At 39.0% G+C, this 144,179-nt stretch overlaps 8 protein-coding genes across 10 annotated transcripts; 3 read left to right on the forward strand and 5 right to left on the reverse strand.

Annotated features, from left to right (window-relative positions):
* Window positions 1-3,992: 3,992 nt before the first annotated feature.
* chatb (choline O-acetyltransferase b) lies at window positions 3,993-14,329 on the reverse strand. Its single transcript, XM_084937494.1, has 15 exons — window positions 14,153-14,329; window positions 13,506-13,626; window positions 12,624-12,815; window positions 12,015-12,133; window positions 10,642-10,695; window positions 10,351-10,531; window positions 8,241-8,418; window positions 7,957-8,126; window positions 7,786-7,886; window positions 7,548-7,676; window positions 7,332-7,454; window positions 7,094-7,235; window positions 6,795-6,857; window positions 6,248-6,385; window positions 3,993-4,441 (listed from the first exon to the last, which is right to left on the reverse strand). The coding sequence occupies exons 2-15, from the start codon at window positions 13,548-13,550 to the stop codon at window positions 4,175-4,177; spliced, it is 1,902 nt and encodes a 633-aa protein (XP_084793620.1). The 5' UTR covers window positions 13,551-13,626; window positions 14,153-14,329; the 3' UTR covers window positions 3,993-4,174.
* A 602-nt stretch (window positions 14,330-14,931) lies between these two features.
* On the reverse strand, window positions 14,932-17,945 carry slc18a3b (solute carrier family 18 member 3b). Its single transcript, XM_084937495.1, has one exon. The coding sequence runs from the start codon at window positions 17,248-17,250 to the stop codon at window positions 15,682-15,684; it is 1,569 nt and encodes a 522-aa protein (XP_084793621.1). The 5' UTR covers window positions 17,251-17,945; the 3' UTR covers window positions 14,932-15,681.
* Window positions 17,946-23,205: 5,260 nt separating this feature from the next.
* Window positions 23,206-29,587, reverse strand: rgrb (retinal G protein coupled receptor b). Its single transcript, XM_084937496.1, has 7 exons — window positions 29,203-29,587; window positions 28,734-28,890; window positions 27,053-27,174; window positions 26,465-26,618; window positions 26,202-26,319; window positions 23,944-24,057; window positions 23,206-23,699 (listed from the first exon to the last, which is right to left on the reverse strand). Exons 1-7 carry the CDS (start codon window positions 29,276-29,278, stop codon window positions 23,559-23,561), a joined length of 882 nt encoding a protein of 293 aa, XP_084793622.1. The 5' UTR covers window positions 29,279-29,587; the 3' UTR covers window positions 23,206-23,558.
* A 3,915-nt stretch (window positions 29,588-33,502) lies between these two features.
* lrit1b (leucine-rich repeat, immunoglobulin-like and transmembrane domains 1b) lies at window positions 33,503-37,307 on the forward strand. The gene is made up of 4 exons (XM_084937497.1): window positions 33,503-34,190; window positions 34,510-34,970; window positions 35,219-35,524; window positions 35,658-37,307. The coding sequence occupies exons 1-4, from the start codon at window positions 34,069-34,071 to the stop codon at window positions 36,734-36,736; spliced, it is 1,968 nt and encodes a 655-aa protein (XP_084793623.1). The 5' UTR covers window positions 33,503-34,068; the 3' UTR covers window positions 36,737-37,307.
* A 785-nt stretch (window positions 37,308-38,092) lies between these two features.
* On the forward strand, window positions 38,093-41,340 carry LOC146381457 (leucine-rich repeat, immunoglobulin-like domain and transmembrane domain-containing protein 2). The gene is made up of 3 exons (XM_084938672.1): window positions 38,093-38,427; window positions 38,645-39,426; window positions 39,635-41,340. The coding sequence occupies exons 1-3, from the start codon at window positions 38,318-38,320 to the stop codon at window positions 40,420-40,422; spliced, it is 1,680 nt and encodes a 559-aa protein (XP_084794798.1). The 5' UTR covers window positions 38,093-38,317; the 3' UTR covers window positions 40,423-41,340.
* An 8,931-nt stretch (window positions 41,341-50,271) lies between these two features.
* Window positions 50,272-65,423, reverse strand: LOC146381458 (cadherin-related family member 1a). 2 transcript variants are annotated; one of them, XM_084937498.1, is made up of 17 exons: window positions 64,760-65,420; window positions 64,222-64,317; window positions 63,721-63,866; window positions 63,577-63,627; window positions 63,222-63,311; window positions 62,993-63,079; window positions 61,659-61,775; window positions 60,042-60,185; window positions 59,876-59,954; window positions 59,647-59,747; window positions 58,377-58,580; window positions 57,586-57,738; window positions 56,850-57,014; window positions 56,115-56,182; window positions 54,569-54,797; window positions 53,624-53,878; window positions 50,272-51,694 (listed from the first exon to the last, which is right to left on the reverse strand). In XM_084937498.1, exons 1-17 carry the CDS (start codon window positions 64,818-64,820, stop codon window positions 51,152-51,154), a joined length of 2,589 nt encoding a protein of 862 aa, XP_084793624.1. In that variant the 5' UTR covers window positions 64,821-65,420; the 3' UTR covers window positions 50,272-51,151. The 2 variants fall into 2 exon arrangements, with proteins under 2 accessions (XP_084793624.1, XP_084793625.1); XM_084937499.1 differs by lacking the exon at window positions 50,272-51,694 and adding an exon at window positions 51,701-52,334 and having other exon boundaries at window positions 64,760-65,423.
* Window positions 65,424-68,512: 3,089 nt separating this feature from the next.
* ghitm (growth hormone inducible transmembrane protein) lies at window positions 68,513-73,937 on the reverse strand. Of its 2 annotated transcripts, none has more exons than XM_084937500.1 (9): window positions 73,805-73,937; window positions 73,371-73,532; window positions 72,338-72,440; window positions 71,608-71,719; window positions 71,354-71,495; window positions 71,030-71,138; window positions 70,630-70,818; window positions 69,293-69,464; window positions 68,513-69,177 (listed from the first exon to the last, which is right to left on the reverse strand). In XM_084937500.1, the coding sequence occupies exons 2-9, from the start codon at window positions 73,500-73,502 to the stop codon at window positions 69,090-69,092; spliced, it is 1,047 nt and encodes a 348-aa protein (XP_084793626.1). In that variant the 5' UTR covers window positions 73,503-73,532; window positions 73,805-73,937; the 3' UTR covers window positions 68,513-69,089. The 2 variants fall into 2 exon arrangements, with proteins under 2 accessions (XP_084793626.1, XP_084793627.1); XM_084937501.1 differs by having other exon boundaries at window positions 73,827-73,902.
* Window positions 73,938-75,378: 1,441 nt separating this feature from the next.
* Window positions 75,379-81,290, forward strand: chst3b (carbohydrate (chondroitin 6) sulfotransferase 3b). The gene is made up of 3 exons (XM_084937502.1): window positions 75,379-75,615; window positions 78,732-78,948; window positions 79,093-81,290. The coding sequence occupies exons 2-3, from the start codon at window positions 78,869-78,871 to the stop codon at window positions 80,306-80,308; spliced, it is 1,296 nt and encodes a 431-aa protein (XP_084793628.1). The 5' UTR covers window positions 75,379-75,615; window positions 78,732-78,868; the 3' UTR covers window positions 80,309-81,290.
* The last annotated feature ends 62,889 nt before the right edge of the window (window positions 81,291-144,179 follow it).

The following is a 144,179-nucleotide window of genomic DNA, read 5'->3' on the forward strand; positions in this document are numbered from 1 at the left end:
GAGGTCAGTCAAATGGAAACTCAGATACTGGCTGTCATAAAAATAAATAAATAAATAAATAAAATAAACCAGGAAACACTTCTCCTTCCCTTAGCAAGATAGAAGACATGGACCGATTAGTTCTGTACTGTTACTACCAATAGTAGTATTTGCTAGATGTAAATACTTCAAGAAAGAAGTTGCTTGCAAATAATTTATTTCTTCAGCTGATCCATGATATAGAATATTTGCTTGACTAAAGTAAAGGCAGCATCAGAAAATCCCACATTAACCTGGAGGCATTTGAGGCACAAGAGTGTATCCTGTATTCCTGGGTGCTTTGATTCAATTAAACATTTTTCACTGTTTCACTGAATACAGAGATGATGATTTGCATTATTGTGGAACTGGACAGCTATGAGTGTGCTACCACTGACACATTGAGCTGTTTCATCCACATGAGTCCACATTTTTCTTTAGCCTAATTTTTATTCCAGATTTAATTGGACCAGTTCATGGAAGCTTTGCTAAATGGGCACTTGGTCGACCTGGTTCAGTGGTTTAACCAATGGAGAATTAAATGTGTCTCTCTCCCTAAAGACCTCATCTGATGCCAATGAAATTAGGCCATCTGTTGAGAACGTGTGACTCAAGTGGCAATGCTGCAAACAGAAAACCCCATGCAAATGAGTCCAGTTACATACAGCTGTAATTGATACTAATCATCATTGTTAGGGTTTTCTTTACAGCTATGTTAGCCTTGCACTAACAGAAATTAAAGTAAGCTCATTTGTATTTGTCTGTCTGACATTCTACTTCAAGATGAGGCTGTTTTGCTCAACTGTTAAGACTACTGGATCTGAAACCATTCACAGCATCTGAACAGTAATAGTTAATTATCTGATATTTAATTATTAGACTGTCTAGTGCCAGGCATTTTGGTTGTTGATTAAACAGATTTTATTGCATGTTTGGAAGATTGAAAAAGCTACAGCTGCATCAGTAATCGAGATGATCAATTAATGTTATAGCAATTCGTGGCATACTTATTGGATTTTAGGGCTCAGTTTCCGAGTTTGCAGTGTGGTCACATTAACAGAAAAGAAATGAGGGGGAGGGCAGGTGTGGTTGACAGTATCCATTCCCAGTTACGGCAGCATAGCAACATATTAACTTTGCAAAGTAAATGTTTAAATTAGCAGTTCAAGAATATGTTAAACGATACCCCATTTAAACAATTCTGTGAATTTCAAGGCTTTTCTCTTTTAATTGAGGTTCTCCAGTCATGTGAAAAAGGAAATTTACTGTATTACTGCATCCATAGGAGTTAAGAAGGTAAGTAGCAGCCAGGCATTGCTAATCAAATGCAGTTGTTTAATAGATCATTGGAAGGAGTGACCACCTCTAAAAGCAAAAAAGTCGAAGTTGACATTTTGCAAATCTGGGGCATTCAGCTGTATTTTAACCCAATGACAGCAAATTCAACTTAAAGTCGAACCATGCATTGCTCAGTGAAACTGCAAAAAACCCAAGAGCTACATATCATACTCTACAGTCCTTACATTTTAAATTGGGTGACAGTACAATAAAAAAAAAAAAAAAACAATGCCAGGATAATGACTCTTCTATCTCAAAAGGCAGCATGACTTCGGTTTGCAAAGCTGCATGCAACAAGCCATAAGACGTCTGGAGCAATGTCCTTTGGACAAATCAGACCAAAATGAAGAAACACAAACACAGAACATTAGCACAAACACCTCATACCAACTGTCAGCACGGTGGTGGAAGGGTGAGGATTTTGGGTTTGTTTACAGCCACAGGAGCTGAGCACCTTGCAGTCATTGACCATGAGCTCCACTGTTCACAAATTATACAAATGTGAGACCATCTGTCAGCTAAAACTTTGGCGAACTGGGAAATGATCCCACCATAGCAGCTAATCTATAACAGAATGCTTGAAAACAAAAAGAATCAAGGTGTTGTAATGGCCCACTCAAAGTCCAGACCTCAAGCTCATTGAAATGCTGTGGTAGCTTTGCATAAACAAATGCCCGCAAACCTTAATGAACTCAAGCAACGTTGTGAACTAGTGTGGGTCAAAATTCCTCCACAGTGATGTGAGAGACTGATAAAGTCATGCAGAAAATAACAGACTGCATGCACTGATTAGCCAGTGAGTGGTGACACTCGATGAGTCACGAGAGCGTCTCCTTCACAAAAATCAAAACCGCCATAAAACCTGATTAATTAGCAAGACACAACATCAAATTTCTAAGAAAAAAAAAAAAATAAAATACTGACGCAATTTTAGTTTTAAGTTATTTTTATTTATGGAATAGTTTCCAGTTTTACTACATGACAGTTTTATTACAGCTTTTACGTGTATTTTCTTCTGTGAACAAAATATTGCTACTGCCTTTCAAAATAAATTAGCATTTTGTTTTCCTTGTCAAAATAAAGAAAACTGGACTTTTCACTGCACTTCATAAAACACCATGTCTGATCTGCCAGAGACATGTTACACATTAATTACTTTTATAAAAATGTTATCATGGATGAGTGTAACATTAATTAAACAGGCCACTTCGCTACAAATATATTCTTTTACATGTATCACCCAGATTAGACAGCAAACACCAAGAGGAAACACATCAAATTAACATCAAAGCTTTGAACATCAATAGATTATAACAATTTATTGAAATTATTGAAAACAGCTTACATGACTTTAGTTTTAAGGCATTTTTTAAATTCTCTTTAACAATATTTCACTATATTATAAGACTTTCCACACAGACATATAAAAATACAGCTATTATTCTAAGAATAAACATGCATGTGTCACCTAGTAATTTTTCTGGTCATAGTTTTGGAAATTGTGACATTCACTTTGGCTGATGATACACAGATACATATCCTATGTGTCATTTGCACACAACTAATATTCTCACACACCGCACCACTAAGTAAGCATGGATTTGCTTCACTGTAACACAAGCCACCACACGAGATTAAAAAAAAACACTCACAATTTATATGTGTAGACAAATCTACATCCCAGTTTTAGTGAACATTTAAATGCTATAACATCATGCATGATGTAGATCACCAGAATTGACTGAAATCTTACTCTGTTTTGTCTGAAAATTAAAAATGGTCACTGTAGTTAATTTAAAATTACACAAGCTCCATGCATTTAATGAGCTGTTTTGGCAAATTGCGCATATACCCTTGATTTTGTGTTATTGCACAGAGAACCTACAGTGTAGCTAACATCAACTTCCTTCTACCTCCAAGTGCAAATAAAAAGCACTTACATAAGTGAACACAGTGGTATGCCTCAGTCATTAGTGGACTGTATCTTGCTTATAATGCGGCACTGTTTATAACACTTTACACATAATATAACTATTGCTATTAAATACAGTACATACATTATAGCTAGACAACTTTGAATGTGCCACTGAAACCATATCACATAACTCACTTACAGCCACTTTTCTATGTTTGAAGGTATTCACACACACGTTGACATAAACATCTTAAAATTCATCATCACACAGACTTCACATTTGCACAGCCTCTTTGGCAACCTGATGGCATCAGAAGAATAAAAAAACATAACTTTAGAACATTTAAATCTTACAGCACACAACAAGTGAGGTTTGCAGAATCACATTTACAGGATGTTATGATTGTTATAAGTGACTTTTATTTAGTGTTGGTATTTCTTTTTGCTATGTAAAGTATGTTACTAGTCTAAAATATGCACTAGGATCATTCGGCTGAATCTCTTACTGACTGAGGAATTGACCCTCAGATCAGTGCTACAAAGCAGACATGGCTTTAGTTTCCTAAAGGCAGCAGACCAGTTAATGTCAGTCTACCAAGTCAAGCAGGGTCAGTGCTGGACCAAAATCGTTCTGTTGTCCACACAGATCCAAGAGAAAACTTTTTGTTTCTTCTTTTAGTTTTCATATATATATATATATATATATATATATATATATATATTTAAATGTACATGTTTTATATACAGTTACATGTGAACTTTAAGGCTTTGAATTTTGTTATGAAAGTAACACTATTGCACAGACAACAAAGACATGTGAAGGCATCTTAACTACTGAGTCTAATGCTAAAGTCTAACAGTGGTGAGTGGAGCAGCTGAGTGGGCGTACTCCCTCAGTATGGCTTACTTCCCTGATTTATGAGGCTGGCTGGCTCCCTGGCTGGAGACAGCTAGTTTGCTAGCTGTAGCATTGCTTCTATTGCACAAGTCCCTGATTTCCAGCAGGCCCTCGTTCAAGGCTTTAACGAAAACGACCGAGCTAGTCTCTGTGTTGTCCCAGAAACTAGAAATGCAGAAGATGATGTGGTCTGACTGTGGGTTGTAACAGGCGCCATAACCGTTGGGCACTACTGGGCCATAGCAGCAGAACATTTCCACAGTGGTAGGAACCTGGAGTCAAGACCACATAATTATAATCATCATCATAATAATACTACATTTTATTTATAGGTGCCTTTTAAAACACTAAAGGACACAGTTGAAGACATCATAGAAAAAAAAAAGCCAGTACATCATAAAGTTAAAATCAAACAGAATAGAAAATTTTTTAAAAAGATGTGTTTTAAGGCTGGCTTTATAGATAGGTAGAGAATCAACATTGCAAATTTGGTGTGGGAGAGACTTCCAGAGATGAAGAGCCACTCAGCTGAAAGCTCTAAAGTCCATTGTGGTCAAGTAATCAGATGGTATAATGAAAGTAACGGAGGCAGATGATCTGAGATTATGGGAAGGAGTGGCCATGTGCAGAAGTTTAGAAAGATGTGGAGGTGCGAGATTACGGACAGACTTGAAGGTAAGAAGCAGATTCCTAAAATTAATGTGATATTTTACAGGAAGCCAGTGAAGCTGCCGAAGGACGGGAATAGACCAGATTAATTTGCTACTGTGGGGTGAAAATGTTCTGAGGGAAGCAAAAGCTAAATCTAAAGATGGTCTAACAGAATAAACTCACTATCAGGGGACGTCAGATTCAGGTGAAGTCTAGCAAAGAAACAAAAACAAAAAAAAAATGTTTTGGTTGGATCAACAACATCATCATCGTCATCTTTCTTTTCTTCTTCTTTAAGCTGTTAGTGGATCATCTACCATCTCACTAAACACCATAGCAGGTCTTATTACCGTCTTGTAAACCTTCCCTTTCACTGTTGCTGCTATCTCCACCCACCCACCTTGCGTTCATCCTTTCTCTATCTCTTTTGTGGGCTGTCCATTGGTTTGGAGGGTTGACCATATAGGTATTTAAACTCGTCTACCTTAACTATGTCTCCTTGAAGCCTCACTGATACACCTGTCTCCGTCTCATTCACACACATCTGCTTCTTTTCCTTTTCATTCCTATTCTCAAACGCATACCTCCACCTCTCCAGGCTCTCTTCCACCTGCTCCCTGCTCACACTACACATCACAATGTTGTCTGCGAATATTATAGTCCACGGACACTCCTGTCAACCTGTCCATCACCACTGCAAACAAGAAGGGGCTCTCTCTTATTAACCTAGCTTCAACAACTCTTGCCCATTTCTTTATGGTGTTGTTCGTCAGCTTTATCCCTCTGTAGTTATTATAGATGTCCACATAATTCTTGTTCTTGAAAACTGCTACCAGTACACTTGTTCTCCATTCATCAGACGTCATCTCAGTCTCTAAGGTTGTGACAAACGATGTGGTGAAAAAGTCCACTGCCCTCTCTCCTCCGCATCTCCTTAAACTTAATATCTTTAATTAGGCTTCTGCAGTTTGGAAATTGCCACGTGCACATTTGCAGACTCCATTACTGCTTTAAAATAATTACTTTATGGTTTAGTGATTCTCTTTAAGAGGTCTCTTCATTGTTCTTGATTGTCTTTGTTGGTTATAGAGTGTGGTACTGAATGAAAATTTGCCCTTAAAAAACTCCACAGCGGCTTAACTTGAATTAAATGCACACGAGTATCCTCAAATTGCAGAAAACACAATAGCAGATTTATTTGTGCTTTACAGGTATATTAACACATCATCTTTTTCTTTTTCATTCTTAGTTTGTGGGAAAGCAGAGGAACATCTGTATTTCTCTTTTTGTCTCCATGGAACATCTGGTGTTTCATCTGTCCCGATAAAGGGAAAAATGTGTAACTTGAAGAGTGCAGGTTCTGCAGAGGATTTGTATTTCTGGTATCAATTATATATATATTTTAATAGCATATGATTATGTGGTACCTGACTGGTAGAGAGGATGAAGTGGTTACTGGCCAGATATGTCTCATCACAAAAGATTTCTGGCTTTTCCATGTTGAGCTCCTTTGAGATCCTCACAAGTCCAAGGAGGTGATTGTCTATCGCCATTCCTGTAATTGCCTGAAAAACATATTTTTGACAATTTAAGGGTTTTATGAATAGTTACTTTTCCACCTCCATTCACTAAAACGGACTTCTTTATCCCAGAAATGTGGCTCACTGTTCATTGAAATACAGCTGAGCCACAACCAGAGCCTCATCAAAGCTTTCACCAGCCTCTTACTGTCATTTTTGGGGCAAAACAAAAAAAAAAAAAAGAAGAATTTTGGAAGTAAAACTTGTTCTAATTTTTTTTTTTTCCAAAAATTAGATGAGGAAATTAATGTAGAATTTCCATCTGTGCATTATAGATATCAAATCTAGAATCTAGAATCTACCAGTACTTATAAAGCTAATTACATAGCATGCTTTATTGCACATGTCGACCATTTCTTGGCTGGTGTGGTGAGAACTTTGGATTAATACTCACTGCAATTGTATAACTTGTCTGGGCTTTAATTGCATCCCCCAGTCGCTTCATCTTTTCTGAGTCCTGTCAGAGAAGAAAAGTCATTCAATGAAAAAAAAAGTGGACACGGGACATTTGTTGCATCGAGACAGCAGCAAAGCCAGCCATTTTTCATAGATCTGCTAAATCTTCAGGGGGATCATCTGGTTGACTGACTTTTCCTTGCCAAGGTTGCCAGTCGCACCTGTTTCATTAGTGAGGCGCGATGAGCAGTAAAGTGGGAGTTAGTAATTAAAGCGGAAGTGAGAAAAATGACTCACAGAGAACGCTCCCCTCTCATCTGCCATAGACTTTACAAAGGCCAGGGCCTCGGCGGTTGCTGAGCGAATGTTATCTACGCGACCTTCTTGGAAACGCCGAATTGATGCACTCTCGTAAGTGGACACGAGCCTTCCAGTGCATCTAAGTGCAGGGCAGACATGATTTGAAACTGCACCTTGATGGCAAACAGTTCAATTAGAGATATGCTTATGATATCACACATTGAATATTTGTTACTTGAAAAATGCAAGCTGCAAGGCAACTTGTATGAAGGCATCTGGACTCATCTTCTGCTGCTTGATAAATTCTTTCCCATAATCTTTGAATTTGAAAACATTCATGTCGAGATTATTCACCAGCCTGAAGAAGAAAACAGTAGATTTTTGTGACTTCCTGTCTCAAAAAAACCTGTACTTATTTATAATTGTAGTTGTGTGTTTGTTCTAGTCTTGCCTCTGCAGTCTCTCTGCAGATGCTGCTAAGAGTCCTTGGATATGTGGGTTACATTTCCAGCGTAGCCTCCTTGGAGGGGGAAGCTCTCTATAGCTGGAGGACTTGACCATCTTGGAAGAACTTTCCATTCTGTTCAGAACAACAACACGTTTCTTTCAGACACTTCTGGCCTCATCGGCATTCATTTAGATGACCATATTCAGTGTGCGGCCTGTCTTGCTACAGTGGGTTAACTTACATATATTTCATTATGTATTCGCAGCACTGCACCAGAACGATCCCTTCAAATGGCGAATGCTCACACACCACTCCACATATCCCATCCATGCCTACAACAAACTGAGAAAATGGGGATTAAGTGATTACCCAAATTTTACAGTCATGGAAAACTGAAGCAATATTGTCTTACCTGCATTGACTTGTCATACCAGCGGTTTGCACCGTTCTTTTCATGTCCTCCACCATGTAGCATCAACAGGGCCCTGTTGGTGTCACTGGGTTGCAGGCCGCTGGGCTCATCCAGACACACCACACAGATGCAGCTCTCAATCAGTGCCAGAGAGTCTCTGTTGATCTGATCTGGACAGATGAAAGAAGGAAACCCATGTCCTGGATTTGCTTTTTCTAAAAAAAACCTTTTTTTTTTATTTGATTAAAATGTTAAATTGAGTAAGAATGAAGTTGTGGTAAGACCTTTTATTAGTGCCTCTCTAGCTTGTGCCCATTCTGTCCTTCCATCAGATGTCAAGATGCCAAAAGGGGGGAGCTTCTCCTCAGTGTTTTCAGACATTTTCACAATCTTCTCCAGCTGGGATAAGATCTCCTCCTCACTGAGCTGCTTGCTGTTTGCGACTACATCCAACACGAAAAACTAGTGAGAAAAATAAATTACACCAATCACAAGTCTCTCAACTGTTCCATCAAGTACAGCTTCACCAGGATGATTCAACTCGACAGGAAAATATTTCCTTGCATGCTAATTGTGCTTTATAGCTAACCTTACGGCTACTGTTTGAACAGCTGAGATAATAACGACATTAGTAATAATGGCAGGGACTGAGAAGGGCCAATTACCTGCTTCTCTTCCACGATCAGTTTAACATGCGACTCAAGGAAGCTCTCAGACAAAGTGGCCGATTTAATCTGCAGTAATTAAGTTAACTCCCTGTATCTCCATAGGGACGGGCCCTTAGAGGCTACAGATTGATGGCTCCCAGAATCATTTCCAGGGGAGAGTTCCTGAATTCTTCCATGTTAATTTGCAGTCTCATTCTTAACCTTCATAAAAATCAATATATTAGCCATGGGCTATAGATGCTGCAGATGTTGGTGGCATGTGCTTGAATGTGGATCGGTGACTTTGATGTGACTCTGAGATGAGATGGTAATGAGTACAGGCTGTTTTGTACAGGGGATTGTGTTAGATGATAGGTAAGGAAAAGACCACACACACACATACAAGCCCGTTCAGCTATCTTAGTGAAGACCTTCATTGACATAATGGTTTCCCTAGCCCCTTACCATTAAAAATGAATGCCTAACCTTAACCCTTACCCTAAACCTAACCATAACCTAATTGTAACCCTGACACTAACACCACATTTTGAGCCTCAAAAAGGCCTTCAAACTTGTGAGGACCGGTGAGTGTGTCCTCACAAGTGACTGTTGGTTCTCACAAGTATAGTAGAATGCAGATTTCGGTCCTCACAAAGATAGCTAGACAGGAACACACACACACACACTTGTTTTAATATCTTAGTGAGGACATCTAATTAACATAACGTTTTCCCTAGCTGCTTATCCTAAACCTAACCATCAAAATTGAATGCCTAAACCTAACTATAACCTAATTGTAACCCTGACACTAAAACCACATCTTGAGTCTCAAAAATGCCTTTAAACTCGTGGGGATGGGTATTTTGTCCCCTTAAGGGACTGTTGGTCCCCACAAGTATAGTAGCAAGTATAGTTTTTGGTCCTCACAAAAATATCTAAACGCGCGTGCGTGCGCACACACACACACACACACACACACACACACACACACACACACAAACACACACATAATTCTTACCTGCTTTATTTTAAAGCTGGGTTAAAAGCTGGGTTTAAGATAAAGCAGTTAAACTATAAAAGTCAAGTAGGAGAGCCTTATGGGGATTTAAATGACTTCTGTCACCTGGCTCCTGCTGTGAAACTATAGCTTACCTTACCGCTACATGCTGTCTATTATGACAATTCCTGTTTAGTACTTCCTGGTCCGTCTTGTCCCAGTATGAAACTTTGGCCAGTTTAAATATTCAAATTGACACTGTCAGCCACAGATAGTCACACTTTGAGAAAGAACTGACTCCCCTGTTACAGCAGAATTAAAATTAGTCAAATAACTAACAGGTCTAATTCTGTTCTATCTGTCCTTCATGCAAAAGGTCTACAAGATGATCCTCAGGAGGTGCAGTAGTGGGTACATTGGGTAAGTTTCTCAGATTCCTTTCAATAATGACTTTACTTACAATTATTATTTTTCTTAGCTTTTTTTCTGTATTTGAGAGGGGTGTAGAAAAGGGAGTCGGTTGTTTCTTTATTTACTGTTACCACAGGAAAAAAAAAGGTATAATTTATATTCACTCAAGTAAAGGTGCTTAGACTAGTCCTTACTTTAAAATCTGACTTGAGCATCTCTGCTACATGGAAACTGACTTGTATGTCACTCTATATGTATTCTCTCAAATGGACAGAAAATACTCTTTAATCAGCAGTATTACTGAGTGTGAGAAGCCTCCTCAACGGCCAGTGTCCTGACCTGATTCTTGCATGCCACAATCATGTGCTCCGGTGCTGAGGATGCTGCTTTCATCTGGACCTTCAGCGTGTCTGTCTTTAACCCCGGATAGCGGTAGGAGGTGAAGAGGCGATAGTACTGCTCCATGCACATAGGCATGACAGCTAGCTGGCCTCGAGTGAAATCCACTGGCAGCGATCGCCTGAGAAACATTTTTACACACACCAGATCACCTATGAAAAGACTTGTGATTCATTATTATATAATTTTGGTTTTAATCTTCAATCCACATAGCTTGCAGGTTGAACTTACGCATCAATGAGAGCCTTGTATTCCAAAACTCCACTGATGAGACGGGCAGCAAATCTTAAAAGAGCAAGAAGGAGGGTGAAATTTGAAAGTGGTATTGTTGTGAAACACCAAAGTTATACAGCAGAATGGCTTGTGATTGGAATTACATATACTCCCATCTCTCAAAGAACTAACAGTAATCACATTATGGTGAATTACTGGGATACAGTGTGAGAGTTGTGTGTGTTCATCTGCGAGAGGGAGAGAGTCGGTCTGTATGTGTGAGTGGGCAAAGAGGGAAAACGCAGCGGCTTGTCAGGTCTCATGTTGTATATCATTTGTCTTGGTGTTATTACGTTCAAAGCCAGATCAATACAAAGGAGGCAGCCTCAGTACACCACACCCCTAAATGAGGCCTGACTAAGAGTCTCCGCGGAGAGCTTGGCCCTGTCACTCCCAATCTAATAAGTGGCCGTGTCAGTAGATTACCAGCTGCTTGGGGTGCTCTGGAAATATTCACTTAGTGGCTGTGCAAGCTGACAAAAGCTAATGTTGAGCTACAGGGCTGGATGGAACGGTGTAATTTCTGGCAGACCACAGCTCATTTAATAACGGTCAAAGATTCTTTCCATGACTGTAAAATTCTGATAATAATCTGAGTCTGCATCTATACAAAAGAACATAAAAATCTGTCAGCAGCTAAAGAGCTTATTATGTGTTTGCGCAGTATTGTGTGCAACATTCAGCATGTGACCTTTTTTTTCCTTTGGTACAGAACTTACAGCGCGCACTCACTTTATGCTCAGTCATTGTGTGACATATTAAGTGAGTTACTTTGTAGTTCTCCCACATTTGCTTGCAGCTTGACAGAGAATATTGGTTTTAAGGATAGATGATCAGAGAATAACAGTAATAATAAGTAAAAGAATATTTTCAGCACATTTACATACATTTAAAACAACTATTTAAAGGTTCCAGCTTGTGTTTTCTGGATCATATAGAAAAATAAACTCATGATTTCTGATGGTTTTCAAATTTTAAAAAATCTGTTATTTAAGACAGTAATTGAAAGGTAGATTCACTGTTAATAAAAGAAAGCTATATTTATTTTTGTTCTGACTTATTGAGACTTTTCTCCTCTGGATTAATATGCTCCTTTGTCATTCATTCCCTTGATACACACCTAGAAAGACAACTTACAGAGAATCAAACTAAATTCTGATGTTTATCTGACTCAAATATCACCTGCTAAAGAATTTAAATACCGAAACGGAAACATCTGCATCTTCAATTTTGATTAGTTTGACCTTTTATTCTAAAAAAAACTTTGGTTTTACAACCTCCAAAGGAAGGGTGAATAAAAAAAGTCATCATAGCAGAAGTCCAGAACATACCTGAGGGCGTCTTTATGATCTTTAAACATCTGCTTAGGAAACACCATGGCAGGACTGGAGTTGACTGGCAGGGCCAACCTGTTGTTCAGGTACATGTCCTCCAGCCAGTAGTCATAGACCTAAATGTGAACACAGGGACAGTTTTTGAGAAATGTTGCTTTGTTAAATGTGTTTGGACTCAAGTTATTACTTTCAGAGTTGAGACCTGTGCAGTGAAGTAAAAAGCCATTACAGTGTATCACTGCCAGATGAAAAGGAGAGTGGGAGAGTGGTGCTAGTGTGAGAGTGGGAGTGTGATAGATTTCACTGAGCTGGATGTCTAGTGGACTGACCGATCACCCAGACAAAGCACAAGCGGAGGCAGGGATAAATCTTTATCACGGAGTTTAAGACTTTTTTAACTAATTTTTTTATCCTAAATAAAATAATTTACAGCTGCTTTCAGCAATTCAACTATCTAGCAAACAGTGCAAAAACACATGCAGGTATTTATATAGTCATAAAGTCAAAACAATACAGAAGCTCTTTATTGATAGAAGTAGGATGCGCACTGTAATTTTTCCTTTTCATGCACATAAACAACTTTTCATCTGTTAGGTCTGTGTTTACCCAGTTTGCCATCTTGTCCCTCCTCTCTAAAAGCTTCTTCTGGAGAGTCTCTCCCACGCCCCCAGGAGCCCCAAACTTCTCCACGATGGCCCTTGTTTTCTTAAACTGCTCTTCCTTCACCAGGTGTTGAACGCAATTCAAGTAAGTGTCAAGGGTTTGTTTCAGCAGGGGAACGGGGACCTTTGGCAGCACCTGATATCACAAAAAACATCACACGAAGAGTAATGGAAGGAAAGCAACTGTCAACATTTTAATGGGATTCAGTGTTCATTAGTTAAAGCAGTCATTTATTATTAGAACCTAAGTTAAAAATGCATTTTGACTGCTTCAAGGCCAATTTGAGAATAAACTACACAGTCTCCTGTGCATTGCAAATTACCCATGAGGTAAGTTCAAATTGATAATATTATCTGTGTGATGTTTGGTCATTTGCATGCTGTTGGTAAGCCAAGATATGGAGACGTGCAGTGCAAATGCAGAACAATGTATCTGCAAATTCTTGGAAATCTTTAGATATTTTCAGAAGGTCCTTAATTGGTATTTAGAAAATAAATAAATAAATAAATAAATTTAATTAAGCACTGGTTTGACCCTGTAAACGCAACATCGTCTCTGTTATATTATAGTCTGCTGCATCATTTTGATCAAATTTCTGCACAAAATTAAAGTGTGCTATAGTGTCTTGAACATACTTTCTATGTTCTCGAATGAGGGTTTTTTTTGCCCCTAGCGGCCAGTTAGGCAAATGAAGCTGGCGCTGTCCGTGGTGCTGAAATCCAGTACCGTTACTTTGCCAACTTAGGCACCACGGGCAGCGCTCTGCACGAAAAAGCAAAGCTGACGTAAAGAAGACAAGAAAGAAGCAGCGGTGTGTGTTCATACTTGGCTGTCTTGGTCTCTCGCCGTCCCTCTCTCCAAGATTGGCATGATTAGTCCAGTCTCGACCAGTGAATATAACTCGGAATCTCCCCCCACCCCTAGTAGGGTCTGGCTTCAGCCGTTCCTGCATGAAGCGTGTTCAAGGAGAGAAAAGAAGCAAAAAAAAAAAAAATAAATAAAAATTAGGCCTGTTGATAAAATGTAACTACACAGTTGTGTGCTGTCTGAAAGTGAGCCAGCAGGCTTCCATTTTTGATCAAGTTGCAGCCTAACGCAATTTACTTCTTGTTCTTGCATTCCAGCTGCGCCTCCTGACTCACTGCAGACAGATAAACATTTTAAAAAGCCCATTCCTATTTCCTTCCCTTCAAAAAAATCCAAAACAAAATAAAGAGGTTTTTCTTTTACATCAATTTTAATGTTAAAAGTGCTAAAATCCTAAAGAGGCACAATGAAGAGGAGCATCATTAGATGCAAGTCTTTTTAGTGGAAAACAAGTGGACTGATTAACTAAAACTTAACTTGAGCAAAACTGTAAAGTAAAGAAAGCTCCCCCCGCTGTGCGCCAAACAGGCTCAGGAAACTGAGATGATGATAACTTTTGAAATGAACACAAAGTCTCCGTTTGTTACAGTTTATCAGAGCCTTACCCGATCAGCGAAGCGATCAAAAGGTCAGAGAAGTGTGTGAAAGTTGGCATCACCTCCCACGTCCAAGCGGTGAAAGCCCATGTTAGAGGAAATCTCCGTTTAGACGCTGGACTGCTCCCCTGTCCCCACGCGTCGCCATACGGCTGTGGCTCCACATTAAAGCACGCCTTGGAAAAGATGCTGAAGGTGTTTGCGTTTACCTACCCCCTTGAGGCAAGAAACTCCTCCCATCGAAATCTATTCGCGGAACATATTATCTGACAGCTTGCTTCCCCCCTCCCGCCCACACCCTATAAAAATGTTAATATATATCAAAAACGGACCGAGCGTCTGGTTGTCATTCAGGTGTCCTGTGGTCACCCTGCGGGGTCCACAGTTTTGTTTTTTTGTTTTTTAGATTTAAATGCTAAGCTTGTCTCATGGTCTCGGGTTTGACAACATGTGGAGAGGTTATAATCAAGAACTAAATCAGTTTATGTGTGTTACACTTGAATTTGTTCGATTTTTGTTTACGAACTGTGACTAATGTGCGCCTCCTGTGTCAGCAAGCAAAAATTCAAAAATAAAGATGATTTTCCCGATCGTTTAAAAAAAAAAAAGTAATTAAATCAAATAACACTTCTCTTGTGTTTTTATGTTTGCAGGAGGGGTGATGCGGACTTTTAGCCACTTTTATCGTCTACAGTTCCTATATTAATATCGAAACAAATCCGGCATTTGTGTTGTTTTATTCATTAGAAATTAAAATTATGAAAATGAAATCACCACCGTCACACTGATCCAAACAGAGATTTATTAAAACCACAATTATTCAATGAATACACATTAGTTCATCTTAAGGGGACTGACATCATTAGCTACGTCTTGACAAAATGTTTCATACACACACACACACCCGCGCGCAACGGCATACACACTTTGTAGAGATCCACGGATATATATATATTTTTTTATTTGAACAATTTACATTGTGCGTGTATCCACATATGTACAAAATCCATTTATTATGATACATTTAATTTCAAACAAAAAAAAAAAATAAAACAAACAGGCCTACTTATTAAAATCCACAATTTTTAACAACAAAACAGAAAGAGGCCTTTGATGTGCAAGTGAAAAAAGTTTCCTCCGAGACTAAAAATATAGGCTATTTTTTGAAGGGGAGAAATGTGCTGCTTACAGTTGGTCCCATATAATTTTGTACGCACATTATATCTATTTATATAGTTTGTATATATAATACTGAATAGTACACACAAATTCAACGGTAGCTGAAAGATCTCTCACAAAACTCGAGTTATACATCCTTGACAAACGCTACATAGACTTGTTTGTTGACACAATGAAGCCACAGTCAGAAAAAAGATGAAAGAAAACTTTGAAAAACGAGTCACACAGTTGTGACGTTGGTGACTAGGTGTTTATATTGCACATCGGTACTTACATAAAAGTTTAAATCACTAGATTGTAATTTGTCTGCCTCACAAATCTCACAAATGTTTTGATTTGTCGGTCGGATTGTAACCGGTCTAAGTGCACTCCGGGCCGGAGGACTCTTCTGACAAGGACCGCTGTGCTCTGAAGGGGTCAAACCCATTCTCATCTACCGACAGGCAATTCCCTGCCGAACTGTAGCCCTTCTTCTTCGCTCTCCTCTCCTCCATCTTGATTGTGTCGTACAGCCCCTGCGGAGCTTCGTCTAGCAGGTTATCTCTCTCTGAGTAGGACGGTTTCATTTGGCACACGTTGCGCAGCAGCAGCAGGGCTGGTGCGTAAAGCACATTGACAAGACCCATACCAAGATTAAGTTGTACAAAACCGAGACTGTGCACTATCTGCCCGGCTACTATGGGACCCATAGCATAAGCGACAGAGTAGGAAATATCTGCAATAGCATAAACACTACCATACACAGAAACATGACGCACATCAACTAAAAATGCAAGTGTGGGCAGCAGGGCAGTGTCTACCAGCGCTATGCCAAAACAGATGCCGCACAGCGGGGCGATAAGCTGCCCAAAAGTTTTGCAAGCGGGAACTGTGCAGGAGCTCGCCCCTATGATAACCATGCCCACAGCTCCGTAAAACCACTGCAAATTTGGATGTTGTGCTGCCAATTTAACCGTTATGTAAACACCGAGAACGTGAGGGAAGAAGGCTGGGAGCCAGGTGAGCCCCATTTCCCACTGAGATGAGTGCATGGTGGTTTCCATCCAGTTGGCTATAGTTGGCTCTAGAAAGGCAAGGGGGATGTTACACACTGTCAGTGCCCCGGCCACCACGGCTATGTAGGGATCAATCATGAGTCTGTATATGGGGGTGCCGACTGGCATGTTCTCTCTAGTCCTGTTAGAGAATGGCTTGATCACGGTCAGTAGCATTAAGCCATCCGCCAGGCAAATGCAGGCGAGCACGATGAACGGCACTCGTTTGCCGACAAACTCGTACAGGACGCCCCCGAAGGGAGGCGCCACCAGACTCCCGAAAGAGATGAACGCCAGAGCAATGCCGAGCGCCCTGCTTCTCTCTGCCTCCTCCGTGTATTTGTCAGCTATCATTGCGATTCCAGAGGTGTCTGCGAAAGCAGAACCGAGACCCTGCAAACTTCTGGCCATAAAGAGAGTCGCGTAATTCTCCCCGAAAGCGAAGATGCAGGTAGAGACAAACATGACAGTCAGTCCAATTAAAAGTGGAATGTCATATCCCACCCGGTCTATGAAAGTTCCCGACAGGGGGTTAACTAAGAGCTGGAGGATGGCTTTTGATGCAAAAAGTATTCCTATCTGGATATCTAAATTGTCCTTGTTGCTTTTGTCCTGGCTTGTGCTGTTTGCCGAAGTGTTGGAGTGCATCACAACGTGGACGTGTTCTGACTGCTCAAGCTCCAGATCAGCAAGATAGTCTGGAATAATTGGCACGATTACCATGTAGAGCATATTGTCCAACAGGAGAGCCACGCAAACAATCACCAGTATGATCCGTCTTTGCTGGTGAGGATCCCGCATCGCGGTGCCTAACTGCTTGGTTCTTTCACCCATCTCGGACAGTTTTACAGCGGCTGATTTGGCCAGCCCCGAAGAGCCTCCTTCTCCATCCATGGTGTGCTTTTCTTTAAAAAAAAAGGATTTTCGATTCAAAACTGTATTTGTGCTTCTTCCGTCTGATGCCGATCTTTTTAACACCTCGGATGACTCATTGGTGCTTTCTTTACACTGAAGTAACGCTCTCCGTTCTCACCTCGCCTGTGCGTAAAGGGAGAGGCGCAGATGAACTTGGCTGCCTCATCTGTGAAGATGGTTTTCTTCAGCTTTCTCCTCTTGTCCTCGGCTCAGCCACGTCCGATGATGTTTCATGATCTCCCGAGAAGTGACGTGGTGAAATCGTAGATTTTCTGCACCTTGCAGAGGTTTCAGCTTCTATTCTTACATTTCAAAGTTTTTGTTTGGAGAGATTTTGATAATTATTTGCACAACAGAGAACATTCAATCTCGCTTATCTCTGTTGTCATACCTCCTATCACCTGTGGCACTTTTGCGCTCTGCTCCGAGACCACGAGTGACTCCGTGGCCATTGGTGCACATTAACCCGCAGGTTCGGCGCTATTTTAGTCCCTTTTTTTGTCTCCTCTTTTCAGCAAGTGCTATGACGCATCACCAGCTTGCCCCCAAGTGGATCCCTTCTCCACTTGTCTCTTTTATGTTAATCTCCAACCATTGGCAGAAATCACTTCAACCAATAAGAGCTGGTGAGCACTATTACAAAGGCGCAGAAGAAAAATCGTTTCGTACTCTCAGTGTGTGACTCTAGACTTTGGAGATATAGAAAAATATATTGCGCTTTGTCATCACCAGTATATACGCACAAGAGACGGTACATGTTTTCAGAATAAAAGTCTATCCATATCAATCGCACAAAACACAACATTTACGACATTTCTTAGACTTGCCAGTAACGTCATTGACCTTATTGTTTAAAGTTACTTTGTCACACTGCCCTTTTCTGCACCCAAAAGACTCCAGTACCGTGGACAGATTCCGCCCCCACGGGCTCTTTAAAAGGCTAAGTTTGAGTCTCTCACTCATTTTTTTGAAGCAAAGATACTTTTCATGGCCTTCTTAAAAATGTTGCCTAAACTCCCAAAAGTCATGGCGCTTGTTAACGTTTGCATTTACACGGATTAATGTCGCATGCAGCTCTCTGCGCAGACACTGTGCAGGGTACAAGTTTAACATCGGCGACACCTCGTGGAGAAAATTCATTGGTACAAACAACAGGAGTGGAAATCACTGCATTACCTTTACTAAGTACTACAGCCCTGACATTTTATACAGTTGTAGAATTATTTACAGGCTATTACTACCCAAAGGACCCATTAAAAGAATTTCATTTAAATGCTTTAGTTTCGGTTTCTTTCAAATATTTGTCTTGCGCAGTCCTATTGCTATTTAAGTCTGTTGTTCGTTGTATGACGCTACAAGAGAAACTGCAAAATATTTTTTTTTATAGTTGTTATTCTTACTTTCTGTCTGTGTGTGATTCTAATATATGCATTTTAACAAGACTTCTTTCTGTTTGTCAGTAGAGGGCGATAACGACCTGCAAATGATTAAAATCACTCTATTAGCCTACAGTGAACAGGGTAGCGCACGCTAAAGGACAGACCACAAGACTAGCACCTCTTCGTTGGTACTAGAAAACTAATATTAATTGAAGTACAGCAATCTGGGTTAAAAAAAAAAGAATAACATTTAAATTTATGAAATTAAAATTTGCTAATACAACAACAACAATAGTAGTAATAATAAGAATAATAATTAGGCTCAAATAATTCTTGGTCATTCCTTTAAAAAATAATTCTGCTCTATCCCTTGGAAACAGGGAATGAGGAGATGGGAGAGGTGGCTCAGGAGTTTTGCATAGGAAAGTGTGTGAATATATATGTATGCACGTGAGTTGGATTATTTATTAAACATTGAAGATAAAAAGATTTAAAAAAGATATAAAGATTAAGCAGCATGTACTTTATGTAAGTGACTGTGCCTAAGTGATTTATATACATATATGTATATGTGTAGGTACACACACACACACACACACACCCACACACACACACACACGCACACACACACACACACACACACACAGAGAGAGAGAGAGAGAGAGATAAACAGACACGTAGGTATCACATTAATTTTTTTCTTTTTCCTTACCAATAATAATCATAATAAGAAAAATAACAATAAAGACTTAAGACAATTTAATCTAATTTCTACTTGCTATTTATACATTTCTGCTGCTTTATTTTCTCCTAAGTGTGACATGTTATTTGTATTGCAGACTTTTACATTTTATACGATTTGATTGTGTACTCAGCACATAGTATGTTCATTGGATTAGTTTGAACCTGAAAAGCGAATGTGTGTACATCAACAGGGGGGATTAAAAAACTGCAGGAAAAAAGAGGTTTGGCGCTGTATTACATAAACACTTAAAAAAATGTATTATATTATTGCCTTATACTTCATTCATGCATAACTTGGCAGAGTCAAGAGTTTCAGCCTAATCCTCAGAGATGAATTATGGATGATGACTCGGCCTCTGACGTGAAGACAGTACAACAGAGAGGCTTAATGGATGAGACTAGGGGCAAGGTTTTCTAGATGCCTAGTGACGCAGGTGTGATTCTAATCCTTTAAAAATCGTTGCATGAAAAATCCACTTCAGATATGTCACATCTTTGACACAGTTCGTGGGATCAAAATTTATGATAACACTTGTGACCCAGAAACTATTATGAACAGATAGTATTATGTAACACTAAGCCAAGCATCAGAGCTTGGGTTTTACCATCTAACGTGCTTCCTTCCACTGATGTGATCTGACCTCTGGACTGTAGTGTGTAATATTTAATGGAGGGTTTAGTTGCCCTTTGGCTTTCTTCTTTGATAGGCAGCTTTCACCTTTGTCTCTTACATGAGTAAACACATGCTCAGTATTAATGCTGTAAACATGCAAGACTTCACCAGCTAGGTCCATATAGTGTCTCTGGAGGTTATACAAATAGTGTTTTCACTCAGCCGTCCCTTGTGGCTAAACTTCAAAGATGATTTTTGCATCACTCACTTTTCCTGTTTTTAGATATTTTAGGGCCTTTTAGCAAAGCGAGTGTTCTTTGACCAAAATTCTTCAAAATGTTTTCACCAATTTAATTCAACTGCACAAATAAATGCTTTTGGAATGATACACTTCCCTTATATTGGCTTGCTGTTTCGGAATTAAACACTATTGTGCCAATTTAAACTAGGATAGGGGAGGGCATGTAACAAACTGAGGTTCTTTTGAAGCATGCAAAAAAACAATCTTCACAAGTGATTACAACACCGTGGAAGTTATGACGCTTTTTCATTAAGCAAGCCTACAATTGATTGGTGTTGACGTGGTAGGTCAATAAGTGTTTTTTAGAACTGAAGATATTGTTAAAGCAGTGATATCCTCTGTATTTTAGTGACCTAATTTATTTTTCCAGCCAAATATAAATGGCACACAGTAGATTTTTAAGGCTCTTCTTTAAACATCTTGGACTTTTATTTTCTAGGGATGTATTTATTTATTTATTTTTTTAAGTTGAAGTTATTATTATCCTCATCCTTATATTAGAGAAAGCTGCCAAATAAGGACAGGCATCATTCTGTTTTCTAACATTGTCTGTGAAGAGTAATACATTTAGCACACCTCTATTTTCTATTAACCTTCAGCTTGCCTGGTGGGTGGATCCCAAATCTTAACGTTTCTATTGGATGAAAAGGGTTGTAATCGCTTATTTGTTTTGGGGGAAGGCTCAGTCAGGCTTTATCTGTCTGTGACAGGTTCTACTTTCTTCCTGTGAACTTTCTGCTATTACCACAGTGTCTATCTACAGCTCTGACCAAATTAGATCACTAGACCACGCACACAATCAGCCAACTGTTTCTAAGAACTTGATGCTGATCTTTTAGTTCTTTAATCTTTCTCAAGAAAAGTCCTGATCGCAGCAGGAGACGTTGGAGGAAGGACATGATTGTGCCAAACATTTAACTCCTCCTAATGAGCAGAGCTTGCTCATATACTGGAAGGAAATCCGATGCTAATGAGCAGGCTGCATAACAGCATTCCCGAGGCAGCTTCTGATTAGGCGATGCATTTTTTTTCCCCTGCTCAAGCTTTTCAACTTACTTTTATCCCCACTTGTCACATTTTTACATTCAAGAAAAGATACAGAAAAAAAATTCAAACTCACAAAGACATTGCTAACTTAGCACAATGTTCAGCCTTTTTTTTTTTTTGGTTAGGCATGCTACTGAAAGTGCAGCTGAAGCAAATGGGAATGTCATTTAATTTGCAGGTATTGTCACTGTTCATACTGTACATTAGTTCTGAGTTGACTCGAGTCTTCTGTCTGTCTGCAGTATTAAAAACAAAAACGTTCCAATAGCAACTTTAAGAGATGCCTTACTGGGGTAAAAATTATCAGGGCTATGACTTCATGCAATTCAACATTTAAATGCAGGGGTTCCTCATTCTAATTTAAGCAGCCAACAGTCTAATTTCAGGACTGCTTCACTGTTGCTCATTAGGCTGAGTCCTTCTCCCTTAAAGAAGGCTGCCATTGATGGTGAGAGAGTTTAATCCCCTTACGACCAGCATGCGGGCAACAACGTCACACCTCGGAGGTTAGTGTGACAAGGATCGTCTCACAGTGGATTATTTCTGCTGTGGATACATTTAGCATCAGAGCTGGAGTCGTTTCTTCTACAGCAGAAATGGCAAACTAATTTTACATCGTGGGCCACATATAGCCCACTTTGATCTGAAGCACCTTGAGACAACTTTTGTTTCGATTTGGCGCTATATAAATAAAATTGAATTGAATTGACGTGGGTCGAACCAGGGAAACTCCTCTATTTGTCAGTGTAAAGAAGTTTATATAGACATTTAATCCAATTTGATACAAGAAAAAGAAGTGCAATTTCAGCAGTACAACTCAGTTTTTCTACACAATAAAGAAATGCTGACATCTGTGAGCATGTCTAAAATGACAGAAAAAGCTAAATCTAAATTTACTCTAAAGCTTAACATAAATTTCTTTAGTAAATAGCGATAAAACCGTTTTTTTGTGTTTTGTTATTGTTCATCTATTACTTAATTACTTGGATGTAGTATGAATGACAGTAAAGAAGGTCCCTTATTAGTAGGAAAAACTGTAAAACAGTTAAAAATCCAAAATCTATGCCCTCCTTCACATTTTCCAAAGTCATCAAGTGGGCCGGAATAGAGTCCTCGATGAGCCAACTCTGGCCCCCAGGCCTTATGTTTGACAGCCCTGCTCTACAGTATGTGCCCCTTCTGTGGTGATCTTTGGAATATACGTGGCTTAGTAACTCAACCCACAAAGACATTGCATTGCTGGTATTATGAAATTGCCAAGCCAATATAGCTTAAGGGTAACTGCAAAAAAAATCACTAATTTAATCTGTTACAGGTAGGATTATGTGTTCCTGCTCTGAAGCGTCTATTCATGTGCATGCAGACAGAAAATGCAAACGCTTGCCTATTTACTAAAAAAACTACAGCATTTGTTTTAGAACTATTCGGCGCACTGAAAAGTAAAAACAAAATTGTTAAATATGTTTAAATATATCTGAATATGTCATCAAATTTAGCTCAGTGTTGGTTAATATGAAATGAAGACAAAACGCTACCAAACTCTGTGTAGTTTAGTGTATGCATTTCCTAATTTAGACAAGTACCTGAAATGAGATTAAGTCCACGTCGCCTAAGAAGGAGCTTAATTGCGCAATGGGCTTAACACAGTAAATATTTCCTCACTGTACAGAGGGGCTGTATTATTTAGCTGTCTAAAAAACAAAACCACTATTAAATAATCTGCTTATTAAAATACTTTAGATTTGACACTGACATGTGATAAAAGGCACATTTCTGCTTGCAGCAATTAGGCTTCTTGCTTACAAGCATCTCCATTAATCGGATTAAAATAGAAAGCGCAAACAGCAGAAGAGGAGCAACATCTGTGTTTATTGTCAGTGGATTCACGTGGATGCTTGAACAGTGCAGGTTAAAGTCAAGCTGCTGAAAGAAAGAATGCATGAACATTTAAAATGGTCAGATTACCTGCAGCATGTTTTTTTGTTGATTGAGCTAAGTCCAACATGAGGTATGGTGGCTCCAAGCAAACAGACCGTCCTGTAATGTCATGTACTGTACAAATATGAAATATGAAAATAACACAACTGTACATCTCTGACCTGGCAATGTTTATTTCAAAACATCCTACTACGTTTGAATGAGGAACCTATCATGAAAGCAGTTGATGATCTTGGATTTTCGCCCAATTTTGCTGGGTTTTCTTTTACTTTGACTTCTTAATATCTGGTTCAACAATCTTCTGTCCAGTGAGGAAATGCCAAACTCCCCCTCGGTAGAACTCATTTCCAAATGAGTAGAGGAGAGCGTTAAATATAGGATTTGTCTTTGCAATAACTGGAAGCATCTACAAGGGAAAAGGCACACAAAAAAGCAAAGGTTTAAGTTGTCTCACATACTATGGCAAGTGTGACATTAAAATGATTGACTCCTTTCATTGTCTTGCTTGTGGAATAAGTCACAAGAATGATGACTGAAACTGCAACTAAGAAACTGTTAAACTAAAAGTCAACAATAATAAGAAGAAAGAGGTGTTTAACTGTTTCATTTTCACATAGTGTTAGGTTGCAAAAAACAAAATAAATACATACCATTCTTAGCTTTGGAGAGACGAGCTTCACATTGTCAAAGCAGGCATAGACACACATGATGACATATGGGCCCCAGCACATCAGCAGTACCCTCACAGGCAAACTGGTGTTAAACTGTAAAATAAAGTCCATTGTGTTACATACAACAAGGCTTCAAAAACGGAAAGAGTGTGTCACAATAAGTCTAATAATGATAGCGATAACGATCTTATCAAGCTTGTGTGTAGTTGCTGAAACAAGAGATGAAGTAGAGATGCACTTCAGTGGTTTCGTGACCAAAAGTATGCGGTCAACACAAGGTTAGAATGTGGCATAACTGCTGGATGAATAATTAAGAGATAACAGATCACACTTGAATAGGATGGAAACCAACTCAGAGCCTTACGTGGGTTGCTTTTCAGACATTCCAACTTATGATTGCCATCTTTTTGAGATCCCATGCATGAATCGCCACCTTATCACGGTGGAGGGGTTTGTGTTTCCCATTGATCTAGGAGCTATGTGGTTGGGGCAATTTGCTCTGGTAAGGTCTGCCATGGCAGATTGTCTGACTCCTTACCTATGACAAAAGAGTGGTACACATAACCTATGCAGCGTAACAATCCAGGGGTCCAGTGCTCTCTGCCCGGGATAGGGTTACTGGGGTCCTACCCTGGAGCCAGGCCTGGGGTACAGTCTCGAGGACAATTGTCTGATGGCCAGGCCTTAAGCCATGGGGCCCAGCTGGGGTCAGCTTGAAAAAGCAACATAGGTCCATCCTCCTGTTGACCACCCACAGCCCACAGGAGGTGTTCAGTGCTTAGTGGATTGACTGGCAGTCAGAGCAGAGGTCCTGGTACTCTGATCCCTGGCTTCCAAAACTGGTTTGTGGTAGATTCAATATCACCTCACTTATGAGGGACGAGTCCAAGCTGATATAGATATAGTCGGGCTCACTCAACGTACAACTTGGGGTATGGAACCAGTTTCCTTCTCACTGAGGGGTTTGACTCTGTTCCATTCTGGAGTTTCCCACGGTGAGAATCCACGGTCAGGCTTAATGTTGTTTTTTATACTTGTATCCCTGCGGTTTGCTGCCTGTGTTTTGGGGTTTAGATTAGATCCAGACCGTTGTTTGTGCCTATATGCCAAATGACAGTTCAGAGGACCCAGCCTTCTTAGAGTCCCTTGGTGAAACCCTCTCCAGCACCCCACCAGAATGCTGACCAAGTGTAAGTTGGACTTATTTCTGATTAGTGTTGGACACTGCCAGGGCTGCCCTCTGAGCTTTCTCTCAGGGTTGGTGAGGAGCTTGGTCATTCAACGGGGATTTGGAATAGAGCTGCTGCACCTCCACATCAAAGGGAGCCGGTTGAGGTGGTTTGGTCAGACTAGGATGCCTCCCGGACAACTCCTAGGTGAGGTTTTCTGGGCTTAATACAGGGAAGAGGCTCTGGGGCAGACCCAGGACTGGGTGGAGAGATTATGTCTTTGAGCTGGCTTGGGAACATCTGAATGTCCCCCTAGATGGGCAGGAGGAAGTGGCTAGGGTGAGGGAAATCTGGGCTTATTTGCTTAGACTGCTGTCCCCATGACGCCCAGATAAGTGCCATGCCTTTAGCAAGCCATAATTTTCATTTTCTATACAAATTAATCATTATCTCACATATTTGGAGGATTTTCTTCTTTACAACTTTGCTTTAAGCAAAATAATACAATTTTGGAAATTAACAGAAAAAATAAATAAATAAATACAGAATATTTTTTCAGAGAATGTTTTTCTTGATTTTTCCTCTGTAAATTGCTCTGTTTTTTTTTTATTCATAACCTTATTCTTGGAAATTACTTTTTTGCCTGGGTTTATTATCCTTTTGTACCTGAGAGCTTTAATAATAATAATGACTATTTTTACCTGCAATGGCCCTAATATTGCAACCGGTCTCAAAAAAACTACAATAAAGAGTGGCATGCAAATAGAAGAATGGAGAAATAATAAGCCTGTTAAAGATTAAATAAAATAAAGAAGAAAAAGAAAAGCACTCACCATCAGGTTTAAAGGTTGTGTTTCATTATGCATAAAATTAATCTTCTTAAACTCGTGGTTTGATTAGAGCCCCTTTAATTAGAGCAAAATAACATTTAAGCTGCTTTCTTCTACACAGCCAGTGATCAGACTCTTTTGTACGATTGTCCAATACTTAACAAAACAAAATATTTTGAAGGCACAATTGGATGTGCTAATACACAATGATTTTTAGTAAGACTGCAGCATGTATTACCCGGTGGTGATGGATCTTCTTGAAATGCTTGTAGATCAAATCATAACATGAGTACATGTTAAAAGCTGGTAGCATCAGGTAGAGCACCACCAGACTTAGCATGTAGGTGATGTAGTCCCTGTTAAAAAAATAACCATGAACAATAAAGAATATGGCAAACAGCTGTAAAAGTCTATGTACCTGTTTTCCATGTGAACTGGCAGCTATGAAAACAGAAAACTATTGTCCATGGTAAGATTATCTTTTAATATTTACACATTTACCTGTCCCCTTTGGTGTAGTCCAGCGTGCAGCACGTCCTCATGGGCTCAAAGTCATAGACGCCCCATCCCAGTAGAGGAACAGCAGACCAGAAGATGGAGAGAATCCAGATGATGCTGCTGATTGTGACAGATGTGGTCCAGAAAAGCTTCTGTCCTACACAGTGTTAATTTTTTAACAGAAAAATCTGATTTAGTTTTAGTCACAAACTTTTGACGTGAGCATAACTTAGTTTTAGTCTTATTTTGGGAATCTAAATGCTTTTATTTTAAGTTGACTAAATATCACAAGGTTATCGCCGACAAAATATAAAGTCGATTCAGTTGACAAAAATATGAAGAAATATAAAATGTAAACGTTTAAGAGTTGCTCCACATGGTTTACAAAGCGGCTTATAAAGCGGCTTATCCCCTGTCCAACATGAAACAAAAAATTAATAAATAAAAAGTTATACCATTTCCCAGGGGCAGATAAAATATGCATGTTTAAGTTTTTTTTAAGACTGACTTTCTCTGAATATCTAATTTCAATTGTGTATAAAACTGCATTAACTAACATTTTGAACGCCTATTTGTAGTGCCTTTACTCACTGGTGCAGTACTGGTGATATCTGTCCCAAGCGATTGCAGCTAAGAAACTGATGGATGCCAGTATGGATATCATCCCCTGGAAACCATGATAGGCACAACCATCTTGACCAAATGGCCAGTATCTGAAGAAGACAAAGAAACATGTGTCATACTACAACTTGCAGAAAAATGCACCTAAAATTACACAAACTTATATATAAAAACAAAGTGCTTAGGTATAAAGGTATACAGCTCAATAAAATAATAAAATAACATAAAATAACCAGAAACTCATTGATGTGGAGGCTATTCTGATCACAACCCATCATAATTCATAGGTTGTTGTAATTTGTGAAGCACAGAAAGTTTTTTCGTCATTGAGTTCTCTAATGAGAATTTAAATTGAAAGAAGTCAAAAAGTTTCACAAATAGTCATATACAGGACATATTAATGTAGATCAACACAAAATAAAAGTGTTTAAGTTGAGGAGTCTTATGACTACATGGTCAGCAGTAACCATCGCCATACAGTAAACGGCATAAATATATGTGACCATATCACTGATGTTAAGACAGTGGTGACAGAAAGGCCCTAACTGCAGCTTTCTAATGCGGGAGTCAACCAGTAGCATCACTCCCTCCATAATTATGAACAATAACGTCATTATCACCATGTAGGGCACATGTGAGGCAAAGCAAAAAGTCAAGCTATCACCTCATTTGGTATTTCATGCAGTTTTCTTTATCATTTTGTGCACACTAAATTCAAACTGTAAATAAAATCCATAAAGCTTATGTTGTGAAAAGGGAAAAGTCCCAATGTAACACCAAATGTGTCTCTGACCTTGAGCAGAATTTGGGTGAAGCATCAATAGGTTATCGTTGTATGCAGGTGTCACTAAAATAGGATCAATTCTCTAGAAGGAGAAGTCTTTGAATTGTGAATGGATGGATGCTTTGCCACATATTAAAAGCAGCAGACAACAAGCATATGAAATATCAAATGACTAATTACATTGGGTCAGTATACACATCTCTATCGTAATAAGTTGTTGTTTTTGTGTTTCATTATGTTCAACTGCACAAACTAAATAAAGTTTAACTTCATTTTATGATAGCTGTGACACTACGAGTGCAGTAGGTTGCTGGGTTCATGAAGGTGTACTTACAAATTATCCCACTTAAACTTAAACAATTGATTCTAAAATTTGAAAAACTGGTTAGCTTGATAACTGGATTCCAATTAAACATGTGGACATTTTTACAATAAGCAAAAAATGAGAAGAGAAATGCAAAAACCAAGCTGACATTACTTAAATAAATGTATTAATTAAAACCCCCCACTGTAGTTTGTACAAAAACAACTGTCTTGCGTAACACTTTACATAATAATTTTAAGGAAAACTCAGCTTTCTTAATAGGTCAAGCTGGAAATGTCTCACAACATCAGTACACATTATGTTTTATAAATAGGAAATACTAATTACTTGATAGCAAGTAGAATTGGGCTGTTTGGTCACTTTCAACATATTTTCTTGCCAAATGTGAACAAAGTAGATTGTGGATTGGATTATGAAACCCCGAGACTTAGTCAGCTTGTGCTGGACAGCTTAATATGAAAACTTCTGCTGAAAGATTCAGATATAAAGTGACTGTAGAGGCCAGAAAATACATTTCTAACAGAGCATGCCCTGTTTGTTACCTGAGATAGCTTGCATAGGCAGCAGTGAGTCCATTAATATTCAAACTGAGGTCAGCTACAGCAAGGTTGAACACCAGGAAGTTGCTGGGATTGCGCATCTCCCTCACCCTGAGGAAAGAAAGGATGCTGATGGCATTGAGGAAGAATCCCAGCATCCCTAAAAGTGAAAACAAAGAATAAATTACGTTTCTATTATTTGGTTTCACATTTAACCTCTAGCTGGATTTGTCTGCATGGCCGATCTTATTGGTTTTTTGGCCCACAAAGTGTGCAAACAAACAAAATGCAATTTAAGTAGTTTTGATTTGGAACTTTTAACATCTAACTCATTTCCAAGCATTAACCCCCCCCCCCCCCCCCCCCAACAAACAAAAACGAGGAGTCCCCCTAAAAATACAGCTCTTCCAAATTTATTCATGGTTATCTGGGTCCTTCCTTCTTGTATAACCATACAGCACGCTTCACTTACCGCCAACAAGGAGTGCTGAACCGAATGTAAACATGTCAAACTCTGTGAATCCCTCCGGTAACGTATATGTTGCCATGATGAAGCACACAAATTAGACTTTGCAAAGAAGACGAGTCGTTTTCCTGCAGCGTAGCCACCCACAGTCTGTACCACAATAAGGCCTTATAAAGGTGCTTTCACGTGAAAAAGCATGAACGCGCTAATCTTAGCAAAGCCCTCTTTACAATCCCCCGAAGAATGTCCTAACAAGCAGACTTCCTGCACACGTTCCGCAAGTGAGTGGTTGCAAACACTTTGCGAGTTTTCTGCGCAATTCTGTCATCTAAAGGCTCTGAAAGTTTATTGCCGAACACTCTGTGGCGAAACCAACCTACAGCTTTTGTAAGCGATAAGAGAAAGGAAACATGGGAAATGTTGTCTTTTAACTTAAAAGAGTGTTGGACTCTTAAGCAGACTTTGACCGGCAGTCTGGACAGTTACACTGATAACTCTTAAATGCACTTTAGGGCTCACCCCACCGATTGGGGTGGGCATAGGAAGACAAGATGAAGCACAGACTAATGTAATAATGGTGTATAAACACATGGGGAGTGGAGAATAGAGGTGGGCGGATCTATGAAATTTTTGGAAATGAAAAAAAATATACCTCGAACATGCACTTTTTGTGTTGACCGTCCTGTCTATTTTATTTATAGTAAATAGCATATTTAAATTACAGACGTTGACCCAAAGTGCTTTAGAAAAATAGACCTTTACATTCCAGGTTTCCAAAAAACTCCTTTTAAAAATATATGAACAGCCTAAAGGTGTGTTTTCTTGTCCAAAAAGGTTGAATCTGTTCATCTGGATGTAGCACTATCAGTGGGAGAAACGTTTCATCACTCATCCAAGTGACTTCTTGTGTTAACTAAGTATTGTGGAAAGTACTTATTATAAGCGTAAAAAGGAAAGTTTTCAGACTAATCTTAAAAGTAGAGAAGGTGCCTTTCTCCTGAGTTAAAACTGGGAGCTGGCTCCACAGGAGCCTAAAAGCTGAAGGCTTTCCTCCAATTCTACTTTTAGCTCTTTTCGAAAATCACAAGTGCTCTGTTATGATAACAAGGGAGGTGTTCAAGAGCTTGTATGTGAGAAGAAGGATCTTAAATTCAATTATGGGTTTAACAGGGAGTCACTGTTGGGTTTTGGATTAATTGGAGGCTTTTCAAGCAACTTTGGGAACAACTGTACGTTACTTAATGTCAAGAGCCAGTACCCACTTTCATGACTACATCAGGCTATCTCTTTTCTTTCTGCTGTAAAAACGAAATGTTTTCCAGACCAGCCTACACATCACTTTCAGGAAGTAGACCTCTTTTACCTTCAGAACTGTTTTATTTCCTTTTGGCATAGATTCAGCACGGTACTGGAAATAATCCTAAGAGATTGTGGTCCATATTGACAAGATAGCATCATAGTTGTTGCAGATTTATTGGTTGCACGTGTGGGATTACAAATATCCTGTTCCACCACATCCCAAAGGTCCGCGATTGTATTGAGATCTGGTGAGTGTGGAGGCCATTTGGATACTTGCTGTCATGTACTTGCTGTCATGTTCAAGAAGGCAGTTTGCGAGGATTTGAGGATCTGTGACATGGCATGTTGTCATCCCATGTCACAGATGTCCTAAGTTACCTTTGGCTGTTGTGGCTGCCTAAACCTTTTAAAATGTAACATTTGGGTAGAGTCTGATTGCACCACTAAGCTTGCCACAGATTACCACAACCTCATTAACTATAAAGTAATGAATTGTCTCAATGGACTTATAATACCCTTTTCTAAACTGTCCATATTGTCTTTTCTGTAAGCTGTGTGTTCAGTCCACACACACAAAAAAGCTATGACATGTGTACTTGTCATCTGCTGGCATCTGCTACTCTGGAACATTTGGGGTGGTAAAAATGCCAATATTTCACAGATAAATTGACAAGTTGGAGCATCTGAATCACATCGCAGAATATTTGTGTGCTGCCCTCAATCCCAACAAAAGGCCTAGCGAGGTGTTTGTTAGAAACTGGTGGAGCAGTGTGATGCCATTCAGGAACATAAAGCAATGCCAGTTTCTCAATTTCAAAATATTTAATAGCACAATCTGTTAATCTGCTGGGGCTGAGTGTGAAGAAAATAGGCTTAAAATATGAGCATTGAAGTAACTAAAGAGCGTTTTGAGGTTGAATAAGTTTTAGTCCAACAGCATTTACCAGCTGCATTACGACCTGCACTGCCAGACTTAACATAATGCCAGAGATCAGGACTGTAGCTTTCTTTAATTTAACTGTTTAATTAACATCATCTCAGTCAGAGAGTATTTGTCGTGTTTAGCCGCATGCAAATGAAACTGTGGCATAAAACACAAGGCTACAACTCCCTACAAAGGCTAAACATTGATCTGTTGACAAATAGTTAATTACTGCAGCATAATCTGTTGGTTTTGCAATGAAACAAAGGCTTTATTGTTGAAACTCCATTTGAACAAATGACCAGGAACTGAAAGCATTTTTAAAAATATATTTCCTAATTTAAAACTAGAAGCAGTTAAATGGGATAACTCCTATTTTCTAGACACTGGTCTTTTTCTACCTTTTTCTCATAAACAGCTCAGATGGAAATGCCCCCCACCCCAGTGCACATACAGGCGCCAATATACTGTGTTTACATACAGCACCTACTTTAGGTATTGTACTTTCAGGCATGTGAAAAGAAAAGTTTTCACAGGACTCTGCAATCCTGTGAAAAACTAAGAACACCCAGTGAGCAAGAGCTTGTAGAACCACCGTTATAAACAATAATAGTAATAGTTTTCTGTGTGATTTTATGAGTCTCTCGTGTTATTGTGGAGGAATTTTATCCCACCCCTCTTCAAAACAATGCTTCAGCTCACTGAGGACTGCAGACATTAATTTCTTCACAGCTTTCTTGAGGTCCTTACACAGCATTTCACTTTGACTGGGCTATTGCAGCATCTTGATTCTTTTCTTTTTCACTCATTCTGTTGTAGATTTGCTCGTGTGCTTGGGATCATTGTCCTACTGCATGACCCAATTTCAGCCAAGCTTCAGCTGTTGGACAGATGGCCCCAAATTTGACTGTAGAATACTTTGTATTGCTTGGTAGACAGAGGAGTTCATGAACTGGTCAAGGACAGGATTTCATGAACTGTGCATTTTGGCAAATATCTTTCCTTCCCTGTCCAAAGGATATTGTTTTAGAAGTCTTATTATTTCTTTAGTGTGCAGGCTGCCGTGTTCTTTTTTTTCTTTTTTAACATAGAAGAAAAAACATTTGTTACCTGAATGATCCTGATGAGCAAACTGCCAAAACATCTGCTTTTATAGAGGTGCTCAAACTTGCTGATCGTGATAAATCAAGAGCGTTTGACTGTCAGGCCCTTGTTGCTACTTGCCTTCTTAATTCTTTTGTTTTCAAATAAAATCTATGCATAGAGTCCTGTGAAAACGGTACAGGTTTTTTTTCCATAACGTAGAGAATTGCTTCCATTTTTACTTAATATTTTTTAAATTAATAATTGTATTTATTTAAAATGTATATTTTTGGTAATTAAAAATGAAAAATGTCATTTTGCATCAGTTTCTTTCATTATTATAACACTTTCCCGTTGGTAGATAATTTATTCTTGTAAATAAATCTTAATTGCTATAAAGGCATTATTAAAAGATGCGCCTTACACCCCAATCCAAGATGTGGGGTCATATGGGGAAATGTTATAGGGACAGATGCAGGGTTGGAGGTTTTCCTGTCTGGGACAGCCCTCTTGAAAGAAATGGAACAAAGTTGTATTATCAAGAGACTGAGAGATGACTGGATTAAAGGATTTGAAAACCCTGCCGAGCAGCCATGTCTTTAAACCTCTTTACCTGTGAAAAAAACCCCTCAGACTGTGACAATACATCTGTCATCCACAAAGTATGTCATACTCAGATAGCCTGCATATGATGATGTATGAATGTACATGTGTTAATAGCACAGAAAAAAAAATCACAAAGCATGATGAAATCCAGGTTTTTATTAATGTTCGTTTGGGGGGAAGTAGATTCATGCAGTCTTGCAGAGATTAGAAATTCTCTCCATAAGAAAAACTGTTTTAAAATTGTATTCAAACCCACTGATTACCTGGATGGAGACAAGCAGTGTAAGTGTTTAACAATTGTTTACACTCAGTGACTTCCCACTGCCATCTAGTGGTCGCTCACTGCTACTATTTAACTACAGTCTGTAAATGAAGTTTCTAACAAAAACGACGGTTTGAGGACATTTAAACCTAATCGAGAGGAATTTTTATCGCCTTGTGTTTCATATCAGAATCTATTCAGTTTGTTTGTTTTTGGTGAAACTTGGTCAATTTACGTGGAGCAGAAAGCCTTGAGATGGATAAAAATGAGAAGATAAGAATAACGTTTGTGTTCAGATATTTCCCCATTTACTCGAAGAAAAAAAGAAGCAAATGCTCACTCAGGTATGGTAGATTTAGCGATTGTAGTTCGTCCACCTGCTACTTCTTTATGTCCTATAATTGCAGGTAGTTGTGTCATAACGGTCCATCCAATCATTGCTTGGAAAGTATGTCTAAGAATGAAAGTAAAAACGCGGTAACCTATCAGCTTCGAGGAAGCAATAGCCTAATCGTGTGAATGAAAATAACCCAAGTCCTTCTCTAATCCCTGCCTATCCTTTTTATCTCAGGATTCAGACCAGTCGGAGCAGAGTGGACGGTGAGCGTGCAAAACGATGCATCCCGCGTCCTGTTAGACCGAGTAGCGGCGCATGCTTTGTAACTGTAGTTTAGTTGCATAGTGTTCAGTAGCTTGCAAAATGAGTCGACATTTTCCTGCAGCTTTTTGTTTGGCTTTAGTTTTTCTTCCTCTGATGAGCAGTCCGTGTCCTGCCCAGTGCAGCTGCTTCTTTCACAAACTAAGCGACGGATCAAAAGCGAGGTAAACTCTGTGAATTGAATTCAGAGCACAATTGTATTATTATGCTTTGCGATAAAAGTGAGAATATAGCTTTGCTATATTCAGTGACTCCGTGTGCTGGAATTAACTTGGATTTGTTCCTTAATCCCATTTGCTTATAACTCAAAAATAGTCTGCTATGTTTTTTTCTTTAATAAACTGAACTTTTTAAACTTATTTTTATTTAAAACTAACGTATAAAATATGCTTTCATCTTGAATTTAAAAGTATCTTTAATATTGTTACTGCTACATGTTCTGTAGAGGTAGTCATATGTTTTTTTATTGTTATTTTCTTGCAGAAGTGTTCTTTGCAATGATCCGGAAATCACTGTGGTTCCTCAAAATTTCCCAACCGACACGGCAAAGCTCCGCGTTGAGAAGACGGCAATCACACGGATTTCTAGCAGCACCTTCCACTACCTCAACAGTCTGGAGTTTCTCTGGATGTCTTTCAATTCCCTGAACTCCCTGACTCCTGACAGTTTCCGGGGTCTTTACAACCTTAATGAGCTCAGGCTGGATGGCAACTCCCTTACCTCCTTCCCCTGGGAGTCTCTGACAGACATGCCAAACCTGAGGCTCCTCGACTTACACAACAACAAGATCTCCAGCATGCCCGCAGAAGCCGTCATGTATATACAGAACATAACCTACCTGGACTTGTCTAGCAACAGTCTCACAACCGTTCCTGGTGAAATTCTCACAATGTGGCTAAGTGTGAAGCCACCCCAGGACGCTGATTCTTCTAAACTAATACTTGGTGAGGACTGAACTTTGATGTATTAAGATTTCTTTGTAATCTGCCTTGTATGAGAGCTACTTCTTTAAAGCTCAGTTAGGGATTAGTCTAAATATACTGTGCGTGCAGTGTGTCAACTTGTTAAGCTAATTATGTTTATTTATACTCAATCCCAGGTAATGGTCTGGTCTTAAAATGACTCAGTGTTGGGTAAAACAACTTAATTTATTGTTTTCACTAATAAAGTCTTTCCATACATTCCTCTGCAGGTCTTCATGATAACCCGTGGCTGTGTGACTGTCGACTCTATGATCTGGTTCAGTTTCAGAAGTCCCCCTCGTCCTCCGTGGCTCTCATTGACACTCGACTGAGATGCGCTGATCCCGAGAGCCTATCAGGGGTTCTTTTCACTGAAGCAGAGCTGCAGAGGTGCCAAGGCCCTCGAGTGCATACGGCTGTGGCTCGTGTTCGGAGCTCACTGGGCAACAACGTGCTGCTGCGTTGCGGCACAGTTGGAGTCCCCATCCCAGAGCTGTTCTGGAGCCGTGCTGATGGCAAGAAAATGAACGGCACCGGTGAGTTTTGTTGAATTTGTTCCAGATGTGCTTAGATTTGATTTATTTCTGCACACGTGTCAATTACATTAAAGTTATTCTTTTTTTGTCAATCTGCTTATCTCTGTGGATCTCTACCTTTTTGTTTTTTCAGTTCAGCAAGAGATCTCAAAGGAAGGCATCATTTGGTCGATTCTGAGTGTGCCTGCTGTCTCTTACCGGGATTCTGGGAAATATGTTTGCAAGGCAACCAACTTTGTGGGCACGGCAGACGCTGTCATCTCCTTGGTGATCACAGATTCCTTTCGGTCAGAAGAAGCAGGAGGTGGCGGTGGTGGTACTTCTAAGAGATCAAGGGGGAAGAAAAATGGTGGCATTGGCAGAGCGGCATACCAGGAAAAGCTTATTGCCAGATACGTTCCTCCACCTACATCTACAGCTGCACAGCCCATCATTGAACCTCTTAATGCCAAGGGGGTGACTGGGAAGTATGAGATTGAGAGCTACAGCATCTCTGATGGTGTTTCTCAGGGACGAGGCAAAGGTTCGGATGCACAGAAGCCACTGGACGTGCAACAGGATGCTTTAAGTAACTTATCGGCCAATGCCTCATCGTTACAGCAAGCTCCTGAGAAAAGGATAGTGCGTTCTGTAAAGGTGATTGGTGACACTGACCATACTGTCTCTCTGAACTGGCGAGCCCCTACAGCCACAAATACCACCGAGTTTAGCGTCCTATATGCTATATTTGGTGAGAGAGACATGCGTCGAATCAATGTGGGCTCTGGAAGAAATAGAATCACAATTGACGGCCTTGTGCCAAAGACAAAGTACATTGCCTGTGTTTGCGTCAAAGGTCTGATCCCAAAAAAGGAGCAGTGTGTAATCTTCTCAACCGATGAAGCAGCCAGTGCCAGTGGCACTCAGAAGCTCATTAATGTGGTGGTGATAACGGTGGCATGCGTGATTGCTGTTCCTCTTACACTGATTGTGTGCTGTGGGGCAATAAAGAAACGTTGCCAAAAGCTGCTGGGGAAGCAATCCAAAGAAATACAGGACTCGTACGTCACGTTTGAGACCCTCGGCCCTGGGACCAAAGCTAAGGGGATGGAAGGCGAGTATCTAACGAGGCTAAATCCTGACGAATCCAACAGGCTGCTCTCAGCGAGATCTAGTGTTGACTCAGAGGCCACAGCCAGGACTGAAGGGCTACCTAATGAGTACTTCTGTTAAAACCAAACATATGCCTCAGTTCCCAAAGGATGCACTTTGCACCGCCGTGCTCCACTGTTAGAAAGATTCAAATGATCCTCTTTTTAAAGGGGTATCCAGAGGACACTTGTAGCTCTTTTAGGACTGGATCTATTCAAATAAATTACAGCCTTGTGGGAGTAAAAGCTACCATTCATTTGGTGGGAAACAACAAAAAGGGAAAATATACACAGTAACACAGTTAATTTACAAGTGGTGTAGAAATAACTTTTGTTAATTCATCGTGCACTTTTAAGAATAAGAGAAAACTCTCGATGCCCTAAACTCTCTTAAACCCAATACATTCACTTTTCTTTGTTTTTTTCCTAAGATGTAACTTATGCTTTGTGTGAAAATCTTTATTCTACACGTATTTAGGGAAACAATAGTTTATTTAGCCTGTTTTATATGTCAGTATGACGTGAATGTGCCAGGTTTACTGTTGGGTGAAAAACCTGAAATACAGTACATTTTGTAACGTGTAAATATTTGTAACCTAAAATATATGTGTATGTATGAATGTACTGTATAAAAATAAATATTTTTATATTGATTTATGCTTACTTTTTTCCTACATCTTTACTTTCCTGACACACCCACATGTATCCCCTGTATCTATAAACTGCTACAAAACATGCTTAAACTAAGTAAATACAATCAATTAATACAGCTGTAGGCAAATCTGAGGCAGTTTTTGTAGCATTAATATATGAATCACTACAGTTGATACATGTAATGGTATAAATTTGGACTAATATTCATATTTTCCATTGGATCAGTCTTTATCATTTTGATTATGTGTGCTCATGGGTGCTCCAGTATCTAAATTGCCTACTAGTACAGTCTCTGTATGATTAACTCAGCATTCAAGCAAACTGTAGCAATAAACGACGATTATGATATGCATTATGTAAAAGACATTTCCTGAAATGCTGAACACGTGGCTAATCTATTTATCTGTTAAATTATAATGCGCATGTATAAAAAGCGTGGGTATTAAAGGATATGAAACTGTGTGAAACTGCAGAGCTATAGTGTAGATGTTTGTTTTCACACTCGCTTTGGTATATGCTGATTTGGCCTTTATCAACCTGAGAGACAAACAGTGTTTAGATTATTGAGGTCAGTCCTCTCCAGACATCTGTCTCTGTCTCTGTGCAGCCCTCCCTCTCAGTGTTGCTAAGCCTGACGGGCTCCGGCCCACTTAACACAGATGGGCCTCCTGTCATGTCAATGCTGCTGCTTTAGTGGGGAACAAATAAATTAAATTAGTCTGATGCGAAGCATTTTGGGGTCATATCTGAGACAAGAACTACTATCAAGCCGAACTCATAGCTCTCGACTGAAAAACACTTGTGAATGTTAACTCTTTATGTCCTTTTGAAAAGATCTAACATTGTGTTTAGAAAAAGTGGACCATTGCTATAAATACACCTGTGTCTCACATGTCATTTGGCCTCTTAAGGGTTACGTCAAGGGAGATTAAGGTAATGGGCTTTCTTTCACGCAGCCCATGAGCATGTCCTGCCCTGACAGGCCTATTTCATATGCGTGTCTAGGATCATGGACGCCTTTTATGTCACATTGCATATCACTTTGGTATTCCAGTTAATCTGTTTTGGATCGTCAACTTGTTTGTTCGGTTGCTCCTGCACAGATGATATCTTAGGAAGGTAAGTGGCCGCTAAAAATATGCTACATTGTAAAGCTAGGTTGTATATTTGCTATGAGTCTGTCCTCTTTTGAATAAGTTACGTGCTACAATAAACATTACTTATAGCATGACTAGTGTGAAATGCCCAAATAAACACTATCCAAAATTTGCGTTTAAGCTATGTGTACTACACCAGTATCTTTGTATAGCACAAATTTTCTTGTCTGTCATTTTAGGTCTTTACTATGTATGGAAACCTCCATGGGAGAAATCCCAGTGGACATCCCACATGATTTAATTAAAATCCGAATTGAAAAATCCCACCTGACTGAGTTACCCCGAGGATCCTTCTCAAAAGTGCCTGCCTTGGAGTTCCTCTGGCTAAATTTTAATGAGATCGCTCTGATGAACATGAAAAGCCTAGAGAGGCTCGCTAACTTGACTGAGCTAAGGCTACAAGGGAACAAGCTGACTTCAGTACCATGGACAGCATTTCAGGATACACCAAAACTCAAGATTTTGGACCTAAAACACAATCACCTGGATGTGGTACCCGAACATGCTCTGAGATATTTACCTGCGCTGACCTACTTAGATTTATCCTTCAATCAGCTTAGTGTCATAGCAAAAGAAGTCTTCATTAATTGGCCCCTTTTCCAAATAGCTGAGAAAGCCTGGGCAAAAGAAGGGATGGTGTCAAATGTGGTTTTGGGGCTGCATGATAATCCCTGGTTGTGTGACTGCCGCCTCAAAGGCTTTGTGGAGTTCACCAGGGCAGTCAGCCCTCCCATCATCCTGATGAACTCTTATCTGATGTGTTCAGGTCCAGCTCTCAAAGCTCACAAGTTTTTCCACGAGATTCAGTTAAAATCATGCATGAGGCCAGTGACCTCTGCCCCAGAAACCAACATCACTTTACCTCTGGGAGCAAATGCAACCCTAACATGCTTAGTGAAGGGCAGGCCAGAGCCGACCATTCAGTGGATGTACAGTCTGAAGATTATAAGAGGATTTGTTGGTAAGATTTTTTTTTTAATCACTACCATCCATTAAATTGTTGTGAACCTGCTGTTGGAGCACTTAGCGAAGTATATATAGTGAACTCCCAGGCTGCAGTGTTTTGAAAGAGACAATACTTACTGCATAATATCAGAATACCTGAGCATGTCATTACCAGATGAAAAAAATCCTGTGATTTGCTCTGATGCTCTGTTTTCACCTTGCAGCATCACAGACAAACATCGATGAGGAGACCTTCTCTTCCCAGCTCCTGATCCCCTCTCTTCATCTGGCAGACCGAGGACTCTACACCTGCACGGCCAACAATTTCATTGGCAACTCCTCTGTCAACATTACAGTTAACATCGCCTCTTCTGATTCCTCCCTTCCTCTCCTACCGCCTGTCCCTATGCTGTCATCTGAGGAGAATGCCTACATTGAAATACACATAGCCAAACAGACAGTTTATGGAATTACCTTAGAGTGGCACGCAGCAACTGAAAACCCTGCAGAAACTTGGTTCACCATCCACTTTGGCAAATATGATTCACCAAAGAAGGAAATGATCTACATTGGCCCGGGCATCAACAGTTACTCGGTCAGTAATCTGCTTCCTGTCACCAAATACGAGGTGTGTGTGACCCTGAAGAACCACCCACCAAGGGAAGGTCAGTGCATTGTGTTTGTAACAGGAAGTGACATTAGTGAGATGGAGCAGAAAGAAAGGTTAATCCACATTATAGTTATTGTGTGCGCAATGGTGCTGGCTGTGCCAGTTGGCATGTATGCCTGCACCACAGAGGCCAGGTTCAGCTGTGTGGACCGGTTTGTGGATCTGTGGAGGATGCACAGAATGCATGATGAAAACCTGCAAGAGGGGGCGAGGCAGGGCACTTTTGACAGCCTGCAGGCAACCAGCGATGAAGCTTTGTGCAAAAGTTCGATGGAAAAGCCAACAAAGAGACGGAGGTCTGAGGATAAGTGCAAAGGAGGAAGTGCAGCTTACCTGTACTAGCATCAAAGTCAAGAACTGCATTCATAATACATTTCTACATGAAGTTTATTTGTAGTTTAAGTTTGTGCCTCTAAATGTATGTGTTACGGTTGAATTACAAAGCTAGGTATACTATTTTCTAAAATACATGCACCATTATTTTTCTGGTTCACACTTTGAAGACTCTTCTGACCATGTAAGTAAAAACAAAAAAAAAACGTAAAAAAAATTGAATTGTACATTTATTATGTGGTAAAATAACATATTTGTTCATGGGGTAAACATTTTTTCCCTTTCAGTGTTGGACTTTTGTTATAATTCCTCTTTTTGACTTTGCTGCTTATATAAACTCAGATGCACACATCCACTTTGAATGTATGTATATTGCAAGCTGTCACCTGAAAATGGAGATGCCTTTCTTCCTTGTTAAATGGAGGGTTTATTTTCTATTTTTGTGTCACTTTGTGAAATAAAATAAAAAAATCGTGTGTAATTAAGTTATCATGCAGTACTGCAATATGATGTTGTGGATTGTACGTGTGCTTCTGGCCTGCTTTGATTTACTTTGTCTTGAAAATGTTTTTAATCTTTTTGTGTTTTCTCTTAAGGACTGCAGATTTATTATGGCTGAATGAAATGCGTTTGATGTGGATTAAAAAGAAGTCAAAGACAAAGGCTGAGACATACTCAGATTTTTTATCACAATCACTCAGAGGATTTGTTACGTAAGCTGTATTTTCCCATGAATTTATACATACACTGTTAAGCAGATTAAAGTGATTTTCTATCTGAATCCTAGTCAGCAGAACATGATATTTCCATTTAATGCCTCTGAGCTGATTGTGTCCACACGGTGACTGTATTTTCACATGATTTTTACATGTGCATCAGTTACTGCATGTTATAATAATTTTATGTTTTAATAGATAAATAAAACAATTGAAAAATGCTATTATTTAGATAATATATTAATATATAGTATTTTTTCCAGACATAGTTGTTTCAAGAAGTTAATCACCAAAAGGTGATTCATTGATTAATAAATTGATTTAATATAATATGTACAGCCCAGTTAAAAAGAAAGTGATGTTATATGAAAAGTAGGGACAGTAGTAGTAAAAGACTGGAAAAGTTATGTAATGCTGACTTTTCTTTTTCCTCTTCTTTTTTGTTACCTGTTTTTTTCAGTATAGCAAATTATTCCAAATAAATGTATTCCTAAATAAAAAAAACAAGGTTAATTCAGCTTTGATCAATTTTAGTGAAGGTTTTGCTTATTTTAGAAGAACAATGGGAACCTAAATGTACGTTCATTATAGCAGCTAGTACATGCCCAAGCTATAGAAACTTTGTGATTTGTATTTTTTTGGTGGTTGCTAGGCGACAAAATAACATTATAATATTGGATCTTCATAAGTACCTGCAGGAGCCTAAGATGCCAACTCTTGATCCTGTTGTAGGAGTTGGCTAAAAAAAAAGAAAAAGACTGATTTTGTGTATTATGGAACGATACAATACAATACAACTTTATTTGTATAGCACGTTTAAAAAACCAGCGGTACACCAAAGTGCTTTACAATAAAAACAGGTAAATTAAGACATGATTAAATAAAAGACTATTAACAAAGTACCACATATGTCATCAGGTTGAGGGCACTAATTATACAGCAATAAAAGGGAATATAAGAACAAAGTTACTAAGAACAGATAAAGCTAAAAGGTAAAGTACATAAATAAAAATTAAACCAAATATAAAATAGGGACACTAACTAGATGGAAAAGCTATGTTGAATAAGTGAGTTTTTAAACGTGATTTAAAAGATAAAATGGAGTCTGACGCACGATGGGAAGGTTATTCCACTGATTAGGTGCAACCAGGGCAAAAGCACGGTCACCCCTAGATTTAAGTCTAGATCTAAGCTGAGTCAAGAGTAATTGGGCTGAAGACCTGAGGGCTCGCCCAGGGACATATAGACTAAGAAGATCAACAAGATAACGAGGGGCTAAATTATTTATAATTTTAAAGGTGAGCAACAATATTTTAAATTCAATGCGATATTTTATGGGTAACCAATGCAAATCAATAAGAACAGGGGTGATAGAGGCATGCTTTCTAGTGCCAGTCAGGAGGCGAGCCGCCGCATTTTGGACAAGCTGGAGTCTGTGAAGGAGAGTGGAGTGAAGACCAAAGGAGAGAGAATTACAGTAATCCAATCTAGAAGTCACAAAAGCATGAATGAGCCTTTCAAGATCTTTATAAGGAACATAGTGCTTAGCCTTAGCAATAAGGCGCAGTTGGTAAAAGCTAGATTTGATTACTGAAGACACTTGTTTGTTAAATTTGAAAGAGCTATCCAGCAGGACACCTAGGTCACTAACTGAGTCAGAGAAAGAAGTGGCAAAGGAACCAAAGGTATCAGCTAATAGGCCCCAAGGGATATGGTTGCCAAACACCACAATTCCCGTTTTCTTATCATTCAGGATAAGGGAATTGCCTGAAAGCCATTCTCTGACTTCTCTCATGTACTCGAGAAAGCAGTGCAATGAAGGAGCAATGTCATCATCATCTAATTGAAAATATATTTGTATATCATCGGCATAGAGGTGATAAGAAATGTTATATTTTTCAAAGATTAAGCCTAGGTGGAGCATATATAATGAGAATAACATTGGGCCAAGCACAGAGCCTTGGGGCCCACCACAGGATAAGGATACAGTTGAGGAAGAATAAGTACCCAAGGTAACGGAGAAAGACCTGTTCAAAAGGTATGATTTGAACCAGTTAAGGGCTTCACCCCGAATGCCCACAGTGCGTTCTAACCTCATTAATAAGATATTATGGTCAACCATATCAAAAGCTGAGGACAAATCCAATAAGACTAATACAACAGAATGCCCTGAATCAGTAATTAAGAGCAGGTTGCACTATAGCATGTTTAAAAACAGAGGGAACATAGCCAGAAGACAATGATGAGTTCATTAAAAATAGAATACTGGGCCCAATTACATCAAAGCCGTCCTTCACAATGCAAGGCGGAAGAGGTTCATATGCAGAACTAGTAATTTTCAGTTGCTTGACAATTTGCTTAAGTGTACAGAGTGGCACTGGCTCAAACTGATGAAAAGTAGATGCACATTCTCCAGTGAGAGCAAGGCTCACCACTGGGGGGAGTGAAGATTTGAGAGATAGAATTTTAGCAGTAAAGTATTTTAGAAATTGTTCACAGAGAGCTGAGGATGGGACCATTGGCATATCAGGGCAGGGATTGACCACTGAATTAAAAATTTTAAAAAGCAATCGAGGGTTATGGCCATTGGTCACAATAATATCAGAGAAAAAGGCCGCTTTAGCACGTTTAGCAATAATTTGAAACTCCAGGCGGCTAGAACGCAAAGTATCAAAGGATACCTGGAGATTATCTTTCTTCCATTTCCTCTCAGCTCGGCGGCATACACGCCGCAGGGCAGTCTTACACAGATCAATATCAAAGATAACTGGGAAGTGATCAGAGATCCCAACATTATCAATATGCTTAATACAAATATCCAAGCCATATGAGAAAACCAAATCAAGGGTATGGCCTTTGAAGTGGGTTGGCCCATTAACCCACTGGACAAGGTTAAAAGAGTCAGTTAAGGTAAGAAAGTCTGTGGCTAAAAGGTCATTCTTACAGCAAATATGAATGTTAAAATCACCAGTAATAAGAACACAGTCATATTCAACAAAAACAGATCCTAACAGATCAGTAAAATCATGCATAAAAGATTTATTATACTTCAGCGGTCGATAAACCACGGCACACAAGGTTTTAGAAGAATTGACCAGTTCCAACAATTGAACTTCAAAGCTAGCGTAGGTAGGAGAAGGCAGCTGCCGAGTTTTGTGTATATTTTTAAAAACTGAGGCTAAGCCGCCACCTCTACCTGTAAGCCTTGGTGAGCTAAAGAAGGAACAGTCAGGGGGAAGAAGCTCCAAGAAGGAGAAAGTCATCAGGGCGAATCCATGTCAGAACCAAGATGTCAAGCCCCGAAGAGAGGAAGAAGTCATTTCAAATAAAAGTCTTTTTCACCAGTGACCTTACATTCAGTAGAGCCATCCGCGTCATAGGAGTTGCGCCTCTGCTCGCAGCGCGGCGCAGATGACTTAGATTGTTGCGGCACACACCACCTCTGGAAGACGATATCCAGGTCCGAATAGGTAGATATGCCTCGGGGAGGGCGGGGTAGTCTTGCTGCCCGACGAAGCAAATCCACCGACGGCTGAGTGATCGAAAAGAAAGCCGGTGCCAGGAGCAGGAGGCGGTAGGTAGAAGGTCTGTGGTAGCATATGGATCAGCTATGGCCTGATCTCGAAAATAAGCCTTAAGGCGGACACGAATGCCGCTCTGTTTACCCTGCTTCCTGTAGCGTTCCTTGCGTAGGGTGGGTAAAGGCAGGCAGGATACGCTGGTGGAGGAGACCGAGCGCATCAAAGTGGCGCCTCCCAAGGTCCATCGTGAGTCCGAGCCATGAGATTGAGAAAAACGAAGGTCCAACAGCATTTGTCGGTCATAAGTAATTAGTCCGTTGCCACCAGATGAACATAATGTTAAAAGAATGAGTAGTACTATGCAAAAGTCAAGAAGAAGGAGTCTAAAGCAGTGACAAGGATAAAAATGAGGACAGAGAGGAGAAGGAAGGGGAGGACAGCCAGCCATACACACCGGCGCCATCTTTTAGGGCTAAAAAGATGGAAAGTCTGAACTCTATCCTATTTAAAGCACTTGGCTTTTAATGAAACCAGAAACAAATAAAGAAAATCAAGCCCCAGGCTGTTAAAAAGCCTAAATCCTTTATGAAACAATAGTTCTACTCATAATTACGAGTAATCAATTACTGTTACAAGAAAAGTTCTAAATATGCACCACTTAAAAAACTAAATGTTTGAAGATGAAGAGGGCACAATGTTGCACAGAGTTCAGGGAGGAGCTGAAACATGTTGTGGGTGGAAGGAAAAGAGTTGATGAAGTGGTGAGTGAAAGTATTAAAAAGGTATTTGGTGTTTCCTCTGGACAGAGGAAAAAGGAAACTGAGCCTTAGTGATGTCATGAGGAAGAACAAGAAAGCATCTGGTCGAAGAGGTCATCAAAGAAAAAGTGTGATTGGCAGAGATGAGAAAAAGTAGACAGGAATATAGGGACACCAGGCATTCTGGAAAGATTGAGAAAAAAAGGCCAAGAAAGTCTTGAAAAGGACTTGTACTTGTTGGCTCGAGGCAAAAATCGAGCTGGAAATGATGTGCAGTAGATTAAGTGAATAAGATTAGAGTTGCAAATATACTAGTGAGTGAAGACATGGTTTTTAGAACATACATGAGGGAAGACTGTGAGGAAGGGTGCTATTGGAGTAACAGATGGAGGTAGGATTACATCAGGGATCGTCCCTGAGCCCCTTCTTGTTTGCAGTGGTGATGGACAGGTTGACCGATGAGGTCAGGCAGGAGTTTCTGTGGACTGTGATGTTCACAGATGACACTATGATCTGTAGTGAGAGTAGGGAGCAGGTGCAAGAAAGCCTGGAGAAGTACATGGTGGGCCATTTATATGGATACACCGTAATAATAGAATAGAATAGAATAGAATAGAATGCCTTTATTGTCACTATACAGTTGTACAATGAGATACAGGGCATCTCCTACTCAGTGTAAACATGCTGGGTGGGGGGGGTACAGTTCTGCAGCGCTATGTACATATGGACAGTATTAACATAGGGAAAAACATATATATATATAAAATGTACAATATACAAGCCGTAAGTAATATGTAATAAATAGTGTTATGTATATACAGTTGAGTTATTGCACATGGAATTGGTATAAATAGAGTTATGTATATACAGTTGAGTTATTGCACATAGAATTGGTATAAATAGTGTTATGTATATACAGTTGAGTTGTTGCACATAGAATTGGTATTGCACAGTGGTGGTCCATAGAGGAAGTGGGAAGTGGGGGGGCTGTGTTATCTGTGCATGTGTGAGTTCAGGGTGGTTATCGCTTTGGGGAAGAAACAGTTTTTTAGTCTGTGGGTTTTTGTGTTGATGCACCTGTAGCGCTTCCCTGAGGGAAGCAGGCTGAACATGTTGAAGCCAGGGTGGGAGCTGTCCTTGATAATGTTTGCTGCTCTGGTGAGGCAGCGGGAGGAATAAATGTCCATCAGGGAGGGGAGAGGGCAGCCGATGATCTTTTGTGCTGTCTTGACCACACTCTGAAGCCTCACTCTATCTGCTTTGGTGCAGCTGCCGTACCATACCGTGATGCAGTAGGTTAGCAGGCTCTCAATGGACGAGCGGTAGAAGGTCAGCAGCAGGTTGGAGTTCAGCTTGTACTTCCTGAGGACTCTCAGGAAGTGCAGCCGCTGTTGGGCCTTCTTGATGACCGCTGAGATGTTTCCTGTCCAGGAGATGTCAGCAGAGATGAGGACACCAAGGAACCGGAAAGTGTGGACCCTCTCCACACACTCCCCGTTGATGTAGAGGGGGGCCTAGTCGGTGCTGTGTCTCCTGAAGTCAACAATGAGCTCTTTGGTTTTCTTGGTGTTCAGTGCCAGGTTGTTTTCTGAACACCATGCTGCCAGCTTCAGGACTTCCTCTCTGTACTCTGCCTCGTCTCCCTTCGAGATGAGTCCAACTACCGTGGTGTCATCAGCAAACTTGATGATGAGAGTGTTGTTGTGGGTCGAACTGCAGTCGTGGGTGTAGAGAGAATACAAGAGGGGGCTCAGCACACAGCCCTGTGGGGAGCCGGTGCTCAGTGTGCGAGTGGAGGAGAGATGAGGGCCGAGTCTTACAGTCTGGGGCCGGTTTGTGAGGAAATCCTTTATCCAGGCACACGTGAGAGGAGGGAGGCCAAGAGTGACCAGTTTGGTGATGAGGATGTCCGGGATGATTGTATTAAAGGCTGAGCTGTAGTCCACAAAGAGCATTCGGACGTAGCTTTGCCGCTGCTCTAGGTGACTCAGCACAGCGTGGAGGGCTGTGGCGATGGCGTCTTCTGTGGATCTGTTTGCACGGTATGCAAACTGGTGGTGGTCGAATTCTGGGGGGAGGTAATCCTTGATGTGCTGAAGGACTAGTCTCTCAAAGCATTTCATGATTACCGGTGTGAGGGCCACAGGGCGGTAATCATTCAGGCTGGAGATGGGAGACTTCTTCGGCACTGGGATGATTGTGGCTGATTTTAGACAGGATGGGATGGCTGCCTGATCCAGTGAGAGGTTGAAGAGTCTGGTGAAGATGAGGGTGAGCTGGTGTGTGCATGCTCTTAGTACCTTGCCAGGTACTCCATCTGGACCGGCCGCCTTCCTGGGGTTCACTGCTAGGAGCACACGTCTGACATCGTGCTCTGTTACAGTGAGTGGAGCGGTGCAGGAACCAGGTGAGGATGAGGATGGGAGCAGGGCTGAAGCAGATGAGTGTTGCTGTTGTGGTGTTTCAAAGCGGGCGAAGAAGCTGTTTATTTCCTCTGCCAGCTGCCCACTCGGGTTTTCTGTTTTCGCAGTGCTGCCTCTGTGGTTGATGATAACATGAATAACATGGCAATGGTTGGTGATATTAAAGTCCTGTTTGTGGCACATTAGTATATGTGAGGGGGCAAACTCCTCAAGATGGGTGGTGACCATGGTGGCCATTTAGAAGTCGGCCATCTTGGATACAACTTTTGTTTTTTCAATAGGAAGAGGGCCATGTGACACATCAAACTTATTGGTAATGTCACAAGAAAAACAATGGTGTGCTTGGTTTCAACGTAACTTTATTCTTTCATGAGTTATTTACAAGTTTCTCTTTGTTCACAGCCATTGACATGTCGAAGAGGTTAACACGTGAGGAGCGGATCGAAATTGTGTTGATATCTGGTGAATGCAATAACCGGGTCATTGCAGCAGATTTCAATGCAAGACACCCTACGAGAGCACCCATCTCCCATGCTACAGTTAGCAAACTGCTTGCTAAGTTTCGTGAAACTGGTTTAGTGTTGGATTTGCCAAAATGTGGACGCAAGAAAACTGTCACTAATGAAGAAACATCAGTGGCTGTCCTAGCTTCATTCAGCAAGCAAGCAACTTTTATGTGAATTGTGAAGTTAACAAACAAAACCACCGCTATTGGTCTGACACTAACCCACATTGGATGGATCCCTCCAAGACTGTTGGAACAACAAAAGTGATGGTTTGGTGTGGTATATGGGGTACAACGATAGTGGGTCCATTCTTCATCAATGGAAACCTCAAGGCCACTGGATATTTGAAATTGCTGCATGATGATGTGTTTCCCTCTTTATGCACTGAAGCTGGCACGTTCCCTGAGTTTTTCCAGCAAGATGGTGCACCACCACATTATGGGTGCCAGGTCCGAGCATTCCTAGATGAACAGTTTCCTGGAAAGTGGATTGGTCTTCGTGGGCCAGTTGAATGGCCCCCAAGGTCTCCCAATCTGACCCCCTTAGACTTTTATCTTTGGGGTCATCTGAAGGCAATTGTCTATGGTGTGAAGATACGAGATGTGCATCACCTGAAACTACGGATACTGGATGCTTGTGCTGGCATTTCTCCTGCGGTGTTGCTATCAGTGGGAGAAGAGGGTTGCATTGACAATCCAACACAATGGGCAGCACATTGAACACATTTTATAAGTGGTCAGAAACTTGTAAATAACTCATGAAAGAATAAAGTTACGTTGAAACCTGGTAGGCTGGTAGAAAGGTAAAGACGCAAGGAGTCGAGATAGTGAAGTTGGATGAGTTTAAATACTTGGGATCGGCTATTCAAAGCAATGGACAGTGCACACGAGAGATAAAGAAGACAGTGTAGGCACCATGAAGCCGGTGGAGATGAGTGTCAGGGGTGAATTGTGATAGCAGCAAGAATGAAAGGGAATGTTTACAAGAGGGGTGTGAGACCTGCTATGATGTTTGGTTTGGAGACAGTGACCCTGACAAGAAGACAGGTGGTGAGGCTGAAGATGCTTAGACTTTAGTTGAGAGTGACTAGAACGGACAAGATTAGAAACAAGTCCATCAGAGGGACAGCTCAGGTTGAGCAGTTTGGAGACAAAGTTAGAGAGGCAAGGCTGAGATGATTTGGACATGTGCAGAGGAGGGATACTGGAGATATTGAGCAAAGGTTAGACAGAAGGAACAGAAGAAGACCATAGAGAAAATTTGTCAATGTAGTGAAGGAGAACATACTCATGATTGGCATGTCAGAGAGTGCTAGGGATAGGATGGAGGTAGACAACCTACCATCACAACCCCAATAAGCTCAACAATTAAAAGAAGGTAAAGACTTCTATGCACTGGTCAAACCCATGGCTACAACTGTACTGGAATTTGGGAAAGGGTGGCCACATGTTACCACTTACTGCTGTAGTATTAGTCATGGTGGTTCATCGATAGCCAGGTTGAGTTCCACCCTCAGCCATGAAAACAGTGACATTTACATTAGAAATTCACAACAACAACAAGAGACTAACAAAGCACAGCTGCTATAACATTGTGATTTACATTACATAACAGACTGACATTAGTCCCACGCTTGTTTGCACTAGTGATCCCTCCCCTTGCATTGCTACGATCTTCATAAGGCAAGATTAACCATAAAAACTCTAAGTACCAAAACATCAAAATTAAGTGCTGTACTTTAGCCAGTCCACTTAAGCCAATGCATTATTTGCAGTGAACTTTTCAACTATGGGGACAGTGTTGCTGAGCAAAAATAATGTATGTATTGTTTTCTTTATTTTAATCAGTGTCTTAGTTTTTGTGTCTTTACCACAACCCAAAAAACCTAAAAAAATAAATCAAACCACTAGGACAAAATTGAGCACAGACCAAGATATTTTTGAATATTTATTCAAAATCAAGACAGTACAAAGACAGTACAAATATGTTACTTTGAAATACCAGGCAAGTGTTATTTATATGTAACATATATAGTTTTTCTAAACTTATTTACAATAGTAAGCTAAGATAGAATCAGGAACATCATATTTCTTGCAGTGATGACACTGTATTTGCCTACATTTGAAGGCATTTAAAAGTAACATGGAAAGTAGCAGTGCAAAGACCCTACATTTTTGACACTACATTTAAATACCCATATGAATTAAGTGTCCAAGCAGCTTATATAAATAGTAATCTGAGCTCAAAAATTTCAAGCATATGACTGATTTTTATCAACAACATCCTTCAAGAGGAGTTAGACGGTCTAATTTTGACTTTGCTGTATTTACTGCATCATGATACAGCTGCGGTTTTGCCATATTTACAGAGCTGTACAATTAAAATAGATCCACATCCACTTATATAAAAGCATTTTTCTACAGTTACTCACTCAACAAAATAAAAGCAAGATGCTCTTACTGTGAAAACCTACAGTGGCACATTTTCATCATACAAAAGAGCAACTTCTCAGCTTTGAATTTCTTGTAATGCTTCTTAATGTTAAAATGATAATCCTCCTCAAGATGGCAGTGTGGTAAATTATCTAGTACTGTACTGCTGACTCAAGCTGTCTCCTGTTTTTATCTAAAGCAGGTCAACTGAGAATACACTGCAGCCCACTTCTATCTTGTCTTAAGACATAATTATGTAAACCACTCTCTTCTTTTGTTTGCTTGTAAATAACATAAAGGTAGGCTCACGTAACCTCATCATCACACAGAACTTGGATGAAGTGAGTTAAGAGCCATCAAAGAAGATATTTGTGCATTAAAGTTAATAATAACCTTGGTTGTTCTCGTGTATTTTCTGCTCAAGCTTCATTTTAAGCTCCGACACTAAAGCAGAGCTGATGTTTCCCTCCTTACGGCGGCTGGACTTAGCCTTCTTGGAGCCTTTGGATGCCAGTGCGCCAGATATTGTTGGGACTGCACGCGGCCTTTCATTGGGCCGCGCGTTAGAGGGAGGTGGAGGCGGAAGACAGGGAGCAATGGGAGGTGGAGGCTTCAGCCGGGGGCTGCCTGTCTCCTGCTGGAGGCTGCTCTCCGGGTCGGTTATGAGGAACTTTTCTCCAGGATTGGTGAATTTGATAACAGGTATCTTGAAGGTCCAAGGCTGCTGGTCCCTGGGTCGCCTCTTAATGATGCGGCGTGCTGGCATGATCCTGTTGGACTTTGAGTTGCGCATGTACATAGCCGTAGAGATCAAGACAGTCACTCCTACCAAAACACTAATGATAAAAGTGACCATGCCTAGAGCTTTTAAAGGATTGTCCCTACTTTTCATTAAAAAGGCTGCCATAGGCCCCTTGAGAGGAGTCTGTAAAAGAGCATAAATAAAACAGTTTGAACCTGAATTCCAAGTATTTGTCAAAAGCATGCAAACATGAAATTGGATGCCAAAGCACTGACAGAGGAGGCCCAAACAACATATCTATGAACACTCTAGCACTTTCACACTCGCACCCAGACATCCAAGCTCTGCCCTACAATACAGGAAAGCTAGCAACTACATATGTCTCTAATGTTTAGGAATGCGTCTGGCAGTGCGATGCATTAGGATTTCTCTTTGACTGACGAGGGCTAAACAATAATAATGACCAGTTTATGGGACCAAAAAAGTTTGTGGAAGTAAAAATAGTAAATAGTAAAAAAGACTTTTCTTTCAATGTACTCCAGTACTCTTTTACAGACCTAACCCAGCCAGTAAACATTATTTTAATGTTCATGAATGAAAATGAAGGACAGGCATTGGTTATTTCTCACTTGACTCTGCGGACCACTTTAATGTAGTTACTCTCAGGGTTGATTCGGGACTTTTTCACTGCGTTACAGTACAGGATGGTGGATATGCAGATTGTTAGTAAAACAAGGGACGTGAGAATGCTCAAAAAAATTCCAAAAACAGTCAGCGGACGCTTGCTGAGGCCCATGAAGTATGAAACAACTCGACCTTTTATCTGAAAAGCACGATACACAACACACAAACAGAACCAAAAACATCATGGAGAGTGAAAGAATGGATTCAGGATGAAAACACAAAAAGTATTAGAAAAGTATGGATCAATGCAAATGAGCAAAAACTTCAAAGGATAATGCTAATGTTTATATCAATATTTCAAAGATCAAAATGAGTGTGAATTTTTCCATCAACAAGTAAAATGTGTAGCCATGACCATATATACTCACTGGCCACATCATTAGTCACACCTTGCCAGCACTAGGTTGGCTTTGGCCCTTTTGCCTTCATAATTGTTGTAATAATCCAAAGCATACATTCAAAAAGGTGCTGGAAACATTCCTCAGAGTTAAGTATTGATTTGATAGCGTCACACAGTTACTGCTGATTTGTTGGTGTCAAATCCAAGATGCAAATCTTCTGCTCCACTATATCCCAAAGGGTCTCTATTGAATGACTGTGGAGGTCATGACCAAGAAACCAGTTTGAGATGATTTGAGGTTTGTGACATGGCACATTACCCATTAAGATGGGTACATAATGGCCATAAAGGGATGGACATGCGCAGTAACATTACTCAGATAGGCTGTGGTGTTTAAACAATGCTCACTTGGTACTGAGGGACCCAAAGTATGCCAAAAAATTTCCCCACATGATTACACCACCATCACCACCACCACCAGCCCGAACTGCTGACACAAGGCAGGATGGATGCTGCAGCAACAATTGTGACTCGTCAGTTTAGGCAACATATTTTGAGTCTCCTCTTGTCTTATTTGGTGAGCCCAAATGATTGGCTGATTAAATATTTGTGTTAACCAGTAAATGAAAAAGTGTAACTAATGAAGTGGCCTTTGACTGTACAGTGGATCATTCCCAGAATGGTTAAAACTGTCTTTTTGTCCAAATAATTTTTTATGATAAAACTCTACAAATGTAGAGTTAATTGGTTTTAAAACTCTATAATAATTCATATTTAAAGCCACAAATTAGATTACATTTAGAACCTGATAGTCCAGTTAGTATTAATGGATTTTTTTTTTCACTTCTTAGTAGGAAACTTTATTGTTGGTTCTGATCTTTAAATAAACTATAAGAAATTACCAGTTTTATCCTTTAAAGTAGATGAACTTATTGAAATGTGACTAGCTGAAACAAGGACGCTGATTTAGCAGAAGCATATAGTAGCATGGCAACAGTCCCTATTGACTCATGTTAAAATGCATGTCTACAGCTCAGCTCTGGGACAGGAAGCACTGCAAGCATGCTCCGAGTCGGAACAAGTCTTACCGCCTCTGTGATATCGATGTTGACCACAGCTGTTGTGCTGAAGGACGGAGAGCCTCGGTCCCTGGCTTGGACCACCACAGACCACTTGCAGTCCTTCTGCTTGGTGATGTTCTGCACAATCTCCATAGACTTAATATAAGGCTTCAGCTTGATCTCGCCAGTGTCAGCATTGATGTCAAATGCATTGTCAGGATCTGCGGTCATGATGGAGTATTCAATGACGTTGTTTGGAGACTCCGCATCTTCATCCACGGCCTGTAAAAAGCATCATGCATCAATAGCGTTTAGTTAAAATGTAAACGAATAAATCTTTATTCTTAGGCTGTGATGTTTCTGTAAAATGCATTAGATTTGACATATTGCATGCAATATGTCGTTCTTTAACCTAGCTTTGGCACATATATGCATACATTTTAAGATGAGTCAATTTATCATCCGTAGTACTTATGAAATAAAAAAAAGGCTATGGAATTGTTGTTTCTCTATTAATAATTTTAATTAGTCACACTGATTACTTTCTAAGAAGTGTTTTAAACCAGGTATTAATGCAGACACATCCACTGCAGGCTTCAGATTTTCCTTAGATTTGAAATCAAATTTTATTTAATTTAGTTACACGTTTCTAGTTAATCCACACAACTGAATACATTTTAAACAGCTGTTTTTTGTAGTCTTTATCAGAAAGGCGCAAATAATGTTTTTTGTATTTATAGCCATGGAATATTAACAAATTTAGAAAGCTCTACACACCCAAATTTTAGTCTTTTGATGCCAAATTATGCAATCATAACTTTTCTAGAACCAAAGCTCAATACATTGAATGTTTACTGTTATCTAAGCTCCCAAAACATTCAGTTTACAACAAAAAAGCTGAAACTTGGTGAAAGTAGAAGCACAGATTAAGCTAAAAGAGACGAGATAGATCAATTTCAAAGCAAAATGTACCTCTATTTTGACAGGCGTGCCAATAATCATCGTCTTCTCCACGAGCACTTCATCAAATTCTGGAGCGTGGTCGTTCATGTCAGTGACCGTGACAAAGACTTCAGCCAAGCTGTACTTCCCCTCTGAATCTTCAGCCTTGACATAAAAGTTGTACTTTGACCTGACCTCTGCATCCAGGCTGGTCCAGGGCTGTGTGGTGATGAGGCCTGATGAAGCGTTAATGGAAAACCTGCAGTTCAGATCACACAGTGCATGAGTCACAACCACAGATGTCCATTTAGCTTCATCTCAACTAACCAGGCGTTTCTAATATAGGCATCGTAATTCACAGCTCAAGTGACAGATTTTCATTGCTCCCTGTGAATCTCTACATGACTCACACTTTGCTATAAAAAAACAACTTTACAGCCTTCGTTGGACAGACGTGTTGTACTGTAAGGCTTCAGATGTTAATCCAGTTGATTTAAAAAACATGTAGGAAAAACAAACTTGTAAATTTTTGCTGCTTATGAAGCATTATTTGTTTGGGTGAAAAATCCTGAACCCTGATTTGCAGGAAGAATATGTTTAATGAGTTGCTTCCTTAAAGACAGATCTCCAGTATATGAAATGCATATGTACATCTGTAGAGAAATATTGATTTAACAATAATTGCCAAGTTTTTTTTTTTCAATTTATTCTTATTGTTATACACTGTTTGTGTTTTCTGCAGATCTGGAACCATAAAGCTTCTAACTATTTTGTCATTTCAAACATTGTGAATGTATATTTGAGATTTTCAGAGTTTCCAGAGGTTGTTTTAAAGTGATCACTAATCAGGAGAACTTGACTATACCCTGTAGGGCTTAATTTTTTACCAGCTGTTATATTTCTCTAACCTAAAAACACATTCATAACAATTTCAGGGATACAATAAGGAATAAATACTTGCTCGTACACACAGCAGGTTTACTCGTTTTAAAGCTTGCCAGGAGCTTTCTGAGTGCCTTTTAGTTCAACATTGGGCATGCAGCCATTTTATTCAGCAGACTTTTCTGTCTTGTTTTTCGCTGTGAAATTTCACAAGTTTCCTTGGAACTGATAACTTTCACACAATTAACTCAGGTTGCAGCCTGCAGACAGGCATAAATTCTCACTTTCCCTTCGCTGTATGCTGCCTTGCTTCTCAAAGCTGCCGTTTCTGTGGCTCCAGCTGTCACATTGCATATTAATTGGCTCTGCCTATGTGAGATGGGCCAGGCTCTCTATTTTTAACCTACCAATCCAATTAGGAGATTAGCCAGCATCTTACAGCCATTTTAGAGTGAGCTGTTTGTGCAGCAGAGGGGCCAATCAAACCAGTTTCCTGCTTACCTCTTTCATCAAAGACACAAAGATGACTCAAGACTAGTGTCCTGTTGGCACTAAACACCATGAGCCTCTGAGCATTTTTGACTCATACTTTCAAAATAACTTTAGGCTGTGAAATGCATTTTGTGGAAATGCCAGAATTAAAGATCTGATCAGAATGAACCTAAATTGGCAGCAATGAAAGGTTTATACTCACAAATCAGATCCTGATCCATAAATCGTATATTTGACTTCACCCCAGGACCCGGAATCTGGATCGTTTGCCTACAGAGAAAAAAAGGAAGGCGATTATACACCTACATACTCCTACATACCACACATACATACTCATGCTTACACAACAAAATATTAAAAAATTACACTTTAAAAAATTTTAATTACTTATTTGGAAAATTACATCATAATGGTGTATAGATATGTAACTTAAATAAATATGATTACTTTAAGGTGACTGAAAATAATTTATTGTGTCATTTATTTTTACTAAAACACCCTGTGGACAACTAGATAGGGTCTTAAGCTCATATACAGTGTGTTGCGAGGGGATGTTCAGCAAGCATCGGTCAACATGATTAACCTTGAAGCAAAATTAAGCTTTTTACTTCTCACTGCTTAGCTTGGACACATTGCCTGGTTGCAGGGTTTCTACAGTATGATGACAAGCAAGGGACAAATGTGCCAATATTTTTTTTAATAATCCCCCTCGATGAGGAGTAACATAGGACGTATGCCAGATTGTGACATGGAGATAACAAATTTCATAACCAGGAGTAGCAAACTGAAGCAAGAGAGCGCTAAGCCTGTTTTTGTCTGGCACCAATCTGCTTTTATCTAATGAACTGTGCTGAGCAATATGCATTTAATAGAGGAAAGATGGATTATATAATCACTTTGATCAGGTTAAAGCTGAGTTTAACTGTGATTGACTCACTGTTACAGATGAAACACTGGAGCCTCCAGGAGAGTTCTCAGGGACCCTGGCGATGTAATACTCAGATGTGAATTTAGGGATGTTGTCATTTGTGTCCAGCAGGTTGATCACTATGTCCGCTGTTGCGCTGAACCGTTCAGGAGTGTCAATCTCTACTGCCAGGAGCTGCAGGAAGACACACTCAGAGTGATTAAATTAGTGCTGAAAGCTTTAGTTAACTCATAATCAATGAGTTCATGGATAGACAGATATCTAAAGCCACACTGGCTACTCTGTGAAACTGTAAACCTAGCAAAGAAAATATTTTCAGATTTGATTTATGATTTTTAAAATGAATGTCACTGCAGTCAGTGAAATAAATCAGAGACTTGCTAGGGCGCTCATGTTGTTATTGCTTATCTACAGTCATATTGATAGATGGATTTTTAGCCTGGGTCCTTTACAAAGCACAAATGATTGGAGTAAATTATCTTTGTGGCAGTTTACAAAAGGTGAGCTATGTATTTATGTTGCAACATTCGCAAAGTATTAGTATACAGGCAAAGCTTAAGTTAATTAAAATGCAGTTAATTCATGGGCTAAAGCCATTAATCAAAATGACAGCAGGTCTTCATCATATTTCCTAGTAATCAAAAGAGATTACCCACCCAGTAAAATAACTAACAGGATTATTTCTTCGACACTTGTTAATAATAACGTATTGTAATGTTGTAATATTGCCCACACGGCGCCTCACCTTAAAAGAGAGAGTTGGCCCCTTTTCATAGTCGATGCCGGATGTGTCTTCCACAATGATGGTCACCTGTGCTTCATTCAGGACTGTCTGGGGAACCACACGAAGCACTCGGCTTGGCCCAACTAGCCTCAGTTTAAATTTGGCATTTGCTCCCTAAAAATGTCAGCACAATACAGAAATCCATTACATAAACTCACTGGTTCTTTTATAACGCTTTTCTACTCTACCTAAGCACTACAAGCGCTTTATACAACATGTCTTATTCACCCGTTCACACAAACACTTTTTTATGCTTAAGTGCTTTCTGACATACATTCATACACACTCACACGCCATTAGATGCAACTTGGGGTTTGCAGTTAGCCCAAGGATTTCGCATGCAGACTGGAGCAACCACCAACTTCTGATTATAACATAACTTGCGCTACCTCCTGAGCTGTTGCCACCACGTAAATAAGAGTATAAGAGTGTCATGTAATGCTACATGAGCTATTATAAACAGGTAGAGGAGACTAAGTGACATAGTGAGTGACATTTTTACTTTCAATACATTTGCTGGACATTTGCAACTTTGGGGCTGCATTATTGCACAACATGTTTGTTTTCACATATTTAGTTAACTTTGTACGTAATTTCTTTAAATGGATCTGTCAACTTGCTAATATTCTCTAAATTTTAATATTATTGCACCACCTTTGATCACAGTTATTGATTAGTAATGGCACACTGCTGCATGTCCAAGGAATGAATCAAAGATGAGTTAGATATTTGCAATTTGGGAATTCATGTACCTGATCAGAGTCATTGACCGTGATCTTGAAGCCGCGGAGGATCTCCCCTGCAGGTGGATGCTCATACATGGTGACTTCAAATTTGTTCTGTGGCCCATTTTCTCCATAAAAGGTTGGGGGATGGTTGTTGAGATCAACCACACGGACAGTCACTGTGGTAACATCATAGTCCTGGAGCTCATTGTTTGGGCCTACCTCAGATGCCTTCAGTTTAAAAAATACACAAGTAAATAAAATTATAGCCAATGAGAGTAAGAAGCACCAGTGAAAAAAGGTTTTTATAGGACTCTATGCAGTCCTGTGAAAAACTATTCCAGAAGCAGAAGAAGAAGCAGCAAGATGATTCTAATCAAATGCATTTATTTAACCGATCATCAGCGAGACCACCTCTGTACGATAACAAGTTATGGAATTTTGCTGGTCTGGAGCATTCAGGTGTATGTTAACACAATGTAGCAACTTTCCTCGGAGTGGACATCCCAGAAAATACACCCAGAGGCCAGGCAAAACCTGACAAACACATTTTAGAAGGTTTGCCAGAGGAAAGTCTCTTCTGTCTAAAAAGAATATAGCAGAACAGCTTAGGTTCGCAAAGTTGTGTCTGAAGAAACTCCAAGACTTCTGGAACAATGTCCCTTGGCTAGACAAGATCAAAGTGAATGTTTGGCCATAATCCACAGCACCACATTTGGTGAAAATCAAACACAGCATATCATCACAAACACCTCATATCAACTGTGGAACACGGTGGTGGAGGGGTCATGATTTGGGCTTGTTTTGCAGCCACAGGACCGGGACACCTTGCAATTATTGAGTCAATGAACTCCTTTATATACTTTCTAGTATATAAAGGAGCTGGGCTCACAAATGTGAGCCCAGCTGCCTGACAGACAAAGCTTGGCCAAACTTGGGTCATGGACCACGATGATGATTCTAAGCACAGCAATAAATCTACAACAGAATGACTGAAAAAGTAAAGAATCAAGGTGCTGTAATGGCCCACTCAAAGGCCAGACCTAAAACTGATTAAGATACTTTGATTGGCACTTAAGAGAGCTGTGCATAAACAAATACCTGCAAACCTCAATGAACTGAAGCAATATTGTAAAGAGTGGACCAAACTTCATCCACAACCATGTGAGAGACTAATAAAGTCGTACAAAGAAAAAAATCTATCCGTTCAACTTATGGCTGCTGAAGGTGGTTTCAAAAGCTACTGCGGTGAAAAGTTTCTTTTAAACATGAAGATAAGTAGAAAATAACTTGTTACCTTGACTTTGATTTCATACAGCTCATTTTTCAGCAAAGATGGAAAAGTTGTCAGGGTGATGCAACCACTTGTGCTATTTATGTCGAACACACCATCACTACCTGAAAGGTGTTGATAGAAGTTTTGTTTGAGATCTGATCATAATCTAAAAAAAGACACAGTAACACACCTTTGCCTTACGAACAAGCAACTAAATCTTGCACTTTTCTCTTTTTGCTATTGTTCTTACCATTAATAATGGAATAATGTATCGGGTTAGGATTGCCTTGGTCACCATCTTTAGCGTACACTGTGTATATTTCAGAGCCCTAGAAGTAAAAAAGTACATCAACATAATGGAGACAAAAGCAATAACTGTAATCAAATTTAATTCAGTGAATGTGACAAGAACTTACAGGAACAGAGACCTCATAGATGTATCCAAAATATGGTGTTCCTGCAAAGTATGGAGGCATGTCTTGGGAATCAATAACATTAATTGTTACTGTGGCTGTGGAAGTCAACACCTGATGCTTCCCCTTGTACTTTCCACCTCCATCCTGTGACAACAACAAGGTAAAAGCAGAGTTACCACATGGCATAATTAGCTACACCTTTATATTTAATCAAAGACATGGTTAAGTTTATTTTACATTTGGCCATGTTGGGATTATGGGATCTCTGCTACGTGTTATCTGTCACAACAGCTTGAAGCCAGCTCACAAAAAACACTAAAAATTTAGTTTAACCAAAAATATAATTTTTTTTAGTATTCTAACCTAATAAATGCTATGTTACTTGCACTTTAAAGAGATGTCTTGCTTGAAAAAGTTAAGAGTTTGTTTTTTCTTAACTTGTTAAAAATCACAAAGTGCAGAAAAAAAAGAATGAAATATGAGAAGAACATGCATAAGATTTTAGATACATGTTCATGGTTTAGTATAATTTTAGAAGCAATTATTGTCTGATTTCCAGTTAAAAAAGGAAAAGCAGTGCCGGGTGCTAGTTTAGTTCAGTGCATTGAGCAGGTGACCGCGTGCCATACAGCTGAGATCTGCTGGCCCGGGTTCGAGTCCAACCCACGGTCCTTTGCTGCATGTCTTTCTCTGCCTCTGTTTTCCTGTCCTATCTTCACTGTGTCTATCGACTAAAGTTGAAAAAGGCCAAAAAAACCTAGGAAAAACTTGCCCCTTAATAAAAATCAAAAGTTAGGCAATGAAATTCATTTTTAATTGGGAACACTATAATATAATATTTTTTATACATCATAGCTTTACCTTTTTAATAACTGTATTATCTACTAAATGTTACACAGCCAGGTATTTAAGTAGCCAAGAGCCGAGGCTACAAAAAATAAACTAGCTTTCACCACCAACTATTATTCACAGTGATAAATTATACTTATTTTTGGGAGCAGGACTTTCAGTGCGTCAGCAGACCAGCAACTTAAAATCTCACCACTTCCCAACAGATTTTTTTTTAGCTCCCTGTTCCCCTTTTTCACTCTTTGCTTTTCTCTCACCCAAATCAGTGAAGGTAAAACGACTTTTACTCTGAATCTAGTTCTGCAGCAGGTTTTTTTTTCATATTAAAAGGATGTTTTCCTCTCAGCCACTGCAATGGGTTGCTCATAGAACATAATTATGTTATGTGTGTATTTAGTATAATGTTGTTTTTGTTGTTGTTTTGTTGTTGTTGTTTTTTTTACAATATGCAGGATTTGGTTCTATATGAACAAATTGTATCAGAAGGAATGTTATTGATAAACTCCAATAACTAATTTTTAGATTTTATGTAATTTTCTACTTAGAATTAAATCATTTTAAACTGCAATTTCATTTATCTTTTTTAAACCCCATGATTGATGCAATTGCATGTCAAAAATACATGACTTTAAAGTTGAAAATTCTTTACATTTGCGGACAGAAATACCTGCAAACTAAGCTACTTACTGTGTTTACATGTATTAAGACCACTTGATTAAGCAAATAAAGGCACAACCCAAATGTAAAAGTGTCACAGTGACCTCTCACCTTTGCAACTACTGTCACAAAATGCGTTGGTGTGGTCTCAAAGTCCAAAGCCTCACCAGGTTTGACTCTGAGGATCCCACTGTGTCCATCAATGGTGAACTTGGTGAATGGGGAGGTCTGGTAATATAACAGTCACAGTTAATAAAGATAGTAGGACTGCTTTATTTCGACTTAAATTTAGCAATGAAAACCAATAAAGCTAATTCTGATATGGTACCGATCAGTTTTAGCCTGGCTCATTTTAACCTTGGCATTTCAGGGTAGCTTTGTCTCACAATTGACACATGGAGACTAACAACCACTGTGCTGTCAGCTGTTGGCCTAGACCAAACCTAAGCCCCTATTAAGCTTTCAATGCCATGCTCAAATGTAATTGAAATTTAATCCACTAAAGTAACACGATTTCCAGACTGCTCTATGGTATGAGATTAATCTTTCCCTGCATCACTGTCCCATTACTCAAATGCCCTTTTCCTCCCTCCATCACGCGCAGTGCTCGTGATGTCAGGTCGACCTCTGGTTATCCCTGAGTGTTAGAGTCATACAACGCTAGTTAAAAGTGTCTCTATTTGCTTAATAGCATTGCAGTCTTGGAAATAAACAATGTAATTGATTTTTAAATGGATTGCAAAGCAGAAATTGAATCAAACCATAGAAGAGCTTTAAAAAAAAAAAAACCTAGAAAAAACAGAAAAATTAAGATATGAAAAAAATGAAATGCTAAAATTATGAAAAAAAACCCCAACTTGTTAACAGTTTTAAATACATTTTGGGCTCTAAGAGGATAAAGGTGTTGGCAGACTTCAGGGAGTATTCCAGGATGTGAGAGTTAAGAGAGCTGAAGATGTAAAGAGGTGTGAAGCTATAAAGAGCCCTCTCTGTGATTAGTACTCTCTTACAATCAACTCAGTATTCATCTGGACGCCATGTGCAACGTGGCTAAAAAAAGCTTTAACTGTTTTAGCCTAGGTTACACTAGGTCACTTTTCAGCGCACGTGCTGCCGTAGAAGCCTTTTGGAGAGTGCTTTTTTCTGACTGATGGCTCAGTAAACATAGATGCAGTGGCCAGAATGAATCAAGTATGATATTTGGATCTTTGTGCATTATATAGTTTCTAATTTGTGATATGTGGCTGGCATTTTTCACCTGAGTTTAAACAAAACTTCTTAAAATTCACAACAGCTTCTTTAACGTGCCTGAATTTTACTGGTGACTTTGTGCATCTTTACTTCAGTTCAACTTCAAAAATATTTGCAATTTGGGAGTTACTACTCAAGTTGTTTTGAAGTTGCCATGGTAGCAAAAGCACATTACAGTGAGGCTGTGAAGTTACCTGTAGATAATAGGAAACACTTCCTCCTGAGCCCATATCTTTATCCACTGCTTGGACTCTGTAGATGCTACTTCCTGGAGCAGTGTCCTGGGAAAGGAGCAAAAAGCTCAATAATTTTCAAACATTATTGAATTTTGATTATTTAATTAGTTTGACACTTTTATTACATTCAGGAAAAAACACTCTAGAATGCATGCATGTTACTGTATAGTTATTTTATATAATATACCTCTGGAATATCAATAATAAAAGGCAAATTTAGAAATTCAGGTGGCTCATCATTGGTATCCGTGACAAAGACTCTCACTGTCTCAATGACCTGAAACACACGTGAAAAGCAATTACAAATTTCCAAAACAGCTGCTTTTGCTACAGCTTACAAAAAATGACATTGTTTGCAGAGAAATAATCTAAATAGCGATCAGAGAAAATGTCATGATGCACAGTTAAATAGATTTTACAGGCTGTCATGGCACTTTTTTGAAGTACTATTTAATCCTAATATTTATGATAGAGTTTCCAGTTAAATTGCAGTATTAAAATGTGACTGTAAACTGAATTGCACTGTAGATTATAGAGCTTACTTTATTACGGCCATCCGTTATGCTCACGTGCACTGAGATTTCATCTTGTTTCTATGAAAAATAAAGATGTCACATCACTTTGAGCCAAAGTGGGGTTTTTTTTTTGTCTGTTTCCAAACCAGGAGTCTTTATTAAAATGCCTACCTCTCTGTCGATCTCCTGAATTAGAGTCACATTTCCTGACTTTGGGTCCACTCTAAAATATTCCGTAGAGCCCTTTTCAAAAGTAAGACCATATCGTACTGGATCTTCCTCCGGATCTGTGCCATTCAAGACATATATCTGTGTTCCTATGAGAAAAGAACACATACAGGGACAAAACCTTTGAAATGGAGCAGAAACGTGACATGTCTATATGCAGCACTAGTGTAAAAGGCACGTTTGACAGGTTAGGTCAGATGAGCCTCTACCCATAATGTTTTCTTCCCGTAAGACTGTGATGTACGTCACAATCCAAAAGATCTTATAGCGATTAGCTGGAGCCTTAGCACCATGTGAGATCATTTCATACAACACTTAGGCACTTAAAGCACACATCTCAAACTACACTAAATGTAAAAACATGCTCAAATTATACCAAACTTAAAAATATTAAATTATAACAATAATAATTTTTTAAAAAATGTAATTTTACGGGAGCCTTACCAACGGGTGTATCCTCAGAGATGCTGAACAAGGCCATATTTCCATTTGTACTGCTGGGACCATTATCGTAAAAATATGGAGCATAGTCTGATTGCCCTTTGTGATAGAAAAAAATAAGAAAGAAAAAGTCGATTCACATTATTTGAGCAGAAGAGAGATATAAAAGAAAAACAATGACCTAATCTAAAAGGAAGCTGCTCCATACACTGTATAAACCCCACAAATGTCTCTCACCACATCAAATTATTTTTCTCCTTAATTATTATTTTACAGTGAGAAGAGTTGCACTCACTTGCTAACAAGGGCAGGAATTGAAAGCAGGGAGGAGAAAAGAGTTAAATTAGAAATAATAAGGCTGTAGTATTAAAACCCAGACAAAAACAGCATTGCATGTTGAAATTTATGAAGTACAAGCAACATGAAAGTCCACACTAAGACAGACATGCCCTCTCTGTGTTAGAGGATTAACCAGATAAGTGCGAGGCAAGAAGTCTTAACCACACACAACAAAGACAGTAAAAGAAAAGCAGAGCCTTACCCGAGCTGAAGTGAAGCATAAGGAGAAACAGTAAAGCATGCGTTTTCTTTTCTTTCTTCATCCTGGTGGGGAGGTAAGGCTTGGCTGGCTCATGTGGAAGGCTTGGTGGAGGGAAAGCGAGCAGTGAGTGTCGTGCCCTTCTTGAGGCGTCTCAGCAGGCTCAGAAGTAGGAAGAGGCTGGGACAGCGTCTCAGGCACTAATCCAGTGACGCATCCCTTCTCTCTGCACACATCTTCTACCACATTGCTCTCACTCCAAATTCTCCTGGATCATTGAGAGACGAGAGTTCAAGTTTCACACAATATGGTGTGATCATCACACCTCGCCACACATTTGACAGGCGCACACATGAGGCACAGAATCCATGTTTAGTCTGGAAACATTGATAGGAAATGTTTGCAGCTCAGATTTTTGTTTGGTTGTTATTATCAGCGGTTTGTTTTGTCATGTTTTTTTGTGCTGAGACGGGGCAACTGGCAGGTCACTAGGTTTCCTGGGGAAAGTAGACTGCAAGATCTAAAGAAAGCTTATTGGCTGTAAGTGCATGAGTGCAGCTAAGGCTAGTGTTGGTAAATGAGCAGGCAAGGTTGGCAACAGCGGGCAGTTTAGGCCACCTTGGCTATATGTGACTAATGGGCTTGTTAAAACCCTATAAATAAAAAGGAGAGAAGCCAATCACACCATGTGGCCGAACAAAAAACAAAAAACAAAAACAAGAACAAATAAAAAATAAAATAAAATAAATAATACAAAATTAAAACTGTAATATGTCCTTCCGGTATGAATTACCAGCAGACAAATCAGGCGAAAGACAAAGCATAATGCTCAATTAAGAAGAGCTGATTTTATGAAAGAAAAAAAAATTGACACTCTGAAGAGCAGAGTGGAAAAATCGAGTATGACGTTTTGGGCTTGCAACCTTGACAACAGTTAAAGAGAGAGTTTTGCACCATTTCATGTCATGTGACTGCACGTTTGCCTGTCATTTGAGCTACCGTGTTAACTGTATTCCAAGGTGTAGAGTGTGCACTTCCTGTATTCACAGGTATAAAAATAGTCCCTGGCTGAACATTTTCATTTAAGGCAGAAAAATGTTAGCGCACAAGCATAGAAACTCAGCATTATTAATTAGATCTCCTACATTCACAATAATAGATGTACAGTAGCATTATATATCTTTTTAATTATATTTTTCTCTTTTAACATTTTGATTAAAGAGCTTGAGGTGGATTAACCAGTAGAAAAACATAAAAAATTATTCTGATAAGTACCACTGTCAAATACCAAAATAATATAATATGAAAGAAAAGATCAATATGCATATGCCCTATACTGCATTATATTACTGGATCATTATTATTTATAATGAATTAGTTTGTCATTCTAATGTAGCTGAGTATGATTTTATTTACTCATTTTGTGCATAGCTTATAATAATACTAATAATACAGCATAGAGGCCTTTTATTAAATAAATGGTAAAATAATTAGTAAATAAAGCTTTAAAATAAATTCGATGGAGTTAAAAATGTGAATCAAACATTCAAACAACTAACATTAAATAAAAGCACTTAAAAATGTCAGTAACTTCTGTAACTTCTTTTAAGTAAGTTATCTATCTTATCCGGTGGTGCTGAGTATTGTACAATTCACAGTAGTCTTGTCCAGTGGCTTTTGCAGAGGAGATAACTGGGGAGGGGCTATACCACCCCATGCCCCACCCGTGGACATAGCCCCTGCTTAGAGAGCAATAGACCTAACAGATGCCATCCTTAGAGTCATGCTGCTTGCGTGAACAATCATGTTTTTTAAAAACAAAACACTGACAACAGAATAAAAATAGCACTGATGACGCATCAGTTTCTACCGTGTCACGGGTTGAAGTGACAAAACGTCCAGCACAGATTACTGTCATCTGAACTTTTAAACACAAACTGCTTCATGCCTATTTTATGCAGCAACAGCCTTGGAACTTTACCAAATATTGGTCATCAATCTGAAAATGACTGGCAGTTACCAGTTTTTATCCCCAGTAATGGCAGGTTTCTGCAAACTGGAGCTTTGTGCAGGCTCATCCATTATTGCCCTCTTTATCCCTCCCATCTGTGGGATTTTTCAATACACAGTATATATGAATCATACGTGTCCTAAACGTGAACATTATGTGAGATTTAAAACCATGCCTGACAGCTGCGTGCGCCACGTGCATGTGCTTTAATGAAACACCTGGATATTTACAGATGTTAGCATCTGTTGCAAGTGCCCTGGTTTGAAGGTTTAATTTTAGATGAACAGCCAGATGGTACACAAGAGGATTACTACACTAAGCCTTTGTCATCTGCTGCAACACACTGACTGTTTATAGGGAAATACAAGGTGGACTCCCGATGGTCTCAGTCTGGTCTGAAGTGGGGAGAGCTAAATAAACATAAAAATATTTAAGTTTGAGGTTATTTAGTTGCAATTTTTTTATACCACAGCTTACACCAATTAAATTTACAAGGTGCCCTAAGCTTGTTTTACAGGTCACTGAACTTTATCGCTCTGACTTACTGGCCAGAGCAGATATTTTTACTGCACCGTCGACACGGCACGTAAGCACAGGTGTTACTAAGAATAGCAGCATTTCATTGTGTACAAGTGCACCTGTGGGCTGTAACAGTAACAGAAACTTCTAGAAAGAATTCAACCACGGTTCTACTATTTATCCCAGTGTTTCTGTAAAATGTAAAACTTTTTCTGTGATAAGACTCATATTATCTATAATGTTAATGTACTTTTTGTTTGTTTTAGGGCTGCTTTTTGTTTGTTTTCAGTGGGGTGACAGAGGTGGAAGGCACAAAGAAACTGAATATCTGATTTTCATTACATTGGATCCCAAAATTTGCTTTGTTATCTAATAACTTTAGTCAAGTGACAGAACGTGTATTTTGGAACCTTAAATAGAAACTATAATCCTACTTAAGAAGAGCAAGTTTTAGAATAAAAATATACTTAAGATTATGACCTAATCTTAAGGGCTGAAAATTTGAAACAGTCACACAGCAAAAGATCTATCTGTGCATGTTCATGACTTTCCCCCCCATATTTTTCATAGCCGCATGAATTTGCATGCTGTCCAAAGGAGGGACATGTCACCGTGACAACCAAGAAACCAGAGCTGTAGAAAAACTGTTGTATTTTAACCCAAACTGTGATCTTTTTCTAAACCTAAATGAGTAGCTTTTAATTCCAAAACTCCACAAAGCCATTTCCCAACACTAACCAAGCTCTTTGTTAAATGTTTAAACTGAACCGAGTTGTTTTCAGTGCCCCAACTAACATATTTGGAATAAATAAATAAATAAATATAAAATACAATGGATGTATGAAATATGGAACATGCCATGAAATTCATGTTCTGAATGAGCAATCAACAGATTAGAGGTCATGACAATTTTACAAACTGCCATGACAGTGTGTACAGCAACGGAAGTAGAAGCACTCCTGTAGAATGTCCTTTTTCAATATCATACCCTGAAATATAAACCACATATCCATTACTCGATCATAATTAACTCATAATTACTTGATCAAAGCAGTTTATTAATATGCATTATTATAATGCATATACAGCACAAGTATAGTTATTTGACTGTGGGCAGTATTGCATGTCACTTAACTAAGTTATCATTCCCAATATGTTATCCAGTGCAGACAAAATTCCAAAAACTCTCCATCAGCAACATGTGCCAAAAATATCACATGGACATATTTACTTTGTTTAAATTACTTTATTTCCCCCCCCCCAAAAAAACACATTACGAACCTCTTTAACCCATTACATAAGTGCTATACCAGAGAATTTCTTCAGCAATTACATCTAGCACAGTCTGTTTATTGTACTGTTAATGTGGACCAATCTATGGTTGACATATGTGGCCTTTTGGTTGTTTTGTGACATTTTTCTGTATTTTCACTCCAAATAAAACCTGAAACACCACCAAGTGGAAATAAATAGAAAACAGAGAATAATACAAATGACTTCTGAGGGATGCAAAATTAAACTGACAGATTTAACTCATCTGTTAAAGCGCCCCAGGATAAACCAGATACTTTCAAAAATCAAAGTAAGATCTCTGTGTTATCTTCTTTACTTTGACAGGTATCTTGTACCACACAGTGCAATCCACATCTTTACATGCTTTCAAAGCATTCATGTTGATCTAGCAATTAGATAGGATTTGTCTCTATAAGATAACATCAGTCATCTGGTTTATGCTGCTAGCAGTAAACATGACTGTCTCAAGCTCCGTGGAAGATAAAAGTGAAGTTCGAGTCATGATGGTGTTTACTTCCTCCTGCCGCTACCGCCGTTAGCTAGAATCATCACCAGCCTGATGAAAATATTCAGTGTGTCCATGTAAATCCCCATACACCTGTAAGATTAAATTAATAACTGCATCAGATCCACATATCGGTACAAGTAGATTACCAACAATAATCTTCAAAACCAGTTATTTTTAGTGTACTTTAATTCCTGAAGTGACTTACGCATTGATAGGGTCATATTTCTGTACGCCATAGAGTGGGTGTGTCTCTGCCTTCTTGATAACCTTCTGTGTATCATAGAGGAGGAACATACTGAACAGGACCAGGCCTCCATAGATAGCAATGGAGTAGAGCCCTGCTCCGAATGCTGAGGTGGGTGGCAGGAACATTGATCCTGAAGAAGACAAAAGAAAGTTCAAATTGAGTCTGACAAGTACAATTTCTGTGCAGCTGTCAACTAAAAGTTACAATATAGAAAACTAATAAGTAGGTAATGATACAGCTATAATACTGCACAACACACATATGCGAGTATGAATCTGATGCCTGGCTGTAGCTTCTGTAAAAACATTTGAAACTTGTAGCTGGCTGTCACAGACCTTAACTTGGGAGATTCAATTGTTAACCACCTTGCAGTTATTTATACATTTATATTAATTCATAAATATGTCTTAACTGCAAAGTGAACTGAATTTTGAAATAACTTCTTTTTTGCTTTTCTGGAGAGAGACGCACACTATCCACCCCATTTTCTATTTTCTTCTTATACCCAAACTACATCGTAGGTGTACACCTTCTCTTACAAAGTACCCAATAAGAAGATACGGAGAAGACTGAGAAAGTCCTTTTACAGGTACATTTCCCAATATACATTTCACTTCACCGACTCCACTACGGTTTAATTTGAACATATGTGTTACCCCTGACAACACACAAACACTGTGCTATGTATTACTTTTTAGCATTTAATTACTGTATAGTATTAAAATGCATTTCTACACAAAAATGATATCTACTGTAATCTCATGGGAATCAAAGATCATTTGGATGAAGAAAGAAAAACTAATTTACTTATCAGTTAAGTTTTGAAGCTGTATTTATATTGTTATTATGAAAATTTTAAGCTTTGTGTGGTTCTACAGGAACAAAAACACAATAAATACAGTCAAAATCCTGCATTCAATACTTTGCTTTAGTCTTAAAGTATTTAGTGGAATGATGTGCATTTAGAAATTGTTTATCATAATATAAGTACTTCAGCACAGAACCACTTTGATGCAAAAAGGACACTGCTGTTTAAATATGTGACAGCCTATAAATAGAGTGCATTGCATTAGGTTGGAGATCAGACTTTCAACAATGACAAAAACAAAACAAAAAAACCCACAACACAACAACAACAAAAAAGCAGCCGCTCCCTTATACTTTTCAATGAAACCACAGAGTGAAATACAAAGATAATATTATCAGGAACATTTTCAGCCTGAATGCTCACTAGCTTGTAATACTCATAGCTATCTATAAACAGGATTGATGAAATAAAAGTGCTTTATACTAACCAAGAGAGGAGGCAAACACCACTCCAAGTCCAACAGCCAATGGCCCTCCCATATTGAGGAACTTCTCACTTGGGGCACACATTGCAACAGTAGACAGACCTCCCACGATGCCCGCGGTGTACCAGGCAGCCCTCACCATCAGAGGCCCTCCCAGGAGAGTGAGGGGGGCAATCACAGCACCCATCACACCTTATCAATTATTGAAAAAACAGTTTTAAAAAAACCCAAAACGATTTCTTTTAAAAAACAAATGATATTAGTGCCATCAACTAGTGTATTGTTGAAGCAGCTTTTTCCTCTAACCTGTTCTAAGCCTGCCTTCTAGTGTTCACCCAAGGCAACTACATACCAGAGACAACAGGGCTGAGAAATTTCTTAAAAGATATTTAAAAACACAAACCTGCGTGGAGCATCCAAGCAAGATGTTTTGGCATTGGGCTGTGCTCATATGAAATGGACCTGACCAGCATGCCCGCACCAATCACAGCAGCAAAAGTTGCTCCAATTGCCTAGGTGGGAACAAACAAATCATCATATTAATAAGTTCAACGGAAAAATTCAAGCACATCAGATAAACTACGGTTTAAAAATTGGTATATGACTAAAGAAGCTCGGTAATATGTAATTCTAAGGTTAAAATAATAATAATAATAATAATAATAATGGTGCAGTGGAGTGAAGACCATTAAAAAACAAAAAAGCAAGAAAGTATTGTAAAGCTTACCAGCCAGGATCCTCTCATCATCAGACCCATTAAAGCTGGGGTCCTACTCACAGCTACAGCTGACAGAGCCGTCAGCCCAACACTGCCTGCAAAGTACATGTAGGTAGAGTGGATCCTGTCCTTCACATACTGAGGCCAGATCCTGTACAAAGATGAAAAGAAGCCTTTAGTTTGTATGATACCATCACTTTTCTACTGGTCTGCATTTCAAAATAAAATTCAAGTGCTGTTGGTAAAATAAATCTGTTACTCACATTGCTTTCTCTATGGCACCGATATCATTAGCCATGCCAAGTCCATAATAGCACAGAGCTCCAAGGCCAACTGCTGCACCTCCAGCCAGTATCATTCTCCCCATGCTATCAACTTCAGACACAACACAAAAATCATTTGAGATACAGTTTACATTTTCGTCTCAGAGGAAACAAGGTTTACTATAACAAAACCATTTCAAACCATGAGATCTCACAATTTTCTAAAAATGAAGTTGCATTGCAGGATTTACATTTTAAAATACTTGTTATTTATCTAATACTGGGTTTTGAGTCCTGCCCCCAGCCAATTAATCACAGGTAAGACATTTCTCACCTGAATGTATGACATATGGTGTAAACAGTATGTGCTCCTGACAGATTTGCACCTAAGATAATGAAAGCTCTTGGTCCCCTTTCGACATTTGTTAAATCATCTATCAGGAACCTTGGGCTAACTTTTGATTCCACTCTCACTTTGGATGTTCATGTCAAATCTCAGGTTCAGTCTTGCTTTTATTACTTAAGAAACATTAATAAATTAAGTCATCTTTGTCTTGAAAGGTGCTATACAAATAAAATTTTACTTATTTATCCATAGACATGAATAACAAAAAAAATATGTGAAAGCTTAACAGGTCACCCTTAAGTCAGTAGACAGCATAGAATTCAGGCTATATACGAGTAGAAAATATGTAACGGTGCCAAATGAAGTATGTATCAAAGCATTTACTTTTGATGGCTGTATCAGTGGCTGGTTCAAAAGCTGCTTCCTTTAGCTGGTCTCTGGTTGTCCTTGCACGGCGAAACCCAAACCTGGCCTTTGAGGAATAACCCTGAAAGAAGAAGCAGCAGCTTTACATGAATCTTCAAATGTTGAACATGAGTTAGGGTTTCACACCCACCATCAATCAAAAGTGGGGAAGCAGCAAATACCCAGTTTCAAAAAAATACCATGTTTACATAAAAAATTAGAGCAGTGGCAATCTGACATTTGCACTGTTTCTAGTCCAGCTGCAAGCACCAGTTCTTTGCAGTTGCACCCCCTGTGATCATTACAAACTTATGACTAAAATTTATAAGGTGTTCTACCAATAATATCAAAGATGAAAAATTAAGCATAGCTGCATTTTTAGTACTTTACAAAGCAATAGTTTTCAGGCATGTTTTGCCCATACGTGCATTGATCTGTACAAAACAGCATCCTAAAATGTTCTTTTTATTGTATTGGTTAATAAAGGCATTATTGACCATCTGAACCGATTGCGTGTTGCTTTGCCATCCACTCAACTTGATTATAACTTGCCTTTACCACCTTATCAGACAGCTTCATAAAGTCGGTAGAAGTCATTACTGCTACAACTCAGCCATAGATGTGGTCCAGATGTCAGCTGTGCCTAAACATACCGTTTATCACAGCTGTCAGACCCAGCACATGTAATAACCCGTGTAAAAAGCCTGACTCATGACATTTGGACCACACAACAAAGATTAGGCCCAAATGTGATGGTATATTTTCTACTGACATTTTTCCTTAATTTTACTTCACTATGTATTAATTGGTGTATAGCTGAGACGAAAGCCCAAATACTTGCCAGGAGGCACTATATTTGGGAAACACTGCTACAAAGTCTGGCTAATGAAGGGTGAATGCAGCAACCACAAAGCATAGAAATGCCAAAAAGGCTGTGTGTGTGTGTGTGTGTGTGTGTGTGTGTGTGTGTGTGTGTGTGTGTGTGTGAGCCTGGCGATAAAGTTTACAGTACCTGCTGGGGCCTGAACAGGGGTGAACAGGTCTTCAGGATGGGTGACCGCAGGGCTGGGGAGCCCTGAGTAAGCACTGGTCGGAGCCCAGCAAGCGGGAGAGCCTTCAGGCACGTTAGCCTCGCCACCAACATTGTCACGATATATTACTGTCCCGTGTCACTCTAAAACACAAACACGGAGAAGAAATTTTTTGAGAGGAATTCGTGTGACAGAAAGCTGAACTTTGAGCTAAGAGTCACAAAACTGTGTAAAATGTGCTCTTGCACTAAAAAACGCCACAAAAATTGAGCTAGCTAATGCCGTAATATCATGCGACTAACCCTTAGCCTAACGACCGCTGGACAAACACACATTTAACTACAGACTAAATATGTCTTATCTGTCATGTGGCTACAACGTTCAAAATACTAAACAGAAAGTAAATGTTACATACCGAGAGAAATGTCGTCTATTACCTTTCCAGAAACAAGTGCGCAACTTTCTGACGCCACGGTTTTGTAACCTTCCTGAAAATTCTTTACTTATGCGTCATCACTAAGCGACAGATTTGATGGGAATTGTAGTTCTAACGCAATATTGCGTTAAAGACGTTATACCTTTTCGGCGGATAAAGAGAAAATGATCTTAATGCGAATAAAGTACATGTAAAAGTCTCCATGGCATGACAGTGTTATATAATTTGCATTATTACATCATTGTTTTTTAAGGTTTACTACTGAGAGAGTAATAGCAAAAATGTGTTATGTTGTTTTTAACCGATCAAAGAACAGTTAATTAAAACAATGCATTTTGTTTAGTAATTATTGTCAACAGTTCTTTAGAGGGTGGCATTTTCAGTGTTTATCTCCGATGTGCTCTAATCACACTGCTACTAAAAAACTGTTTATCATCTTTTCTCAGAAAAATATTTTTTAAAAACTTTTATAAACAACTGAATGCATACCTAACAACTCATTATGATGAGTACCAATCAGATTTCATCACCAATTAAACCCATCAACAACCTAAAGACCTAAAGATCAACAGTGATTAGAAGACTTCTTGACTTCTTAATTCAAAGTCTTTATGATTTTGTTGATTTAGATATTTCATCATGTCTAAAGGGTAGAGGTTTCTACATTTCGATTAATAGTTTGAGATCAGCACAAATTTAAAAATTCAATCAGTGGTTCCTCAAATGTCTGTTCTTGGTCCATTACTCTCGAATCTTCCTGCTCTCTCTTGGCCCTATCATAAAGAATAATAAATAAAGAAGAATAAAATATCCAATGCGGATGATACACATAACTGTGTGTGCGTGTTTACGTTTATTTTTTGTAAACTTATATTCCTCTGGGGGTTTTTGTTTTTATTTAATGTTACTGTACATTTTAAGTTTTTTATCTTGGTATTAACCATGTTAAGTTTAAATGTAATGAAATGTGTCATATAAATAAAACTGACATTAAATTGACACTTCCATACTGTTGTGTACTCAAACCACAAAAGGTCATATGTTGAATTATTACGTTATCCATGTATACAAAAACAATATCATCCTGCAAAGAAGCCATACAAAATTGCTCTTTAGGTTACTCTAAAGTAAAAATGTAAAGTAAGATTGACCCAGCCTATCTTTAACGACGCTATTATGATATCATATCATGTAAAAGAAAACCATGTTTATTTGCAGCCCACCTTGTTCTCTCTGTAACCTCGATGTTATACTTTTCTCCACTAGGTGGAGTGCTCGCCCTTTTTGTTGCGACGACATTAAAAACTAAAAAGTAAAACCTAAAACTGACCCCCAAAAGGAACACATAGGCTATTATTTAGGTAGCACCGCTATATTTAACCTATATTGTTTACCATGTGGTTTATGTGTGCAAAGTTAGCTTTTTACTTTAAAGAAATGGTCCGTGTGGGGCCGTGGCAGTGCGCCAGTGCTCCCTGAAGCTCCGCTCCTTTGGACCAAAGTTTCCCGTGTGATTCAGTGACTCGCAACTGTTGGATAGATTTGTCATTCAGATCAGCGAGCAGCCTGACCTGCAGCCCCCTCAAACATGATTTCATCTCATCTACGAGTTTTCCTCACTGAAACTAGGCCAGCCTCTCCTTTTGAATTCGATTGTTTTCTGTCATACAAGTGAAGCAGTCTTGGCAAAGTAATGGAATTAATTTCTCTCCGGAGTCGCTCTTTGAGGGAAGGCTGATCAAGTGGATGAAAAGCGGGACGCCTTCAGAGACCGCAGTTCATTTATAATGGTGGGTACAGAGAGCGGACAAGCTGTTCTTTACATATTCGCATGATATTTTAGAAATGAATAAAGAAAAACTAACACGTCATTAACACTTGGCTACAACGACATCACTCCAAGTGACTCGTGACTTTTCATTCAGTTTTTTTTTTTTCTTTTTTATTAAGAAAGCATGATTTCGGTTTGTCCTTGTGACCCTTTAATGCGGCACATGATCTCCAAAGAGACTGCTGCTTCAGTCTGACTTCCTCCCCCCTTTGCCCTTCTGTCTTTTAGTGTGGCGTCTTTATAAACTAACAGATAAAGTTGCCGGAAAATTAGCACAATTTATTTACAGTAAAAACCTGCCCTCTGCATAAACAACTGCATGCATGTGTTTATGGCTAACAGATGTGTTGCATGACCCCCACAGCTGCTCTGAAATAACCACAATGACTAAACACACATGCATATCCCCCAGCATAATCTTAATTAATGGGGTATAGGTCATATCGTGGGGAAAATGGGTTGTTTCATTCTTGTCTATGGGTTTCCCCTTAATTTTACTCAGACCTTTACCCTCAAACTAAAACCAGTTAGGGCTGCGTCCATACAACTCGAGTGATTTTAGCAGTTTCTACAGGTTTGTAGCCCAAACTCATTCACTATTAATTCAATAAACTATTGGAAAAGTTTTTAGTGACTGAGTAAATAACTTAGAGTACAATATTTCTTCCGATGATTATAAAAATCTTCCCATAATGACTTAATGCAACTAAATATATACAAAAAATTCCCCACTGTAATCCCTTTATCTTTTTTTTATCTATCAGAAAAATGTGTTGGACACCGCAGTGCACATTTGCAATGCAATCTCGAGCAAGATGGGTTTGGTTGGCTGGTGTTTAATTTGTCTCCACATAAGATTTACATTAAATAAGAGGCAGCTATTAAAAGCATTTGTAACAAGATGATAAATGGTGCAGTGGCAGTTTTGTTATGAGCAGATGATCAAACGTGTCATATGCCTCAGTGGTTTGTGAATATTCAAGAATGTCAGCTTCTTTTTTTCTGCTTTACCCAGCAGATGCAATAGGCTGAGATAATTGGTGTACATCTAATTTACCATATAAATGACAAAACATCAGACTACTTATTTTCTTGATGAATGGTTGATGTTGAATATTTTTGTTTATTTTGAATCATATATGAGAACTACACACTCAATCCCATAGAACTGTAAGTGTTACAGAAAGAGACATTTTTGTTGCTAATCATCCTCTTGTGTCTTATTTATTAAGCTAAATCATTTTTGCTATATGTCGTAATTTGTTAATACACAACAGTATTACACAGAGTGCACAACAGCTGTACTCTATCTTTCCATGTGCTAAATATCTGTTGGCATGGTCAGACATTGGAAATTCATTTGCTCACTTTAAAAACTCCCATGGGTTTGAAGACTCACTCATTTAATTTGGTGCAGTTGTCTTATCTGACCAGTTCTAGATGACTTGGAACATCCACGAGCTTAGTCACTGACCCTGTGACGTCTGAATGACCTGAAAGTTTATGTTCTGCAATCTCTACCCAAAGGAAGGTTTAAACTCACTCCATGTGTAAAGAGGCCTTTGTGGTTGTGGCATGCGGCAAGGTGGTGCAAGACAGCGCTGAGTTTTCCTTCCAGTGAAAACGTGTCTCAGTACACAGGCTGTTCACCTTTTCATTACGTGCCGTTCCACGTCAACAGTGCTCTATTGGAGCTGTAAACTTCCCATTCCCACTCAGAGAATTTCACAGGGAGTGTCTAACCATTCCCCGTGTTTAGACTGCAGTCATCTGAACTGGCTTCTGTTCTCAAACATGGCCCTGGACAGAAGTTGTAACAGGATGTGAGAAGCGGACCTCCAGGTGTGAAACACAGAAAGGCAAAGACATTAAAGAATTGAGAAAACAGTGGTCATCCAACTGGGTTTCCAACAGGATTTGGCATCTTATCGTAGCCTGATGCAGTTAAATGAAAAGGTTGGCCTGTTACTTATGGCTTTGCTGATTAACCCCCACCTCCACCCCACAACCCCCCAAAAAACAGCAGTTTGATGATGCTTTGCAAATATCCTCCAGGTGGAGGCTGCCTCATTTGCTCTTGCTGTGGTATAGACCCAACACTAGCAGACAAGGTAAGCAGGATTATGCTTAATTCTCAAGATTAGTCAGGGATCTGAGTCAAGCTGCCATTATCTTAAAAGTGAACCAATATTAATCTTTCAAGAATGTGCAAGACATTCACAAATAGTCCCCATTAAATCCACCCTTATCTTCATTTGATTACCCACCACTTGCCCTCTGCAGACTTATAAAACAACTGAATGGCCTCCAGGCTCAGAGCATGGCAATTTATGGTTCAGTGACAAGCAGGATTTCCCCTTTCAATTCCACGACTTTGCAGTCCTGTTAGCATTTGGACTTCTATTAGTTCTTGTGTAAGATATCCTCCTGGTGTTGACATGGAGGAGTAGCTGGCAATTTGGACTGTTCTGTTACCTACATCAGTGGGAGGTAAAGGATCTCACTCCAAGCCAGAAAAACTCTGGAGTTTTTTTGGCAAGCACCTTGACAGCTGTGGGATTGCAGTTTAATTGACAAAATTGTCCTTGATTGCAGTCTGTACCCACATTTCTTTGTGCCCTAATAGTTGTTTATCCACTCGTTTTTGAAAGCAACTTCTACAAAGACTAACTCATAAATACAGTTTGCACCATCCCTCAGACTTGCAATGGTGGGTGGGCATGTACCTGAAACGCACTGCTGCACTTAAAGATAACAAGTACTTCCTCATGGCAAGGACTAGCTTAAATTCCAATGGGAAACAATGTGTTATACCTTTTTGTATTTTTAACATCTTATTATAGGTGGGTTTTTTTCTTTAGTAAGTGACTCTCATCATAGTTTTGCAGAACACAGTGGTGCTGTATGCAACTAACAAATTCAGAAATAAAAGAAGAGCGGAACCTCTGTGACTCAGCATCACAGTGCATTGTTACGTTCCCCATTTACAAAAATAGTAAAATGAGTGTTCTACCACAGCCTTCCTCAAATGTGTAAAATTTGTAACTGACAGTTTGATGTTCATTTCATTTGCAGGATAAAACATTTTCTACAACAGGGAACACAAATAACTGGATGGCTCTATAAGAACGCAACTGGTGACTTGGCGAGATTGGCAGAAGCTATTAAGAAGCAGTCTGTAAAAGCATATCCAGGCTCAGCCACATCCAAGAATGAAGATCAAATACACTCTACCCATTGTCTTTTTTATGGCACTTGTTATCATTGAGAAAGAAAACAACATTATCTCAAGGTAAGTCAATTTCAATCACGAAAGGAGGATTGAATTCTTTTCTGAGCGAGATATTAGATATTAAAAAAATGCTTTAGACGTCAAGGCTCTGACTCTATGTTAACCTGAAATGTAACATATGTTTGGTTTCTCTCATGCTTTCAGGGTGTCAGATAAGCTAAAGCAGACCCCCCAAACCTCTCAACAACCCAGCAGTTTGTCCAACGTACTGCTGAAGCACAGTAGTTTCCGTCTGTCAATCAGCAAGAGGAACGTCACGCTGATGAAGCAGCGGCTGGAGGACTACAGCGAGCACCGAGGGGCATTGAGAAGGGGTAGAAAACACATTCTCCTGCTAGCCACGACTAGGACAGGCTCTTCATTTGTGGGCGAGTTTTTCAACCAGCAGGGAGAAAACATGTTTTACCTGTTTGAGCCTCTGTGGCACGTGGAAAAGATGTTGACTTTGGACACTGGAGGCACCAATGCTACAGCGGCAGCCAAAGCATACCGTGATGTGCTCCAAAAACTCTTCCTGTGTGACTTTTCTTTGCTAGAAACCTTCATCGACCCCCTTCCCGTGGACCACATCACCCCAGCCCTCTTTCGCAGGGAGTCCAGCAGCTCTCTGTGTGAGAAGTCTGTCTGCAGCCCTGTTGTCAAAGGGGTTTTTGAACGATATCACTGTAAGACCAGACGCTGTGGTCCCCTGAACCTGACAATGGCGTCTGAATCCTGCCTTAAGAAAGAGCACATTGCCATCAAGTCGGTACGAGTGCGCCAGCTCGAGACTCTGCGTCCTTTGGCTGAGGACCCACGTCTTGATGTAAAATTCATCCAGCTGGTTCGCGATCCCCGGGCTATCTTGGCATCACGTATGGTGGCCTTTGCAGCCAAATACAAGAACTGGAAGGAGTGGGCCATGGGTGGAAATGTTCCTATTGACGATGACGAGGTGAGGAAGTTAAAAGGAAATTGCGACAATATCAAAATGTCTGCCGAGTTCGGCCTCAGACAACCATTTTGGCTGCGCAGGCGATACATGCTGGTGCGGTATGAGGACATTGCTCGGTTCCCCATGAAGAAAGCAACCGAGATGTACAAGTTTACTGGAATCCCATTCACTCCACAAGTGAAATCCTGGATTCTGAAGAACACCCAGGCCTCGAAGGAGACAAGCGGAGTTTACTCTACACAGAAAAACTCATCTGAACAAGTGGAGAAATGGAGGTTCAAGCTACCATTCAAGATAGCCCAAGTGGTACAGAGAGTTTGTGGACCAACAATGAAGCTTTTTGGGTACAAATTTGTGAGCAGTGAGGAAATGCTAACAGATAAATCTATCAGTCTCATTGAGGACAAAGTGTTCAGCTTTTTATAGACTTGATGATGAAAATGTTAACTCCAACACTTGATGCAGAAAATTTCAACCTTTCTAAAGCCTCTGTGATAAATTATTTTTATGAAGATCCTGATACAGAGTGATATATTTTCTAATAATGTCCTATTTAAAGTTTTTTTTTACTATTTAAAACAATTTGACAAAGAAAATAGACTGTTGAGCAGAAAATACACATGAAACGTTTAACTATGAAAGCAACAGTCTGGAGTTTTGATAAAATCGTAACATAGAGCACATCTTTGTTTTTGCACTCTGCACAATTTCTTTTCCTGTCTTACACAAATGGTGCTTTCAGCTCGTCCTGCAAACCACTCCCATATTTGTTCCTTAGCAAATATAGAAAGTTATTAGGGAGCGCTTTTGAGCAACAATGAGCTGTTTCAAACATTTCCAGGAACCTCAATTAGTTATTTTTGTAAAGTAACTCCTTAGTTAGCAACATATGCTGCTCTTATGCCAAAGAACCTTGCAGAAACCGCTTTGTATAGCAATGCTCATATACTTGAGAGGAAATACCAGTGTCTTGCCAGGCAACTTCACTTTCGTGTCATTTACAGGTAATGTCCCATGATGATTTATTTATTTTTTCCATTTGCTAAACAGTCATTATGACAAAGTGTCTGAATGTGCCCCACAGGTTCTACCCCCACTATGCAGGGGTGTTTTTGCACATGTATGCTGTAGTTTTTTGTACATGAAAATGTGTTCAGGAATATAAGCACCCATCCTGTAAAACAGACTGTAACAGTGCTACTTTATGTTAACATTCCAACTGCAGCTGGTTTGCAGAATCGTGCAAAGTTTGTCAGGAGGTCTCTGTCTTTTGAAACAAGCCTCTTGGCTGGTGGTAACAGGCCTTGACGCTCTGGCCTGTCAGGCGATTTGTTGACACAGAACCTGTTCTTTTTTTTATTTTTGAAAAGAAAAAGCTTGTTGCAATAAATCTTTACAGTTGAAAAACGCTTTATTTCTAAAGAGGACATATTTTTCACATGAAAGCACTTCATCCAGGAGTGTTAAAATTCAATAAATTGTCTGAAAAAAATTTACATTCTGCTGACAGGAGCATATTGAGCATGAGCACATCCCATTTTGTCATCTTTGTCAGATATTTTTTAAAAAGAGGCTAAACAATGACAGTGTAACAGGAAGCAAATATGGCACATCACAGCCATACATACACAGATGGTGTAAAATACAACAACACAGATGGCGTAAAATAAAACAAACACAGTAAACAGCTCTCCTGTAGAATCCCACTTCAATCAGTGTTAGCGGGGGTTTTCTTGTAGCTACATCCTGTATTTGCTTATGTAGCAACATTAATTTAGCAAAGAGTGATGAAGGATGGACACAAGTGGACACTGAAAGATTCTTTGCAGTCTTTAGAAAAAGATCACAGTGAAATCGGTGTTTTCCAGATGGTTTCTGACAATATTCTAACATCTGAAGAGACTTTGCGTGGGTACAGTGGGCACAGTTGTTCGCCATTAAAAAAATCCCCTGGACTGATTGAAACTTTGACCAGATGTTGGGGCTAAATGAAAAATCAAAGCATTTATCACGATGGTGCCATGCCGGTAACCCAATGTCAGGGTCAATGTCAAGTGCATATATGGTACAGATATCTGTGGATATAAGGGACAGAACAAGTCATACCAATAGATAAAAATAATGAAAACATTCACACTATTGAGATCCTGTTTCTCTTTATTCTATCTTCTACCTTCTACCTTATTATTCTTGTTGCTCAGTTCTTTGCTGGTTAACTACTCCCTCAGTTTTCATCCGATTTTCACCATTCAAATTTTAAACTGTTCTCCTCTTTCTGCTAATGCCTCCTATATTTTTTGGTGCTAGTAACTTTTATACTATACTATAAATATTAAGCTTTTTATGCCATTTTTGACCCATTTAGATGAATAGGACCACATTACAAGTGTGTTCGCTGATTTAGCTTGCCAGGGTGAGCTGTGTTCGAATCCCACTCATGGCAACATTTTTTTCAGTAAACAGGTTAATTTTTTTAAACTCTTTTCAACCAAAAATTTCAGCTTCTTCACCTCTTTTCAGCAGAAAATTCAGCTTTTTCACCTCTTGTCAGCACAGATTTCAGCTTCTTCACCTCTTTTCAGCAGATAGTTCTTCAGCTGTTTTCAACTTTTTCTAGTTGAAAATGCTTTTGTCTCATTTCAGTCTCAACCCAGTTTTTATTGTTGTTGTTTATGTCTGGCCTTTTTATCTCTGAAACAATCAGCACTTGAGATATAAATAAGAACCAAGCAAGAGTGACTTATAAATGATACTACGCTATATCTCAGTGAGCAGATTCAAGCTAATTTGGCTTCATTCTTTCACCTTTTATTTCTTCCAATGGTACTTTGGCAGGGTGTTACTTGAATTCCTCACAGCACTTCTAGCAATTGCCTTCCAATGCTCCTTTTCTTTTGAGTTTGGAAAGCTTTGTTTAAAAATGAGAAATCTGTACATGTAAGTAATCCACAGAGAAAAAAAAGTCAATAAACATTCACAGTTAATTTCATTGTTTTAGTTGTGAAACATGACCACTCACTTATTTCCCGTATGAGTGGTTATCTAAAGTGACCATTGCTTTGTTGTCATATCTAAATATTTAAGCTTTTGGTACATTATGTTTGTCTTTAAGGAGGCAAGGAGGAAGGATACTGCAGTGGCAGCTGCCTTGACTTCCAGTGTGTTTACCACTGTGGGCCCAGCTATTTAAGTCTTTCAACCTAGTAATTACCCGAACTTTACATATAATGTGGTCCAAGTCATTTTTGTCCACCTGACCACACCCTCTTACAGAAATGCAGAGAGACAGTTTATAAAGACTCTCTATCTATCTTTTTATATTAAATAGAGAGATTTAAAAAAAAAAAAGGATCATTCATTTATCCATTCCCCCTCTACTGTTCAGCTAAGCCACCTCACTGCAAGTGCATTCACTCATATTAACAGGTCATTATCTGGTTATTTTGGTCGTTCTATTTGAGTAATAAAGAGCTGCCAGGTCTGCAGCATCTGAGTCCAAACCTAATGGGTTCAGTATTCATAAACTCTTTTAGTGGAGTGACTTTATGTGGGATGTGTGGAGGGTGGAGTCACTGTATGGTTGGGGCAAATATAGAATAACCACTTTCCAGTGAATTAAAGCCTTCTCAGCCCCCCTCCTCAGCAGTTAAATAAGGGCATTTAGGTAACCACACCCTCGCACTCTGTTATATGGTGTTTTGCCACATCAACCATGAGGGGTTTGAAATATGCAAAACAACCCTGCGCCGTTGATCCGAATGATAGCGTGTTGTAAGATCTGTGACAAACAGACACAAAATTGAGGTAATTCAGACATGTCTCAGAGCGACATATAAAACTGTTGTAGGCGATAATGATGGTTTAGCAGGAGACATAAATCTAAATACACAGCAAATTATCTCACACTGAGGAATGCAATTCATAAAACTCAGGTTGTTGCATGTGATAATGAGTGACTACGTGAAGTGAGAGCAGAATTTCACTAAAGAACTCATCCAGTACACAACTTATTAGCTGTTAGGAGCAAAGCTGGAAGGTTTATCTGTCATTTATTGACACTGCAAAGCCAGACATTTTTCTATTTTGTGTGCTAACCTGGGGATTTATGACTGCTTTCATTTCTTTTTTTCCACCACATACGGCCAGGGACAGACATCAGAGATCTGTGGTTGTACCACAGCTGCACTGGTGTGTCTGCTGTTAGCAATGTTTCTAAAAGCAATGTCAAAATGAAAAGAAAGACCTTTTTCTCTCAATGTACTGAACTACTGAGCAACATTTTCAAATTTCTGCGTGACATAACATTTTTCAGCTTTTTTTTTAGTTTGTTTTTCAGGAACTCCATTGTGGCTGACCACAACATAAAAGCCTTTGACAGAACGGAAATTAATGCCCATTTTCTCTGGATTTAGACTCTACAAAACATGTGAAAAGTGACTGAGAGATGTGGGCATGAGCTCGCACTGTCTGACCATTATGGTCAACAGAATGTATAAAGGCAGAAAATTACAATAATTGTGATGAATTGTGGCAGCTTAAAAAATGCAGTACCCAGTTTTCAAAACAGTAAAGTGTCTAGTTTCTTTCTCTGATGTGTTTTCATAAATGTAAAAATACTCTGACAACAAATGAATTCATAAAAAAATCAAAGCGGAAGACAACTTTGGGTTGTGTTTTGACTAATACATTTTTTTATGCTTGGTTGGGGTTTTTTTTTGGTTGAATGACCCCTTGGCTGCCAAAACATTTGGTTACATTTGTTATAGGCAATGTGACAGGTGATGAACACCAGGGGTTTTCTTTCCAAATACAGTACAATCTTTGACTCCCTCATTTAGTTTTCTTTTATTTGCATTTGTTTTCACTGGAACACCCTTTATCATTTAATTGTGACCTCAGTATTTATGCACAGTACTGCCAACCCTTACCCGTTCCCATAGGAAAACATAAAGCATGGCTCTCATTCCAAATTTAGATATCCATTCTAGTTTAGAACAGCTTAAACATTTCATGGATATGTCAAACTAGTGTGGCATTTACTTTCAGTCGGGCCCCTGCAACACAAACAATGGGTTTGTGGGTGAGGGGAGATTTAAAGCAAATACTTGGGGTGAGGTCTGCAGGTGGTGCAAAGAAAAGAAGCTGATAAAGCTATGCTTTGGTTTTTCTGTGAGTAAGTATCATGCTAATACTCGTGCATTCTTTTTTCGTTGCACTTACTATGGTTTTAAATATAATTTAAAACCACAAAACTAACTTGTGGAAAACATGTGGAAAACACCGAGTGTTCACTTTTCCTTCCTTCAATATACTTTGTTTCTTTAGGCTTCACAGAGGATAAGTTTACGCCATAAACACTGTTGGAAAACAGGACTGTGTGGGGGACATTAACATAACATAATAGTTAAACTATGAGAACTGCCAACAGGAGCAGAATGTAATCATTCACTAGATCAATCAACATCAAAAATCACAAAAAACGCTGTCATTTCTTACAAGTCTCTACTTTTTGTTCTTGAAACGCAGCAGAGCTAAAGTAAAATGCACCCACTGTAAGTGCTACCATTTGCATTTTGAATTCATGTTTGCGAAAGAATGGCTTCCTATGCCACAAAGCTTCAGTCTTTCCTTACATCAATACCTCCTTTTGTGCCTGCACCAAGCTAGAACGAGGAGGTCTTTAAAAAGAATTTAGAGCTACTGAATGGGTCACTCCATTTGTCCCACTCTGCTGGCTTTGCTCCAAACACAAAGTGCCTTTCTACTGCCACTACTAGTCACAATAAAACAGGCATTACAGTTGAGGTTTTATAAGGAGCAGGGGTGGCTAATGAGAAACATTATGCATCCCTGAATCTCCTCATTTCCTATAAGAAGTGGTGCCTATGCATTTACCACTTACAGATTAATCTCCAGCTTCAGCAGTGCAAAGACAGGTATGTTTTGACAAACCACACGTCATGTGTGCAAGACCCATGTGATTCTATTGCATGGTTTCCTGAGAAGTTTGCCCAACAGACCAAAATAACCACAAGGGCCAGACAGGGACTATACATTCTCACTACTAGAAAATGTGAAACTTTGGAATAAGAAGGAAGTCTAAAATGTTTTATATTCACATTCTGTGTATTTATGGCAAGAAAGCAAACCACCTGCAATCATGACAGGTAATTTCAGGACATCCAATCAAATAAAATCCAAACAATGAAATTGCAAAGAAAGCTTTATTGCAGACAGACAGCCGTCTTTTGTCCTGTTCTATCTCTGTCCCTCTAAATATACCCTCTCTTAAACTGTTTGAGGAGTCAACACGGGAGAAAACAAGCCAGCCTCATACAAAGTGGTTACTCACTGATTGCAGGAGCAGGAAAAGAACATTTTCATACCTTTCCCTCTGCCACTTTTCACACACAAAGCCACCCTATTTCTAGTGCAAAGGACTGTGGTCTTATATGGTATGTCGGTGACGATAAAGCTGGGTAAAATACCCACTTGAGAAAAACATGCTATATATAGGGAGAGCTAATGCTTTGAGTGAGCCAACATTTACCTTCTTTTATTGAAAGATTCTTATCAAAAAATTGAAGTGCTCTGTGAACAGGACATTGGAAAGATTTACTGACATTATTCCCACCGCAAGAAGTAAGCTTGCCTTACATAAGCCAAAGTGGTTTACAGTAACAATACTGCAGCAGAACTGCTGCGCTGCATGTATACGCTACGCTGAATCCTTTACAAAGGGAAAGAGTTAGTAAAAAATGGACAAAAGATATGTTTTCATACAGTGCCAGTCAACAGCAGCTATACTCTATGCTAACTTTAAATAATGTGACACCATTGCTAGTGCTGCATGGTTGTTCTCAGTCAGTAAGGTGGCACCACTCATAAAATAACAAAGAACATTTCTTAACTATATATAGGCACTTGGCACTAGCTACAGCTAAAACTAAATTTAGTTAGTGACCATTCCTTGGCTGTTATTTATGAATGAAAACATTATTTTTGATAAAATTACATACTTGGTTCAGTTAATTATTCTGCAGCTTAAAAAGGTTGTTGCTACTTTGAATCATGAAGTTTTTTCCAAGCTAAAGAACTCTTAACTAAAGCAGTCGATTGCTACCAAGTTGGCCTCTGGTGTTCAAATTGTCTGACATTTCATATTTGAAATGTATTTTTCTGAAGTAATTTAACACGTGTTCGATTCATTTTTGTCGTTAAAACTCTTTAAAAATGAATTTCATAATTTTAAGTTATGACTATAGATGCCATAGCAAAGTGTACTGGATTATACTACTGTATGTTTAATACTATATTATAATATGTAAAATAGAGAGCTGAAAGAATATTTAGAAAGTGCATTTGTCAATGTCTGAATTATCAGAATTTTATATGCAATATGTACGTGGGTCCTATGCTGTTAATTCTCTTGGGGATAAAATAATAAACCCACAAAGTCATGAAAATAAAAGCACTGAACATCATAAACTATATGACATGCAGTTTGCCAGTCCACTTGGAAGCACCTCTCTACCTCTGTTGTAGAGAAGTGTAAAAGGCAGGTGTTTGCTGCGGTGCACATAAATGTCCCTGCGAGGACAGATTCAGGTGTGCACACTTTTAAACACATAAGTCTCTTATTGTTACATTGATTATTAGCAAACTGGACAAGTGCTACACATACTGCGCAAAGCAATGCCCCTTGAAATACAAAAACATCTGCGCAGCAATAGAATATGCAGAACAGGTGGTAAGGCCAGGACCCTTCATTAATGCCTGATGACAGATAAGCACCAGTGTGATTAGCCTCTTGAGATGACAGTCAGTGCAGGGTTTTTTGTTACATTATGTAAACCATTAAAAAAAAATGCTCACTTTAAAGGTTCTAAATTCAAAAGCTACCAGAGCATTGATAAATGGGAATTTTAAACAAGCACTCTTCGGAAGTGATTTATTGTGTACACTTTAATAATTTAGGAACCTGATTCTCGGTTCCTAAATTAGAGATTAGGAATCAAGTCACTAATTCACTCTCTTTTCTACCTGACCAACAGCCATTCCTACCTTCATATCTGTGGTCCTTGGCCACAGAAAGTTCAAGAGTTGCTTTTCCCTATTTACTTGGTAAGTTTGTGCAGGAAAGAGGCCTCTCTGAGGGAAAAACACACCTCTCTTTACTTTTCCAATGGCAGAAGCTGAGCTTAAGATGATGGAACCCCTTGTTCCTCTTTCTAAGTAATTTGTCACAGTTGATCTTGATAGTAAAACACCAATTTAGTTTAGATACAAGGTTCATAAAATCAAAATCTTTCTAAATGTACAAAGGAGACTCTGATCGATAGTAAATTATAAATAAACTGTATTTTAATGTGTTTTTGTTTTTTTTTTTGGTTTTTTGCAGTGGCAATAATGAATGTATCCCATACAGTAACTTAGGAGATGTGTGGTTAAATTACATCATAAGAAAACTAAACAAAGCTCTAACTCTGGACACACTGACCTCCCAGATGGCTTGAAAATGACCAGTTTCTCACAGGCAGATAAGTCAGCACCCATGCTCACCCCTGACTTTCATCTTTCACAGACGCTGCTAATCTCTGGCAGACTGACATGTTACCCTACGGCTGATAATCTGACAGAAATAGGTTTAAACAGTAGAAGCTGTAACTGTGGCAACGAGGTCTCTCCAGTGGAGTCACATAGTTAGTGTCTGGCTAAAGGAAACAAACATTGCAAGTTTTATATGGAGTTGTTGAAGTATTGCTTTTTTAAGCCAAATTCACATCACCATTTATTTATCAAATATCTGTTTTGTCAGTTTGCAGTTTAACATACCTCATAGTTTATGTACTCAAACTAACAGGATATTTAAGTGTATACACTAAAATATATATTCACTGATGTTACAAATACAGTTGTTCTCCATTATTACAAATACGTAGCACATAAATTTGGTTGTTGCTACTTTTAAGATCCTTAAATATACAACAACTCACAATATCAGTGAAGTTGAACTAACTCATGAAACCATTAAATGTAGACAATAGACATAAAAAATAAAATAAATATATACATAAAAAAATAAACTTCATCTGTCTTATAAATATTATAAATAACAATTTACATGTCTGAAGCGCCTTGAGGCGACTTTTGTTGTGATTTGGTGCTATATAAATAAAATTGAATTGAATTGAATTGAATTGAATGTCTTCACAGTACAAATATAGTTCATATATAATATAATATAATATAATATAATATAATATAATATAATATAATATAATATAATATATGGTCCATGGGCTAACATCAATAAAAATAAATAGACACTAAAAGTGTGAATCTGCTTCTTTGCTTAAGCATTTAAACATTTATTTTCTTGTTTGCTTTGCAGCCGTTTCCTTAGTAACATCTCTTTTAAAGTTAGTTTATTAGCTCCCAGTTTTTCTTTTCCCAGCCCGCAGCTGCAAAAGCACCAGAAGCTGGATATACTGCTGAAGTATTGATGATACTGTTTTACACATGATGTGATATAAAGCAGAATTTTTAAAAGTGAGTAATCAAAACAAAGATAAAACATAACACAGCCCAACTGAATCTCTTTACAGACTCCTTACTGTGCTGCAAGGGCATGGCTGCACCTCATAAAAGAGATAATTCATATGTTTGTGTTTCGGCTGCACGTAAACCTAAAATGAGTAAACACCCGTTGCAAGCACCACAGCACAACTGCAGCACTTAAAAATGCCTCAAGACTCTCAGTTTATGTGCAAACTTTAAATACAAGTGAAATCTTCCACCTTCAATTTAGGCTGCCCCTGGTTTTTACAAAGTCAGTGATTTAAAAACAAAAATACAGAAAACAGCTCAGAGAAGGTGAACAAAGCCTCAGTGCTATATACAACACCGTAAGGTTGGCTTGGACGACATGCTAACAGTTTACCAGAGAGACCACCAGAGCAAACCAGAGAGAGAGAAATCTGCTTTTTTTATGTGGTCGCCACAGACAAAACATGTTAAGTATTTTAAATTTACAAGGATTAAACATAATAAAAGAAAGCCTTTATTTCCTGTGAGAAAATTAACCTCCTGTCCCTGCAGAGGTCAGCATGTTCAAATATATTCCACAATAACTAAAACTGTTTTCCGGCAGCAGAAGAACAATTCATGCCCACTAACATATATATTTTTCAGTTCTCTAAGCCTCTCTATGTGACATCATGATGATCCCCTCTCTGACTACTTTTATAGTTCAATTTACAGCCTTACATGCCCTCAAATATATTGTGTTGACAGATATATGAGAAACTGTGAAGCGACTATGCTGAGTTAGGTTGACTCCACAAGCTCATAAACAAAGAAAAAAAAGAAACATTTGATCTTACTGCTACCCTTTCCCCCCCTTCAGTTTTTAACTGGACTCTGAGGATTTCCTGCTTATCCTGATGTCCGCTGTAATTTTTTGATGTGCTAAGTTCGCACAAAGGCAGCAGCTACTCCAAGTCTTAATTGTGATTGAATAAAAATGGTCCCGGGCTTCCCTGTCTGGACCATCTGCATGTTTTTTTTTTCTATGATTGCTTCCTGATTTTCTATAGCAAGGAAGTGTGAGGAATTACCTCTTCAAAGAGATGTGTGACCCACCAGCACTAATCCCCAGTTAATGGCCAGTAGAGGCAACAGACCCCGACAACCTCACAGCCTGCAGAGGTTTTTTGCACTTAATTCCCCTGCCAGGTTTAAAAAAAAAACCTGAGTCCCACCTTATGAAAGCACATTTGGGTCATGCAAAATTGTTTTAGGGGACAATTTCAATGCCAAAATCTCTATCCTCACCTGCTAAAGTGCTAAAGTTCAGGGTCACATGTGGAGGGATAGTGCAAAGAAAAATCTGAAGGAGTGGGTAATCATTACTGTTACAGTAAGGCTGAGGCTGCTGGAGTGGCTTGTTCCAGTGACGCTGAGGCACAGCTCTCCCTGGTGGCCTCAAGCTGAACCAAAGGACAGTAATTAGACTCAAACCTCTCCGGTTTACACAATTAAGAACGGACTTCAGCCAGTCTTTATTTTGCTCATTCGTTTGCTCATTTTGTTTGCTCATGGCAAACACGTTGAGCAATATAGACACTGAATCTGAGCTTTCCAAAACAGGATGACTGAGTTTTTGAAATGTTAGAAAGTTTTGCTGACACCAACAAAAGGAATTCTCATCAAATATCCCCCCATTACACTGCAATGCTAATTTCTTGCAAAGAACAATGCCAATTAATAGTTTAGCACTTCAAATTTGAATATTTACTCTAATACTAGCGCAGTTAATTGGGATTAATATAGTGAAACATGGATGTTTTTACTGCACACATGTAGAACAGATGCCACTGAGCCTTGGGGAAGTGCAAACACTTCACTCTCACATCGCTGATCTCTCTGGCTGCTTTGCAATGATTTAGCATTTGTTCAAATTATTCAGACATCTCAGTTTGTGCCATGTGACCTGTCAGTGCTCGTTACAGGACGGATAAGGCTGAAGAAATCTGACACGTCTAGGCCACTGTATGCACTGGCTGGTTTGAAAATGCCTATGTTTTAGACTACGTTTGATAAATTCAGGATTCTTTCTGTGAAAATAATCTTTAAATGTATTATAATAATAATAGGATCATATTGAATAATGTGAAAAAGAAATAATTTCATTAAAAGGCAATCTAATATCCCCATGATTCAATGTTTTCCAATGTGTTATTTATTTATTAATGGCTACAGATGAGATTGTGATGTTGATTTTAAGTATACGTCACATCGTAATTTCTCTCTGACAGTTTGATTGGTTATTTCTGGATTATTTGTACTCCTCTTCCAATATTTATGTCCTCCCTAATGGATATCAAGACACTTTTCAGCTAATGTTAGAAGGGAACCCACCAGAGCTCAGCAAAGAGACCATCTATTGGCCAATCCACAAAATGCTGAATCTTTAATCACTTCACCTTTTAGGTGATTCATAATTCAGTGAACTGGGAGTGAAGCATTTAGCTTTTCCTGGCTATGGCCCGCTAAGTGAAATGGTGTGGAAAGTGTGAGGTCATTAACCTGTTACAGGTATGTTCTCTCCTAATATTGGGGATAATGTATTCCACCCAAGTGTGACAAAAAAGAGGGAAAGCTCGTTCACAGGTAGGTTCTGAGCATTCGTTTTTTTAGAAAACTTCATTTCAGAACATTAGGTTATGAAAAGTTAATATCGTTTTTAATTAGGAGACAAATCCCTTCATATCTGGGTGAGATTTTACACTCTGCTGCTTGAGGACCGATAGAGGAAGAGCACAGGATAATTTCATTATCCTCCTGTGCATATCAACGTGTGCTCATTTATAACACTGAATTCTTATACTTAATATGTTCTTTGCAGCCGAGCCTAAATATTCAACTTTGATAAGATTGCATTCAAACAACTTGGTTAAAAAATAAATAAATATATGATAAAAATATACGATAATAGAATGACAATCCATCTGCTCTTCTTTGCTTTGGAGCAGAACATTTTGCTTTTTTATTGCTTATTAATGAAAATGGTATTTATTGTGCAGGACACAATGGCTAAGTGATAACTGTATCACAATAATTTGAACATATTGTTTTACTAAACTGCATTGACTGCAACCATATGGTAATTAAAACATAAACAACTAAAAGGAGATTTGTCAGATGCTATACATTATGTCGGACCGCAACTCATTGCACTGAACATTAAACTATGTTTACGTGATGCTTACATTCATTGCATCTTATTGGGCTTTTCGTTTTATATGTCTTGTTCTCAATAAAATAATAAAATTGTGCACATGTGCTCTACATGCTGCAAGCACAGAACTGCAAAATATATTGATTGCAGATTAATGCAGTTAAAAATGTGTAAAACTAAATGTTAAAATTTAGTAACAATGATTAGAATACATTGTTTGAATATTTAATATATATTGGGGAAGAGCCCAATTTTTAATCATTAACCTACTTTTTATTTTACCAACATATTACCTGCTATGTTTAATTAATTTAATTTTGGGTATATTATCTTTCTAATGTATTACTAGTATGCTACATGGATGCTGTAACACCACAGCTATGCTTTATATCATTTGAAATGTTATATGATTTAGATAATGCCAATATGTTTGGCATGGTTTTATATTTTTTGCAACTCCTGCATACATCTCACTTCATGTTTTCGCAACGCTCCCTTTGACTCAGTACCGACAATGCCATAACTCCTGATGTTTATCGATCCTTCAGCCTCTGTTGAATTTATTTCTACAAGTCTATACAAATCTGTTTTTGTGCAGCCTATTGTACCAGAGGGGTTAATGTATTATACAAAGTGTTCAGATCAGGGATTAGATTTTCCCCCAATTCCATCAGTCAATTCTCTGTGCTCTCCAGGGCATTCATCATTTTGACAGTTGCAGATAAGGCAATTATTTTCCTCAAGAAACTACAAAATGTAGACAAGTGCTTCTCTGACAGTGTGTCTGTTTGAGGGGGGAACACAAATATTATTCCACCAGTCACCGATGGCACATATTGCTTGCTACAAAGCAATATCCTTTGTAACACAGAGGAAACAGATGTTATGAGCATTTCTGTGTCTTAATGCATTTCACTATTTCATTTTTTTTTTCCAGGCACGTTCCATATAGCAATCCAGTAGGTTGCCTTTACGAATGTTTTTCAAGATTCAAGAAGATAAGATTACCCAGTAATAAAATATCTGCTATTTAACTAAAAAAATAAAAAGTAAATTATAGAAACACAAAGCATTAATTAATGCCTTATTTATATTTTATGTATTAACATTTTACATCGTTTTGAACAAAATTTCTACAAGCACACAATAGCCACAACACTTTATGAGAGCTGTGCTATCGGCATGATTGGACACATATGTTAAAGCTGTACCACATCAAATGAGTGTTTTATGAAACATAGAGCTGTCTGTGATCTCTTGTACAAGCCCCTGGGGGGCAGCAGAAGACCTTGGTTTCCACAGCAGTTCAGCTGCTTAGCACTGACTTACACTGCTGTCACCTACTGCTGAGGCTCAAGTAAGGACATGATTCAGGCTGCTGATAAATCTTCTCAAAAGAAACGAAAAAAAGTTTACTCTCGCAAACACAAAAGCCACAAATTTAGATCAATGGTGTTTGTCTTTGAGTTCATATATAGCTAAGCTAGCTTTGAATATTACTTTGTCATAATTATCAGTAATGGATTATTTACTGGCAATATATTTAGTATTATGTGTTTATACAAAAAAAATCAATTAATCAAACAAACCTCATGCATTCAATAAATGTAAAAGTTAAAATTAGCTTGTCTCAGTTGAATAAAAAATCAATAAGCATCCTAATAAGATGTAAAAACTAATATTTTTTGATGATACAACCAAAACCTGTCTCTTTGTCTGTAATTTCTGTTTTGCTAGTTTGCAGAAGAAAACTCAAATGACACCACCTTCCATGCAGATACTTCACTCTTTGTGGATTACGGTCCTTATTTCTCATATTTCTTTTCACGTGAATATTAGAAGTGTTTTCACTTTTCAAGTGGACTACTTTTCTAGGTGAAACTCAGAGTGAGAGAGCAGAGCCAGAGTAGAAGGATGACGTTGGGCTGAGCTCGGGTCTGTCATCGGATCAAAGTGGGAACTTGTTCTCTCATCGCTGTCAGCACGTTTTAATGATTGTTGAGCCAAGCCAAGCTATTCCTCCCTAAAACTTTCCCATGCTGAATGTCTGATAGATTCATAGCTTAATCATTAACTTGCACTTAATTCGTCCTGAGCAACACTGAGCTCAAATTACAAGGGGGATTTTGGTAAAGGTCAGTCTTCTCCGTCATTAAAAATGCTAATAATTTAAAAAACACAAGGTTAACTAAACACTGAACAGAGGTAATTCCCAACAAAATGTAATTTCAATTGTAAAATTTTGACAAGTGGAACAGACTGAAAATAAGGATATTAAACATCTAAAATAAAAAGAACTTCATGTCCACCTCTCTATTATTAAGTACTAAATTATTTCTAGTAGTATATATCAAAGCCCGACTACAACTAAAACTGATCTTTATAATGTTCACTATCATAAAAAAACTAGTAAGTAATTATTTGGTAATTCCTTTTCAATCATAGAACCAAGAATTACTGCATTAGTAATATGAATTATAATAAACTAATAGATCCATAACAAAGGTATTAATACAGCTTTTATGACTCTTCTCTACTGGCTTATGTTTCAAAATATTGGACTGTAATATTTAGCAGTAGAGGCGGCAGGGTTGTACAGAAAACAATGGACGATAAATAGACAAAAGAAACAAAAAGACTAAAAAGTTTGTGCTACAAATAAGAAAAACAGTGTCAACAGTGGACTGACTGACTGTTTCACGAGTCCGTCTGAGCTGAGTTACAGTGACAATAAATCAAAACACAGAAAGAAGGCCAAGGCCTTTATGGGGAGTGCCACCCATATATTGACTGCACATCATAGCAGCCCTCATGTTGTAGGCTGGATTTTAAATCACATTTCTAAAAGATATATGAGACTTTTGATGGGAAAGACCTGCCTCTTTTTTAGCTGTACCATATTTGGATTTTCTTCTTCCTCTTTAGAACCCAAGTATTCCTAAATCTATTTAAAGGTTAACAGACCTTTAAGTAATCTAATCACTTGTACAGCAGTAATTTAGAAAAGTATAAAAACATATAAAATCAAAATGAGCTTACCCCTTTTTTTTTGCCTGAAAGTGTCCTGCCGCCTGCACTGTAAATCTGACAAAATGCATGTTACATGTAATGAATCAGTCGGTTGATGTAAGCTTCTATAGCACTGGAAAAGAAGTTTCAGGGAGAGTAAAAGAAAGAGAGAGAGGGAGAGAGAAAGGGATCAGTTAACAGATGAAGAGAAGAGAATTCAAGCTGAACCGGGGATCAACCCCTTCAAACTGTCCCAAAAAGATCTCTGTCCCACCAGAAACTTAGATTTCTCAGCCTGCCAGGGCTGCAGAGATAATATGAAACCTCAATACTTTTGCAGCACGTGGCATCAAAACTAAACGTGAAAACTAAATTAAACTAAAAAGAAAAAGAGATAGAGAGTTAGATTCTTAAATTCTTTTTTACACAGCTGCTAAAATGTTCTTATTACATTATTGCATGGTAATGATGTTAGAAATTCATGACATACTAAACACTTTTGTTTTTGTCCCTGGATTTTCTTCCTTGGTATGTGCGAGCTTTGGTGATTTGAGGTGATTTACATTTTACAAGTGGAAGTTATGCAGTTGCTGTATATTAACTAACTACACTATACTATATATTATTTATATCATAATGAAAAGAAACAAAACAAAAAAGCTTTTGGTGCTGGAAACAGATTTTACTACATAACAATCAGTAAGTCTAGCATGTAAAAAATTATTGGATTCAAACTTTAGAATACACAACTGAAGATTAATTACTTTCTTGTGGGAAAATAAATAAATGATGTATGTAATGTAAGTAGGCAGCTTTTGGTGTGTTTAATAAAATCTACTTTCCTTGAGGGTCTTTGTGAAATGCCTGGCCAAGCCATCGTTTTCTAGAAACCCTGCAGTTTGCTAGTCCTTCCGTAAGTTCTCCTCGCTCAACTCTTTGGGTGATGCACATTTATTCTTTCAGACAGGAACACTTTGTGACAATTAATGCCTCTACACCGTCTTTGCATAAGGAAACATATTTACATTTCCACTGCATGGATTGTGCTGAAACTATTACTGTGTCTAGGGTGACTTATGGTAAGTTTACAGTCAGCGGTTCAGAGCACAAACAGATATACACACATATATTTAGACAGAGCTAAACAAAAACACGTGCATGCACACAGAATGACCATAGACACACACACACACACAAACACAAATACACCATCCTTCAGAACCATTGATCCCGTTTTGAATAGTATATTTTTTTCCTTCAGTCTAGATAGTCTTGCTACTGCCCATGCTGTTAGTGCGCCAGGCATTTTCAAACTCTTTACATCCATTACATTCCACTAGGTAAATACCTAATGCTGGAAACATTTGTCAATGTATGCGCCTGGCTGAACAGAATAGATTATTGGGGGCTGAGTAAAATACACTGCATTTCCAAACAGCACTATGCCTGTGACATATTAAAAACTTCACACAAGACCCTATGCAGTTTCCGCCTGCACCAAGGCTAGTAATATTTCAAGGATATAAAGCCTGCAAACAATAGTAGACATACTTGGTAAGAAATAGGAATGTCACTGTTTAAAATGATATCAGCAGCTAGGCTATTTTTGCCCATTAAGCAACACCATTCTCAGACCCTCTTGATACTTGCTTTAAAAGAAAGGGGCGATTAGCAACACCCACTTTATTTAAACTGAGCAGACTTTATACTGAAAGATCGTTATTCAACTAAATCACCACTGGATGTAATATACAATCAGTTATTGCAAGTACGGCATATCGAAACTTTCTTACTTACTTGAGGTGAAGCTTAACATTTTCTTGTCTGCTACTGGATTTCAGTATGCTGCATGTTTAAGTATCAATTGGTATCTCGCATTTAACTGCAGCTATTGTATAAGTTTATATTTTCTTTCCTTTATATCTTGTCTTTCTGTTTCATATAATTTGAAGTCAAGTGTGTTTCTGGTTTTTAATTTGTATACTTTATACCTGCCTGGGGAAGAATTAAAAAGGCCCCAAACTTAATTTTGTCCATTAAAACTGGATCAAAACTGAATTAGACCATTCCCTTTTCCTTCTCTTTCGATTGAACCCGTAATAGAAACATTTTAAGCTATTTCTTGAATTACCACAGCATTCAAACAGGGATAAGTGGCTCATCTTGGTATCGAAATACACCTAAATAGTAATGGGTTAAGAGCAGTTTTTGTCTCATTAACTGCATTAGCACTTCTCTAAAATGGCTGGTATAAATATGCATGGAGCAGTGGGACATCTCTAAAATGAGAGGTACGGAAAACGATAATTTTCTTCAGCTTCAAGTAACGGGAATGAGCTTAATAGTCACAGCTATGTATAAAACAGAGACGGACATTAAAGTGATGAATTCAATGGCTGTCCCTTGTAGGCCTAGTTATTCTTAGCCCCTCTCTGTTCTCTGTTACTGAGATATCTCAAGAAATTTAGGATTGGGTTTAAGGTGTAAGGTGGGGCCGAATGATTCATTAGTGTAGTTTGATACAGAATTGTTAAGATTACACAATGTAATTCTTTTAAATATTCAAAACATCTACTATTATTAATAACATCTTGCATACATAGCTTATCTATTTATTAACATATTTGCATGTACTTTAATAGCAATAAAAAGCCGTATGCAAAGTCTAAAACTGTTTATAGGACTCGGCAGTGTTGGCAATAGCCTTCAAAAGATGTTCATCCCGGTCTAAAAACTTTTTGTCCAAATATTTTTTCAAATAATCTAAAAACAAAAAAAAGTCCTTTCTTTAGTTAAGCATGCATTTTCTTCATGCCTCTTTGATCTTCAGTAATTAAAAGAGAATGGGACTCCTGTGGCAGACCCTCTTCAACAAAGATAGACAATAAAGAGCAGGAGCTAAGAGTGGACAGGGGTAATACTGGGTCTCTTATTTGGGTGCATTTCCATTCATTCCTTCAATATTCCATTCCCGGTTCTGCTTCATAGGTTTGTCTATTGTGGAGCACTGAATGGGAGAGCGCAGAAGCGTCTCTGCTTCCGTTAATTAGAGCTCTATGCAGCTTCGGCGTCTTGAAGAGTCAAAGTTTAAGCAGTGGAAAAAAGAAACCCTCTGTGTTGCTCCAACCCCAGTCCTCTATTGTGGCTTCAAAGACATGAAAGGTATAGTTTACCAGTGTTTTATGTGTAGGTGGATGCGATGCTGGAGTGGCCACAGCTAGGAAAACAATGAAAAAGTGTATATTATATGGGGTGGTGGATACTAGTTCGGAAGTTTTAAAAGCCATATAGATTTTAACTTTTTTTAAAAAACTGACATGACAGTAAAGTCCTGTGCATCTGACTGTGAAGTTTATATGGAGGTAAGAGTCATGGGGCATCCCAAGGACTATTAAATGCATACTGATTGTGCAGAAAACCCTACTTGTCTTTACAGATGAAATGACCAATTGTTCATGCAGGCTTAAGTGATGCACGAGGAAAAAAGAGAAAAAAAGTCCTGGGGTCTGTTATGACATGTGGCTATGGGTGTCCTTTTATACCTTGAGATTCCCTTTGCCTCATTAGTTAACACACTTTCTTAGTTTTGAACAATACCTTAGCTTGAGTTCTCCCAGCAGAAATCCCCCGCTCAGTCGATATTTCCAGGGCCTGCAGCAGAGTTTCAGAGAGAGGGCCCTTTCTCCCCTGTCCTAACAGCTTTAATACTTGTAATTATCTCTTGCTGGGGGAGGCTGGAAATTGGATTAGGGTGGTGAGTCTCAGCTGAATGAATTACCTCCATCTCCCCACTTGGTGGGCCACACACTGATAAAGTGCGGAAAAACGGATTTGGATTCAGCCTTAGCATTCATGGCTTCCTTGTGGAAAAATGAAATTTTCTAACAGAAGGGGCCAGTGTGCCAGCAGTATCTGTCCACAGCATGTTTCATCTGCTCCTGCTCTTCTGGAAATGCAATTACCTGCGTTATCAGGGCCTAAATGGTGACAGTTTGGCAGGGGAGCAGTTTCACCTGCCAAAGGCATCATTCCACACTGTTTTTGTTGCACTCGGTATTCTTTGAAATGATTCCCCCTTAAATCTACCAGTAAAAAACAAAGGGATTTGCTGATTTGTTTACAGGTAATAATAATACTGTTGGTAATAGCACGGTTAGGAAACTCAGTATGAACAATATTAACTTTAGTATAAGTTTTTCAGTAATTGTGTTATTTATTGCGTCTTAGAATGTTTCTTATTGTTCGATCAATTAAAAAAAAAATCTCAAGATACTTTTTAAGCATTTGCAATCTTTTGTAAATACCAAGAATCTATAGTCGAGAGCAGTAGAAATACAGAGCATAAACCAAAGAAAAACAAGCGGAACAACCAATAACACTTTTCTGTACAGTATGTGCACCTTCCCTTGAATGACTGCACATACAGTAAAGGTTGATACTAAATTATTTACCAACATCAATTCAGGTAATGTTCTACACATGTTGTTTCTCTCAGAGGGGAATGAGTAAGCTTTTCCTGAAGGTCTACTAAATCAATATTTGGGAAGACTTGCCACTGCGCAGCTCTTATATGTCAAACAAAAAGGAAGATTTTACACTATTTTTTTACACTACAAAGTCTGTTTACTTCTCATCTTTTTTCTTTACTTTTTCTTTTTTTTAAATATAGATGCAAGACAAATGATTTTGAAATTGGGATTTTATTACAGATCATCAAACACTTCCCTGAATGTTGTGATTAAATGAAGCAAAAATGACTCCAGAATAAGCCGAACTAAAGCGATAATGCTCTGAGGAGAAGTTAAAGACTTTCACTTCGGTTGGAATCGAGCCAACTTTGTTTTCCCGTTGTTCATTAAGCAGTGGTTTAAATTCAGTTTCATATTTAATTTCCCGCTGTGTCATTGTAAGGAATCAGATCAAACGGAGGACAAACTAGCCCTACACACCCAATTCTTGCTATCAGACACCCCCCTCGTCTTTTTCACTTCCCATTCTTTTAACCCCCCACTGAGGACAATCCTTGAAGGTAGATAAAAAGAACAACAAAAGATAATTAAATCTAAAAACGGAGGGAAAAATCTCTGCTTTCTCACTCTAACAGTTGGGGATAGATTTCGGCACAGTAAGGGTTTGGCTAATTTATACAATGGCCTGATGGGAGTCCTTCAACATTTACACTCTGTAACACACACTGTAACATGGATGGGTAAAGAGAATATTACACTTGCCTATAATTGTTGTATGTTCCTATTTTTACTGTCTTACCTTATCACACTTCCCAGCACAAATGAAGTACACTTCATTTGCATTTGTCCAAGAGGACAAAAAACGAAACTCATAATTTAAGATTATCAATTTGAAGCCCCGCCGTTATCAGAGGAGTAAAGACTGCTCTGACGTGCCTTGTTGTTCCAACTCAAACCCGCGTCCCATCACTGACAAATCTAAAATTATAATACAGTAATGCTTCACATAGACCCAGCTATTTAGGCGTGAATTTAATATTCATTGCTTTTGCAGCTTGGTTGGTTTTAAGGTGCTATCACCCTTATCCACCCTCCTCCCAACCCCACCCACTCCCAACATCACTGCCATCTACACTACTACATCCAAACAGGGGCAAATGGCAGTCACTGGGACAGACGTGCAAACACACATCCAGCCGTCTCTTTGTCCCTCCCTCCTTCAGTCATTTTCCCCTATTCTCTTTCTCTGGCTGCCTCTCTCTGTCCCCCATCACTCTCCCTGTCCTTGTTTTTGATCTTCAAACGCTGGTAGGGATAATGACTACAAATCAGGGATGAAGGTGAGTGATCACAATGTGGCCCACCCATCCCAGCTGGCCTTTTTACTCCCCTCATATGATGCATCTTCCTGACTCTTTTTGAGAACCCACTGAACTGCACCACAAGGGTTTCATATGTGGCTCACAGGGGACTGAGTACAGTTGGACGGATTCAGTGTTTAAGACTTCCTAAACGGTTTGATTTACTATGTGCAGGATGAAGACTTAATGACAATTTTTAAGACAATAGCTCACTATACTTACATATGATTTCTGTAATAAAATCTATCTGAATAAAGGTGTTGTTGTTTTTTAAATTTAACAATCTAGAAGAGAAAGTTACTATTGTAATTATGACAGCTGTTTTTTGTGTTTCAAAGTAAAAGCATGCAGGCATCCAGGGATGCTTAATGGAACTTTTACGGATGTATAGTAGATCTTACTCTTGTAAAATTAAAATCCTAAGATGCTTTTATATGGACGGTAGATGCATAAAGGTTAAAAATGTCATTTTGCCAGGTGCTTGCTGTATGTGTCATAATATATATTGCATAGTTTTGCTTTTTGGATCTAAATTAGATGATATTTTTAAATGGGATTGTGAAATTAAAGATTTTATTATTAAATAAAATGGGCGATCGTGGCTCAAGAGTTGGCAGTTCGCCTTGTAATCAGAAGGTTGCCGGTTCAAGCCCCAGCTTTGACAGTCTCGGTCGTTGTGTCCTTGGGCAAGACACTTCACCTACCGCCTACTGGTGATGGCCAGAGGGGCCGATAGCGCGATATGGCAGCCTCGCTTCTGTCAGTCTGCCCCAGGGCAGCTGTGGCTACAACTGTAGCTTGCCTCCACCAGTGTGTGAATGTGAGAATGAATGAATAGTGGAATTGTAAAGCGCTTTGAGGTTCTCGAAAAGCGCTATATAAATGCAATCCATTATTATTATAAAAATTATTTGGTCTTATTATTGCTTAATGTAGAAAATTTGCCATTTTTGCATGTTAATAGGTGGTTGCTAGCTAGCATGATGGTAAATGTCTGCTAAAGATGAGAACTTTCAGGGGGCCAAGATGTGCTTCTGTGCCAAGTTTGGTTACTCAGCTCCTAATGGTCTGGGAGGAGTTAGTGGACAAACAAGCAAATACACAGGCAGACACCTGCTGTGTATTATAATAAGATCATTGTTTCCTTACTGTATTTATGCAGGCTCAAAGGTCCAAAACTTTATAGACATTTACAGTAGACCTCAGATTCTAGGTTCTGTCACGTTCGTTATCATATACACTTTTAAAACTTGCCACGAGTTCTATATGTGTCTCTCCATAGTAAAACTACTAAACATGGCAAAGAGTAATAACTGGTTTAACGATGAAATTCCTTTTCAGACATGAGGTATCTAATATTGTAGGCATTATCACTCTATTAAAGGGAATTAAGTGAATTGACATTTAGACACAGGTGATTTTTTTTGTCATATTTCATCAGGGTTTATTTAGACAAACCCACAACAACTGTACAGAGAGCTGTGCTATGCTCACAACTCACAACATTTCCCATACAGTATGTGTAAAAGACGTGATGCACTTGCAATGAGTGGACTGTACCCTAGGGATGTGTATTTATGCTATAGAAAATTTATCTATATCCTCCATTGTCCTGGAAAACCAATATAGCCTTGTGTATATGCTGCATGTTGCAGCAGCAGCTGTCCTCACCCCTCACACACAAGCTCTGACAGAGCGATATCTCTTCTTGATTGGGAGTAGCAAAAATGCATCATAGATAAATGATTTAATCTTATTGTAAATTAAAAACTGAGTCAGACATGCACAGTTTTAATACTGTTGCACCGACCTTTCTGCCGGCGCAACAACACATAGCTCAGTTATGAAGAGAGTCACTAGGTTTGACCTTTAATTGCTGCTGTGACTTTTATGGAAAAGTGACCAGGGTGGTCATTAGGATGTGAAACCGACACAGTCAGAAGCCATCAGGTTAATGGTAAGGAGAGCATGTCTGAAAGGGGCTTAATTAAAAAATGTAGCAACTTCAAGATCTCCTTTCTGTTTAGACATCAAATTAAAAAATGCCCTAGCACCAAGAGTCCTATCCTTTCACATCATAAGTTTCTAATGGGCAGTTTAGATGATTCATGCCAATCAAACATCTGGTCTGCATTCCCCTTGTCAAGAAGAGCACCTGTTGACCTCTACCTGACCTCTACAGGCAAGCAGTAGTGGGAGAGTGGGACTATGGTTTCCAGTTTCAGGCAGGAGAACAGAAAAGACTAGGAGGTAGTTTTATGACCACTGTTTACCTTCATGGAGGCCTGCCTCTTTTCTTCTTCTTCTTTTTTTTTTCTTAATGTGCCCAGAAAAAAAATGTTTCACTAGGGAGCAGGAGGTGAAATTTTTCTCATCCAAATGGATGGCAATTTCCCACCATTTAGCACCTGAAGGTAATTAGCTTGAAGAGATTGCGGAGTGAGAAACACGTTCATGGAACATTAACTCTCGTACATTCTCCAGTTGCAGAGAATTAATAGGAAAGATTAAAGTTTAAAGAGAGCAAATGCCATTACCACAGAAACCACCTCTCTGTGGCACCATCTTGGGCTAACTTTTTCCCCTCTTCATAATAAGTCTGTATTTCACAATGGCATCAGGGTCTGGATTACAATAGCAGGTAATAAGTGGTAGAAAGGGGACAGTTCTGCAGGTCTGCAGTGAGTGGGGGAGAGGCTCAACAGCCTGCAGCTTTATTTTTCTCCATAACAGCTTGCTGCTTGCGTCTTTTAAATGCTGATGCACTTTGCAAATACCTAAATTAGGATCATTTCTCCTAATCCAATATTAAACAAATTAATAGACAAACCTCGATTTAATGAAAGATGGGACATCATTCAGGTGCAGTTCTGAAAATAAACAAAAATAAAGCCTGTTTTGGATTTTAGAGCATAAAATGTGGACGTATACTTGTGTTTGTTCTTCATGGGGCAGCAAAGTTGGCCCCAGCATTTCTTTTATTAAATATGACCAAAATTATATGATAAATCATACATTCAGATTTTAGAGCCGAAAGAAATTAAATTGAGACATGGTGGAATTTATTGCCCAGAAAATCCCATTCTACTATCTGATTTGAAAAGTCCAGTCCTCCAAGCTCTAGAAAATCTATTTTCCACATTTTAATACCCTGCATAACAGTCCTCATAATTCATTCGAGTGTGTTAAGCACAGTTTTATTAGATCTGAAACAAATTTTGGTGGGGGATCCTATAGGCCATTAACCATGGAGTAATTTTATCCTTGTTTCCTTAATGATGCCATAATGGCAAGTGAATTTCTTAACTAAAGACCAAAGAACATTTTGAAGGTCAGCTTCATCTGCAGACTCCTTCATGCGCTTCTCTGAGAGATTGGAAAAGTCTGAGATTTTTGAAGAGTCATTAATAATGCTAAAGCTGAAGGCCTATTTGCGTTCTCACTTTCTACCTTTTAATGCTACAATTTATTCCTGTTCTTTCTCTCCTCTTTTCCTTGCTTCCCCCTGTTTTGCAGTTTCTCTCAAGCAGAAAGAATGGAGTGCTGATTGAGAGGGTAAAAATGGCAGCGCAGTGACATACAGATCCCAGATGTGGTGCCTCAATAATTCAAATTTTATGCCTTTGTTATCACTTTAATCATTTTCTTTATTCGTTTTGTTTCAGCGAATGGAGAAACAGTTGATAGGCCAAAATGCCCTGGGAACAATTTTTATTTGGTGTGTGGTGCAAAGTCTAATTAGAATTAGAATTTTGCTGAGCCTTGAAATGGTTGGTACTTTATCCTGATCGCCTTAGATATTGTTCGAAGTCAGTCATTTGTCATAGCAGAGCATGCTGGGAAGCTGGCTGCTAATCAAGGCTCCATCTCATCCACTCCTTTTCTGCTGCCATTGCACCTCTGTCCAAATAAATGCTGTTAGCTAAGGATGAATGCAGTCTTGGCTCTGACACCGAATCGTACAAAATTCCTGCCATGCGGCTCTCAAGCCATGTTAAACGAGACTGGAAGAAATTAACAAATTACATCTCTTGCTTTCATTAAGTACCGCAAGCCATATGATTAACTTCCTAACTGAGACTGTAAATGATGGAAAGGAGAAGATTTAAGTGGCTCGGTGTAATACCTGAAGTAAAGCAGCATGAACTTTTTGGGACTTTTTTCGGGAGAAGAAGGGCGCCCTTCATAATCCAAATAAGTCACAAATCCTTCTGGTGGGTCTTTCCTGTAAAATGACACACCTCTGAGCATGGCTGCCCCCCTCCTTCCTGCTTTGAAGATTAGCCTCGTAGATAAATTAGACCCAGGACAAAGGAGCTCTTGCTGCCATGCGAAACCTCACTGCTACTGGTGGATGGCCATAAGCAGTGGCATTTTCTGTCACTGTCTGTCAGGAGCTGAGGAGTATTTCCCCAGAAAGGCACAAGCCTTTTATCAACTGGATTGGACAAGAGACTTTTAAGAAATTGAAGCTGACAACCCTTAACATGTAGAAGTCTACCTGTAAATCGCTTTTATGCAGACATATTCCAATGCTTTGGTGGCACATACAGTCAGGGCCAGAGCCATTGTTCCCAAGTGTCAGGCTGACTAAAGCTGTCAGTGCAGGAAAATCCTCTCCAAACTAAGACCTAAGAGAGATACCTAAGTGGCAAAACCACATTAATTGTGTGGGGCAGTGACACCAAATTTCCTTTGATTCCCGCTCTAATAAATGTGTAACTAAATTAACAAAGAAAATATATTTTTTATTATTATTATTAAACTATAACTATGGCAAACTGGGACATTCATATTAACCAGTAGACCTTTTTCTTTGTGGCTAAAATGCCAGTAGAAAAGATCTAAATGAACTATTTGAGACTGGGCAAATTCATTAATAAACAGCCAATACGAATCTCAAAAGGGCTGCTTTGTTCAGATCAGCTCTACATGAAGAATTGCCCGGAAGCCACAACCTCCCCTGGGATCTTTCTTCCAAATGTTCAGAAATTACCTTTGGTGGAAAAAGACCTAACATGGCAAAATGTGCCTTTAATAGCCAGAGACATTTTCTTTTTCAGCAACAAGTTTAATTGGAAAGAAGTAGAATTCACTTTGAACGGGCAGAAAAAAATAAATCGGTGTGACAAGATGATCGATTACCTGTAACTCCACCTGACACAGAAATTAGGGTTTTTTAATGATGGGCTGCCTCTTCTTGGACATGAAATTCAAATGCTCTCCCAAAGTCTACCTTCAGCCATCACTTGTCTCTTGCGCTTGTACGCTCCAAACGCAGGCACTTTGTCTTTGTCACCGGAGAAAGGACATTGTTATTACCGACATGCCTTTGTATTAACCAATTTCATTCCTCTACAAGTAACATCTCATTGGTTTTACCTATGCTGCTGGCTCACATTTATTCCCGGCACACAAGTAACACTATAGTTTTATGCATTCTTTTAAAGTTAGTCACTTTTTAAACCTTTTATGAGTTATTTTACCTATATTTTTTGGATTATCACTGATCTCTTATTCTACAGTATTCTGAGGAAGAATAGGCTTTGATATTATTTTTCACAACAAATGAAATTGCATCTAATGCAAAGTGCGATGCTGACTGTGTAGGATCAGTGATTAGCTACACCCTTCCCTTCCTATGTATTTAATATATTTTGACACTAAAATAACCACCCATGAAGGGACACTCATTTACAGTTCATAAAATTCACATATTTCTCATTTATGACCATAAGATCAGTTGAATGTGACACTTGATCAAATTATAAGATGAAGTGTGCCAGAGGACTTATGAAGCTTACGTGGAGCTTGTGAAGCTCGGCAGACAAGTGGGGAGGGGGGCTGCAAGTGGGGCTGGTTGGGGGTGAGGTGTTTGCAACTCGGTCGCCTGTGAGAGTAGTGATGCAGCTCCCAGCCGGCTGTCCACATGGCTGGAGGTATTGATCCAGTTATCATTGCTAGATCATCACTATATAGACTCAGCAGCACAGAAAGCTGGGACACTGACTGAGCTGATGGGAGGCTCACTGACTGTTTGCCTGGAGGGGAAAAAGCCAAGATGCTGCGCTGTGGGGTGTGGATGAAGAAAAAGAAGAAGAAGAAGAAGAAGAAGAAGAAGAAGAAAAAGCTTCTAGGTCAGGGATAGCTCAAATCTTTTTAGGGGCTAGAAGTGGCATCTGAATTCTCCACCCAACCCATTAGTCTAATGTCCAAACATACCCCTAATTTTAAAAGTTTAAAAGAAAAAATGGGAACAACTTATTGTAACGTATTTGTTCATTGAAATTGACACGTAATTTCTAATTTCTTGAAGTTGAAATGTTTTATTTCTTTGCTTTTTCGCATTTTAGTTAAATGTATCTTATATTCGATACATTTAACTCAATAAAGTCACAGCATATTATATTGCTCTGACAAAACCGAGTTGTCACGCATGGAAATCTAGAATACTACCTGGGTTGGTTGGATTTTTTTATTCATAAGTGGTTTCTTATGAGTGTAATGCCTGGAGTTTGCTCAATTAACTTTGCACTCACTCAACACAAAAAGTTGAAACACGGGGAAAAAAGAATCAATCCATCTCCAGGAGCTAAAGATATTATTACATTTAAAAAAAAATAAATTATTATTAATATTTTTTAAATTTTTGCCATCTTTAAGTATCCAAACAACATGAGCAACTTCTCAAACATGCAATTGCTCACATGGACAAACCCTTTCAGAGTAAAGATAGAACATGCAATAAGAGAAGCAAATTGCCCAGGACATGCAAGGTAAGGCTTCCTCAGAGCAAGGGCTATAAAGCTCACCTCACCTCACTGAGTTATATGCTAAAGCCCAGATATTTCATTTGCTTGATCACTTTGCCTCATCATAATCACTTTTATACAGATTTATTGCAGCGTGGGTCACAGTGCAGTGGAGGTGCAGCATTCTCCAGCTGTTTATGCCTCCTAAGAGCTTTCTGCTCACATGGTCTTTGTCTTATTTAGAACGAAGAAAATGTGAAATATGACGGGCGATGGTGCCCTCATTTGTTCTGTAGATTGCCTCACACACACCTCCCCACATGTCGGTGCCAGTCTCGGTCTACCAACAACTCCTATTCCTCCCCCCATGAGACAAACCCCCAACCCCCCATCACCACCACTTCCACCCGCTACCCCCAAGTGTTCTGTTGTCCCTGGCCTCCACAGTGAGGAGGAGGTGGGCACAGGGCTGTGGAGCACAGCCGCCACGACCAGCATCGCCTCTGAAGGATAATGCTGTTTATTGCATTTGTCAGGCGAACACAGCAATACTTTGTAAGTCTATTGCCCACTTACTGCCATGTACTTTAAGCCGGCACTGATGTGCCTCTTTTGTGTGGTTCGGCCTGTGCTATTTGGCAAAGTGACTCATGGCTGACGGTTGGAAACAGAGCTGAAGAGAATTATAACGCGTTACATTTTCCTGGTCTTTGTCCCGCTCGTCTTTCTTTTATACCAGTAAATATTCTCACTCTCTTTTTATGTACCCCTGTCTATTTTCTCATTTAAACAGCTAAAGATCAACTAGCACTGATGATTCAAAATAAATAATTCCATTATTTTATTTTTTTAAGCCACAAGCCCTAGTATATGAGTCCCAGTGTAACATTATTGATGAGATCATTATTATGTATAGGATCCCTCAGTGAATAATAACCCATTATCTTTCATTTTTCCTGTTTTTGTCACTGGATGTTGGAAAGGTTAGGCAATTTATTTTAATGTTAAAACTGTCAGGCTCTTGCACAGCCATGTCTTGGTTCCCAATACATTCAGCACTTGGGGCCATGATTGGTTTTAAAGTAGGCTACATCTTTGAACAAGCTATTCCCACAAATCTCAGTGCAATTCTTTTTGCTTGGCTTTTTATTGAATTGACTTCAGGTCACATTAAGACAAAGTACCGAAAGCCTAATAGTTAAAGGTATTTAAAATAATTAGAATTTGACCCGTGCTAAATACAACAACTGTGTCGTTGAAGTCTTCATTTTTAACCCTGCAGTGTTACAAAACATAAGGCAGCTTGATAGTGATATAAATATACTCCCACTCATAGACAAAGGAAGAGGAGAGAAAAAAAATCCTCTGAACGCTTCAGTGCATTTAAATTTATACAAACTCTCTCCTTGACAGTGATGAATGTTACACTGTATTCTACAATATGTTTAATGCATAGGCCTGTTAAGTTTTCTATTCCAGTGCAGCGCAATGGAGTCACCTCTATAGTTTACCAGATACCACGTAACATTACCAGAGCCACAACATGAATATATCAGTCAATATCTGCATGCATGTTTTCTTGTAGATTATGTATTTGATGGCTCATGGTAGGTTTGAAAGATACACTTTACTATATACAGATATCAGAAATGGCAAAAGAAACAATATCACTATATACCAAACCATTTTGCTATCACTTATCAGCAAGCCTTTGCCGGCTGTAATTTGTACTTCATTATAGCTGCAATGAGACTGGGATTAGCTGATTAGCTGATTAGCTGACTAGATGACTCTGATTTTCTATCAACAGATAAATTAGAACTAAAAAATGATTGTAAATTACTAAAAATATCCTGTAGACTAAAATATACTTTGCAATTTTGTAAAAAATAGTAAAATCTATGATGTTGCAAACACTTCCATACTGCAGCTACCTCACCTTTGTGGGACAAGTGAAAGTACACAAAAAATAAACAAATAAACTAACTGAATCACCTACCTTGACTTGCAGACAACGTACATTGCTTGCAGCTTGTCAAATCATTTTGTCATGTTCAGTTTTGATATTTGAAGTAGTTTGCTTACAATCTTATAATGTCTTTCTCACTTTAAGTATTTTAGTTTTGTTTTATTTAGTTAATTTAACAAGGAAAGAATAAAATTGTTAAATTTGAGTAAAATACAATCAGTGCAATGCATATAGGACTTCTTGATACAGCTAATTTGCATTCTTTGGCCTTGGCTGGAACTAAGTACTAGACAACACTAAGCTCAACACTTAAACAAAAATAGTGACAATACAAACAATAAAGAAACATAGTTAAGCTCCCACTACTGACAATTAGGATTAAACAGGGAAAACAATAGAAAATTGTATGTTTGAAAATTTTTCATTAATATAAATGCTCTGAAACATTTTCTAAAATATATTTTTTTATTTTTTTATTGCAGGTTATTCTAGATCTGTTGACCTTTAACCTAGACTAAGAAAGCATCATTTTGAAGTAAAGTGAAATAAAGAGAGGAGTAATTTGGCTGCTACTTGCAATCCTATTTCTCGCAAAACATCTTTGTAACTAACTTCTGATACTTTAAATAAAATATGCAAATTTCTACATTAACAAATAAAAGTACATCTTATTTTTTTATTTATTTTTTATTTTATTAGTTTTGCTGGCATGTCCTCAATGTTAACTTTTATAGATGCATGTAAAACCCCATTTAGCATATTGTTACGATACAAAGCTAATGTTAAACTTTGAGTTAAACTAAATTTAGTTTAATTTGCAAGAGCATTTTTTTATTATAACAGTCACTGATTAAAAGGACTGGTAGGATGATTGTCACCTGCTTTGTTTGAAAACTTTGAAACTGTAACATCTACCTAATTTTTTTTTTTTTACATGTACTGTCTTTCTTTATTCCAAATAAAAAAGTCTAAACAGAAATCGCAGGCTATTTAACGCAAGCACCTACGGGTTTGCCTGAGCGAAAATATTCACGAGTTCTTTAATGTAAAAGAACAAATCATGAAACATTTTGACAGTTCATCTGCATCACAGCAGCAATGTGGCAAAACTGAAATGTAGTTATTGTAACACATTGTTGGTGTGTTTGTTCAGGTATCATGCATGCGCCATCAGCAATGAATGTTTGTATAGAGGAAAGAGAGGGAGGGAGAGAGAGAAAGGGTGAGGGACTTATCTGTTCACACAATACATAGTCACTCAGGCAAAGCTTATAGATTCAGGGGAATGGATTCCATGTCAGGATATCACACTTACCAAACCTTTAGAGTGTGGCACCTTGTATCCAGTCCTGATTTGATGTTGACACAAATACTCCCTGGCCCATATAAAATCACCTCCACAGACAACGCTTTACAGATGACCCGCTACAACAAAAGAGTATAAGAGAGGTCAATTAATTAGATCCCGAGTAATAAAATCTGCTGAATGAAAGAGCCACGAGCAACATGTCTGGAAGCTAAGTTAATAACCAAGTTTTATGACCTCGATACTGATCCAATATAACTACACATTGGTAGTGTAAATACTATTAAGTGTGGATGTGCAATTAAGTAAAACCTTTACGAGTGTTTTGATTTGGCTGTTGTGAAAAGAGTGGGAATTTACTGAAAAGTTTGTGTGATTACAAACTTGAAGGTGACAGCAATAAGTAACGTTTTACAAGATTACAGAGATGTAATTTATAGTGTATTGAAATACAGATGTTATTATGAATGCAAGAGGCAGTTGTGCGGTGACCTCTTGATGAGCAGACAGAGTGGTAAAACAACAAAGACATATTTATTTATTTATTTTTCACCGTTTTATCACAGCTAATTTCTGAATTATACTTTAGTGGGAAATCAGTGTCTTAACTTACAACGTAACCAGAAATACCCTTAACCCTGTAACCTAACATTCACCTCCTGAGAAATGTAACTACACGTCGGGTCAACGAGCCCACAACTTCTGTGACGGTCCTGTTCCTCCTGTGCATTTCGGCTAATTCTTCCCCACAGTTTTTTCATTTTTCAGTGACAGGATAAGTATAAAGAATAACAATCACAGTGTAAATATAAGGACTCACAAATGGCATTGAGGTCCTAGAAGGAGACTGCTGAAACTGCCAAAATGAACAAGTCCCAACAAAGTTTTTTAATATCTGCCGGTATAGCATAAACAACATTAGGACACGACCACACAATAATTCACATGTACCCACACAAACAAATGTAAGCAATGTTGTTGGCCATTTTCGTAGGTCTCTACAAAGTCTCCCTGCCGAAGTCTAAATCAGGGATAAGTGTAGTAAATTGCCAAGGCACTGCTTTAAATTGCACCACAGCAGCAGCAGTTAAATTAGGGTTAGTAGTATTTTTAGCTACAATACAATTCAAGTGCATTAAACTGAGTGTAAAGGGAGGATGTACTCCTGCTCTCTGTTGTTTACCTGTTTGGTTGAATACAGGTGAGTGTGAGTAATTCTTGTACCTTTTTTTTAATGAGTGTACAGCAGCACACCCAAGAGTTCAATAAAAAGTAACCCTGTGTATTGTTAAGAGTTTTTCTTTTCTGGGTCACTAAGAGTAAAATTTGCTTTTAAAGAGGAACAACAACTTTTTATCACCTTTGAATCTGTTTATAGCAACACACTTTCCTCTTGGTTTTTATATGTATATATATGTATATCTTTATCTATATCTATCTATCTATCTATAGATAGATATAGATGTATAGTTTTTCAGAACTTGTCTTTCTTTTTCTGTTGCTTGAATGTTGACATATTCTTTGATGTTTCTATGTGTACTAGTCTTACAACGATGCCCCAGCTCACTGTTAAAGCAGCAAACCACAGCAGCGTTATATTCCTTCTGTAGTTTTATGAGCCATACACAGAGGCAGGGTGATGTAAGGGCTGCTGAGCCCTTCAGACTAAAGTAAAGACTGTAATATGTAAACAAAGCTGCTCATAGGCATACTGATTTACAGTCCTCCCTCCCTTACCTACAAGCCTAGCTCAAAGCTGAACTGCTCCTACACTTTAGTGGTAGTGTGAACTCTTAATATTTTTTTCTTGCAGCTTTGGATTCAGACAATTTTGTTTTTCCACAAACATGCAAATACATTTTTTAATCCTCCCCTACAGAAAAAAGAGCTTATGTTGTCAGAGATCAAGCATATCCTCCGCCTCTTGATATGCCATCTGTATCTTCACCCCTCCTCGAGCTTAACTAAGGTGGGGTAACCAAGCCACGAAAGGTTTTTAACATCTGTGCTGGGCTGCTGTAAGTGATACTGAGGAATTATAATTAAAGGTTCCGACTGAGGGAACAGTGTTTAATGTGGAGCACCCCTCTGCTATCCATCTGAAGTAATGGGGTGCAATGCAAGCACCCGACTGCCACTCCCCAGGCCCCGTCTCACACTCTCATCTTTACCCCAACTCTGATGGATGGGGAGGACCGGGGGCCAACTCTACAACGACTTCGACTGATAATGTGCTGCACATCTCGCTCTTGCTTTTGGCTTTCTTCTCATTTAGCTGGCATTGTGCGACGTGTACCACGGTGTAAACGATGGCTGGAAGAGTGACTGATTCCAGATTGCGCCGTGTCTTAATTGAGGGAACGTGAATGTGATGAGGATGATCTAAAAGAGCCCAAATGACAAATATCGTCAGGGCTAACTTTCAGCAGATTGACCTTTTCCGGTGATAGTGAAAGAAAAATAAATGTCATAATGCGGGATAAATCAAGCGCAGATCATTGCATTAACATAAGGACAGGCTCTTAGGTTTGATGGAGCCTGGAGATGAAGTCTGTGATAAACATGAGCTTCTTATACGAACATAATGCCCTCCAATGATGCACCTACAAACCTGCGTGCTATAGCAATAAGGCAATCGTGTGATTAAAAGGAGGCATTTTCAAGCAAACAGATGCAGAACTCAGGATTTAAGTCATGTATAAAATAACACAAGCCAATAATCATCTAAAGCAAAAGAAATTCTAGCTCCTTAATGCCACTTTTATCTGTTTCTCCTCGTATTTTTCACGTTGAGAAGAGAATGACTGCCTTCAATTGCTTCAAATGGTGTTGCTCATTTTTCATGTCTGCTGGAGAAAATCAGTTGTGACAGGTAAATTCTGACAGTACAGAAAATCTAGCCTCAGCCATTAAAGTTAATATTATGTTTCTTTGGCAATCCCTCATCATTTTTGGGCCTCATTGACTATTTTTCTTTATAAGATATTAAGTATTCAAACCTCATTTACATCCTTATTTTTCAATTTGCTGCCGCAGTAGTTTAATTTATTCCATATAATTTCTTTTTCTGAGAGGGACATTAATCATTGCCTGTTCCTTTTAGTGCCTCTGGGATTTTTTTTAAATCAATAAAATAAAGGCTCTTCTTTTGCTGAATATGATAAAACATTTTGCCAAGGGATATCAGTGTCCTAGCCAGCCAGCTTCCTGCTTCTTGTTTTATTCATTTTAGGCTTTCCAGGCTTGTTTATTTATCTGTCGGCCTGTGCTTGTCATACATGCATACGGTACACAGAAGGAGAGGTCAGCCCATTCAGCAAAGAAAAAAAAAAAAGGTGAAAGTGCAGCCAGTCGTTTTATCATTCCCAGTGAGTGGCCTTCCCCTTGATCATCTTCATAAGACACCACGTGATTTTTTTTTCTTTCCATTTTTAATAGCTGATGTGGGATAGTCAAGTGTGAAGAAGGGGGAGGTTGTTATAGAAATTTAACTATCCTTTACAAATTGATTCACACTTCACCAGCGCACAAGGTCCAGTAGGTAAATTACCAGGAGGACACAATCTTAATTCTCTTGCCTCCATGGCATTGCTGCTGTGTCCGTAGATGATCACAGCATTAGTGGATGTAGATACTTGTAGCTACTTTGCACAGTTATTCAGAAAATGTGTCATGACATCTCTTATTTGTCTCATAATGTTTGGGAAGACTTGGTTATACTATAATATCCTGTCAGTAGTTTTATCATTACACACACACACTAAAAAAAACTTCAGAGAATAAAAGACTTGACCATAAACAACCTAAAGTTTTTAATGTGTACTGCTAAATGAATAGTGGGGTCTTACTTTAAATGGCTGCCCCCCTCATAGTCAAACTGCTCATTACTATGGGGCGTTAATCTATATTAAATTATTATAAAAATGGTCGCCCAAAAGAGTTCAAGTCAGCGTTTTCCAAACATCCACTCCTAATGACATCATTCTTCTGCTGTCATTAAGGATATTAAAAATTCATTAAGAAGAAAAGTACTGCTGAGTGGTGACAAATCAGTGATCATTTCCCCTTCAAGACTAAAGAGCAAAGAGTGTGGCAAAGTTTGAGGTGTATTTTTAAATGACATCATGGGGCTGAATTTAAATGCCACTGCAGTTGTCAAACATGGCTGTCAAATGGGCCATAATTTAATTTGTTAAAGCACAAACATTAAAGTGTTTTTTTCAGGGATCCTGCATAACTAACTGCATCAGTGAATGACAAGAAAAAACATGTTTTTGGCAAAAGATGAGGAGTAGATACTGAATTTTATTATTTTGTTTGGTTTTGTTTCTATGTGTTCATCTTACATAATGCGCGCAAATGTACTCCTGAAAATTTAAAATGCTGAACAAAAATCTTAAGGTGCCAAGTACGGTACAATCCTCTGGTGACTTTTAAATCTCATAACATGATATAATTTTTTTTCTCCCCCATGGGTGGGGTGGGAGTTGGGGGTAGGGGGATGCAATAATAAACACCTTGCTATTAAAAACTGGAGGTAAGCTACACCACTGCAAGGACTGTTCCCATTCTCTGGTTTGCTGTGTTTTATAAGCTAATACCTGCCCATAATGTGTTTGTACTTTACATCTCGCAGTACTTAACATTTGCACTCCATTTTGTCGGTCAGGGCCCAGTGAGTATGTACAACAATTTCATTTATGCTATAGGGTTCTCTCAGCATTTTAATGGTTTCAACTGAATACACATCTCGTTGGATATATACTGTATACACAGTACGCTGCATTTTATCGATGTAAGCCTATGTTCAGTGCCACCACGGCCCATTGCTCTATCAAGTTTTCTATCAAGATGCTGAAGCCTCTGAGCTTCTAGTAGCCTGTCCAATTCATCTGAGTAAAACAAGTGAAGTCTTCAACCCCTTCGGTGTCACAGCCGATAACACCCACATTACACCCAGGTCTTGGTCTTGGTTTCTACAGTAAAGTCTTTCTACAGTATCTCCAGTTTAAAAAAATAAATAAATTAGGTAGTGAGTTTTAGGAGCTTACCGAATGTTTTGGAAGAACAGCATTTGAGATGTATAGTCGCTAGAGTCAACCTTAGATATTCACACCGTATTATAGCGGTATTCTGCAAGAGTATTTTTTTGATGGATCAGGTGCAACTAATGACCATTTTCTGAACTTGATAAAAATATATAAGAAAGCCGAGGCCTAAAGTTTCCCTGTCTAAAAACTAAACATACCCCAATTTCTAACAAAAGCCAAGAAAAGGCTTTACATTGACATGTCAAGCATGTAACCTGCAAGCCAAAAATAGACCTGCAAAATGATCCCATATGGCTGCTGTGTTTTTGTTTGTTTCTTTTTTTTGTTTTGTTTTTTTATAACCTTGAATGTCACATCATTTGAACCAGAGCATTGTTACATTTAAAGAACTTCTTAGATAAAAAGACATTAGCCATCGTTTGTTATACCCAGTGATGGGAATAACGGTGTTACAAGTAACGGCGTTACTTTCTTCAGTAATGAGTAATCTAACTAATTACTATTCCTATCGTTACAACGCCGTTACCGTTACTACCAAGAAAATGCGGTGCGGTCGCGTTACTATTTTTCAACAAACAGACGGTTGAAGCTGTGCTTACTGCACCTTATATCAGTTGCACGGAAGTAGCTGTAAGTAATCTGGGCGCTACAGCTTTAAGTAGCTGCGCGCGCTCCCGCGGACGGCAATCACTTTTCTACCAGATGATCACTTTCTAGCACAACACCTGGAGCTAAGGGGGCAAAACAATGGCATGAGTGCTGCTGTTTGACTGAGGAAGAATAAAGTAGTCGTGGTAAGCCAATCACATGACCACTTCAAGATGACAAAGCAACAAGGTGATGTATGCCAGTTTTTAAATTGTGTTGAGAGGCCACGTAAAACCAGAGTCATGATAAACAATCAATACACGTGTTTTTTCCTCAAAAGTTTCGTCACGTGTACTGTCTAAGGACAGCGCTAGCAAGCACTCTCTGCTTTTGACCAAAAAAACAAAACAAAACAAAAAAAACCCCACCCCTTTGGTGTTGGTGAAAAAATGCACCATGCCGACCAATCAAAAAATGATATGGCAACATAACATTTGGTTGTTTAGAAAGAGGGAGAAGTTTTAGGAGTTATGGCGAGAGAGAGAGAGCAGAAAAAGAGAGAGAGCGAGTTTTGAGATGTGAGAGATTTGTGACATTTAGCATCTTCGGAGTGTGTAGTTAATGTGTTGTCTTGTGTAGTTAGTGTGTAGTGTTGTGGATAGTAGATAATTTGTGTGAATGCAGAACAGCTGATTGTTCTGTAAATAGTTTGAAATGGTTATTTAAAAAAGGGTAAAAGGTAAATGGCAGCGAATAACTTTGTTTGCAAAACCTGTGCATAAAATTGGCAATTTATATTTGCATATGATTCAGTAAACATGTTTGTGGTTGTTACAGTATAACATATAACTTTTTCTACTCAGATTTTATGTTTTTCGTCTGATTTTAGATCAATTGTGTTAATACAGTATGTCAAAATGAAAACATAACTATAAATTCAGACACGTGAGGTTGTGCTGAAAAGAATGATACCAAACAAGGCAAAGTAAATAGTTTTTAACGGTGAAATGTAGAGGGAAAATCAAAAGTAGTGAAAAATAGCTAATTATACCCTGGACCCCAGAGGGTTAAAAATTTTTTTTTAAAGTAACGCAATAGTTACTTTTCAAGTAATTAATTACTTTCTAGACACTTGTAACTCAGTTACTAACTCAGTTACTTTTTTGAAGAAGTAACTAGTAACTATAATTAATTACTTTTTCAAAGTAACTTGCCCAACACTGGTTATACCACATCAGATGTCAGAGCATCTCTTTGATTTGTCACACTAACATTTCCTTGTCATGGCGGAATGACTGAGAACAAAAAACTGAGACATATTGTTCTGTCTGCACCTATTTTCTTAAGATATCTCAGGATGTACATCACTGGTTTGGTGAATAAGTTAGTTGAAAACATTCATTAATGTAATAAAGTATGTAATTTACAATGGATTTGCTACATGAACTAAAATGAATTTGACACCGCTACTTGAAATGCTTAGAAAAAGCAAACATTTGGGCTTCTTGTTTAAAATACTTCTTACTTTCACCATCTATTATAAGCTATTATGCTTTCAATAACTATGAGCCACAGTGTCAAAAAATTGTGGGGAATTTTTTCAGTAACTACATGACTCATTTAAGAGTTCACAGAATCTTGTCCTGTGGCGTGTGAACGTCAGGCACTCTGTGTCTGCCATTATGAGTATTTACTCTAAAAAACAATTGCTAAAAGTATTAAACACATGACCTCCTGCAGCAAAACAGTAACAAAAAAGAGAAATATGAGGGGGGGGGGCAGTCAAAAATAATAATAAAACAAAAAGTAAAAGAAGGGATGACACTTCCCACCAAAAAATTCCCACAAATTTAACCCAATCGTGTAAAAATATGATCACGCAAAAAACAAAAAAACAGACAGTAATGATAGGATGTGTTAGCCCAGGCCGGGCTTGCGCCGAAGAACACACATGGACAGTGGGGAAGGAGGTGGTAAAGCACAGGAGTAATAATGCTGATGAGATCTTAGCAGGGTGATCTGATTTCAGTGTGAATTAGAGTTAAAGAGAGCTCCCTGCTGGGCTCATACTTAGGACAATCTCCGTCACTACCAGACATTCATTGTTAATATGACATTCCCTGTGAGCTTGGCTAATAACAGTCTCAGAGGGTGGGGTCTTTTATGGCTGTAAGAAAAAAAACAAAGTCACAGCTATTCTGCCTTTTGCTTAATGTTTATCTCTCGGGAATTGCACAGTGGCATGGCACAAAATGATATGATCTCTTTTAATTCTCTTTCTGGTCTGTTTACACTCAGAGGAAGCGCTAAGAAATCAAAAAGGCAGGGGTTCTTCAGCAGACACACTCAACCACATCTACCCTACAGCTGCTAATGCCTCAAACCCATTATATTCTGATTGGAAATCTAATAAACAAATCATCGATCTTAATGCTAGCCCACTCTAAACATTAGGGGGCTGAGAGCCGCTACTGTTTCAGATCTGACACAGCTACACATACAGTAGCTAGACATGATCGCCTATGACTTAAGTCATCCCTAAGTCGTAGGTGATCTTCTGGCAAGTTTTAATTAAGGCCTTAGCCTCTGGGATAGATTTTCCTGTTTCTTTTTCTTCACAAATTCAGCAAATATATTATTGAATCACATTATCTGTTTTTGCTTCAGTCCCATTACTCAAAGAGAACAATCTGTAATGATAGTCTATCATCCACGTGGTGGGTCGTGTTGCACCATTGATTATAATCTTCCAAACAGCTTTTATGTTTATGAGCGATCACCCTAAGAGCAGTCTGCATTGTATTTCCCCTATCTGCTTCATGTAATTGTACATTTTAGTCCGATTGCAGATAAAAATTTACTATTGATCAAGAGGTGTTGCACACACAGAGACAGAACTGCAAGGCCTTAGCTCCTTAGCTTTCTATTGTCTGTAGTAGGACAAAAAATAAGGCAGAGTTGAAAATCCATCAGAGCTGACAGGTTCATTACACACCAACATCAAGCTGCTTTGAGTTGTCTCAACCTTTTTGTCCACTATGACCCACTTGAAGTATTACAAGCAACTTGAAAGATTGCAGAAAACATTTTTTTTTCCTGTAACAAACAGAGCAGTTTAATTTTGTGACCATGTTTAGTTTAGGTATTAAATTGCAAAAAACAATAACTGCAGTGCATTGAAAGCGCAGGCAACTTTTCAAAAAATATTTATTCAGTTAGTGATAATGAGTGGTATTATGAACCCTTCATCACACATACAGTAAAGTCTAAGTGCTGAATTTGAATTTACAATGAGGAATACCCAGGATGTTCATTATGAGAGACTGCTTGCTATTGTTGCATAAGGGAACGAGCCACTAAATCAGCTCCCACAGGACAACTGCTCCACCAGGTCGCACACTGCTCTGCTTACCCTTTGATGCGTCTGGCTATAAATTCTGAGTGCCGCTCATCTGTTCGTGGTGAGGCAGTCTGCTTAAATACAGGATTGGACATTTAAATGATTTCACTAGTGACAGGCCTGCTGTGACAGAATAACAGATTCTGCTGAACAAATAGGCCGTGGAGGCTGCTGGGGTCCCAGGAGTCAGTCTCAAGCCCTCAGGCTCTGTTTTGTTAAGGACTTGTTTCAGTATGGCAGCACTTCTGGAAACATATTGGCCTTGTTACAATGAATGAAATGCTAATTCTCACAGACTGTCTGGATTGTGGTTCTTTGTGCGCGTGCATGGTGGTGGTCACACGTTTTGCACATAGGCTGAAGGAAGAGTAAGATTAATAGAAGTACAGAAGGAGGAAGGAATTTGAATTTAAAATCTGAGCATTTCTAAGATGACACATGCATCTGTAGCAACATTTGCGAGCCTAAATAATAAAGATTTATTTGCCTCTTGCAGAACAAAGTAGGGGAGACTCAATTTATGCTTGCACTGGATTAAAATTATGCCTTATTTTAAGAGTGTGAGCGGTGCTGCTTGTCCTTTGACAGCCTGCATAGGTGGGAGTCCCTGAAGGTATTATAAGTTTATGATGGGATGATGAGGAGTAGGCCAGTCACCATGTGCTTAAAAAAGCCAACCCAAGCTCTTTCTGAACTTACCTTTCTTTGTGAGGGGGAATTGGACAAAAGCCATAGTTCCCTCTGGTCTGTCAAAGCTATTCTATAATCAACCAACCGTGGCCCTCCCCTTAAAGAATAGGAAGACATTATTCAGCTTCCTCCTTCTGATCTTGGGGCCACAACAAACCATGTAAGCCATGGCTGACTGGTTAAAGCTAAAAAAAAAAAAAAAAGACAAAAAAAAAGAATGGTGGGGGCAATGCCCTCCTGTCAGCAAGTGCAGACACAGAGGCCTATGAGCCAGGCATCACGTGACCCTTCGACCAGCACCTCGACCATGGTGGCCATGCCACTGAGCTCTACCACACAGAGAGAGGCCTTGAACCTACCTTCTGTAAAATCAGATGTCAGGAAGGAGGGGTTGGGTTATTTCAAACTGTGACTACAACACAGAGATGTTTGTTAATCAAAGCCATTACCACACATGTAATAGTCCAGTGAATGAACTGACCGAAGTGAATGTCACCCACTTGCTAAGTAATTCAGCCGTTCTGCTTGCCAGTTGTCATTTAAGGAAGAATTTGTACAGAAAGAAGCCAGAAAGGGTAAAATAAAGGGCTTATTTTATATGTGTAATCAGCAAACTGAAGCTACCACAACACTAGAAGCTTGAGCTCATTTCCACGACTGACTGAAATGTAGAGACTTAACACTCACCCAGAACATTTACTGGCTGGATGGTCTCAGTTTGTCAAATGGCATAAAGGGATTTAATTTTAAATAGGAGGCAAAATCTCAGCACTGCTTCGCTCATCGGAAACTTCAAAGGAAAAAAAGAAGAAAGAAAGAAAGAAAGCAAATAGATGTGAGTATTACAGTTGATAGTCCACCACAGACCACTCTTGAGAAAAGCATTTCTTGTCATTAAGAAGAAACAGACATTTTTAAACTAAAAATGCAAAACATATATGTATACATATATTTTTATTTTTTTTGCTTTACAACCAAAATAAATGTTGATTACTTGTATATAAAAAATACACTTCTTGTTGTGCTTGTAGGCTCAACTGAATCCACTCTAAATACGGTTATTATTCCACTGAGCAATGCTGATTTCATAAGTGTACTGCCAATGATCAAGGAGTGAGGCACTGAATGTTAAATAGGTAAAGAGCCCCGTGGCAGTAGCATTGGCCCCCTGTTACCACTTAGTCCTATTTGGCTGGCCTCACTCACACTCATAATTAAGACCCCCTACTGTGAATATAAATGGCCCCTCAATCAATAGTGATAGAGAGAAATAAAGAGAGAGCGACATGAAGACCATGGGCATATCTCTGGGGCAAACATGATAGCATTATGAAAGGAGCAGCTTGAAAGCGGCTTTTACTCTGACAAGGGAGCTAACATCGTAATTGTCCCTCGGGGGACGAGAAGCTCTTGTTATTAGAAAACAATTTCTCCCTCTAGGCCACTTTTTCTTTAGCTTGAGGGCACAGATCTCATGTTTCACTCCTCCATCCTGTTATCTCGCTACAGTCTCCTGTGCGAGCAATAAACGATGCTGAAAAGTTAGAAACTTTTGATTCACCGTACTAAGAAACAAACACAGACTGCATTTTATGAGAAAAGGTTCCTTTGTACTGTGTGTAAAATTCAGCTAAAATATGATTCAAGATATAGTAAAGCAATGACACAGTTCCAATTATAAGAAGAAAACTACATAATGTGCATTTGGTTGGGAAATAGGAGTAGCCTTGCACTGCCGCTTTGCTATTTTTCCAGTTTCCTTTGTTCTGTTTGCACCTTCGTGCAATTTACACTGTCCTGTGCCAAACATATATCACTTCAAATAGTTACCTCATTCGCTGGCTAATTTCAAAGGTTTATTTCCCAAAATGAATCCCCTTTGTCAAATCCATTGATCCTTGCAAATCTAGTGCAATATCGTTGTTTGTTTAATAAATTGACCTGTAATGTAGATTAAGTTAAAGGGGGTAAGAATGAAGGAAAAAAAAGTGAGGTGAAAAAAAATGCCCATTAACATTTTGCCTTGTGAGTTTGTGTGGTTAATTTAAAACATTTAAGGCTGGAAATGAGCTTCTCCATCAAATGTCCCACTTCCATTTACATTTCTTGCATACAAGTCAATTTGTGGCTGCCCCACACCATAAATCATTGCCACCGGAATGCTGTGTCTGTACCTCTAGACATTACCCTGGCGCATGGTACTTAAAAAAAGCAATTTAGAACTCCATTTGCTCAAAAAACAGTGTGCTTTCAGCAGACTCACACTTCTCCTAGCAAAATGAAGATTAAACAGCATTGCCTAAAAGAGTTTTGTAGTATATGAATATCTTGCAATTGTTCTAGTTGTCTTTTTTCTTCTTCTGTGTGATGTATGGTGTATGAATTGGTTGAATAAACAGGTATTTATTATGTTATTACCAAACTGGGTCATTTTTTTCTCCTCACAAAAATTAAGATATTGAGGGACAAAGTATTGGTACGATATTTGTAGAATTGGGTAAATCAAGCTAAATATATGTTGCTATATGTTTTTTCGCTATCTAGCTTCTTCTCTGTGTTGTTGACCTCATTCCTTGCTTTTTAGTGCTGCAGCACTGTGGCAGAGAGAAACTGGAAATAAACCTACAGGTCTGTTTACTGAGCTTCCATTCACCATCAATAATGGGCTGATAAAAGAGATGCTATCTGACCAACCAGAAAGCAGTGGTCAGTAAAATAGGTACAATATTGTGTCACGTATCAGGAAATAATTGATGACCCCCTTCACAGGGATCTCAAACGGGGCATTGGGAAATCATTTTCAATCTATGGCTTAGCAGATGAAACAAATGCTCCCGGCTTGCTTTGTCAATTCTCACTCCTTAGGGTCAAACAAACAGCTTTTCCAGGGCCAGCTCAAAGGCTAGTGTGCAGGCAGCCAAGCTGAAAATATCCCTTGTCCTCCACAAAATGATACAACGAAGCATTTCATATACCAACAGTTTGTTATTTGTCATTGACAAAGTTATAATAAGCGGGGCCTTCATATTCATTGACCAGGTGACCCTTGCATTCCCCAAAGCCTCCAGCTCCATCCACACAGACTCTCTAGCCCACATCTCCTCTGTGCTCTCATTAAAGTCCGGGCCAGTTCTTTATTAAGACACAAAGGGGCAGAAAGCAAAGAATAATTTAATAAAAACAACAAGAAATCATGAAATGCACAAATACATGTATTTGCATTGGGCACATGTATTTTCCAACATGCGGAATGATTCATTGACTAAATGATTAAGCAAACACAAACAATTCAACTATTTTGATAACTCTTAATTGTAGTTAATATTTTATATTTTTAAGTAAAACTGCTGAATATTTACAGGCTACAACTTCAGTTTTGAAAATAAAATATTTCAAACCCATTCACAAAAGGCGATCTGAAGATTTCACTTTTTTAAATTATAAAAAGAACTAAAAATAATATTCCATATAAATAAAACCTGGTGTATGTTTTAAAGGTCTGTGTTGTCTACTCAGCAACTTCTTGAACCTCAGTGCTACCATGAGCCAGACAATGGAAACTATGGATGAAATATTCACACAGCCCACACAAAAGATGCAGCCCAAGTAATGCTGTACTGCTGTGCCAATAGCTAATGAATCAATAAATTAAAATATTTACAATTATTTGTTGATGGAGGTTGCTGCTGTAATTATTTGTTGATGGAGTGTGTCTGAACACACAAATCAAAAATGATGTTTTAAATTAATCTAAATAGATGCAGAGTTGACATGTTGCTCCGTTTCATTTTTAACATCGTTGTCGATACAAAATTCACGATGACCTTAATTGATTGACATACTGAAATTATAAACAGGATTTTAAATTCATGCACCTCAAAGTGAGACATCAAATGATTTAGGAAAAAAAAAACCCAAAGTGACAGTAGATGGGATGGCAATTATAATCCATCCAAACCAGCATCAATAGGTTTCAGAATGCTCAGTTGTTCTTTCTTATTACAAGGCGAGAAAATACCTTCAATTTTTTGATTTTTTTCCTTCTTTTTTCTCTCCAAAACATCCTGCTGGGAAACAGAATTACTTCTCTAATGCTAAAGGAATGGTTTCCATTTCTTCAGCTGGCCCGGCGCTGGCCAAAAGGGGAATCAACCGGGCCACGCGCGTAGGAGCCCCACATCTTACACACTTCTGTGTCCATGGGTGTCCTGCTTGCCTCTGTGAAACCAACAGTCTATCCTCTACCAGCAGGGCCTGAAGCATGCTCTGAAGGGGAGGGAGGGGGGCATTGTATGGTATTATCAACACAATAGGGCCATATGGGGAACAGAAGGATCTCCCGCTTGCCTTTTCAGCACACAAACAGTGCACCATATTATGTGTGGCAACGGTCACTTTAAGGTTACAGTTTTTAGCATAACAACTGATGAGAAAGGGAAAGCAATTTTATTCCCATTTAGTACTATTATTGGCACAACATAAGGGTGTGAGATTTATGGGATTTGAACAATACCCTTCTTGGTCAACATGCTGACAAAGGCTCGGGGAGAGATAATGGTACCACATCATGTTCATCAAATCGACATCATGTCGTAGGCGGCTGCTCTGTTGATCTGCGTATGTTGACTCCCAGGCCACGTGATGTGATTATTCCTTTTCCCCTTGCTTCTTTAAATGCATATTTGCCCCCCAAGAGAGACCTCAAATAATAATCCAAGTAACAAAACACATGCATGTGCCAATTTATCTTGCTGGCAAATCCAGCAGTCACAAACGTGAGCGTGGGCAAACACAAACGAGGCGGCCGTGACGTCACATGCAGGGCGCTGCAAAATGATGCAATTATAAATGTCTGAACATCTTGTGTGTTGATTGGAGCATCGCAGATCTTGTGATGGTAGACTGAAGATCCAATCCATTCCCGGTGTATGGCATCTTCACACACAGTCAGCAAAGCAGGAAAAATCATATGGTGAAGTGTTGCTTGATCTACGACAAGTGCATCAATGCCAAGAGACTCTTTCTTTTTTTTTTCGAGAGGATGCTTTAAATATCCTCTTCAGTGAACGGCTGGATTCTCCTGAGATTGTGCAAAAGCTTTAATGAATTCAGCTGAAGGTGTTTAGACTTTATCACTTTTGCAAAACAATTCTCTTTTTAAAATAATTTAGAAGCTGAAAAATATATGCACTTGAAATTATTATTTGTACCTATGGTGTCAATAATTATTGGCCTATCTGCATGTAATGAATTGACTATCCTCATAATCTGGCTCATAATGACTTTAGGACACCAAAGGGTCCTCTAAAGAAGATGAGAGCCTATTGATCCACAAGATAAATGCTCTTTAGGATGTTAATAGTCTAATTTGCTTTAATGATTTCTCCTAGCACTTCCCCAGTCAAGGACAGGATAATATACACTTAAAAAGGCATTCTAAGCAGAGGCACAGCAACTGGACGTTTCCTGCATAAAAATGTAGGGCATTTGAGTCGAATGTTCGAAATTGATGATCAACCCCGCCATTAGTTTGTCTTTATTTGCTTCCTTCCAGGGTAATTATCATGGATTAATGCTTTTCTGAAGTGTCGTACAAAATAACATTAGCAGTATCCATTTCAAGAATAACCTGCCCAGGCTTAATAAGCAGAATAATAACGCTGCCAGGTTTTTCTTTGATGCAGCACTAAACTGCACAGTGAACACACGGTCTGTGGAGCGGAATGATAATGCATTATTTAATTAATAAGCTGTCAATTATCAATCACAAATTATCCTAAAGCTGTTAGTGCCATATATTGATTTGCTTTATTGCTAATTATTTGTGTAAGAAAATCAAACCATTCTTTAAACCATAACAAGGAACAGCATTTTTGGTCATTCAATATTTTAATACTAATTCATATATATTGTACTTTTGTTTTTTCATTTCAACATATTCTCGATGTATCTGTTAGTAAATCTTCGCCTCTTCCTATAAGTAACATTTTAGGATTTTAGCACACACCCCCCAGAGCAAATTTTAATCTCAGACAAAGGCAGTGTAGTATGACACACCAGAGACAAGATGAGCTATTGCTTTAGCAGTTTCAGGCATAAATGACATTGACTTCTGGGAGATGGAACTCTTTAACATGCTTTGCACCAACTGAGTCACATCTGCCGTTGACAAACAGCTAAGGAGTAACCTGAGTCTATGTTCTCTTTACTGGCAATTTTTACATTTTATCATTGAAGTCAATGAGCCAATCTGCAATTTACGCCGTGGAGAGCGGGATGAGTGTATTCAGAACCCGGTCACACACCCAATCTCCTACTAAAGAGCAGCGATAATGTAATAATGCCTCACTGATGTGCCAGGCAGTAATGGTGCTGAACATCTCCCATTCATCCAACACTACCTGATCATTGCTTTAACGGAATAATACATTACGGCTGGAAATAGCTGTAAACCTCCAACTTTATCTTGGGAATGTGCACTCCTTTTTACCTCAGGAAACGTTCCTGTCCCTCGGTAATAAAAGGTAGAGCTATCAGGATGAAATGAAAAAGAGATTGAAACCTTTCTGTCTCTGTCAGGCAATGCACAGATACACTGAGTATGGCTGTCTTCTTATTTTGTAGCCTACAGGCTGTTTGTATTATTATGAAAATAGGTATTATGATCTTATGCTTTCACCAGGGGGGGAGAAAAAAAAAAGAAACACCGGAGATGGCTGCTCTTTTCCCTTATGACTGTAAAGTAGGTTTGATTGACCGTTATTTCTCCCCGTTTCTTATCCCTGTCAATTCCTTCTTCCTTGACAAATGACACTTAGCCGGCTGTCAATAATGGCCCGCGTAAATGTGCTTAAATGGGCCAGGGCACACCAATGTTATGACTGTTCATCCCATTCAAATTACTTTCTGCCTTACATAATTACAGAAACACGATATAAGAGGGAAGTTCAAGCACAGGAGCGGTGTAATGTATGTAAGGAGGAGAAGAAGACAGAGATACAGTATAAAGCCGTGTTATTTAAGGATACAGAAGCATAAATGACACAGTGAACAAAGCTTTGTGATAATTAAGAAAAGACAGAGGCGCAAGAAGGTGACATCAGCCATTAACCTTATATCAGGCCATTTTGTAAATCAATGTCACTCACATTTAATAACAAGTGTAATCAAAGGAATTATGCAAATTTAATTTGATGCCTCTTGCATTATGCAAATCTCAGCCAAATATAATGAATCCTGACACCTGACCGGTGCAGTATACAGCATGGGTGGCTCTCATTGTTAGGGGCTGACTGCTGACAGTTTTCGGAGGAAAAGATCAAATAGAGAAGGGAAAAAAAATCCACTGGAGAACATCAATTATATTATTGCTACCATCTATAAAGAGTCACTGATCTGTGCTGTGTTTTCTGTGTTCTGCATTTGGTTGCTATAATAAAGACATTTAGATTGCTGTGATTCCATATCCAAGCTACACTGGATGTTATTAAAAGGTCTTTGTGTAAATTTGTCTAGCGATTCACGAAATGTTTCTGTAATGGATTGAACGCACTGGAATACAAGAAGGAAAACAAACAGCGAATGTCTGTCGCAGAAGCAATTTTCCGTGTGCTGTATTAGTGACCAACATGTCTGCATGACCCACCCACTCTGACAACAACCCCACAGATACACCGTTACAAGTGGTTCATAATAACAAGGGGGACTCCTCGCATCAGACTCAGTCAGCTGGTTCGCTACAACCAAATGTTACGGAGTAAAACAGCATGTCATGCTGCCATTTGACACGGTGAAATAAGATTAGATGAGATCCATTTGAAAGCGCAGGATGTGCAGTGGCTTGCCAATTCCAGCATACAATCTGCAATATACAAACACCAAGCAAGAGGAGGCATAAACAGTGACATGCTTACAGAATGATCCTGCTGGCTCTTTTTGAAGAATATTTATCCTTCTATCAAGTGGAAATTGGCATCCAGTAATAATAATAATGCATTCATATCTTTAGAAGGGCACTGGTTTTCATTCTCAGTCTGCGATCCTAGAGAAAATAATGTAAAAGTGTGGCCAATATGTTTATGAATGGTGATCCAAAAGGATGACAGATGGATAGACAGCAGTTGGATAAGATTAATCTATATAATGATCTACCTGAAAACCAGTAGAGACAAAGAAAACTAATTAAGTCATCTATTGTTAAACAGCAGAAATATTAATAGCAATAATTCTAATTAAATGTCGCACATAAATTAAGAATAACACTATCCAGTCCACAGACCTTTGGAGTTTGGACAGCAAACAAGCTCTATAACAGGATTTGCGTGCCTCAGATGCTGTGTGTTACTAAGGAGTCCTTTAGCGTGCTGCATTCTTGGAGTAAAATGAGCTTCGATCTGTCCCAGAGGTAGCCCATCAAGAGGTGGGGAGGTTAGTTGGTCGTCACGGCCATCTAGACCCTGGCCTGTGAAAGCCTGCCAGAATCAATGCTAATTATGCTGCCATCTGCGAGGTGCCTGTGCTAGCTTGACACCTGTTCACTTCCAAGTGACATACAGAAACTTCAATCAGGGTGGAAAACAAGACGCTAATGCTGCTGACGAGGGAAATGATTGGTAAAAGTATTGACAGAGATGAATGTTAGTGGATAACCATCTGAAGAAGGGATACCTGCCCTACCTGAAAGCTAGCTGGCCAACATCTAAAAATGTATGCGTTAGCCATATTTTTAACCTCAGTGTTACACATCAAGTCTGTCATAGCTAGCTCAAACAGAACTACCTGTTTTCAGAAATACCTTCTCACTGTTACTGAAATGCTATGTACAGTACATGCCCACAGAAAATGTCTCATTGACCCCTTCCACTTTGTCAGCATTCCCGACTCAGCCTATGTGTGTGATAAATGTCCCTGGGCTAAAGTAACACTGTCCCTGTCCAGATAATTTATCATGCAAAGACAATCAGTCAGAGCACTTGATTAATATTTTCTGGGGGATCTTTTCAACTTTGGAGGCTGATCTAGGCAGCCACATAGGCAGAGTGTTTGCAAGAGGAAACCAATAAACTAGGTTTGGCTGTTTGCTCACCGAGACCGGGGGCCTGTCAATTCTTTGCCCCTTGAAAGAGATCTGCCATTAAGGTGACGTGAGAAACAAATGAGGCCAATTTCTCCTCCAATGTCCCATCTGATATGTCAATAAAGGCCCAGCAGCCGCAGGATGCTCTGAGATGGATTTTTCCTTGCAGCTAGACAATCAGTGGAATACATCTAACTTTCCTCCGATAGGTGAATCACTCAGACAAAACCAATGGACTAGTGTTAAGTAGTAAGTGCAGATCTGGTTTCAGACAAATATATGAATCAGATCAACTCCTGTGGGTTTAGTTTTTGATCTTACAAGATAAGCTAAGCCCAGCAATGCATTTGAAATACTTTATGTTCGTCCTGCTGGGTTTAAAACTAGGGGTGGACCCGATATGAACGTTGTGATGTAGCAACAAGCATTTCATCTGTATTTTTGGCCAGTCATCAGGGTAGAGCTGTATGTGTAAGAGGTTTATGAAAAATGTATTCCGATCCAACAGAAGCAATTTCTGTTCATGCCACATGGCAGGTGGATTGACACAGCCGACTGAGATTAAGGAGCTAAAATTTCAGTCGCTTAAATCAGAAAGTGGGTGGCCAAATCAGAGAAGAAAAAGATATGTTATTAAGAAGGCCAGCTGTCAGCGCTGCAGATCAGGATTTTAGACTTTTTTGCTGCATAGGAAGGAAATGAACAGAGAGAAAAGGAAGCTGTTAACCTTGGAAGGAAAATAAATGAAAACAGATCACATAAACACTAAACAAAACCGGTCAGGGCACGTGGTGAAGCAGACCGGTGTTTGAGCCAGTGGCAGTCAAGTGCTGACAAACAGGAATTAGTATGGATCACAATTAGAAACAACATTACAGGCCCACATGTGGTTGTGATACTTACATGTAGAATTATAGCCTCATCTGGTGAGCCGCAGCATCGATAAGCATTCATTGCGTATGCAGCTCATAAAGTCAAATGTTTTTCAATAAATATCATGGGAATGAGGCTGGAGATACTCCACATTCACAGACTTACAATGGCAGCATATGCTGAGGTGGATTGAGTCCTCAGGCTCCAATCTGGCTCTCTCTCCCTCGGACTTAGAAGATAAATTATGTGGGCTATTTTTCCATTATGTTAATCAAAACACTTGCCATATGCATTACTATTATTAGATTGGTAACAGAAGACATCCTGTTTTCAATGTGAAATTGTGAGACTGAGTCTTAATTGATCACAAACACTCTTTTAGGATAGTCAAAGATAATTCAACAGCTGGCTTTGTTTATATCGCTTGTTAACATGTTATATATGCTTTATGGTGTGTCAATTAATGCTTTTTCATATCGCAGCAGCAGCGTATTTACAAGAATGTCTCGATGTGTAATGAAATGCACAAATGACAAAGAAGGCACTCTAACTTGATTTTTGAAACGCTAAACACAATATCCATTACAGCTGCTTTTCCCCGAACCGTTTATGTGCTATCCTTGTGAGTGCAGGACGTGCTTTATGCGGCTTTAAGTAAAACAAACAAAACAAGCGCGAGAGTTCTGGCACATAAAAGGGTCTGAGAATGTGTGCCGGCCTACCTGAGTCGTGCTAATTGATTCCGAGATGCACAGAAGGACTCAGGCACCATCTTAAATTCCAAGGTTGCACTTACAGACTGCTGGACGTCCTTGACTGGAGCCAGACGCAGGTCTAGAGAGGGCTGTTTGGCCAACAATGTCATTGTTATGGCCTTTGTCATCTCAATTAGCAGGCTGGTGCTAAAACACAGAGCCCTAAGTGGTGGCATCAGTGTTAACCTGGGACACAACACACTGCCCATAAACTCCAGCACTTATGCCTACTGCTGACCACGCTGTTTGTCTCTCATTACCTTCCGGCAGCAAAACGGGGCCCAGAGGTTACACTAATGACCCGCTCTTTCACAAAGTTACTGCAACTACTCTGTTGTTGTCAGATGGAGGTATGAAATGAAACGATTAAGTTATTTTCTATGCTCAGGTCTGGTCGCTCTGAAAGATCTGTCAGCAGTTTTACTGGTATTTGAGCTGGGTGGTCCAGTAGAGCTCTAAAGAAGGAGGGTCAGTATACCATTAAGAGTGCGTTTCCACTGTCAGAAACAGTAGCTGATTAAATTAGGACCGTTTAAGGTCAATGTATTTCATTAATCAGATGTCCGTTTTGATCATCCCTGGGAAGACAGCTCCTCAAACTCATTCCTTTGTAATTGGTCCTCCTTACTGGCTCACTGTGTGTACTTTAATGTTTCCAGCATTTTCGGCACAGGCAGAGCACATAATGCTGTGCATGTTTAACAGTCATTTCCATAAGTAAGTGCAATTTCTGTACAGTTTGTTCCTGTGTAATGAACTGAAATCTTGTTTGTATTCCCCCTATTTCACAAGGAAACCCACTCAAGCAGCTACACGGGAATTAAAGCAGCTAAAAATTAAAAACCGGCACTATCTTTAACTGAATGTCACACTATTAGGAAATAAAATCAATTACTTGCATACTAAGTAGTTCTGTTTTTGTTATTTCTGGTTTTATATTCGGCAAGGGTTTTTTCCCCCCCCCCCACCCCTCGTTGTTATTGTCTGAGTCTATAAGTGACCTTAACAAGAAAAAATGCAAATGATGTGCGAGAGAAAATGGCTAACATTTATTTATCCTCGCTGTTCTCTTGTCTTGTTGGTGTCATTAGAACAGTTCGCTGCGTCCCATTCTCTCCCATTATCTCTGCTATCAACGCAGCACAGCAAGATTCCAGCAGGGCTATAAATACTTCCCCTGGACCACATACGGCTAGCACATCATCTCCCAGACACAGCTTAATGATGGAAAAAAAATCTAATGTCTTTTTGCTCCCTTTTTTCTTCACATTCTCACAACAGCATGAAAAAAAGTCAGCCAGCTTGCAGAAGTTACACATACACTTAGTTCAGAAAAATACATTTGCACCTAAGTATCAGCAACGTCTAAGAAGGTGTGAGAAGAATGATAGATGTCTGTCTTGATCATCCACTGGCACAGGTTTTCGTCGATTGCACCAGGGTCACTGACTGGCTCGGTAAATCCATTAGAGCGAGAATGCAAAAAGGACACTTTATCTGAATTCATTATAAATGGATCTATATCTTATGTTTAGGGCCAAGGACACGATTTGTATCACAATGCAAATATCTATCATTAAATGTTGACAGTTCATTTTTCCTGGCAAAGAAAGAAAAATGTTTTCTGTCCAGCACTCTTTCTGTGCTGTTCTTTTCCCAATAAGGCGCCACCATGTAGTTGAAGCTGATTTGTTGTCTAAATTGAATGGTTTGTCATAATTTCATAACGGGAAAGTATCCGCTTTTAATATTTGCATGTATTATAACATTACAGGTAAACAGCATGATAAATGTTCGGAAATATAACCGGTGATGCGAGCATACAGCAGAAAATCCTGCTTGTGTGGATTTTATGATATTGGAAAACAATATCTAAGCAACCGCAGTAAAAACTTCACCTTTTATACCAAATTGTGGGAAGATAATATTACTGCTTGCTTCTTGTGTATTTCGTGTAACCCTGTCCAAACTCTCCTTCATACAAACTGACACATCATCACTTCTCTGCACTTTGTCCAATGCAGGGAGTTGAATTGCTGAGCACATGGCTGGGCATGTCAGTCAAAGAGCAAAAGGAGCATCCCGTTGTGTTGCTATCTAAATAATGGCTATAAAGTGTAGCTAACGGTGTCCTCTGAAACGTGCTCAGGTGGAAAGGACTAGACAAACAGAGACAGCCACTGCAGTGCTCCCTGACACAGAGGACAAAGTGAGGGCCTCATTTCCTCCCTCTAATCAGTGTTTACATCCACCCCAGTGCCAATGGCTGGTGACTGAGCAAGACGTGTATCAATCACCAAAGGCAGCCGCGCTGGGGAGGACACACTGGCACACAAACTCACAACACAAACTTCGACAAACAGAGACGCGGCAGCCTGGCACTGTGGAAAGCAACACTGCTTTCATCTTAACCTCTTCATTTCTCCCGTGTCCCCTCATCTTCTCTCCCACTCTCTCTTCTCTCTTGCTCTCTCTCTAATGGAGGCAGAGAAATTACAGCTAATTAAGGATGTAAATGGTGGCAGAGAGTGACTTCTAATTCTGCATTAAATTGTCTCTTACCTCAGCAGAAAAATTTATCATAGGAGTCAATGTCAACTTTTACTGGAGTGAGTTATTTGCATTTTTGCATGCATTAATTCTGGTATGTGCTGTGCCTACAGAGCCAACCAGAGGGCATGAGCTGCCTCCCAGGAATCGGCAGGCTTCACAGCTCTCCCTGTCCTGTATTTTAATAGCTAGCGAGCATTTTTATTCACAAAATAAATGCTGTACAAGACGCACTAGGAAACACAGCAGGCAAAGACAAACATGCAGAGAAATCCATGCACCAAGTCGGCGTACGCCTGTCACTTACTTCGTTCCACAGCTGTTTACAAGGTCACAGCAAGACCATAAAGACTGAACGAATGCACGAGGCACAGCACAACGTGAGGAGAACCCTCAGGTTAGCGTTGCAGCTGAACACATTAATTATCTTTGTGGCCATTCTTCAGGTGAAAGCAGCAGATCTGAGGCGCGGCCAACAAAAGCGGTCTACAAGGGCCGCAAAGTCAGAGGGCACGGCAGCAAACATGTGGCAGGTGCCAGGCTGCTGGGTTTGAGAGCTCGGCACCAGGGACGAGAGTGATCAGACTTATTTCTGCAAAGTCATTTAGTCAGCCACATTTCAGAGAGTAAAAGATATCCGTGCATAAAGACATTTGCGCTGCATACACGCGGCGCTGCCTGAACAGATAAAAGATAAAATACTCCTTGACTCTGACCTCACGGCTGCTCATAGATTGTGTTTGCCTGGCCATTGATTGACCCCCAAGTGAAGGACTCATCATTCTCTCAGCTGTTCCTAGGTTTCATCCAGCTCAATCCATTTACATTTAAGCACAGCTCTGCTCGGCCTAATTAGTTCCATGGCTCCATTAGTCTACATTGTGGTCAATCCATTCATCACTTTGCATGTTAGTTAAAAGGCCATTTCTCTGATCCTGTCACTATTGTCTGCCTATTACTGTTCTTTTTTTTTCTTTCTTTCTTTTTTTTGAAAGCAGAGTTAGGGGGATTATGGGTAACTAATTAACAACAATGTGACATCACAATATATGTAACCTTACTGGTACCTTGTGGCGATTAATATGTATCTTTTATAACCTGTGCAATTTATTTCCTTTTCACATAACTGACCATAAAACAATATATGAAAGTGTATATATTCAAAAAAGTAGGCTTCATATACTGCATATTTAACTAGGACAGGGGAAAAAAAGAAGAAGCAAACTAGGAAGCAATGGAGATAGATAATACGAAGTACAGAGAGAGGGGTGGTAATGATCCCTGCATTGAGAGACTTGGCTCACCCACTGGCATACTGGCTCGTATGGTCCACTGCCTCCAAACTTGCTGAGGTCTAAAACTCACATTACGCCTCAAAAAAAAAAAAAAAGAAAAAAAAAAAAAAGAAAGAAACAAGGCAACCAGGACTTCAACAGACTAAAGCTAATTAATTCTTGAGCATAATGAAACATTATCATCCTTGATGTACACTTTATATACTCTCAAGGTACTCTGTACTTTGAGGAAACAAATAGTTTGCAAAAACTTTCCCTGACAGAGAGTCTAAGGTGATAATACTCATTTGGCGGATAAAGGAAAGGTTATGCAGAAGGATTTATATTTTGCCAGTCTGCTTCAGTTTTAGAAACTAAAGCTTCCATGTCCAGCAGGAAAACACAAAAAGAGAAAATGAAAGTGAATCCTGAAGAGATTCACATATATATCCATTGTGTTTGAGTAGCTCTGCTGCTTCCTTCGTTGATTATATCCCTCTTGTATTCACTTAACCTTTGTCAGGTCACTACCACTTTGTGTCTGCTTTCTGCTCAAGACAAGAGGCGCGAGTATACATCTCAGGATGATTCAGTGTCTGGTACAGTCCCTGAAAGCGGAACTCATTTCCAGGCCAAGCTACCCCAGAGTCCCAGCAGGGAGACATGAAGCAATCTCAGGCCTGTGATGCCCTCCCACAGTACCTGCTGCCCTCTCACTCCCACATCCTTCCCTTTTATCTGGAATCTATTTTCCTGCTCCCCCCCGTAAGGTAACTCCTTCTGAAATTTTACATCTTCTCTCCCTCTCTCTCTCTCGCTCTGTCTCTCTCTCTCTCTCTCCGGTTTCCTCTTCCCATGATGGATGAGCTCCACTCGGGGGTGTCTGAGCCTGTCCATCAGAGCCTACGATTAGGAATTAAAAATTGCCAACGTTTCACAAAAGCCACCCCCCATTTTTTCTCCAGCTCCCCTAACGCTGCTTCTCATCCAACCAAACTTGCCACACCGCTGCCAAAACCGCTATATCGAAAAATACCTCATCACCACCACCAACATGACATACCCATGCAGCCTAACATACTATCCCCAGTTCAAATGCACCAAACACCTACATTCATCTAAGTGGAGGAGAAAAAAAACATAATTTATTTTGTACTTCCCAGATAATTTACTTTTTTTTCTTTCCTTTCTACAGGAATTCTCCATTTCCCTATAAAATGAAAATTCATCTAGAATTACATCTTATGTCATCATTATGTTTATTAAGCGTGGATGATGTATATGAACAGCGCTGGCTTGCCGCTGAGTGCTTAATGATGCATAAGATTAAGCCGAGGCTCTCAGCTGCGCTGTGACTCCCCTCTGGTACCCATACTGCCGAGGCATGCTGGGAGTACAAGCTCCAAACGGCCATCAGGTGAAAGGAACTAACATCTCTCTTTTTGTCTGTGTGAGTGAGACTGAATGTGTGTGTACTTATGTTTTGTGCACATCGCTGAATGAGAGTGTGTTTCCTCTTGTGCACATGTAAGAGCTGAAAAGGAAGGGTACACTATCAGCGTGCTTTATAGCATCTGTCCACCTATATTAGAAATAACTTGCTTTTTTCCTTGCTCACTGTGCTCTGATCACGCAGTTTTCTCTCTTTCATATCTCTCTTGTCTCTGCTCCTCTATCCATCCCCGGACCCCTTCCCTCCACGTCCTTTTTCCCTTCATTTCTCTTCTCCCTTTCTCTCAGCCACACTGCTGTTTTGCCGCAGCAGTCTATGACAAAAACATTATCCTTCTGCTGCTAAACAATCCAATAAACCTCTCCACAGGGAGGAAGTTAACCTCTTGTCTGTTCGACTGATGCCTTCCAGACCACGTGATGGCTGCCACAGTAAATTCAAATCATTAGTCTCCTTGCCCCCCATCAGAGAAAAAAACTTCTATTAGTAATGGAGACCTCGTAAGAGACCTTCCGCAGAGAGCACTGCCTTCCCAATTCCCAGTGGAGAAATCCTGCGCAAAAAACTAATTCTACTTTTAATAATCTGTCATCAGGACCAGAGGCAGTCATAAATTATGTGGGGAGCATGTGTGAGAGCGAGCCACAAGAGGGAAATCAGGATAGAAAATCAGAGCCCAAGTTTGACAAACTTTCCTGAAGATAAATAATAACTTACAAACCGGATTAGTTGTTAAGTCACAGCTGAGTGCATAGTCAAGCCATTCCAATCAGCCAATGCAGATGAAGAATTTATAGGTAGAGCTCATCATTTGTTTTCCTGCTCTCCTCCCTCTTTTTATATGCATGCCACCTTTTCTCATTCCTGTCTCCTTCAAGCTTATTATATTCAGGGCCTGTTGTCACACCCTGGGCTGGTTTTATCATTAACTCCTTGCGTGCCAACCACAGAGTAGGTGTGAAATCTTTCTCAAAGTGAAACCGGTTTTATTTGAGGAATAGGCTAAGGCCAAAAGACGACAGAGAAAAGAGTGCCTGGCTTGAGTTGGAAAGTAACCAACCAGAGCAATATGGAGCTTCTAGACCCTAATTGACAAGCCAAACAAAGGAAATCATCATGGGAGAAGCACGGGGTGGGAGAAAGACACATTTGAAACATGACCAAGGTGCTTTGTGGGAGTGTGAGAGAGAAGGTTTTCAGCCGCAAGGGTCTGCTCTTTGTTCCTGTGTCAATATCTCTGTAAACCATCGACATGCATCATAATCGCTCCCTTCTATCAAGTGCAGACTAAAGAACAATCTCCATTAGGTGACAGCGCCCCGGCAGGTTGATAAATGCTCCCTGACGAAAGGGAAGGAATTGTGTAAAATAAAGAGGCATGTTCCAACAAGTCTTGTCAAAATGGTATTGATTTAATCATCTGCAGAAATACACATTCTTGGTTAGTGTAGCGTGCAACAGAGATGGCAGGAGCAGCAGAAGCTGGGATACGCTTTACAGTTGTTGACGCGGAGACGCTCTCCCTCATTGGCTTTGCAGGTGATGAAACACAAACTGAGCTGTGCTCTAATTTTTTTTTTCCCCTCTCTCTCCTTCTTTCCCTCTTCAATCAGATGTTATTCTAAGAAAGAGTCTGCAAATCTCCTTTTCTATTTTTATTTAGGGCCAACAAATATAACATAATGTGAGTGGGTGAGTCTATATGTAACACATCGCTGTGACCAGCCTTCTCCTTGGCCTCTCAGCAGAATGCAGAGGCGATAGATAACAATAGCCCTCCATCATCTAGACACACCAATGGTATTCCAGTAGCTGGAGTGAGGTGGCCAGAGGTCTGGGAGTGTTTATTTAACATCGGGGTATTGGAGACTGTGTCTCACCTTGGGACAAATGGATCCGCTCGCCTTCCTCCGTTGGCAGCCTCAGAGTAAACACTGTGGCAGAAAGCTGGAGGTCTCATTGCTCTGAAGTACAAGTTCATCAAGCAGGTGGGTCAGTTCATCACTGCAGTCCTACTGCAGGAGGGAGAGCCTATAGAACATGGTTTATATCTGCATGAATACACTTGATGCCTTCTAATCTGAGATGTAAACAAGAAATAGCTGCCACTTATGACTTCAAATGAAAATCAAGCCTGAAGTCACAACTCAAGGGGTGCAACTGGCAGTCAGAGCAGTTGTTTTCTTACAATTGTAATCATTTAGAAGGTTAAAGGGAGCATTATTATCTCTGCACAGCCCATCTGAGCAGTGATGAGGTGAACACAAATAATGTGCATCCCCTACAGAGGGAAGATGTGTGGCTGCGGCCGCTGGGGGTTGGAGACAATCCCACAGTGACCTGACCTTGACATGTCTGAGTGAAATGGTGGTGGAGGCTAATACCTCATCATATTGGGTTTGACTTTGGGCTCACTGTAGCAGGCGCCATAAAACAAAGCATAACAGTGTGGACAAACAGTCATAAAATATAGACATTCAAAAAAGCCTGTTGTTTGCTTAATTATCTTTGGGAAATATAGAAAAAGACTACCAGGACTCATGTTATGCAGATTTATATATCAACTGGTATTTGTAGATTTTGATAATATACACAATATTATAACAGTCACACCAAATAATAATAAATTGCTGAATATGAATGCATGATAACATATCATTTTAGAGGAATGAATACAAACCTACTTTTCAGACATTCTTCCTCCTTTCCTGCATAACAATTTTAGCCACGGTTACCAACTAAACACAACTAAAAGCTGTTGCACGCACAGAATACACCTGCACAGATTCTTTTTTTATACCTTAGCCCATAATGTGGCCAAACCACAGTTTCTATCTAGCAGTAAAACCTTGATTCCAGTAGCATGGAATCATATGTGAATGCATCATTAAATGTCTACATTACAAAAAAATGAAACGTCCACTCGTCTGAAATCAGGGTATAACTCATCATATCAAGCTGAGACTGAAGACTCAGACATTATTCAGTCCAGGAGGACAAGTGGAGAGGTGAGGGAGACACCTCATGTGAGCGCAGACCTTTATATATTACCTCCTGCTCCAAAGGAAGGACAAAGGGAATGAAGATGACTACCCTGTCACAGGAAAAACAGATGAACCAGCCAGACCTGACTGAACTGTTCACTTACTGCAAACTGGGCCCCAAACAACACAGTGCAACTTGACTAACATCTTTTTATATATTTTTGATCAATAGCCACTCTAGTGGAGTATGTTCATCCATGCCTTATGTCTGCTTACAAAGTATGTCAAACACACACTGAGCATTTTTGTTTTTGTAGGTTATTGATGTTGATATGCTTACGGTCTCCCAAATGATTTTGAAAGAATGATGACGTGATTCAGGCTGTTGTACAGACTCTGTCTATGCTGTGTAATAATTCAGGAATCTTATTCAAGAATTTTTAGAACTTAAACCACTCAGACCTAATATTTGTGATTTCCCTATTGCTTTTTAAGCTTAATGCTTAATCTGCTAATCATAATTGGGGCTGCCTGTTACCTTTTTGTAAGAATGTATTGACGGGTCACTTAGTATTGTACTTAAATATATTACAAATCAAATGACTGCTAGTATTAAATAATATTATGCTATACATGTAGCATACATGACATTTAAAAGTTAACCATAATCTCTGAGATCCTATATATAAATATACTAAATAAGTGGGACAAGTTATTTGGTACCAGGAGCGTTCTGATTTATATTTCTAGTCTGCTTGAAGATGAGTACGCTTTGGTTGCATGCATCTATGATGATAGCAGCAGTCATGGTAGTTCACTAGGTTTGCCATAACGCAACTATTGTTGTTTTTTGTTTTTGTTTTGTTTTGTTTTTTACATTTATTAGCATTCCGGAACACTATCTAATGACCATAAAAAGAAATCCTGGAAAATGCAAAAACTGTCCACATAGGCTTAGCCAACTAGCTAGCTGGCTAGATGAGAAGCAATATTTTAAAAAATCTAAAACTGTTATGGGTGGCCAGGTTTCTTTCAGCCCCTGATCTGATTGTTTCTCTTTGTTAACACTTTCTATTAAAAGCAAAAATGCGCATCTCTTTATTTGTATCCATGTTATGGTGCTGTAATGTTGCCTAGCAACAATCTACAAATGGGCAAAAATGACCTATTTGTAGCATTTATGCAACTACCCCTCCTTAGAAAAGCATTGTTTTATTTCATGACAGTAGCAACTAATTCATACTCACAAAACTTTCATTATGTATGATATATCATCATGTTGCTTAGCAACCACCTAACACTGTGCTTGATCTACTCCAAATGATACTGTAGCATGGGCATGTACTAGTAATTAAAAGGTGTATATTTTGTGAGGTAGATCAAAATAATATCCTCTGTTCACTTAACCTGTAAAATTCTGAACTATGAATAAAAGACATCATCACACCTTATCTGCATATTTGTTCCAAACAGAGGTATGCTTTGCCCCCAATTTTTGCTGTCAAGCTTGTAATTTTTTGTGACACCTTTCAGGCCACAGAGCAATAGAGGCAACAAAGGTCAAGACAACATCAGAAATGACAGGTAAGACAGATCATTTATGATTTGTACCAGCCTCAAAATGAGCTGATGTTCATTTTGAATAGATTTCAGATGAATGCATCACTTAGGGTTCTCCATTTATCTAACAGTTAAGGCAATCTTAATCTTTCTGTCGATAATGAAGATGTGTGTGGTATCAACCAGTCAGGGTAATTAATAGGAATGTCAGCGACATTGTATTAATAGCATAATGCATAACATCAATTTAGCATAAATTGTCGTTTTGACAAGCCACTTTAATTAAAACTATCACACAAGAATTAAAAGGACCGTGGTAGTAATTTTGGGAGACTATCAAATAATGTTACCATCTGGTATTTTTTGCATGTCTTCTCCCTGCTAATTATAAGTAATACTCAAAAGGTTAGAGGCACTTTGGCAGATGCAGTGATCACCACCATACTGTTACTGCAATAACCCACAGGTCATTACACTATAGTGAAGATATTATATGGTGACCGGCTGTTCTAATATGACAGACAATAAGCATGAGTGAGAAGTTTAATACCTCTGACCGCTGTCATCATATTACTAATAGAAATTGTTATATTTCACCATTTCTAAATGTCCTTTCAAGCCTGCCGGGCCACATGATGCATGAGTTCAAACCGGAAATCACTTCGGTCTTTTATCGAGTGGTGATCGAGCCCAGGAATCAAAACTTCCTGACCAACGGAGTGGACAGGAGCAAGCTCAGTGCGGAATTTCATTCCTGTGGGGTGTTCTAGGGAAGAACTGAAATAGCACTCCTGCAAAGTCACACAGTCTTTACACAAAATGTTGCCTCTTATTCATCAAAATTCATTCATCCAAGGCCACAACTGTTCTTTTGCTTATAGGAAAAGTGCTTTTTTATGCAAAGGGATGCTGTGGAAAAGAGCCAGAGATTAGAAATAACTAATAATTGCATGCAGAGAGATGTATAAACACATAGTCAGTGAAAAAAGCAACTAACAAAGAAACACTCAATGCATCATGGGAATCCCCCGGCAGCCTAGACCTATTGCAGGGCCACCTTCTCCAACCCTAACTATATGCTTTATCAAAAAGAAATGTTTTAAGCCTATTTTTTAACCTCCTAGGACCTGGCGTCCACATTTTGGGTTATTTAGACCAAAATACTCGATTTTGCTCTACAAGGGCCTGATATCCACTTACGAGGACATCATACTGCCACTGTTCTATCGAAATTTGAAACAAATGTCCTTATATGTGGCTCTCATTTTTCTTAGAAACAAAAATAAGGTTAAAAGAAAAATCTGGTAATTCTTTGTTTTTACATTCATTGGGTCCCAATATGCCCAAATATCATAGAGAAATTTAAAATGCATGCCGTGGAAGAGTTCGGGTCTTAGGAGGTTAAAAAAGAGACGATGTCGGTCTCCCAAAACTGGACCCAAAATGGAAGCTGGCTTGAAAGCTGAAGGCTTTGCCTCCCATTCAACTTTTAGATTTCTTTTTTTACCACAAGTAAACCCCATTCTGAGAGCAAAGAGCTCTAATGGGGTGATTGGATCATCAAGATAACATGGGGCCTGATTATTCAAGACCTTGTAGGTGAAAAGCACAATTTACATTTTTTTTAGGACATCCTGATATTAATGAATTAATCCAGCCTATAAGTAATAAATGCATGAACTAGTTTTTCAGCATCATTCTTGAGACAGCATGTTTCGAATTTTGCAGATATTGCGCCAATGGAAGAAAGGAGTCCTGTATATTTGTTTAATATGTGTTTTGAAGGACGTATCCTGATAAAGAAAGATTCCACGATCTTTAGGGCTGAGTACAATAACCTCAGTTTTATCTGAATCTAGAAGCAGTTATTCAGTTCTTTATGTCTTTAAGACATTCCTGTAGTTTAACTAATTGGTGTGTATTATCTGGCTTCATGGATTGATAAAGTTGGGTATCATCTGCATAGCAGTGAAAATGTATGCTATGCCTTCTAATGATACTGTCTAAAGGACGCATGTATGATATAAACAGAAATAGGCCCAGTGAAACTCTATAATTATCCTGAGTGTGTGAAGAGTCTAATTGAAGTCTATTAGATAGATATGATTCAAACCACTGCACCACGGTACCTTTAATACCTACCGCACACTCTAATCACTTATAAAATATTATGGTCAACAGTTTTGAAACACAGAGATGAGTCCACTGTCACAGACCGTGACAAGAACATTTGCAACCTTCACTAAAGCTGTTTCTGTGTTGTGATGAGCTCTGAAACCTGACTGAAGCTCTTCAAATAAACCATTCCTCTGCAGATGATCCGTTAGTATATAATTGGTATATAGCCAATTAATAGAGATAGGTTGATCATGTTTAAGATTGAAACATTAATTAATGCAAGGACTTCATCTAGTACCGTAGTCTTGTAGGAATGG

This window comes from Perissodus microlepis, chromosome 8 (assembly GCF_051167445.1).
Source record: "Perissodus microlepis isolate ML-2025 ecotype Zambia chromosome 8, ASM5116744v1, whole genome shotgun sequence".
Classification (NCBI taxonomy): domain Eukaryota; kingdom Metazoa; phylum Chordata; class Actinopteri; order Cichliformes; family Cichlidae; genus Perissodus; species Perissodus microlepis.

What these genes read in the sequence shown, in the direction of transcription:
- LOC146381458 (XM_084937498.1), bottom strand. Translation starts at nt 64,820, where the DNA reads ATGAAGAAAGAAAAGAAAACGCATGCTTTACTGTTTCTCCTTATGCTT. An exon ending in TTATTATTGATATTCCAGAG is followed by an intron (nt 63,080 to 63,221) that starts GTATATTATATA and finishes CTCCTTTCCCAG; the next exon opens with GACACTGCTCCAGGAAGTAG. An exon ending in TATGGATCAGGATCTGATTT is followed by an intron (nt 54,798 to 56,114) that starts GTGAGTATAAAC and finishes TCTGAACTGCAG; the next exon opens with GTTTTCCATTAACGCTTCAT.
- chatb (XM_084937494.1), bottom strand. Translation starts at nt 13,550, where the DNA reads ATGCCAATCTTGGAGAGAGGGACGGCGAGAGACCAAGACAGCCAA. An exon ending in TACAAGGCTCTCATTGATGC is followed by an intron (nt 10,532 to 10,641) that starts GTAAGTTCAACC and finishes AATGTTTCTCAG; the next exon opens with GCGATCGCTGCCAGTGGATT. An exon ending in GGTATGACAAGTCAATGCAG is followed by an intron (nt 7,887 to 7,956) that starts GTAAGACAATAT and finishes CCATTTTCTCAG; the next exon opens with TTTGTTGTAGGCATGGATGG.
- rgrb (XM_084937496.1), bottom strand. Translation starts at nt 29,278, where the DNA reads ATGGCAACATATACGTTACCGGAGGGATTCACAGAGTTTGACATGTTT. An exon ending in GCCTATGCAAGCTATCTCAG is followed by an intron (nt 27,175 to 28,733) that starts GTAACAAACAGG and finishes TGTCTTCTTCAG; the next exon opens with ATACTGGCCATTTGGTCAAG. An exon ending in TCTCTCCAAAGCTAAGAATG is followed by an intron (nt 23,700 to 23,943) that starts GTATGTATTTAT and finishes TTTCCCTTGTAG; the next exon opens with ATGCTTCCAGTTATTGCAAA.
- chst3b (XM_084937502.1), top strand. Translation starts at nt 78,869, where the DNA reads ATGAAGATCAAATACACTCTACCCATTGTCTTTTTTATGGCACTTGTT. An exon ending in GAAAACAACATTATCTCAAG is followed by an intron (nt 78,949 to 79,092) that starts GTAAGTCAATTT and finishes TCATGCTTTCAG; the next exon opens with GGTGTCAGATAAGCTAAAGC.
- ghitm (XM_084937500.1), bottom strand. Translation starts at nt 73,502, where the DNA reads ATGTTGGTGGCGAGGCTAACGTGCCTGAAGGCTCTCCCGCTTGCTGGG. An exon ending in GGTGCCATAGAGAAAGCAAT is followed by an intron (nt 71,496 to 71,607) that starts GTGAGTAACAGA and finishes ATCTTTGTACAG; the next exon opens with GATCTGGCCTCAGTATGTGA. An exon ending in GGTGTTTGCCTCCTCTCTTG is followed by an intron (nt 69,465 to 70,629) that starts GTTAGTATAAAG and finishes TGTCTTCTTCAG; the next exon opens with GATCAATGTTCCTGCCACCC.
- slc18a3b (XM_084937495.1), bottom strand. Translation starts at nt 17,250, where the DNA reads ATGGATGGAGAAGGAGGCTCTTCGGGGCTGGCCAAATCAGCCGCTGTA.
- lrit1b (XM_084937497.1), top strand. Translation starts at nt 34,069, where the DNA reads ATGAGTCGACATTTTCCTGCAGCTTTTTGTTTGGCTTTAGTTTTTCTT. An exon ending in AGCGACGGATCAAAAGCGAG is followed by an intron (nt 34,191 to 34,509) that starts GTAAACTCTGTG and finishes ATTTTCTTGCAG; the next exon opens with AAGTGTTCTTTGCAATGATC. An exon ending in TTCTTCTAAACTAATACTTG is followed by an intron (nt 34,971 to 35,218) that starts GTGAGGACTGAA and finishes ATTCCTCTGCAG; the next exon opens with GTCTTCATGATAACCCGTGG.
- LOC146381457 (XM_084938672.1), top strand. Translation starts at nt 38,318, where the DNA reads ATGGACGCCTTTTATGTCACATTGCATATCACTTTGGTATTCCAGTTA. An exon ending in ACAGATGATATCTTAGGAAG is followed by an intron (nt 38,428 to 38,644) that starts GTAAGTGGCCGC and finishes CTGTCATTTTAG; the next exon opens with GTCTTTACTATGTATGGAAA. An exon ending in GATTATAAGAGGATTTGTTG is followed by an intron (nt 39,427 to 39,634) that starts GTAAGATTTTTT and finishes TTCACCTTGCAG; the next exon opens with CATCACAGACAAACATCGAT.